This window comes from Procambarus clarkii, chromosome 8 (genome assembly GCF_040958095.1).
Source record: "Procambarus clarkii isolate CNS0578487 chromosome 8, FALCON_Pclarkii_2.0, whole genome shotgun sequence".
In the NCBI taxonomy this organism is placed as follows: domain Eukaryota; kingdom Metazoa; phylum Arthropoda; class Malacostraca; order Decapoda; family Cambaridae; genus Procambarus; species Procambarus clarkii.
Window position 1 is genome coordinate 3,121,810 of NC_091157.1, and position 144,179 is coordinate 3,265,988.

Sequence of the window (144,179 nt, forward strand, 5' to 3'; positions counted from 1 at the left end):
GCGGAAGCTGCCAAACTTAGTTCATTACCCGCTGTAACGAGAGAGTCATTAGATTCTTGGAAAGATCTAAGAAAGGATTTTATACTTACAGCAGGTTACAGTGGTGATGTCACTTGCACAGGTATTACCAGAGAAGAACTAATAACGGTGATTAAAGTTGGGAAATCTACCGCCCCTGGGGAGGATGGAGTAACTTATGAAATACTTAATGAACTTGCCATTACGACGAAAAACCCACTTTTAGACCTCTTTAATATTAGTTATAAAGAGGGCTGTATTCCCAGTAAATGGAAAAAAGCTATGATCATCCCTATCCCTAAAGCCAATGGAGAGTACAGACCTGTGTCTTTAACCTCGTGTTTTTGTAAAATGATGGAGAGGATCATTTTAAATAGACTTTTATATATAATAGGTGATCAGCTATCTAGTAATTTGTTTGGGTTCCTCAAAGGAAAATGTACCTCTGATTGTATTATTAAATGTCTGGCTAATGAAAATGATTATTATAGAATTTTTATTGATTTACAAGGAGCTTTTGATAAAGCCAACAAAGAGGTTATTTAATATGAATTAGCTGGTCTTGGTGTTAAAGGGAGATTATTGCGCTGGATAGGGGATTATCTTTACGAAAGGAAGGCTCAGGTGTGGTATCAAAGTTGTATGTCAGGTGTGAGATCTTTTGACCTCGGCACACCTCAGGGAGGAGTGTTGAGTCCCACCCTGTTTAATGTACTAATGAATAAGAGCATCTGAGAGATACTCAAATGGGGTAACTCCGATCATATATGCCGATGATATTTTGTTTCAGGGCAAAGATATTTCAAATGTTCAAGCAGTGTTGGTTGGACAATTTCGGAAACCTGTGTCACCATATAGGACTGGTGGTTAATGAAAACAAAACTAAGTTTGAATGTAGAAGTCGGAGGCCCATTATATTGAAAATAAACGGTAAAAATATAGAGTTAATATATATAAATATTCAGGCATATATGTTGGATATACCCATGAGAGTTTGGAAGCTGAGATGAACAGACTGTTGGGTCAATGTCGGAAGAGATTACAACCTCTGAAGGCCTTGGCATGCTGTGGAAAGGGAGTGGGAGTCCCTGTGGTACGAATGATATACTTGAATACTGTAAGATCTCTTATTGATTATGCTGCACCTGTCATTTCTTGTTTTGGTAAAGGTAGGATGGGCAAGTTGGAGAAGGTACAAAATGAAGCCATGATAATTATCTAAGGATGCCCAAGAGATGCTATGATTGAGATAATGAGGATGGAGTTAAATCTGCAGAGTATTGGGGATAGAATTGTAGAGATATAAATGTAGCCTCTGCCATTAGATTAATGAGAGGTGTGGGAGCTAATGAATTAATCCTCTCAGTTCAAAAGGTGGGAAGTAGTGAACAGTGTATAATGAAGAAGAGAGTATATATGAATAACTTATTTATTTATTTATTTATTATTTATTTTATTTATGCATATACAAGAATGTACATAAAAAATGTGAGGATACAAATATGGTAATTACAGTCTTGTAAAGCCACTAGCACGCGCAGCGTTTCGGGCAGGTCCTTAATCTAAGAAAATTTTAAGGAGGTAAATACTTGCAAAATTATAGACAAAAAATGATAACAGATTACATGAAATGAAAAAAAAGATGAGAGAAAATTGTAGGTACAGTATATTAAAGCACATAGGTAGCTAAGATTGATTGCAATGACAGCTTGAATGGTAGTTGACAAAAAAATTGGTAGGCATAATACAGCAGAAACAATATAAGATTGATTGCAATGACAGCTTGAATGGTAGTTGACAAAAATTGGTAGTCACAATACAGCATATGGCTAGCACATAAAAGAAGACAGCAATGAACACAATCATAAGGTTGTTTGAAATTACATAAAAATTAGGAGATTGGGTAACACTAGGTACAGAGCAAATTTAAAGCTCAGTGTAGGAAACTAAGAAGATGAAGTTAGGTACTTTTTGGTTTTGCTTTTAAATAAGGCAAAAGTTTTACAGTTTTTCAATTCACTAGGGAGTGAGTTCCATAAACTAGGTCCCTTAATTTGCATAGAGTGTTTACACAGATTAAGTTTGACCCTGGGGATATCAAAGAGATATTTATTTCTGGTGTGGTGATAATGGGTCCTATTACATCTGTCCAGGGAGAGTTTCAGAGCATGGTTTGCATTTAAGAACAGGGTTTTGTAAATGTAGTTGACACAAGAGAATGTGTGGAGGGAGTTAATATTTAGCAAGTTTAGGGATTTAAACAAGGGAGCTGAGTGTTGTCTGAAAGCTGAGTTAGTTATCATTCTGATAGCAGATTTTTGCTGTGTGATGATGGGCTTAAGGTGGTTTGCAGTGGTAGATCCCCATGCACAGATACCATAATTAAGATAGGGGTAAATTAGTGCATAATATAGTGAGAGGAGAGCAGAGTTAGGAACATAATATCTGATTTTGGAGAGTATACCAACTGTCTTAGAGACTTTCTTAGTTATGTGTTGAATGTGGGTGCTGAAGTTGAGTCTCTTGTCTAGGAATAGGCCAAGAAACTTGCCATCATCTTTATTACTGATGTTAATGTTGTCTATCTGTAGCTGAATTGCATTTGATGATTTGCTTCCAAATAAGATGTAGTAAGTCTTTTCGATGTTTAATGTTAGTTTGTTCGTTGACATCCATAAGTGGACTTTTTTTAATTCATTATTCACAACATTATTTAGTGTATGTGGGTTGAGGTTTGAATAGATAAGAGTAGTATCGTCAGCAAACAGTATAGGTTTGAGAATATTAGAGACATTAGGCAGATCGTTTATATATATAAGAAATAGAAGAGGTCCTAAGATGCTGCCCTGTGGCACTCCAACGGTAATTGGTAGAGTGGACGAAGTTGTATCATTGATGGTTACATATTGGTGTCTGTCACTAAGATAGGATCGGATGTAGTCAAGGGCAAGGCCTCGGATTCCATAATGCTGGAGTTTAAGTAAGAGGTAGTTGTGATTAACAGTATCAAAGGCTTTTCTTAGGTCAATGAAGAGTCCAATCGGAAACTCATTTTTGTCAAGGGCTGAGTAGATAACGTCAAGGAGACTAATGATTGCATCGTTGGTGCTCTTTTGGGACCGGAAGCCAAACTGGCAGGGGCTGAGTATGTCGAATTTTACGAGGTAGGAATAGAGCTGTTTGTAAATAATTTTTTCAAATATTTTTGATAGAATGGGTAGATTTGATATTGGTCTATAATTGTTTATGTCCGCCGGATTGCCTCCTTTATGGACTGGCGTTACTCTTGCTTTTTTGAGGATATCAGGGAAGGTGTGACACTCTATAGATTTGTTGAACAGTAGTGCTATGGGTGGGGCAAGGGCATGGGAGGCTCTCTTGTACACAATGGACGGAATTTCACTGGTGTTCCCTGCCTTGGTTTTTAGAGAGTGTATGATGGACACAACATCTGCCGGGCTGATTGGTGAAAGGAGAAGAGAGTTTGGATAGCTGCCTGAGAGATATGTGTTAATATGTGTCTGAGTCTGTGGGATTTTACTGGCAAGATTAGCACCAACCGATGAAAAGAAACTATTAAATTCATTTGCCATTTCTAAATCAGTTGACGGTATATCCCCATCCTTGTAGAGTTTTATTTGGTTATGTGAGTGTTGCTTAGTTCCTAGGATACTAGAGATAGTTTTCCAAGTGTTTTTCATGTTGCCTTTTGCTTCATTGAATCTATTCACATAATATGCAAGTTTTGCCTTTCTTATGATACTGGTAAGCATTGATGAGTACCTTTTAGCTACTTCCTTTGAAACTAGGCCAATCCTAACTTTCTTCTCATATTCATGTTTCTTGTTGATTGAGTTGAGAATGCCACTTGTGAGCCATGGATTGTTTAATCTTTTGTCAGTTACTTGCTTTGTAAGAAGGGGACAATGAAGGTTGTAGAGGCTTAGAGTTTTGGAGAGGAAGAGGTTAGCTAATGAATTTATATCATGGGTATTATTGAATTCAGAATCCCAGTTAATATTGTGAAGTGCCTCTGTAAGATTGTCTAAAGCTGATTCACTGTGTAGCCTAAATGAAAGTTTCTTGCTTTTTGGTGGTGTTATGTTCATGTTCGCTATGAGAAAGGTAGGATAGTGGTCAGTTGTTCTGTCGTAGATTATACCAGATACAAGGGGAGCTGTTATGTTTGTCCATATGTGGTCCAAGGTAGTGGCTGATGTTTGAGTGACTCGGGTAGGTTTGGTGATAGTGGGGATTAGCATACAGGAGTTCATGCTGTTAAGGAAATAGTCAACTTGAGAGCAATTTTGTTGACCCAGGTCAATATTAAAGTCTCCTCCCAGAATGATGTGGTTTTTGTTGAGATTGTTGTTTATAATAAGATTCCTTAGGTTGTCTGAGAAAGAAGCTATGTTAGTATTGGGAAATCTATAGATGGCTCCAATAGTCAAAGAGGATTTAAGGGATTTAATTGTAAACTGAGCAAAAGTATATTCACAGTAGTCATCTCTGTCACTAATAACACTGTTGCAGATAAATGTATCTCGGTAATATATAGCTGTGCCACCACCTTTTTTATTAGGCCTACAGTTATGAATGGCTTTATAATCAGCTAAGTTGTAGAGTTGGGTATAGTCTTTATTTAGCCAAGTTTCTGTTAAAATAATGAACGATAGGTTAGTACCTAGTGCTGTGAGTAGTGCATTTAAATCGTCAAAATGTTTACCAAGTGATCTAACATTTTGGTTATAAACTGATAGATAGGTGCTATTTTGGAGTTTGTTTTTAGCCTGGTGTGCTGTGAAATACTTGCAATAATGATGATCAATGTGCTGGTTGGTATAGATATGAGACAGAAGATTTTGATCAGGATCAATATCAGTGTGCATAGAGATGCAGAGGGATCACGATACAAGATACACGATAAAGCAAAACACAAGAATAAGAGCAGATACAATAAAATAGTAACAATTTAGAAGTAAAATACAGATCCAATAGATAGCCAGGGAGGACACAGAAGTTACATAAAATAAAAAACAAAAATATCAGTAGAGACTGACAATATAAATGTAAAATAAAAAATAATAAGAAAAATAATAATCATAAAAAAAATGATCTTGAAGATAATTAGCTTAGTAATGGTTAATTAACAGGGTAATAAAAAGCCCTAGGTTTAGTGACAAGGGGACTAACTAAGAACAAATAATTAAGAGTATAAAACAGGCAAAGATGACAAACAAAAAATAAAGTAAAAATAAAAATAAAAATAAACACCTTTGGAAAGGTCTTATGTTCTAATGTTATAAAGTATGATGTTATTACAGAGTGTATTGCTGTGCCCAAGAGAAAATTCACACCACCATGGGAGGATTGTTTTTATTTTATTTTATTTTATTTATGCATATACAAGAATGTACATAAGGAATGTGAGGATACAAATATGGTAATTACAGTCTTGTAAAGCCACTAGCACGCGCAGCGTTTCGGGCAGGTCCTTAATCTAAGAAAATTTTAAGGAGGTAAATACTTGCAAAATTATAGACAAAAAATGATAACAGATTACATGAAATGAAAAAAAAGATGAGAGAAAATTGTAGGTACAGTATATTAAAGCACATAGGTAGCTAAGATTGATTGCAATGACAGCTTGAATGGTAGTTGACAAAAAAATTGGTAGGCATAATACAGCAGAAACAATAAAAGATTGGTTGCAATGACAGCTTGAATGGTAGTTGACAAAAATTGGTAGTCACAATACAGCATATGGCTAGCACATAAAAGAAGACAGCAATGAACACAATGATAAGGTTGTTTGAAATTACATAAAAATTAGGAGATTGGGTAACACTAGGTACAGAGCAAATTTAAAGCTCAGTGTAATGTAGATGTAGTAATTACTCCCTTGCAAAAGAAAAAAAGTGTGTATGAAATAGGAGAGCTGAGGGCAACATATGATTGTATAATTAGAAAACTGCCTACAGAAAACACTCTACATGTATATTGTGATGGTTCAGTAGCTAGGGATGGGAATGCAGGATGTGGAGTCTTGATCAGGGAGTACACTGACATCGGCACTGTAGATACTGTTATTGGACGCCACTTAACTGACAATGTCTCTTCAACGCAGGCTGAACTCCAAGGTGTATTAGCAGGATTACAGGAAGTAGTCAAATGTGGTAAAAATGCTTGCTTCTTTATTGACAGCAGAGGAGCGTTAGAGTCTTTAAATAGCAAACGCCCAGTGTATCAGAATATTGTGATAGTGTAGAGAGAATGTTAAGAGACTAGAAAAAACTGGGTATAAAGTAAGATTCATATGAATCCCTTCACATGTGGGAATACTGTTGAATGAGGTAGTTGATGACATAGCGAAGAGAGCCACTGAAAAAACTATTGTTGATGTTGTATGTCAGTTACCCTTGAAACAAATAAAAACAAGAATTAAGATGATCCAAGAGGTTGAAGAAATGATAAAGAGAATGGCAATGGTGGACAGTAGTAACACACTTAAGAATTATTCAATAATAAATACAAATTCGTCCTTCACTTATGGTAAAGGTAAGTCTGCTTGGAAGGATTTAATTTACATGAGATTAAGATTAGGTTACAAATATATCTGGCAATACGGTGTTGATGTCAGTGAAAAAGATTAAATTATGTAGTATGCCGCACGCCACACCTTAGAACATTATGTATTAGATCGAGTGTCAACTTATTTATTTATTTATTTATTTATTTATTTATTTATGCATATACAAGAATGTACATAAGGAATGTGAGGATACAAACATGGTAATTACAGTCTTGTAAAGCCACTAGCACGCGCAGCGTTTCGGGCAGGTCCTTAATCTAAGAAAATTTTAAGGAGGTAAATACTTTAAATTGGTAGTCACAATACAGCATATGGCTAGCACATAAAAGAAGACAGCAATGAACACAATGATAAGGTTGTTTGACATTACATAAAAATTAGGAGATTGGGTAACACTAGGTACAGAGCAAATTTAAAGCTCAGTGTAGGAAACTAAGAAGATGAAGTTAGGTACTTTTTGGTTTTGCTTTTAAATAAGGCAAAAGTTTTACAGTTTTTCAATTCACTAGGGAGTGAGTTCCATAGACTAGGTCCCTTAATTTGTATAGCGTGTTTACACAGATTAAGTTTGACCCTGGGGATATCAAAGAGATATTTATTTCTGGTGTGGTGATAATGGGTCCTATTACATCTGTCCAGGTAGAGTTTCAGAGCATGGTTTGCATTTAAGAACAGGGTTTTGTAAATGTAGTTGACACAAGAGAATGTGTGGAGGGAGTTAATATTTAGCAAGTTTAGGGATTTAAACAAGGGAGCTGAGTGTTGTCTGAAAGCAGAGTTAGTTATAATTCTGATAGCAGATTTTTGCTGTGTGATGATGGGCTTAAGGTGGTTTGCAGTGGTAGACCCCCATGCACAGATACCATAATTAAGATAGGGGTAGATTAGTGCATAATATAGTGAGAGGAGAGCAGAGTTAGGAACATAATATCTGATTTTGGAGAGTATACCAACTGTCTTAGAGACTTTCTTAGTTATGTGTTGAATGTGGGTGCTGAAGTTGAGTCTCTTGTCTAGGAATAGGCCAAGAAACTTGCCATCATTTTTATTACTGATGTTAATGTTGTCTATCTGTAGCTGAATTGTATTTGACGATTTGCTTCCAAATAAGATGTAGTAAGTCTTTTCGATGTTTATTGTTAGTTTGTTCGTTGACATCCATAAGTGGACTTTTTTTTAATTCATTATTCACAACATTATTTAGTGTATGTGGGTTGAGGTTTGAGTAGATAAGGGTAGTATCGTCAGCAAACAATATAGGTTTGAGAATATTGAAAACTATAGAAATAAGGAAATAAATAGTGTACCACATCAAATTGTTTGGATGTGTGATAATGGTATAATAGACAGTATACTTAGGAGATACAAGAATTTTGCCCCGAGAGTGTAACAATTATATGCTGTACTTACTATATAAACCTGCAATGTTAAATGGGATTCTTGTAATGTTATTTGTCTATTTGTACTCACTGAATTTGTGCGCCCCTTGAGGGACTTGAAGTAGAGGGGGGTAGAAATAGCCTAAGCTACTCTATCCCTTTGAGATGTATTTATTGCTTATCTCAATAAACATACTTGAACTTGAACTTGAACTTGACCTGCCCGAAACAAAAGCTATGCGTGTCAATGGACACATTCATTGTACATTCTTGTAAATAATAGTAATTATAATAATAATAATAACTAATAATAATAATAATAATTATTATAATAATAATAATAATAATAATAATAATAATAATATTATAATAATTATTAATAATAAATAAATATCATCATCATCATCATCATCATCATCATCATCATCATCATCATCATCATCATCATCATCATCATCATCATCATCATCATTATTATTATTATTATTATTATTATTATTATTATTATTATTTCGCTACATTTAGACTGTCATGTCATGCGCTACTTTCAGCAATTCGTATCTGGCAACTCTGGTTGGAATAGTTTGACAACAAAGAGGCCGGTGTCCGTTGAGTTGGTTAATTCTCATAGATGTTTAGCCCAATTATCTTCAATATATGACGATTTATGTGGTTAAGATTGACACTTGAAGTAAGTATGATTGCCTGTGTAGTAATTTTTCATAAATAGAAGCTGTAATTGCGCCAGAAAACTGGAAAATGTGGCGGTGTCCATCAGGCGCGTCGACCCAGACTGTCGGTGGGCACTAGCCCTTACACTCCTTTATTGTTTACACATTGCTGTATAGTTCCAGTCCCACTATGATGGTGAGGGAGACATTTCTGAGGGGTATCAGCTCCACTGTTGGTGATGGAGATGCCTTCTTATGCAAACAAGTATAGACCCTGAACTAAACCTCTTATCCAGTATCTATGACAATCATCACTTTAATGACTAAAATTGCAGATATTTTACAGCACATGATGTAAACAATGTATTAACACATAATCAAAATATCTCTGTAATTAACTTGAATGTAAGATCTCTAAGCAAACACTTTGATGATGTTAGTGCCTTGATTCAAACTGTTGACAATAAATTATCTTTTATTATACTTACTGAAACGTGGTTAAAAGAGGATACTACTCAACTCTTTAACATGCCAAACTACTCAGCAATTCACAACTGTCGACCAATTCAGAGAGGTGGTGGTGGTACTGCTCTTTACTACCACCAAGAACTGACATGCTTAAAAGTAATTAGAACTAGAGACTACTGTGGGGAGTATATCTTTACATCATTATGGAGTCAGAGGTTACTCCCTGCAATACCTTCAGTCTTGCCTTACTGACAGGTATGTTTCTATGAATAATTCCATTTCTCCTACACTACCCATAAATATTGGTGTTCCACAGGGCAGCATACTTGGCCCCTCTCCTCTTTCTCATCTACATTAATGACCTTCCAAATGCCTCTCAACACTTCAAATCAATCTTATTTGCTGATGACACAACTTTCATTTTCTCCAGTCCTGACCCGCTTGCTCTAAATGTCACTGTGAATACTGAACTAAATATAGTCCATCTTTGGCTAACTGCTAACAAGCTCACCCTTAACATTGACCAAACTTCCTATATTTTGTTTGGTAATAAATCCTCAAATGAAATTAATCTAAGAATAACCAATATACAGTATACCTCGCCCTGCCCTGGTGATGCTCTATTACTCCCTCATCTATCCTTATCTCAACTATGGTATTTGTGCTTGGGGTTCTACTACCCAAAATCATTTATGTCCTCTAATTACCCAACACAAAGCTTCTAATAGAACAATATCTAACTCTGGCCCCAGACAGCACTCGGTACCCTTACTCAAATCTCTGAATATGTTAGATATAAAGTCACTGCACATCCTTTCATGTGTACTCTATATATTTAAAACTCTGAATTGTAATGTCAATGCTGAGCTTAAAAGATACTTAGAAGGTTGTAACAGAACCCATGGGCACCACACCGGAAACAAATTACCTATTTGATATTCCAAGAGTACGACTTAATCAAACTAGAAATGCTCTACAAATCAAGTGGCCCAGAATGTGGAATGACCTTCCCAATCATGTCAAAGGCTGTACCTCTCTCAACCAGTTTAAGATGAAAACTAAGTACTACCTAATTAACTCCCATGTAACATATCTTACCTCTAAAGGTCAACCCATGTCTTACTATTTTTTAAACTGCTGTTTGTTGACCAACTTGTATATTGGCTATTTTCTACCATGTTCCACCCATTTTTATCTTTTATTTTTTCTTTCAACACAATTTATACTTTAAGCTCAATTACTATTAAGTTTTAGTCTGTGTATGCTCAATTACTATTAAGTTTTAGTCTGTGTATTTTTCCCCACCTCACCTTACCCGAAATGCTATGCATACAAGTGGTTTTAAGTATTGTATGTACTAGCTCTATCTATAAATCAATCAGAATGTTTGTAACTCTGCATCTATGTATGTACTTTTCCTAAATAAAATATTATTATTATTTTATCATGGGGGAGACATTTCTGAGGGGGGTACTAGTCCCACTGTTGGTGGTGGGGGAGACATTTCTGAAGAGTACCAGTCCCACTGTTGGTGGTGGGGGAGAAATTTCTGAGGGGTTACAGTCCCACTGTTGTTGGGGGGGAGGACATTTCTGAGGGGTACCAAGTACCACTGTGGTGGTGGGGGAGACATTTATGAGGGGGTACAAGTCCAATTGTGGTGGTGGGGGAGACATTTATGAAGAGTACAAGTCCCACTGTGGTGGTGGGGGAGACATTTATGAGGGGTACAAGTCCCACTGTGGTGATTGGAAGGACATTGCTGTCGTTGGTAAGAAATAAACAAACGTGTAAACTGGAACAAATTGAAACTGCTGAATATATCTATTATTCTTGGATATACATATTTTAAAGTCAGGTTGTGTGTGTGGGATTATGCAGGTAAATTAATTATATCTTGTTTAACAGCAAATGGACTGAAATTAATAACTTTATAATTTCACACAATTTCACAGTGAAGGATTATTTTATTTATTAATTAATTAAATTAAGATGGTCCAGTACTTTAAAAAACTTAAATACTGTTTAATTTGTGTTAAGTTTAATTTTTTGAGTGTAGTTTCCAGGGTCAACTCTTTAGTTGATAATGCACTGTATGACAATATCAAAAATACATTAGACCACAACAAAACGAACAAAAGCGCACTGCTAAATAACTTATTTCAGAGCTTATTTCTAATTAATTTAATAATTTATAAAGATCACTGTACCATCAGGATCAAGATTAGTAAAAAAAAAAGTTACTCATATTGGACTAGGAGAATCTAAGCCAGAGCATGTATCGAGGGACATACGACTCCTTTGCATCCAGTTCATTACACCCGAGACGACATCTGCCAGGAAATTATTTGTTAGATTTGTAAAACTTATAAGTTTGATTATTATCAAATCACACATTGATGTAATTATAAATTGAAGTTAAAGAGCCTTAGTCCTTATGAAAGTTTTTTTATACTTTCCCACAGCTTAACTGCCCTCACAACCCAACCATCATTTAAACCCTTTTACTCAACTGAGATAAAACTAATAAATTGTAGGGCCACTTAGCAGAATTGTGAGACAGAAACCAGCTACAGCTGCCCAGAACTAAATTATCTAGTTTTAGGCAGTGTATGCAGGGAATTTTCTGCTTGGTGTCAATGAGTAGCGTGTTGTACACTAACATGAGGTGATTTGATATCTATAATGGCGTTGAGACTTCCTCCTGCTCCCTAACTCCTGAGGTGAAGAAAATTTGTAATAGCTATTTATAAATTAATGGCGCTATATTCTGATTATTTAGAAATTGAACTAATACTATTAATTTGACAGATTAATAGTGTTATTGAATTTCATAACACCATTTTAATAATGAGATCTAACAGGAAAACACTTCAGTTTTCCAAATTGTTAAACCTTTATTATTTGCTGATGATACTACCTTCATCTATTCAGACCCAATCAACTCACATTAAATAGTATTGTAAATAACAAATTTAAAAATGTTAACTCATGGATGTCAACCAACAAACTCACTAAACATAAAAAAGACCTGCTACATTTTATTTGGAAGTAAATCATAAAACGAAATTCAACTTCAGATAGACAATGTTAACATTAGTAATAAAAATGATGGAAAGTTTCTTGTCCTATACATAGACAAGAGATTAAACTTCAGCACCCACATAAAACACATAGCCAAAAAAGTCTCAAAAACTGTGGGTACAGGTATACTCTCTAAAATTAGATATAATGTTCCCCACTCTGTTCTGCTCTCTCATTATATTACTCTCTAATCTATTCTTATCTTACATACAGTATCTGTGAATGGGGTTCAACCACTGCAAATTATCTCAAGCCCATCATCACCCAGCAAAATCTACTGTCAGAACTATAACAAACTTTGTTTTCAGACATCACACAGCCCATCTCTTTAAATCCCTAAACATGCTTAACTTACACCCACTCCACACATTCTCTTGTGCAATTTACATGTACAAAACCATGTTCCTAAATGCTAATCCATATCTGAAACTCTTCCTTGGTAGATATAATAGAACCCTGTGAGAACCACATTAGAAACAAATATATCTTTGATATCCCCAGAGTAAAACTAAATTGGTGCAAATACTCCATGCAAATAAAAAGACCATGTCTATGGAACTCACTTCCTAATGAATTAAAAAATTGTCCAACCAATGCCTTATTCAAAAATAAAACCAAAGAGTACCTAATTTCATCCTCATAGTTTCCTGCCATGTGCAATTCGCACTGTATCTTGTGCTACCCACTTCCCCAATATTATTAGAACTTAAAACATGCATCTTCACCAGTGTAATCTCCATCAATTTATATTGTAGTTATTATGTTAAACTCAAATTTTGCTACAATGTACTTCTTCACCTTGCCTTATCTGTTAAATTAAAGTCCTGCCCAAAATGCCATGCATGTTAGTGGCTTTCCAAGAATTTATTCACCAATGTTCCTGTGGAAATGTTGGTAAGACACTCGCCCCACGTTTTGTAAGCGATTTGCAAAATGTGGGGCGAGGATTTGATTGATCCTCCCTGGTCAAGGAAGATCAACTAGCTGCCAGTCCATAACTGTATGCCTCTGTTCACCCATCAGTGAATGGGTACCTGGCTGTTAAACGATTTAGCGGGTTGTATTCCAGGGGAAATTAATATTAAGGACCTTGATGAAACAATATGCATACTAGTGGTTTTACTAAAATCAAACTAACCCTTAAACTTCGCAACACGTCATAAAAAGTGTTGAGTAACTAACCAGCGAGCATCAGAAATATTGCCGGAACAACCGTGAACACCTTCAAGAGGAAACTAGATTGTTTTCTTCTAGGAGTGCCGGACCAACTGGGCTGTGGTGGGTATGCGGGCCTGTGGGCCGCTCCAAGCAAGAGCCTGGTGGACCAAACTCTCACAAGTCAAGCCTGGCCTTGAGCCGGGCTTGGGGAGTAGAAGAACTCCCAGAACCCCATCAACCAGGTATCAACCAGGTAACCCTGTCAATTCCTCTGAGGATTTTGTAGGTAGTGATCATGTCTCTCCTTACTCTTGTCTTCTAGTGTCGTGAGGTGCATTTCTCGCAGCTTTTCTTCGTAATTCATGCCTATTAGTTCTGGGACTAGCCTAGTGGCATATCTCTGAGCTTTTTCAAGCTTTGCCTTGTGCTTGACAAGGTACTGGCTCCATGCTGGGGCCGCGTACTCCAGGATTGGTCTTACATATGTGGTATACAAGGTTCTGAATGATTCCTTACACAGGTTCCTTAAGGCAGTTCTTATGTTAGCCAGCCTCACATACGCTGCCGATGTTCTTCTTTTGATGTGGGCTTCAGGAGACAGGGTTGGTGTGATATCAACTCCTAGATCCTTCTCTCTGTCCGTTTCATGAAGGACTTCATCTCCCATTCTGTATCCTGTGTCTGGCCTCCAGTTTCCATGGCCTAGTTTCATTACCTTACACTTACTCGGGTTGAACTTTAGTAGCAATTTGTTGGACCATTCATGCAGTCTATGTAGGTCATCTTGTAGTCTCATACTGTCTTCCTCCATCTTAATCCTCCTCATAAGTTTTGCATCATCAGCAAACAATGAGATGAATAATTCTTTACCATCTGGGAGATCATTTACATATATAAGAAACAGTATAGGTCCAAGGACTGAACCCTGCGGGATCCCACTGGTGACATCTCACCAATCTGAGACCTTACCCCGCACAGTGACTCGCTGTCTTCTGTTACTTAGGTACTCCCTTATCCAATGGAGTACCTTCCCTTTCACTCCTGCCTGCATCTCCAGCTTTCTCACTAGTCTCTGGTGTGGCACTGTATCAAAGGCTTTCTGGCAATCCAAAAATATGCAGTCTGCCCATCCTTCTCTTTCTTGTCTGATTCTTGTTGCCTGATCATAGAATTCAATTAATCCTGTGAGGCATGACTTGCCATCCCTGAAACCATGTTGGTGTTGTGACACAAAGTTCTTCGCTCCAGATGTTCAACTAGCTTTTTTTTGCACAATTTTCTCCATTAGCTTGCATGGTATGCGAGTTAGGGACACTGGCCTGTAGTTCAGTGCCTCCTGTCTATCCCCCTTCTTGTACATCGGGACTACGTTTGCCGCCTTCCAAATTTCTGGCAGTTTTTCTGTTCATGTCATATAACGTGTTAGAGTACTACGCAAGATTTAAACGGCCCGCGGATACACAAGGTTCACCTCACCTTCATCAGAGCTCTTGTAAACAGATGCCATATAAAAAAAAATCATGGGCAACATTCCCGGGTGTTAGGGCCTCAGAACTGAGTGAGCCACCAAGGCTGGTGCACGCAGCATAAGCTTACAGCACTGCTTTTCAGCTTGTGACCACAGCATCGCCTAAAAAGTAAAAATATATATTTACATGCTATTATTTAGCGGCGATAGTATTACAGAAGACCCCTGACTGTGATAAAAGTGTCCAGAATTCTGATAATAGCAGGATTGTTGTGATAATTAGCACTGTAATGGGAGGAGTTGTCTTGATGGGGAGGGTGGTAGCGTTATCTGCTGGCTCTGTGTGACCACCTTTTACTGTCTGGACTTAGTACCAGCTTAGTGGTTTGCTATGGTAAACAAAACATGCAGATACTTATATATAATGTCTGTATATAGTGAATAAAAGCAAAAAACAATATGGTGGGAGGAGGAATTTGGTGAGGGAGGGTGTGGTGGCGAGTGGCTGGCTGGCAGATGTGGGCCACTCCTCGTTGCTTTTTGAGTCGCATTATCAATTTAGTGGTTTGTTAGTGGGAGGGAGGGAGGGAGTGGTAGCCAGTGGTGGGCTAGCTGGTGTGTGGTGGTCACTCCTTGCTACTGTTTGACTCAGCATACCAACTTAGTGGTTCCTTATGGTGAACACAAATGTAGATACTTATATATAATGTGTGCATATAGGGTAATCACACCACAAACAGTATACTTAAAGGAGGAATGTTAGTGCGTCTGGGCTTGAACCAGTGAGGGTGGGAGGGAGGGAGCACGAGTTGTGTGTGGCCACCTGTTACTGTCTGCCGTCACCATACAAGATTAGTGGTTCGCCATGATGAACACAAATGTAGATACTTATATATAATGTGTATATATAGTGTAATAACAGCAAAAGGAGTGTGGGGAGAAGCCATTTTGGTGAGGAAGGTGGTGTCATCTTCCTGACTTGTCATGCTGTGTATAGGTGGTCACTATGCTCTTTGTGCACTATACCAGCTTAAATGAACAGTTATGGTGAACACAACATGTAGATACGTCTGTATATAGCGAATAAAAGCAAAAACAATATGGTGGGAGGAGGAATTTGGCGAGGGAGGAAGCGATTGCGAGAGGCTGGCTGGCAGATCTGGCCACTCCTTGTTGCTTTTTGACTTGCATTATCAACTTAGTGGTTCGTTATGGTGAACAAAACTTGCAGGTACACTACACACTATTGAATAATATTACAGAAAAAATGAAGAAAAAATCAATCGAAGAATTAATTAGGTAATTATATCTTTGTTAACCCCCCCCCCCCCCCCCCCCGCCTGACAACTTCGGTGAAGCAGAACTTCCCCCGACGTTTGCTGCATCAGCGCCTATTTTTTGCCAGACTTCCCCACCCTATTGCGGCCAAAATATGGCACTTATGATTTGTTATTATTTTCCCGTGATCAGGGAACACAAATTAACAGGTTTATAAGAAAAATAAATTTGTTTAAATTTTTTTATGCGCCTGTTGGTGACAAAGGCTAAATAGTCCTTAGCAGCACAAGGATTAAAGAATCCATTTAACCTTAAATGTGGAAATTGTTTATCACATTGTATACTCAGATATCCCTACCCCTTCTCACAGCAGCTTGTGGACTAGTGGACTGAGGGTGGCTGTTGATCACAGCAACCTGTAGATCACGGTGGCCTGTAGATCAGGGTGGTTTGTAGACCACGGCGGCCTGCAGACAACGGTAGAACTTCAGCCACTGTTGGCGAGACAAGACATGTTGAGAGTTCAGAAGTGTTCAAGTCTGCTAATATCTGTCCTCGCCATAAACTTGCATACTAGTACTGATACAGGTAAGCAAGCCCTTAAATACATTTTCTGGGGGGGGGGGGGAGCCCCTTTGGCTCTCTGGAGCTATACAGGCTGATATGTATATTATTGGACTTTGGCATCAGTCAGTGTGAATGGAGTTCTAGGCCTACCAGGGACCACGAGCTAGAACCTGGTCCTCTCAGAGAGGCATGAGGAACAATGGCCTGTAGAAGTGTACATGTGATTTGGAGCATTCTGTGTCTGCCATCGACGGGGGCCAAGCACCCAGAAAGGTAAGCACCTCAAAACAAACCCCCCATTCTGGTTAAAACTACTACTGAAAACTAACAAGTGGACAGATCTCTGCAAATGAAAGTGAGTAAATGAGTATGATGTCACGCGTGCCACGCCGCTTGTCTGCACAGCTTCCCCCTCCTTGGAAGGGGGAAAAAGGGAGCTGTGCAGACCAGCTCAAACTCTAAAACCCCAGAAACCCCAGGAAAAATCCGCAGAAATCCTGCGGTGGCGCATGGGTTCCAATGGATGCGACCCTTGGGTCCCTTCTCACCTTGTGCAAGTTTGAGGGTTGCTTTGTCCCCTTGTCTCAGGGCGACGCTCATTGTTTCTGGGGGGAGCCCCGTCGGCTCCCCGGAGCTTTACCGGCTGATATGCTAATGTCAGACTTTGGCATCAGTCATGTGTATGGAGTTCTAGGGCCTACCGGGGACCACGAGCCAGAACCTGGCCCCCTCAGAGAGGCAAGGGGAGCAATGGCCTATTGAAACCCCCGTGTGGTTGGAAACATTCTATGTCTGCCATCGACCGGGTCAAGCATCCAGAAAGGTAAGCATTCCAAAACAAACCCCTATTCTGGTGAAAATTGCTACCTAAAGCCGAACTAGTGGATAGAACTCTTCAACAGAAAACAAGGAAACTAGTGTGACGTCATACGTCACCGCGCCGCTGTCTGCGCAGCTCCCCCCTCCCCGGGAGGGGGAAGGGGGAGCCCCAGACCTCCCACGCCGGCTATCCACCCATTAGTTCTTCGGCTGATGCTATAGGCAACGGTTATGTGCTCCGGCTCCAGTGGTTGTTTCAGGTCCGGTCGTGATGGTCAAGCGGATTAAGGCGTCCTGTATACCAGTTGCGTTGCTCCTGGCAGTATGGGTTCGAGTCACTTCTGGGGTGCGAGTTTTCAGTTGCATATAGTCCTTGGGACGGTGTTTTCGTCATGTTTCCCCGTTCAATGGGGTTCTGCGTGACTTCTGATCTCGGGTGCGCCTGCGCCTTCGTGTGCCTTCGGGACTAGTGTTGGCTTCTGAGTTCTCGAGGGTACGGGAAGGTTTTTCGCTACTTCCCGCATTATTGGAACGTCTGTCAGCTCCTCGTCCTTGTCGCCCTGTTGGGCTACTTGTCGCCTGTTGGGCTACTTGTCGCCCTGTTGGGCTGCTTGTCGCCCTGTTGGGCTGCTTGTCGCCCTGTTGGGCTGCTTGTCGCCCTGTTGGGCTGCTTGTCGCCCTGTTGGGCTGCTTGTCGCCCTGTTGGGCTGCTTGTCGCCCTGTTGGGCTGCTTGTCGCCCTGTTGGGCTGCTTGTCGCCCTGTTGGGCTGCTTGTCGCCCTGTTGGGCTGCTTGTCGCCCTGTTGGGCTGCTTGTCGCCCTGTTGGGCTGCTTGTCGCCCTGTTGGGCTGCTTGTCGCCCTGTTGGGCTGCTTGTCGCCCTGTTGGGCTGCTTGTCGCCCTGTTGGGCTGCTTGTCGCCCTGTTGGGCTGCTTGTCGCCCTGTTGGGCTGCTTGTCGCCCTGTTGGGCTGCTTGTCGCCCTGTTGGGCTGCTTGTCGCCCTGTTGGGCTGCTTGTCGCCCTGTTGGGCTGCTTGTCGCCCTGTTGGGCTGCTTGTCGCCCTGTTGGGCTACTTGTCGCCCGGTTGGGCTACTTGTCGCCCGGTTGGGCTACTTGTAGCCCGGTTGGGCTACTTGTCGCCCGGTTGGGCTACTTGTCGCCCGGTTGGGCTACTTGTCGCCCGGTTGGGCTACTTGTCGCCCGGTTGGGTTCTTTTTTGGGCTCTTTGCTTCTTTGGCCGGTTTTATTGTTCCTGCTTCCTCTTTTGGTTACTTTTCTCGTGCAGTAGTCCTGGCTGGCGCCTTCCCGCAGAGAGGGTGTGCGGTTCGGCCAGCGTGTTATGCGCAGTGGAGTTTGTTTTGGTCTAGGCGGTGTTTCAGTGCTGGTGTTTTGCGCCCTTTTTGCTACAGTGCTTTGCCTCTCGTTCTTCTCCCTGGCTGCGGTATGTGCCTCTTCGCGCCGGGGGTGTCCTGGTTCCCAGTTGTGGGGAGGACACCGCGGTTTTCCCTGTGTCATGGGTGTGGACCGCCTCCTTCGCCTCTCCCTGCTCTCCTGTGGGTCCGGCAGGGTCCGGCTCTGGCGTCTTCACCTGGCGGTGCTCCCAGGTTCTTCTGGGCACGGTTGAGTCGTGTCAAGTTCGTGCCACCGTTCGCCAGGCGAGTTTCTGCGGTCTGGCGTCTTTTGGCCGGGCGCTGGATGCGGTGTTGTTTATATACCTGTCTTTATTTAGGTATATTTTTGTAAGACTGAGACCGTTCGCACACCAGTGACTGTCCCTTATCAACCCTTCCTGTCCCATCATGTGCATGTCCAACCCATGCTGGAGTCATTCAGGGGACCCTCCTTTTTTAATGTTGTGAGGTGTGGGGGTTGTAGGGTTGGTTCTGTACTCACCTGGTAAGGCTCCTGGCTGTGCTTGCAGGATTTGAGCTCTGGCTCTTGGGTCCCGCCTATCTGGTAGAACTTGCGGGATAGTACCAGTGGAGTGCAGTGGTGCTATTGGCACATTTGGGGAACACTGTATTACCATCAGCGGTCTGTGCTTGTTACACAACCTACTTGCGAGCATAAGCCTTCTTGCTGGTTCGTCCGTGGACTTCCAGGGCGCACTAGCCTGTTTTCGTATGGCAGTTCCGGCCCGTCCTGGTTGTGGGGGTATGTGGGCCGGTGGACTGCTCCTAGCAGCTGCCTGGTGGGCCACCCTCTGGCCGGTCTAGCCTGGCCTTGGGCCGGGCTTCAGGTGTAAGTGCTCCCAGTACCTCATCCAGCAGGTATCGAGCGGGGTTTCTCCGCCGTCGGTCGCCTGGTGCAGGTTTCTGGGCCTGCAGGGTTTTGTCGTGTCTCCGTTGGCCCTGTCTGGGGTCTGCCTGCTCCGTTCTCTGCCTTTGCAGAAGGGAGTTGCTATTTACATGTTGCATGTTGCAGTGGTGCCTGTTGCTGCTGCTGCACATGTGCATTGGTACCGTGTTTCACGGTGGCGTGTCCTTGTTCCTGTGTCCGGTTGTGAAGTGGCACTTTGCTGCCGTTTTGTGCCTGGGGATTGCGTGGGGGTTTTTCTGTCCCTGCCTGATTGTCCACCCCTGGTTGTTCTCCTGGGGTTTTTGTGCTTCTGCTCTTTCTTCCTGCCTCCTCTGCTGCAGGGATGTTCTGCGTGTGTTCTTAGGCGTTGGTCAGCCTGTGTCCTGTGATGTGCTTCTTTGTCTCGGTCTATTGCAGTTGTTCGTACCCCTTGGTTCGGGTACTGTTCTGGCGGCGACCCTTCTGCCTTCTTTGGTTTCCTAGCTTGCCCTGCCGTTTTTTTTTTTTTTTTTTTTTTTTTTTTTTTTTTTTTTTTTTTGGGTCTTGCGATGTCTCGCGTCGAACCCGTCGTTTCTGAACTCCTGGCGGGCTTGCATGCTTTGGGGAGTTTTTCTGTTCGGTAGACGTTCCATCTCCTTGTGCCGCCTGGGTTTCGGTGGTCGCGCCCGAGATCTTCCCGTGGCTCCGCCTTTTTCCTGGGCTCGGAGGGGCCTTGTCGGGGCTGCTTATGTTCTGCCTCGCGGTCTCGCCTCCGGTTGGTGGTCGGGTGGCTTCGTGGTAGGTGTCCCACCTGCGTGCTTCTCTTGGCGGCAGTTTGGGGTATTTTGGCGGTCCTTCCTTTTCCTGTCCCTTCTTAGGTGGTTACTCTTGTTAGCTTGGTTTACTCTCGGCTTGGTATTCTGGTGGGGGTTGGGGGCCGTCGTCTTGCCACATACTGTCGCCTCTTTTCGTGCGGCGCGGGGGCGAAGCCGCTTCAGCTTGCATTCGGTCTTGGTGTTGCTTCTACACCGTTAGTCAGCTGTCTTGTGTGTCGTTTCACCTCCGGCCTGTTCGTGCGCCGCTTGCACCATCCTGGTCTCTGGTCTGCGTGCTCTGTCTTCTCCTCGGTTGGTAGTGCCCCTTCGGTTCCGGTGTGTTTTTTCGTCGGCTCTTTCCTTTGGGCCTTTGCCTCTGGGGGTCGAGTCGCTGAGTTTTCTTGCTCCTTCAGTTTTAGCATTTTGGTTGTTTGGTGGCAGCAGTCTCCATCTTTTCTGGCGCGGGGTGGGGCTGCTGCATTCTGGAGGGGTCCAGGGTTTGTTGGTGCTTCGTTGGTCGGGCCGGGGGTGTGTCGTTTTTGTGTTCAGTGGCGGCCCTCCGCTGTTGTTTGCGTGCCACGGTGTTTGGGTCCGGAGCGCGTTTTGCGTTGATCCGGTTCTGTTCATTCCCGGTTCGCGGGTGATAGTGTCCCGGGTGGTCAGCCGTGTTCTTGCGGCTAAGCTGCCTGTGTTCTTCCCTCATGCCTGTGGCGTTCGTGGCTTCGCTGCTCTCGCTGCCGTCTGGGCGATGTGGCCTTGCGGTCTTTCGGGCATGGATTTTTGGTGTTCGTGCAGGGGCCTTGCTGCTCGTGGTTCTCGTGTTGTTCTCGTGTTCGGATTTCCGGGGCTGTGGCGCCTTGGGTTGGCGTTTGCTGCCGGTTGTCTCGCCTCCTTGGGGGGGTGCGTGGTGTCCGCCTCTCGGTTCTGTCCCTTTGACCTTCCTCTGTGGGTATAGTTAGCTCCGGGGAGCCGACGGGGCTCCCCCCAGAAAACCAGCGTTGAATGTAATGAAACGCCATTTTCTGGGTGAGACCCGGAGGCTCCCCGGCAACCCTCCCTCCCTCCGGTCGGCGTTTTTCGTGTGTTTTGACATCCAGCCTCAGAACTGATGGGTGGATAGCCGGCGTGGGAGGTCTGGGGCTCCCCCTTCCCCCTCCCGGGGAGGGGGGGAGCTGCGCAGACAGTGGCGCGGTGACGTATGACGTCATACTAGTTTCCTTGTTTTCTGTTGAAGAGTTCTATCCACTAGTTCGGCTTTAGGTAGCAATTTTCACCAGAATAGGGGTTTGTTTTGGAATGCTTACCTTTCTGGATGCTTGACCCGGTCGATGGCAGACATAGAATGCTTCCAACCACACGGGGGTTTCTATAGGCCATTGCTCCCCTTGCCTCTCTGAGGAGGCCAGGTTCTGGCTCGTGGTCCCCGGTAGGCCCTAGAACTCCATACACATGACTGATGCCAAAGTCTGACATTAGCATATCAGCCGGTAAAGCTCCGGGGAGCCTCCGGGTCTCACCCAGAAAATGGCGTTTCATTACATTCAACGCTGGTTTTTTGCCTCCATCATGCTGCTTGTTGGGTCGGTGACACCTTTAACCCTGAGACCTGCGAGCTTTGTTGGTTGTTTGTGACTCAATTCACTCAATCAACTGATGACAATATCCGGGTGCAGGCGGCTCAAGCACTCCATGCTAGGTTGAATGCTACCCTGATGCTCCGAGGCTGCCCCACTTTGCTTATAGGGACCCGGATTAGGGGGTGTTAGTCAAGTCGGCCTTGGTTCAGTCTGCACCCTCTCATTCTTCCCCTGCTGTAGTTCATTCTGGTCCCCCCCCCCTCCTTGCTTCCGGCTCCGAGGTGTCTGAGGGTCTTGGGGTCGGGGCGGGGTTTAGAGGATCCTGAGCAGATGAGGAGTCACAGTAACCTGGCTGAAAAATGTTGACCAAGCCATTCACTAGAAAGTGAAGAGACGACGACGTTTCGGTCTGTCCTGAACCATTATCAAGTCAGTTGTGGTAATGGTCCAATCGACTTGATAATGGTCCAGGACAGACCGGAACGTAGTCGTCTCTTCACTTTCTAGTGTGTGGTTTGGTTAACAGGATTCTGAGACTTGGGCAGTTTCAGGGGTTGCCCCTTCTGGGGGGGGGGGTGGACGACAGAGGTATTCGAGTCGGTTCCTCCAGTGGTGGCATTGGGGTCTGACCATTGGGCCCCTTTCTTTCCTGCTTTTTTAGCTGCTCCGTTTTTTTGTGAGGCTGGGACTTTGGAGGACAACTCGTCCCCAGGGCCTGATGTGGAGATTCCCGGGGTTGGGGAGGCTGGCTTGGGGGGCCTTGGGCCCCTTTTGACCCTGCCTGGGTTTTTAAACCCTCTGAGCGGGGTTTGCTGTTACAAGGAGTAGGGTTTTCCTTTCCCCTCTCTGTGTACAAGTTGGATTTGGGTTCAGCCCCTCCCCAGGTCTGGTTCCGTATCCCTTCGGGTCCTTTGGTTCCGTCCTTCCGGAGGTTTTTCGGCTTCCCGCATCTCGCCTACTGAGGTGTGGGCGGCCAATGCGGCTTACCTCCTGTGCGACCCAGATTTTACCTCTATAATGGATCCGTTATCCTTCAGGTTTGGGTCTTTGTCTCCATTCTGGGTTCGCTATAAGGTTCTGGAGTCGTCCTGGCTTGTGGACTGCCCGGTGTTGTCATTGAATGCTTGGAGTACTTTCTGTCATACCTGCATGCTTGAGTGGCGCGAGGCCTTGACGGTGGTCCAGGTTTACCTGGGGGTGAATTCAAGCACCTTAATGCGTGTTTGTGTGCCCCTGCCCTTCAGTGGGATGTGGGCGTGATTCAGCTTCACGTGCAGGTTCCCTCCCTGTTGACTGCGCTGGTGACTGAGGATTTGCATGCTCATGGCTTGCTGGCTTCGGTTTTGCATTTCTTTTCCCTCCTGGAGCTCTCTTGTGACTGGCTTGTGGAGAATGCAGAGGCGCTTGAGGCTGCTCCTGGGTCTGGTGCCTTAATCTCTGCGGCTCGTGCGTCATCTGCACTGCTAATACTGTGTTGATCCTGCGGGATGCGGTATCGCTCTTCTCACTGTGCATCTCGCGTGTCAGCAGGTTGTGCTCGCTTCCTCGTTGGAATCTGCTTGGGTCCCTGGCTTTTAGAGTTTCTTCGCCTTTTTTGTCCTTTTTCTATTTGCAGTCTGCGATTGGGTAGTTTCTGCAGCTGGCCTCGGCTAGTTGTCATCAGATGCCAGACTTGTTGGTCCTTTGGGGGGTCCTAGGGGGTTCCTCCCAGAAGCGTCATACTAGGGCTCGGGATTCCGCTCGTCGTGGTAGGCCACTGATGCCAGTTTTGGAGCCAATGCCGCCTTCGGAACCGTCTGTGTCTGGTCAGCATAGTGTTCGCTCTGTGCGTGGGTCAGGTTCTCATAACGGGCATCGGCCCTTTCGCGGTTCGTCCCATTGACTGGGCGATAGAGGGGAAACTTGCTCTGTTCGCTCATGCCTGGTCTCACGATTTGTGGGCTTTTCGGGTCGTTTCCGACGGCCTGTGGTGGCTTTGGGTGGCCCTTCTCCTTCAGGGGGTTCGGGGCTAGCGGGGCAGTTCTCTTCTCCTGCGCTCTGTCAGGTCATCTCGGAGTGAGTGCGCTTGGGCATGGTCAAAACGACGACGTCTTTCGGGTGGGTTTCCTGCCTGTTCCCAATCCCAAACGGGACTATGTGGACCTGCGGTTTATTCTGGACTTGTCCCGTCTAACCCCCTAGGTTTCTTGCCCCTCTTTTCGCATTACTACTCTGTCCTAGGTTTGGCTTCTGTTGGAGTCGGCCGCTTGGATGGTGTCCCTAGACTTCAAGGACACATATTGGCACTTTCCGATTCATCCAGGGTTCAGGGACTGGCTCGGTTTTGTAGTGGAAAAACTCGGTTACCGTTTTCGTTGTCCCCGCTCGGGTTGAACTTGGCTCCTCGTGTGTTTACGCCTTACCCGGGTTGTGGTGGCCCGTCTGCATCTTTTAGGTATTCGGGTGTTGGCCTACCTTGATGACTTGCTGGTATGGGCTCCTAGTCGGTCCACGTGTCTGCTTGCCAGGGATTTGGTTCTTTCCCAGCTTGCCGGGTTCGGGTTCATGGTGAACTGGAGGAAGTCCCATCTGGTCCCCTCCCAGGTTAGGACCTGGCTGGGTCTTGTGTGGGACTCTCGGACTTCTTCCTTGTCTCCCTCCAAAGTATCTCCTTCGGCTGCAGTCCCACATGTGCTTGTTTCTGGGGGCTCCCAGGTCACCCGGCAGTTGCTCGAAGGTTTGTGCGGGAGCCTGAACTTTGCGATGATGGTCTACCCACTGGGTCAAGTTTGGCTTCGTCGGCTGTTCTGGTTCCTTCGGGGATGCTCTGAGTCAGCCAGAAAAATGTTAGGATGGATTACGAGAGCCTTCAAATCCAGAGATCCCATCGCAATGGTTATACTCTTCAAATCACTTGTGTTGTCCCGTCTTGAGTACTGCTCAGTACTCACTCTCCCCTTCAGAGCAGGAGAGATTGCTGAAATAGAGGGAATACAGAGAACATATATGGCACGCATGTACGAGATAAAGCACCTAAATTATTGGGATCGTCTCAAAGCCCTCCAAATGTACTCATTAGAAAGGAGACGAGAAAGATACCAGATAATATACACATGGAAAATACTGGAGAGCCAGGTCTCAAATCTACCAGTAAAATAACAATGTACTGGAGTGAATGATATGGAAGAAAAGGCAGAATAGAACCAGTGAAGTGCAGAGGTGCCATAGGCGCAATCAGAGAACACTGTATAAACATCAGAGGTCCCAGATTGTTCAACACCCTCCCTGCGAGAATATGAAATATTGCCAGAGCATCAGTGGACATCAAGAGGAAACTAGATTGTTTCCTCCAAGGAGTGCCGGACCAACTGGACTGTGGTGGGTATGTGGGCCTGCGGGCCGCTTCAAGCAACAGCCTAGTGGACCAAACTCTCACAAGTCAAGCCTGGCCTCGGGCCGGGCTTGGGGAGAAGAAGAACTTCCAGAACCCCATCAACCAGGTAACCAGGACGTCCCTTCCACCTCTCTCGCGATCGCTGGTTTTGGCCCCCAAGGGCCTTGCGTCGCCGGCTTCCTCTTCGGGTTTTTCGGGGTTCAGTGTCATGGAACCTACCCAAACCCTCGCTTAATATGTTCATGGATGCGTTGTCTCTTGGCTGGGGCTCTGACCAGTGCTCACCAGGCTGGCCAGGGGTGGTGCGATCAATCCTTCCGTCGGGTCCACAGCACGGTGCGGGAGTTTGCGGCGGTGTGGATGTCTCTTCACAGGGTTCAGGTCACCTGCAGATCAACGATCCGGCTCCATTTAGACTGCTCCCCGGTGGTTCATTGCCTGAACCGAGAGGGTGTGATGTGGTCCTTGGCTCTTTGGGGCTGGTCGTTTCGGGTGTCTCGTCTGCTGAGTTCTCAAGGTTTGACTCTCCTGGTCGTTCACGTACGGGAAGTGTCCAATGTCTTGGCGGACAGCATGTCCCAGTTCATTCCCTTGTCCACAGAATGGACGGTCGATACCGACTTGTTCAGTTGGCTATGAAAGACGTTTGGGTGCCCGGAGGGGGACCTCTTCAAGTCGGTGTGGTCGAAGCGTCTTCTGGTATATGTGGCACCCTTCTCCGACTGCAAGGCTGTCGGGGTCAATGCCTTCAGGCAGGACTGGTCGAGGTGGGGGGTTCCTATGCCTCTATTCCCCCAGTTCAGCTGTTTCTCCAGATCCTAGCTTGCTTGGAGACTTACCAGGGGACAGTAGTCCTCTTGGCCCCATGGTGGCTGGCGCAGCCTTGGTGTCAGGCGCTGCTTGCTTGGTGTCCGAACCCGGAGGTTTTCCTGTGGCTCCGCCTCTTTCAGCAGATCGGTCTGGTCTGGTATGTGATTGGTTCGTTCTTCTAGAGTCTTCGCGTTTGGTCTTTTTGATGGGAGACCAAATGCGAAGAAGATGGAAGGTGAGACCATCACCTTCCACCTTTTTGGAAGGTGATGGTGGGAGCACTTACAATCACCAAATGCTCCTGTTCACCTAGTAATAAGTATAGCTAGGGGGTGTACCTTAGCTATACATACCCTAAATATGAGAAAAGCTGAAATCTCGTATATTTATTAACTAAATCTCTCATATTTAGTAACTACTAAATATGAGAGAAGGTGATGGTGGGAGCATTTACTACAATGCACCACTTGGTTTCCAAACTTTAGTTATCCGAAACTTCCAGTTTCTCGATTGGGGTTAGGGAGTCATGCTATACGAACAAAGTTCGGGTAGGATCCGCCAGGATCAAAGCGGTCTGCCAAGCGTTGCGCCGGCCCAGCCTGTGGTGGTGGGTGGGAGATGGTCCAGTTTGCCCACTGACTGTTTAGAGTGCCTTTTACCCTACGACTTCAAAGATTCACGGCCTATTATTCCTATTATATTGAATTGTCACGAGCCTGGATTGTTCATTCTGTGATTTTGTTTTACATATCTGCACAATCAAGAAACATCTGTGCACCATGTCGGCTCCAAATGCACGCATTGTGTCAGTGATGGCTGACTGGTGGGTGGATGGAGGGGGGGAGCTTTGGTGGGAAGCAGTAAGAGAGAGGGAGAGAATTAGTGAGAGAGGGGGAGAATTGGTGAGAAAGGGAGGGAGAGATGCTAGGAGGTAGCAGGAAGGGAGGGAAGTAGTAAGGGAGGATGGGAGAATTAGGGAGGGAGGGATAGGCAGGCAGGCTGGCAGGCAGAGGCAGGCAGGCAAGCAGAGGCAGGCAGGCAAGCAAGCAGAGAGGCTGACTGGCTGACTGGCTGGCAGGCTAGCAGGCAGGCTAGCAGGCAGGCAGACTGGCAGGCAGGAAGGGACGGATGGGTGTTGAGGTGAACCACGTGACATTTAGTGTGTGTATGGGATGTAGGCAGGGTGGGGGAGGGGTGTTGGTGGTGGGAGAGGGACTGGCTCACTCTGATAAGCCTAACCACACTCAACCCGTTAGCCAGATTTGTTTCATAAATGTACATCATCAAATATATATTTGGTTACAGGTTTTGTTTAATAATATTATTAGGATAATTATTCTCTGGCTGGCAATCTACTAAGCTAGCTACTTCGGGGGGAGGGAGGGCAGCAGCAGTGAGGGTGTACTCACATAGTTGTACTCATCTAGTTGTCTTTGCAGAGTTGAGCTCTGGCTTTTTGGTCCCGCCTCTCCTGAGGGAGAAGTGGATCAGGACTTCTCTAATTGGTGAGTGCAAACAAAATAGTCATTTATGCAATGAACCTGTCAAATTTTTCCCTTAGATTTGTTTGTTTAATTTTTTTTATTTAATTTTTTTCTCTCCATTTTCCTCCATTTCTTGTTTACGAACTTACACAATAACCAACGAGTCTTGTCCCCAAGGGGTTTGGAAACCAAGTGGTGCTCTGTATCACCAAATGCCCCTATTCACCTAGTAATAAGTATAGTTAAGGGGTGTACCGTAGCTATACATACCCCTTTTTAATTTATTTTGTTTGGTTTTATTTTTAAATTAAATCTGGGTGAGACAAAAAAGAAAAATATGCTGCACAAATGATCTTAGGTAAGGATAAGGATAAAAACTTCAAAAACTTTTCTCATTGAATACTTAAACCTATAATTATGACTATTTATTTATTTATTTATTTATTTATACAAGAAGATACACTGGATTTGTGAGGATGCATAGCATGATATTTACATTCTTGAAAAGCCACTAGTACCTGCAGGATTTCGGGCAGGTCCTTAATCTAACAGATAATTTTAAGTTGATAAATTCTAGCAGAATTTATAAAATGATAATAGGTACATTGAAAGAAAAAAAATGAGATGAGAGAAATTGGTAGGTATATTAAAGTAGAAAAAGGGACTATTATGGCCTGTTAAAAAAAGAGAGGGGGGAAGTAGGGGTCCAAGACCTCTTTTGGCTGTGTAACAATAAGTAATTATCAAAAGAAGGGAAGGCTATGTAGCAGTAAGGCAGTGAGGTGAGGCAGCTACTTATTTGAGGAATGCTTATTTTATTTACCTTATAAGCTGCAGCAGCTTATTTTATTTGAGGAATGCTCAACTGATTCCTCTACATTTAGCATTAACAAATTTGTGTCCAAGACCTTTTCCTCCTGTTACACAATTATTGCTGTGTGTAACAATAATTATCAAAAGAAGGCACCAAGCCGGGAAGGCTATGTAACAGCATTGCAGGTAACAATAAACCCAATTTTTTAACAGATAAGCACCTGTTACTACAACAAATCCTGCCAGCTGTAAAAATATTGATCCAGTTATTTAAATATAAGAATATAATGAAACAAATATTTATGGGTTGTTTATCCTATTTTCTGAGGGGAACTCCCTTCGGCTCCCCAGAGCTTACTAGGCTGATATGCTAATGTCAGACTTTGGCATCAGTCATGTGTATGGAGTTCTATGGGCTTCCCGGGGACCACGAGCCAGAACCTGGCCACCTCAGAAGAGGCATGGGGAGCAATGGCCTATAGAAACCCCCGTGTGGTTAGAAGCATTCTATGTCTGCCATCAACCAGGTTAGGCACCCAGAAAGGTAAGCATCCCAAAACAAACCCCTATTCTGGTGAAAATTGCTACCACAAGCCGAACAGGTGGATAGAACTCTCCTAAAATAAATGAGCAAACAATCATGACGTCACACGTCGACGTGCCGCTGTCCGCGCAGCTCCCCCCCTCCTTGGGAGGGGGAACGGGGAGCCCCAGACCCATCGTGCTGGCTATCCACCCCCCCCCCCCCAGTTCTAAGGCTGATGCTAAAGGCTGAGGTCGTGTGCTCCGGCTCCGGTGGTTGTTTCAGCACTGTACCTAGAGTGTGGTGTCTGTCTTCTAGGTGGTGCATGAGTCGGGAGTGTTTCTTCAGTACTCGGGCTGCATGCGCCTAGGGTTCCTTCCCTAGGTGCCCTGTAAGTACTGCCCTTGGGGCTTGGGGTTCCCTTCCACAAGTTCCTTGGGTTCTGCCCCTGCTAGGCCATTTACTGCTTGGTTTTCGGCTGCCCCTTGTGTGCTCGGGTGTTCTGTCTCCCTTGTTCGCCTGGGGTAGGGTGCAGTTTGCACTGGTGGGGCGCAGGGTACTGCGCAGCTAGTTTTCACCTATCATGTTTGGTGTCTGGTGGCGGCCCTCCACCATTCATTGCATGCCACAGCTTCTGTGTCCTGGGTTGCACTTTGGGTTGATCCAGTTTCCCTCGTTCCCTGTTTGCGGGTCTCCCGGGTTGTCCGCAGGATTATTACGGCTAGCCGGCCTACGGTCTTTCCCCGTGTCCATGTTCGCAAGTTGCCCGAATGACTGTCCTGGGCAGTCATTCAGGCGCGGGGTTTTTGGCGGTCGAGCAGGGTCCTGGCTGCTCGTTATCTCGTGCGCGTTCCTGGGCCTAGTCGGGCCTGTGTCGCTTTGGATTGGCAGTTGCAGCCGGTTGTCTCGACTTAAAGTTGAGGAGTGAGCGGCGACCACCTCCCAGGTAGGTCACTCTACTTTCCTCTGTGGGGAGTTAGCTCCGGGGAGCCGAAGGGGCTCCCCCCAGAAAACCAGCGTTGAATTGTAATGAAACGCTATTTTCTGGGTGTGTCCCGGAGGTTCCCTGGCATCCCTCCCTCCCTCCGGTTGGCGTTTTTTTCACGTTTTTTTACATTCAGCCTCAGAACTGGGGGTGGATAGCCGGCGCGATGGGTCTGGGGCTCCCCCTTTTCCCTACCGGGGAGTGGGGAGCTGCGTGGACAGCGGCACGGCGACGTGTGATGTCATGACTGTTTGCTCGTTTATTTTAGGGGAGTTTTATCCACTTGTTTAGCTTGTGGTAACAATTTTCACCAGAATAGGGGTTTGTTTTGGGATGCTTACCTTTCTAGGTGCCTAACCCGGTCGATGGCAGACATAGAATGCTTCCAACCACATGGGGATTTCTATCGGCCATTGCTCCCCTTGCCTCTTCTGAGGGGGGCCAGGTTCTGGCTCGTGGTCCCCGGTAGGCCCATAAAACTCCATATACATGACTGATGCCAAAGTCTGACATTAGCATATCAGCCTAGTGAGTTCCGGAGAGCTTCCGGGACTCCCCCAGAAAATGGCGTTTCATTTCATTGAACGCTGGTTTTTTCTAATGTATATCCAAAAAGTGAAAAATTGAGACATACTGCACAATTTAATGATTCACAAGAAATATTAATAACATTGTTGTCTTCTTTTTATCTTCTAATGTGTGGTTTGGTAAACATTACTAACAGTACATATCAATATGCGATCTTAATGATCCATGGTTAACATTTATGATTTAATAAGGATAATACTGGAAATAATAATAATAATAATACAAGCTATAATTTAAAACCTTTATTACTGATTTCTTTTTATTAACAAGCTTAGGTATAAACAGCAATGTGCTGCTACCCTATACTATATGAAAGATTACAGTGTAGATCATAAACTAGCTACAAGCTCATCCAAAATCCCCACCTCACAGGATGGCCAATCATACATGGAATCAGGAGAGAATAAGAAATGTAAGGCTGATCTATTGGCCCCCACTAGGAAAATCTGGGTACAGCACAAGAATATCTTCAAATATTCCTGAGTGTATGAATTAATTACAGAGCTCAAAGTACCTCATACCATTTGGTCAGAAGTCACTGATAACAGGGCAATCACATATATAATGTTGGAGAGTATGTCCTCTCAAGTACGACTGAAAACAGAGTTTTTTTCACCCAGGGGGTTAAAACCCATGGAACTGCCTACCCTCTGAAGCCGTAAATGCCAAAATCCAGCTAGAAAATACCATTAAAACAATTGGCCTGACTTGACAAGCATTGACTTTTTGTCCTCGTCGAGGCCACTAGATAGTTAGTGGCCCTTGGGTAAATTTAGGTAAATATATTACAAAAAAATACCATTGCTTGTCAAATCTTGGGAGCGACAAGGAAAGCTATACAATATGTCTTAGAATTATGTAGGTAAAAAAAAAGTAACACATTTGTTTACTACAATGTCGGTGCTAACTGTATAAGTTGAAAAAACTAAGTTTTACTTCAAAATATACTAATTTTATAAGAAAATTCTACATAAATAATTGGCAAGTGCATCACAGATAAGCTTAGATATGGCAGCGTCGTGATTGGTTACAGCTGTAAGATGAAAAATGTTACCTTCTCTCTGGCCAAACTAAAAGCCCTAGTGGCATCTAGCAAGACCTAAGTGAACTACTGTACTGTACTTAAAAATCTTCGTACGTACACTTTTCTGAATGGCTCTTTGGCGTTTTCTTAGCCGGTACTGTACTTAGGAACCTTCGTAACACACATACTTACAAAGAAATACATGGAGCTTCGTGAATCTAGGTCCAGGTTCTGGCTCGTGGTCCCTGGTTGGTCTAGAACTCCTTTCACACTGACTGATGCCAAAAGTCTAATATTATGCATATCAGCCTGGATAGCTCCGGGGGAGCCTCCGGGTTTTTACCCAGAAAATTCAGTTTCATTACATTCAATGCAGTTTTTTTCATTGAAGTTTAAATTTTGAAATTTCTCACAAGACTTCGTTGCCATATGTTATTTCAATATACTCTACAGTGAGGAGAGACATTTTCTGGAAGATTTGATTTCCTTGTCCTAATGCAACCAAACATTGATGTCTCCCCAGCAGCAGAGTTTTTTTTTTTGCTTTACTGTATTAAGAGTATAGGTAATGCAAAGTTTATAGTTGAACAAACAATAATGTAAAATTTAATAGTATTTCACAAGGAAAGAACAAAATGTAAGCTCGATTATCCGGATTCTGATAAACTGGATATCGGAGTCACCCAGACAAAATTGCTTCTGGATAATTTTATGTCCATATCTGGATGAATGTCCATAGAATTCAAATGACTGGGGATTTGTCTGGGTACAAATAGACAGGCAGAGAGTTTACCGTATATGCCGGCGTATAAGTCAACATTTGAAACCTAAAAGACAACTCCAAAACCAGGGATCGACTTGCTGTCGAATATAAAATGTGAACATTTACCACTGAGACAAACAAGTGAAACACCCTGCCTAACACTCGTTGAACACCACTTTCCATAACTCTCGCAGCCCATCACAATTATTTAGGAAATTTCACTTGTGAAATTACTGTAGACACTAATCCGAAATCCGACCATCCGGAAAACGTCCTAATCTGGCCAAAATCGTGGCCGGATAAATTTCTCACCATCTGGCAAAAGTGTCCATGGGAGCCAGACCAGAGGGTGTTTGGCCGGATCAGTGGCCTAACACTCATTGTACACCACCACCAGGGAGGGAGGGAGTCACCCCTCACTGCTGCTCACTTCTTCTGTCCTGTCCACATTCACTCCCTCCCTCCCTCCCTCCCTTCCTCAAGAGATCCTTCTGTAGGTGGTAGTAGATTGCCAGCCTGGAGAATTTCCATCTAATACTGTACAATTAAGCATTCATGAAATAAGTATTTTTATAACTTTTTATTATCCTAATAATATTGCTAAACAAAATCTGTAACCAAAAATATATATGATAATATACTGTACATCCAGAATTTAAGAAAATTCTGGCTAACTGTGACGAGTGTAGGATTATCTGAGTGAGCCCGTCCCTCCCCCACCACCGACACACCTCCCCCACCCGCCCCACATCCCATACACACACTAACCCTTAAAGTGCGCTTCACATCATATGACGTGCTGGACGTTGTTCCAGTCAACTGCGCATCACGTCATACGATGTGTTGGAGTACTACGCAAGATTTAAACAGCCCGCGGATACACGGGGTTCACCACACCTTCATCAAGGCTCTTGTAAACAGACGCCATTTTTTAAAAAGATCGTGGGCCAAACTCCCGGGTGTTATTGGCCTCAGTATTGAGTGAGCAACCAAGCCTGACGCACGCAGCATGAGCTAACAGCACTGCTGTTCAGCTTGTGACCACAGCATCGCCTAAAAATGCCAAATTATACTTGTTCATGCTATTATGTAGCGATGATATTATTACAGAAGACCCCTGACTGTGGTAAAACTGACCAGGGTTCTGATAATAACAGGATTGTGGTGATATTTAGCGCTGTGCGCCATGGAAGGAGGAGTAATGCTGTGGGAGGGAGGGTGGTGGCGATGTCTTTTGACTGTGTGTGGCCACCTTTTATTGACTGCACTCAGCATACCAGCTTAGTGGTTTGCTATGGTGAACACAAATGTAGATACTTATATATAACGTGTGTATACAGGGTATAAACAGCAAGAGAAGGTTTGGAGCCGCCATTTTGGTGAGGGCGGTGGCGTCGTCTGCACGATGCCACCGTGCAGACGACGGTGTTGTTTACTGGTTACCACGATGGTCTTTGGGCACCATACCAGTTTATTTGTACAAGTATGGTGAATAAAACAGGTAGATATTTATATATAATGTGTGTATATAGCGTAATAACACCACACAGTATTGTTGGAGGAGAAATATTAGTGCGTCTGGCCTTGAGGGCGGCTGCCGATCAGCTGACTGTGTGAGTAGCCACATCTTTGTGCCTTTACTCACCATACAAGCTTATATGTACAGTTATGGTGAACAAAACATGTAGATACTTATATATAACGTCTGTATATAAGATATATAGCGTAATAACACCACACAGTATTGTTGGAGGAGAAATATTAGTGCGTCTGGCCTTGAGGGCGGCCGCCGATCAGCGGACTGTGTGAGTAGCCACATCTTTGTGCCTTTACTCACCATACAAGCTTAGATGTACAGTTATGGTGAACAAAACATGTAGATACTTATATATAACGTCTGTATATAGTGAATTATAGCAAAAACATTATTGTGGGAGGAGAATGTGGGGGAGTCAGATGACTGGAGGGAGGGCAGGAGTGGCTGGCTGGTACACGGCTGTCACTCCTCGTTACTTTTTGACTCATAATAGCTACTTAGTGGTTCGTTATAGTGAACAAAACATGCAGATACTTATATATAACCTGTGCTTATAATGTAATAACCGACAAAGTATTTGTTCACTGATTGATGAACATAATTAATCAACAATATGCACACCATATTTTTGAGTACAGCAATGATTCACTCATTTTATTATATAAATATATCAAACTACACACTATTGAATAATATTACAGCAAAAAAAGTATGAAAAATCAATCAGAGACATTGAAATAATTCGGTAATTATCTCTTTGTGGCAACTCCGGCCTGACAGCTTGCGAGCAACAGACCGCCTGGGACGCACGCTGAGTCAGCGCCTATAATTTGCCAGACTTCCCCGCCCTATAGCGGGCAATATATGCCACTTACGATTTTTTTATTATTTTTCCCGTGATCAGTGAACACAAATTAACAGGTTAGAAAGAAAAAATAATTTTTTTTTTTTTCAAAATGACATGCGCCTGTGGGGATGACAGGATATTAAACCCCGAGCATGTTAAGGGCTAACCCTTAAACCGCCCAATACATATATAGATGATTTCAGTAACGAAACCGAAACCGTGCAATACATTAACCCTTAAACTGCGCATGGCGTATATATACGCCCTGAGTAACATGTCCCATGGTGCGCATGGCGTATATATACGCCATAGGGTGCCAGGCCTGATTCAAATGGCCCGCGGCTACACGGGGTTCACAGTAGCTTCCTCAGGGCTCTTGTAAACAGATGCCATTTAAAAAAAAAATCGTGGGCAATATTCTCAAGTGTGAGAGGCACAGTACTGTTAGAGCAACCAAGGCCAGCGCACGCAGCATGAGCGAACAGCATAGATGTTCAGCTTGTGACCACAGCATCGCCGAAAAATGTCAAAATAAATATATACTTGTTATTATTTAGCGATGACAATATTACAGATGACCCATGACTGTGATATAAATAACCAGGGTTGTGATAATAGCAGGATTGTTGTAATAATTAGTGCTGTGGGAGGAGTGATGCTGAGAGACGGAGGGAGACAGCATCGTTTACTGACTGTGTGGCCACCTGTTATTGTTTGCATTCACCATACCAGGTCAGTGGTTCTCTATGGTGAACACAAATGTAGATACTTATATATAATGTGTGTATTAGTGTAATAACAGCAAAAGGATTATGCTGGGAGGAGCCATATGGGTGACGGAGGTGACGTCGTCTGCATGATTTGTCTAGCTGTTTAGAGGGTGGCCACTATGCTCTTTGGGCGCACTACAAGCTTAGGTGTACAGTTACGGTGCATAAACATGTAGATATTTATATATAATATGTGTATATAGGGTAATAACACTGCAAAAGGTATTGTTGGGGGAGAAAGTTTAGTGCGTGTGACCTTGAAAGAGTGAGGAAGCCGCCAGCCGCCATCTGTGTATAGCGACGACTCTTAGTGCCTGAACTAACTATATCAGCTTAGCTGTACAGTTGTGGTGAACAAAATATACACATACTTATATATAACGTCTGTATATAGTGTAATAACACCACAACTGGTATTGTTGGGGGAGAAAGTTTAGTGCGTGTGTTGAGGGAGTGGCAGTAAGTGGCTGGCTGGTGTGTGGCGGTAACTCCTCGTTGCTTTTCGACTCTCAATACCAACTTAGTGGTTCGTTATGGTGACCAAAACATGCCAATACTTATATATAACCTGTGTATAGAGTGTAATAGCAGCAAAACTATTTGTTTATAGTTTTATAAACATAATAATTGAATCACTAATATGCACATCATACTTTTGAGTATAGCGATTATTAACCACTTTTATTATATAAATATATTACAATACACACTATTGAATAATATTACTGCAAAAAAACTAAGAAAAAATCAATCGGAGACATTGAAACAATTAGGTAATATCTTTGTGGCAACTCCCATCTGTCAACGCGGGTGACGCTGACCGGGTCTGACGACCGCTCTGTCAACGCCCATTTTTTGCCAGACTTCCTCGGTCAATTGCGCCCAAAATATGTCACCTACGATTTTTTTTTTTCCGTGCTCAGGGGACACAAATTAACATGTTTAGAAGACGAAAAAAATTTTTTGAATTTTTTTTTTTCTTGCGCACAGGGGTGTAAATGTCCCAAGGACCCCTGAGCAGTGTAAGGGTTAATAGATGTTTTTGTGTCTAGTGCTATAATTTAAACGCCCTGAGTGGGATAGGGGTAGTCATCAGCGAGCCGCACCCGACCATAAACAAATGCCACCTGGGAAAAAAATCCTGCGTAGGTCGCCATTGTGTACGGGCCTCAGTTCTCTGGCGGACACCATGGCGAGCGCATAAAGTTCCAATGACCGACTTCGCTCAACGAGGCATTCCTTGTGACCTCTGACCGAGGACGAAATTAATAAAAATTTGTTCCCGGATGGTGATGAATCTGATATTGACGACTCCGATTTTGAGCATGATTATACACAGTCCTCAGAGGTGGATACGACTGACAATGAGTGTGAACATGCTAGCTCCACCAGGGCTAGGCCTAGCATCTCGCCCATTCCTCCTCGCCCTCACTCGACCCCACTTCGTGCCAGACCACACAGTTCATGTGCTACCTTGCAGGATATTGATGTTTTGGTCAACGAGTCTGAGGAAGGTGAATCATTTTCCAGTTTAGTGACTTAGAATCGGAAAATAGTTTCGGTACTAGTGCCAGTGGAGTATGTGGTGTTGCCAAGCAACATTTTGTCATGTCAGCAGCATCTGGCCCAGCCATACAGCACCGCATGGCACCACATGGGGACATTGATGAACAAAGACCCTTAACATCAAGTAATTTTCCGTCACCATCCCTGCCCGCCCCTACTGTTCCTATACCTGCTTCAGCTACTGGTCCACAGTTTCCTCGCCGTGGTGCCGCTATTGCCTCTCGAAAGACACCAGGTGTTTTTTGTGGAGTGATGGGACAGATTTTGTTCCACAAATATCTGTTTTTGATAATTCAGATGTTGGATTACAGACCTTTTCCCTGATAAAGGTACAGATATGTGTGAAATGGACTATTTTACTGCATATTTTGATGAGCCACTAATGGAATGTATTGTTCAGGAAACGAACAAATATATGGCTGATCTCATTACTGAGGAGGAGTTATTTGATTTTTCACGTTTACAGCGATGGAAAGATACGACTGTGGGTGAAATGTGTGTGTTTTTGGCACTGTGTATGTTGGTGAAACATTGTGTCAAACACGTAATTGACCATTATTGGAGCAAAGACCATACAGTTTCAACACCAATGTTCTGCAAATATATGTCTCGAGACCGATTTGAGATACTCCTCAGGTGTCTTCGTTTTGCAAATGATGAAGACCAGAATGATGATAGACTTTGAAAGGTAAGGCACGTCCTGAATGAACTTATTGGAAAGTACAGGGTACAGGGAAAGTACTATGTACCAGCTCAGAAGCTGGTGATTAACGAATCCCTTGTGCTTTTCAAAGGACGTCTTGTCTTCAAGCAGTATATTCCCTCCAAACGCCACCGATTTGGATTGAAATTCTTTGTACTGTGTGACTATGAAACAGAAATTGTGTTGCACATGATCATGTATACGGGTTCAAATGTAGACATTCCTGCTAATGACCAACATGGCTTCTCAGGTAGTGTTGTGAAGTTACTGCTTGCACCATATCTGAACAAGGGCCACATATTGTACACAGATAACTATTATACCAGTCCCTTGCTAACTAGGTTCTTGCTTGATAATAGAACTGGAGTGTGTGGCACAGTGAAGGCAAAACGAAGGGAAATGCCAGTGTTTCACACTGCTATGCAAGTTGGTGATTGCAAGCTAAGGAAAACAGGTGCAATGCTTTCAGTGCGGTGGAAAGACAGGCGTGAAGTGAACATGTTGACCACCATTCACAATGGTACAATGTTGGACAGTGACAAGGTGAACAGAACCACAAAAGAAATAATCTATAAGCCAGATTGTGTCTTGGACTATAACATCAACATGCATTTGGTGGATAAATGTGATATGATGGTGGGGGCAGTGGAGTGTGTACGGAAAACAGTGAAGTGGACCAAGAAAATGTTTTTCCACCTCATTGACGTAACAATGCTGAACAGTTACAATATGTATCTTGTCAAAACAGGTCGTAAACAAAATTTCCGTGCGTTCAGTTTTACTGTAGTGACACAATTACTAGAGAAGTTTGGCAAAGTAATTCATGGCATATAGAGGCCCATTCTGAACCCGGTATTGCACCATGATCCAACACCCAGGCTTGCTTTCAGGGATGCCTTTGTCACACACAATCTTAGGTATTTACCACCAACTGCAAAGTGTGCTGTTGGCCAGGGTGAGTGCATTGTATGCAAGACAACAAACAAGAGGCAACAGAAACGAGAAATGATGACTTGGTGCACAGCGTGTCAGGTCCCTCTGTGCTATGTCAAATGTTTTGACGTGTATCACAGTCTTTATGAGTTCTAATTGTTCAAGACTGGTGCAAAAACGTCTAAATACAGAATAAGTGGGAGTAAATATTGAAAATAAATCATAAGAAATAGTATATTTATTGAAAATAAGACATTTTTGTGCAAATACTTGTGACACTAATATGTGCATATAATATACATTGACAACAGTTCTATGATAACAAATCGTCAAGTGAGAACATATTAACCACACCAGTGAAAAAAATAGGTGTAAAATACCCCATAGATACTGTAAATAATACCGCGAAAATAAATTCGCGGCAACTCTGGTTCCTTCTCTGTCGTGCCTGACTCAGCCCGGGCGCACAGCTCTCCAGTGAAGATGAATCGTGACATCATCACTCAAGTTCTCGGCTCATTTACATCATTGGTAAGTACAATTGATTTTTTTTATTATTTTTTTCCATGCTCAGGTAACACAAATAAATGGATTAAAAAGAAAAATATTTTTTTTTGAATTTTTGTTGTTGTTCCGCTTGTGGGTGTTTGAAGCCATTTGGACCCCTAGCGGTTTGAGGTTTAACCCTTAAACTGCGCATGGCGTATATATATGCCATGAGTGACATGCCCCACAGTGCTTATGGCGTATATATACGCCATAGGGTGCCAGGCACGATTCAAATGGCCCCGCGGCTACACGGGGTTCACATTAGCTTCCTCAGGGCTCTTGTAAACAGACGCCATTTTTTTAAAATATCATGTGTGGGAGCCACAGTACTGTTGGAGCAACCAAGGCTGGCGCACGCAGCATGAGCGAACAGCATTGCTGTTCAGCTTGTGACCACAGCATCGCCGAAAAATGTCAAAATAATACATAACTGCTATTATTTAGCGATGACAATATTACAGAGGACCCCTGACTGTGATAAAAATGACCAGGATTGTGATAATTAGCGCTGTGGGAGGAGTGATGCTGAGGGACGGAGGGAGATAGCATCGTTTACTGACTGTGTGACCACCTGTTATTGTCTGCATTCACCATACCAGCTCAGTGGTTCTCTATGGTGAACACAAATATAGATACTTATATGTAATGTTTGTATTTGTGTAATAACAGCAAAAGGATTATGTTGGGAGGAGCCATTTGGGTGACGGAGGTGACATCGTCTGCATGATTTGTCTGGCTGTGTAGAGGGTGGCCACTATGCTCTTTGGGCACTCTTCAAAAGAAGATAGAGAGAAGCTGAAACTGAACCTCGCCGAGGCAAAACGTTTAAATGAGAGCAGGAATGAAGAAGAAATCAATTTTTTTTTCTACAAAGTGATAGGGGTAGGCAGACCAGTAAAGTGGTACATAAAGGCAAACCAACAAAATCATTAGAGAGAGGGGGAGTGAAAAATTAGAAGAGGGGGAACAAGTTCCTGAAGATTGCATACACCAACATAGATGGAGTAAGATCGAAGATACTGGAGTTAAGTGATGTAATACAGCTGCAGTCACCAGACATTGTTGCACTCATGGAGACAAAACTTGAAGATGTTATTTTAAATGAAGTCATATTCCCAAGGGGCTACTCAATTTGGAGACGGGACAGTAAAATTAGGAAAGGCGGTGGCGTTGCTGTGCTGGTGAAAGAACACCTAAAGGTGAACGAAATAATGACTGCCAATCCACAAGAAGTTGACATAATAGCACTAGAGATCTGTCATGAGGATGATAAACTAATGATCATAAATGCATACAGTCCACCGCTAAGCAGCACATGGTCAAAGGAGGAGCTAGATAGTAAAAGAGAAGGTCTTGTAACAATAATGAGAGAGATCATAGCGTGAAACAGGTGAAATTTGGGTGAAATTCCCAAGAAGAGAGAGTTCGCCTGACTCAGAGGTGGATTCTCCTTCCACACCATAACCCCTCTCCTCCTTCCCACCTCCCCATCGTCTCCCTCAAGCCAGCAACTACTCTTCATAAGGTAAAGTAAATATTAAAACACTACAACAAAACATTTATATTTACATGTGCAGTATTATATTTACATAAAAAAAAGTCATACAAGTATGGATGTTTTTGGGAGTGGAACGGATTAAATTTATTTCCTTTATTTTAAATGGGGAAATTTGTTTCTTAACTTAAGACGAGTTTTCCAGGTAACGAGCTCGGTGCCAGAACGGATTAAACTCGTTAATAGAGGTTCCACTGTATATCACACTACACACTATTGAATAATATTACTGCAAAAAAACTAAGAAAAAATCAATCGAAGACATTGAAATAATTAGGTGATAATATCTTTGTGGCAACTCTCACCTGTCAGCTCGGGTGACGCTGACCGGCTCTGACGACCGCTCTGTCACTGCCCACTTTTTTCCAGACTTCCTCGGTCTATTGTTCCCAAAATATGTCACCTACAATTTTTTTTCCCATGCTCAGGGAATAAATTAACATTTTTAGAAGATGAAATAATATTTTAGAATTTTTTTTTCTTGCGCACAGGGGTGTAAATCTCCTCAGGACTTCTTAGCAGCTTAAGGGTTAAAGGTCAGTAGTTCAACTGTCCATAATTCATAAGTAAAAATGTATTTATTTAATTAATAAACAGGAACCAATACAGAGCACCACTTGGTTCCCGAACTTTAGTTATCCGAAACTTCCAGTTTCCCGATTGGGGTTGGGGAGTCACGCTACACGAACCAAGTTTGGGTAGGAAGTAGTCCGCCAAGCTTCACGCCTGTTGGGGTTGGGGTTACCCTACACGAACCAAGTTCGGGTAAGGAAGCGGTCAGCCAAGCGTCACACTGGCCCGTGGTGGTGGGTGGGAGATGGTTTAGTTTGCTCACTGACCGTGTCGGGCGCAGCCTGCTACCCTGTGACATCACAGACTCATGGCCTATTGTTCCCATTGTTTGAATTTGTCACGAGACTGGAGTGTTCATTCCGTGACTTTGTTTTACATATCAGCACAATCAAGGAACATCCGTGCACCATGTTGACTCCAAATGCACGCATTGTGTCAGTGAAAGCATCTACAAGTGGGTTACATAAAAGAAAGAGGTCAGTGATGACATTTGAGAAGAAAGTTGAAATAATTAAGAAGGTGGAGAGCGGTGTTGTTACGAACCCGGATCCTGCGTCCGAGCATGGAGCAGTGACGACCGCGCCATCTGTGGGTCAGCTCCCGTAACCCCCTCCAAAAGGACGACGACACCTGGTGAGGACGACGTGTACTAGCTACGAGGGCCAGTTTCCAGTCCTGTTCAGCGCTCAACACAGCCGCTGCTGACCTCTGGTGAGGTGGTGCTCAGACACCAGCGCCATCTATGGAGTGGATAGGTGGGCGTTTGTGTCTGAGCCTGTAAGTGAGGTGCCTTAGTGTGTCCCAGTTATTGATGACGTGTCTGCTTACAGAGTCGACCTGGGACTGCTGTGATGGAAGTTGAGTCAGTCTACCCAAGGCAGCCGTCTCCATACCTTGTGCTTTGCTGCAGCAGCTGTGAAGTCGTCCCCCGGAAGAACACTGTGGTGTTACCCTGCCAGTGGAGTGGCAGTAGAAGGATTACCCGGGACCGACTGCTGGAGACGATTATCCACTGGGGTATTGAGGACAGGAGAGTGATTTGTGGTATCACACGAGGCTCCTGTCTAGGGCGTTACCCTTATATCGTCCGTGGAGTGGCCTGACCAGCCTTGCTGTTCTGGAACCTGCCAGCAGACCTGCTGGACGTGTGGTTGACGGCCTCCACGGCGGTGCCCCCAGTGGAACTGTGTTTTGGCTGACCTGTGGCCAGGGTAGGCTCAACTTCTCAGAGGATTCGTTGTGAGGCCACGAAAAAGCACCGAGGACTTAGCACCGAGAACGAGGATCCAGAGTCTTCAGCAGAAGACTACAGTGTATTTCCCCTGTAAATAAGTGTTAATACCCCTCCCCCTGTGTAACTTTTATATATTATTTATTGGTGTTGGAAATCATTATATTATATTAAGTTTTTGCCTTTATTTCCCTTCCCCTTTAAGTTACTTGCGTCACGGATCACATCCCTTGAAAGCCACTACTGGCTTGGGGTCGGATACAACTTCCTCTCACAACATCAGAGTAAGAACCCCGTTGCGTCCCGAGAGGGCCGTAACATAATTGGCATCCCCAGCGGGATCCGACCCCTTGTTAAGTATGTTTGACAGGGGTGGTGAAGTGGCGTAATCCCTGTATATAATTCCCCCTGTGTGACGATTGTGACATTATGCGCCCTGTGCGGTGCTCAAGAGTGACTTAAGTGCAATATTGACTAGTGCGGTGCTCAGTGATTCAGTGCAATATTGTAGAGCGAAGGGTTCGCTGTGATTAAGCGCGATATTGCGTAGTGCGGTGCCCAAAGTGATTACGTGCAATATTGGCAAGTGCAGTGTTTGGTGCGATAAAGTGCAATATTGGCGTAGAACAGTGCTCGGTGCGTTAAGTGCTAACGTGTAAGCAGTGTGTTAAGTGCTAGTTGAGTGTTCCATCTGTGACAATGGCAGAAAAAGCTACCATCGATGATCTGGACGATGTTCAGGCTTTTCTGAACAGAGTGGACTATCTTGCCAGATTAAAATATCTGAGCAAACCGGAACTTGTACTAGTGAGCGCCTACCTGGAGATCAAGATCCGTGCCAGTGATTCCCGTGTGGAGATCTTGTCCAAGGTTCACCGGCACTTGAAGGCAGAAGAGAAACAGGAAGGCGAGGCTCCTAGTACAAAGGAAAGTGAGGAAATAGCTTCCACGGAAAAGGAAGATAAGGGCAGCGACATTGACAGTGATGCAGGTGAGCTTAATATCAGCTTCCTAACAGTCAAAATGCGTGCCCTAGAGATAAATCGCGAAATAGAGTGGAAGAAGTTAGAATTAGAACGAGAATTAAAGGATAAAGAAATGGAGATGAAAGAAAAGGAAATGGCGATGAGGCGGTTAGAATTGGAAGAAAGGAAAGAAGAACGAGAAAGAGAAAGAGAAGAATGAGAAAGAGAAGAGAAACGAGAAAGAGAAAGAGAAGAGAAACGAGAGAGAGAAGAAAGAGAAAGAGAAGAACGAGAAAGAGAAGAGAAACGAGAAAGAGAAGAACGAGAAAGAGAAGAGAAACGAGAAAGAGAAAGAGAAGAACGAGAAAGAGAAAGAGAAGAGAAACGAGAGCGAGAAGAACGAGACAGGCAAGAACGACGAGACAGAGAGGAAAGAGAGAGACAACATGAACTAGAAGTATTGCGATTAGGCGGTGGTCGGAGGCCAACAACGGACACCAGCAGTTTCGATCCGGTAAGAAACATCAAAATGGTCCCCAAATTCAATGAGAGGGAAGTTTCGAAGTTCTTTGCAGCCTTCGAGAAAGTCGCTGCCTCTTTGGAGTGGCCAAGGGAGAATTGGGCCATCATGATACAGTCATTCCTGACTGGGAAGGCCCAAATCGCTTACTCCACGTTATCCCTTGACGACTCCGGCGATTATGACAAGGTGAAGAAGGTTGTGCTCATGGCATACCAATTGGTACCTGAGGCATACAGGCAGAAGTTCCGAAACCTGAAAAAGACCTCAGAGCACACGTTCACCGAATTCGCCACGATCAAGGAGCGACTTTTCCAGGAATGGTGTGCCTCTCGGAAGGTGGAGACCTAGGAAGACCTCGAGCAGCTGATTCTGCTCGAGGACTTCAAGGATTGTTTGTCTGGAGACCTGAAGACGTACCTAGAGGAACAGCAGGTAGAGACCTTGAGTGCGACAGCCACCATGGCTGAAGAGTATATCCTGACTCATAGGCCGTCTGCTAAGTACGTCCCGAGGAATTACCAGCGCCGGTTTGACAGACCTCATGACGAAGAGGAAAGACCCGTCCCACAAAGCGCTAAGAAGACGCCCCCAAGTAGCCCCCGAAGAACAAGTCCTAGCAGTCCGAAACACCGGAGCCCGAGGAGGAATATGGTGTGCTGGACTTGTGGGCAGAAAGGGCATGTAGCTGCTATGTGCCGAGGCAGAAGAGGTGGCGGCGCACGAAGGGAGGTGATGTTGATGAGCTGTGGAACATCACCAGCAGGAAACCAGTCTACGACTACGCAGGAAGAACCCAGATTGTTTTCCCCTCACACTTCAGGCGGGTATGTATCGAGTGATCATACTGGTAGATCAGTTGTAGTGCTCAGAGATAGTGGAGCAGCCCAGTCCCTGATCGTGAAGAGCTCGTTACCCGAGGGAGTAAGTGTAGACGGGAGACAACAGGTTGTCCTGGTTGAGTTTCCTAGGACGCAGTATATCGCCCCCTTAGTGCCAGTACATCTCGACTCGCCTTACTTCAGCGGCACATGTGCGTTGGCAGTAGTCGATACCCTCCCTGTGGCTGGGATTGACGTGGTACTAGCCAACGACTTGGTGACAGATTGGAGCATCAATCTTCCCAAGGTTGCAGATGAGTCTACCGGAACAGCACGGTCTGAGGCAACAGGCAATGGTAATATCCAGGTAAAGGCAGACCCGGATTCAAACAGGTTTAATTTGTCCTCTCACCCGCAGATCGACAGAGTTCTAGCAGAGTCTCCTGATTCTTCTTTCGACAAGGAACATGAGGTTACGATAGCAGAAGTACCTGAGCAAGAAGAGAGGCCTTGTGTGCAGGCACCCACGGATACCAACGAGTCTGGAGCGAAGGTGGATGTGTACTCGCGGTATGGGATTGTACAGCGTTCATTGAACCAGCCAGAGATTCCCCAGACGTCAGAGGTATGTGAGGTGTGTTCGAAAGTTCTAGTGCCCTCTTTGGTCCAAACCAGGCTAATGGATGTAGCCGGCTATGGACATAACAGGCTCAGGAAGCTTATCCCTCAGGTGACTAAATGTTTCCTAGCAGTATTTTGTGTTATTCTCGTGTGTGGTATCGGTAAGGATCAGTGGACGACCCGAAGGATGATGGCTCCCTTGAACATCGTGAAGAGATCCCAGGGATTAGAGACGTGTTCTGTGAGTGTTGCAGTCGAAGAAGGGACCTGGAAGGTGATAGTAGATACAGGAGGTACGCGATACGATAATATGAGTGACTGTTTCCGACAGGTTGACACCCCCCGCGTGACTGCTGAGCCTCAATGCAGCGTTATGCGGAACGTTGGTCGACCTGACGGTGGCAGAGCGAATGTCATCTGCGACGTACGAACAGCCCCGTTGGGACTAGGTGTGGACCTAGTAGAGTATGCTGTAAGTACTGTTTTACCCGCTGTCGCTGTCACTCTAAATTATCAGACCCCTGTATTCCAGGTGCCCGTCTCCCTGAAGGACCACCGGACTGGTACTAGAAATACCGTCTGGGACCAGCCATCATCGGTGCCACGACACAGGGAAGTGTCGAGTCGCCCCAGATCGTGTCTACACAGATCCTTACTCGAGAGGTGTGAGATTATGCTCCGGATTAACATCTCGGTGGAGACGTGGAAGATTACGTCAAGCAGGTCATCGCCTGCCATTTTCAAGGTCCCTTTGTGCCAGGGATTTTCCTTAGTACAGTTCTGTGGACGAGACAGCCTTGCCGTTCCAGTATATAAAGCATGTGAGTCCATTTGGAGTTGTGTCGCCGTACTAATTTGGTTTGTAATTCTCTTTCTAGAAACCCAAACCAAATTCTTTTTGGTGGGGAGGTGTTACGAACCCGGATCCTGCGTCCGAGCACGGAGCAGTGACGACCGCGCCATCTGTGGGTCAGCTCCCGTAACCCCCTCCAAAAGGACGACGACACCTGGTGAGGACGACGTGTACTAGCTACGAGGGCCAGTTTCCAGTCCTGTTCAGCGCTCAACACAGCCGCTGCTGACCTCTGGTGAGGTGGTGCTCAGACACCAGCGCCATCTATGGAGTGGATAGGTGGGCGTTTGTGTCTGAGCCTGTAAGTGAGGTGCCTTAGTGTGTCCCAGTTATTGATGACGTGTCTGCTTACAGAGTCGACCTGGGACTGCTGTGATGGAAGTTGAGTCAGTCTATCCAAGGCAGCCGTCTCCATACCTTGTGCTTTGCTGCAGCAGCTGTGAAGTCGTCCCCCGGAAGAACACTGTGGTGTTACCCTGCCAGTGGAGTGGCAGTAGAAGGATTACCCGGGACGGTCTGCTGGAGACGATTATCCACTGGGGTATTGAGGACAGGAGAGTGATTTGTGGTATCACACGAGGCTCCTGTCTAGGGCGTTACCCTTATATCGTCCGTGGAGTGGCCTGACCAGCCTTGCTGTTCCGGAACCTGCCAGCAGACCTGCTGGACGTGTGGTTGACGGCCTCCACGGCGGTGCCCCCAGTGGAACTGTGTTTTGGCTGACCTGTGGCCAGGGTAGGCTCAACTTCTCAGAGGATTCGTTGTGAGGCCACGAAAAAGCACCGAGGACTTAGCACCGAGAGCGAGGATCCAGAGTCTTCAGCAGAAGACTACAGTGTATTTCCCCTGTAAATAAGTGTTAATACCCCTCCCCCTGTGTAACTTTTATATATTATTTATTGGTGTTGGAAATCATTATATTATATTAAGTTTTTGGCTTTATTTCCCTTCCCCTTTAAGTTACTTGCGTCACGGATCACATCCCTTGAAAGCCACTACTGGCTTGGGGTCGGATACAACTTCCTCTAACAACATCAGAGTAAGAACCCCGTTGCGTCCCGAGAGGGCCGTAACAGGTGTCTCGAGAAGTGTCGTGTGCGCTGAATATGGCATTAGTAAAAGTACTGTTTTTGATCTTCTTAAGGCTAAACCTATCATTTTTTACTATTTCTCTAGCAGTGAAAGTGATAAAGCAATACGAAATAGAAAGGTAGTAAGAAAGCAAAGGTAGAGAGTGTTGATAACACAGTGTGGGAGTGGTACAAACAGAGACGTGAGGTGACGAAGAAGCCAGTGGCAGGCTGGCTGCTCGTGGAAAAGGCGCGTGAATTTCACCAAGCAATGAAAATTACTCAAAAGTGTGTGTACAGTGATGGATGGCTCAGAAGCTTAAAAACCCGTCATGGCATTAGGTTCATTAAAGTGCATGGTGAAAGACAATCTGCTGATATTATTGGTGCTGATGAGTATGTAAGTAAATTTGCGGAGATGGTACAGAGCACCACTTGGTTTCCGAACTTTAGTTATCCGAAATTTCCAGTTTCCCGATTGGGGTTGGGGAGTCATGCTACCTGAACAAAGTTCGGGTAGGATGGGGTCCGCCAAGCGTCACCTGTGGTGGTGGGTGGGAGATGGTTCAGTTTGCCCACTGTGACTTCACAGATTCACGACCTATTATTCCTATTATTTTGAATTGTCATAAGACTGGAATGTTCATTCTGTGCTTTTATTTTACATATCTGCACAATCAAGAAACATCTGTGCACCATGTTGGCTCCAAATGCACGCATTGCGTCAGTGATAACTGACTGGTGGGTGGATGGATGGGAGAGCTTAGGTGGGAGGCAGTATGAAGAGAGGGGGAGAATTAGTCAGAAAGGGAGGGAGAGATGCTAGGAGGGAGGGGGAGGTAGGGAGAGATGCTAGGAGGGAGGGGGAGGTAGGGAGAGATGCTAGGAGGGAGGGGGACGTAGGGAGATATGCTAGGAGGGAGGGGGAGGTAGGGAGAGATGCTAGGAGGGAGGGGGAGGTAGGGAGAGATGCTAGGAGGGAGGGGGAGGTAGGGAGAGATGCTAGGATTTAGGCAGGAAGGGAGGGAAGTAGTGAGAATTAGGGAGGGAGGGAAAGGCAGGCAGGCAGGCAGGCAGGCATGGCATGGCTGGCTGGCTGGCTGGCTGGCTGGCTGGCTGGCTGGACTGGCTGGCTGACTGGCTGACTGGCTGACTGGCTGGCAGGCAGGCAGGCAGGCAGGCTGGCTGGATGGCAGGCAGAGAGGGAGGCAGGCAGAGAGGGAGGCAGGCTGGATGTCAGGCAGGCTGGATGCAGGCAGGCTGGATGGCAGGCAGGCTGGATGTCAGGCAGGCTGGATGGCAGGCAGGCTGGATGGCAGGCAGAGAGGGAGGCAGGCTGAATGGCAGGCAGATAGGGAGGCAGGGATAGTCATGTGGTTTAACAGCGTGACCTTGAAGAGAGAGTATGGGATGTAGGGGGGGGGTTGTTGGTGGTGGGGGAGAGACTAGCTCACTCCCGAATTTTAAGCCTAACACACTCGACCCGTTAGCAGGATGGCAGGAAGGAGGCAGGCAGAGAGTGAGGCTGGCTGGCATGCAGGCTGGCAGGAAACATTCAGAGGATGTTTGCCAGACGTCTTAATAATCAGCTAGGAACAATTAAGGACTTTTATAAAGTGGATCAGGACTTCACTTATTGTTGAGTACAAACAAAATACGGTCGCATTTACACTATGAACCTGTCGATTTTTCCCCTAGAGTTTTTTCATAAATTTTTCATAATTTTTTTTTTTTTTACATTTCTAGTTTATTTTTTCCCTTTATTTCTCGTTTACGAACTTACATGTTAACCGACGGGTCTCGTCCCCAAGGGGTTCGGAAACCAAGTGGTGCTCTGTACAGGAACAAAATTTATCTCCAGAGCAAATTTATAATGCTGATGAGACAGTTTTGTACTGGTGTATGCTACCCACAGACACGATGGCTCATAGTGGTGAGGACAATCCTTCGGGTGCTTATAAACAGAACAAACAGAGAATTTCTTTGTTGTGCTGTGCAAATGCAGTTGGTACGCACAAATTAAAATTACTTGTGATTGGAATTAGTAAAAAAAACCAGGGCTTTAAAGTCAGCCAGGTGCCTCCCTGTGATTTATAAGGACCAGCCAAGTGCGTGGATGTCTCGAGTAATATTTGTCGAGTGGTTTAATAAGAACTTTGTACCCGAGGTGAAGGAGCATCTGAAAAGTGTTGGTCTCCCGCAAAACAGCAAAGTTGTGCTGCTGCTAGATAACAGTTCACCGCATCCACGAGGTGATGAGCTTGTAAATGGCAATATTATTGGAACGTTCTTGCCACCCAATTCAACTTCAGTGAGCCAACCCATGGATCAAGGAATAATTAAGAACCTTAAACACCACTACAAGAGGATGTTTGCCAGACATCTTAATAATCAGCTTGGAACACTTAAGGACTTTTATAAAGTCTTCACAATAAAGTCAACTATCTGGACTATTGCTAGTGCATGGGATGAGGTAAAGCAGGCAACACTAAGAAATGGTTGGAAAAAACTTTGGCCCACATCAAGTCTGTTTCCTGAGGAAGATGACGAGGCAGATTTTGAAGGATTTGCGGTGAAGAAAGTTAGCGAGAGGAAAAAATTAAGAGAGGAACTTCTAGCCTATGTCAAGGGGGATTAAGTCCCCTGAGCTGAGAGCAGAACTGGTAACTGAAACAATAGAAGATGACATTGATAGATGGATAGATTTTGATGAAGAAGCCCCAAACAATCGAAACATGACTGATGATGAAATTATAGAATTAGTAAGTACAGCAAAAAAGCCAGAAGAGTGCAATGAAGAAGATGGAGAGGAAGAGGAAGAGGATGAAGAAATGTTAAAGAAAAAATGTAATATGGAAAAAATTCAGAAAATTTTTGAAGACATTCTGGCATTTATGGACACAAGTAACAGCGAGTTTGAAATTAAGGACATGATGACTCGGTACAATTTGTATATGAAGTTATTAAAAACGAGAGCCAAGGGAATGAAACAAATGTCAATTACAGAGTCTTTTGCAATGGCTTCCAAGAAAGCTCGCATTGCATCACCTGCACCTGACTCATCGCATGTTGACCCAGTGAACCCAACAACTTCAGTCAACCCAACAACTTCAGTCTACCCAACAACTTCAGTCTACCCAACACTATCGACATCCACCACCACCTCTTCCATGTAAATAACTATGCTTCATCAACAGTGATCATCAACATAAGTGGATCAAGACTTCAATATTGGCGAGTACAAACAAAATACAGTCGCATTTACTTTACGAACCTGTAAATTTTTCCCCTAGAGTTTTTCATGTATTTTTTTTTTTCCTCCATTTCTCGTATACGAACTTACATGTTAACCCTCAAACCGCTCGGGGTCCAAATGGAATTAACACCCAAACGCGCAACAACAACAAAAAATCCAAAAAATTTCTTTTTCTTTTTAATCTCTCTATTTGTGTTCCCTGAGCACGGGAAAAATAATAACAAAATTAATTACACTTACCGTGGACATAAATGACCCGAGAAGATCATCAATGACGTCACGTCTGATCTTTGCTGGACCGCTGTGCGCCCGGGGTGAGTCAGGCGCGACGGAGGAGAAGCACGAGTTGCCGCGAATTTATTTTCACATTGTTATTTACAGTATCTATGGCATATTTTACACCCATTTTTTTCACTGGTGTGGTTCAATATGTTCTCACAAGATGATTTATAAACATAAAACTGTTGTCAATGTATATTGTATCCACATATTAGTGTCACAAGTATTTGCACAAAAATGTCTTATTTCACAATAAAATATACTATTTCTTATGATTTATTTCCACTATATACACTCACTTATTCTGTATTTACATGTTTTGGCACCAGTCTTGGACATTTAGAAGTCATCAAGACTGTGATACTCGTTGAAACATCGGACATGGCACAGAGGGACCTGACACGCTGTGCACCAAGTCATCATCATTTTTCTTTTCTATTCCCTCTTGGTTGTTGACCAGCATACTACACACGCACGCTGGCCTACTGCACGCTTTCCAGTTGGTGGTAAAAACCTGAGATTGTGTGTCAAAAAGGCATCCCTGAAAGCGAGCCTGGGTGTTGGAGCATGGTGCAATACCGGGTTCAGAATGGACCTCTGTACACCAGGAATTACTTTGCCAAACTTCTGTAGTAATTGTGTTACTACAGTAAAATTGAATGCACGGAAATTACGTTTACCACCTGTTTTGACAAGATACATATTGTAACTGTTCAGCATTGTTACATCAACAAGGTGGAAAAACATTTTCTTGGTCCACTTCACTGTTTTCCGTACACACTCCACTGCCCCCACCATCATATCACATTTATCCACCAAACGCATGTTGATGTTATAGTCCAAGACACAATCTGGCTTATAGATTATTTCTCTGGTGGTTCTGTTCACCTTGCCACTGTCCAGCATTGTTCCAGCATGAATGGTAGTCAACATGTTCACTTCACGCCTGTCTTTCCACCGCACTGAAAGTATTCCACCTGTTTTTCTGAGCTCGCAATCACCAACCTGCATAGCACCTGGAAACACTGGCATTTCCCTTCGTTTTGCCTTCACTGTGCCACACACACCAGTTCTATTATCAAGCAAGAACCTAGTTAGCAAGGGACTGGTATAATAGTTATGTGTATAAAATGTGGCCCTTGTTCAGATATGGTGCAAGCAGTGACTTCACAACACTACCTGAGAAGCCATGTTGGTCATTAGCAGGAATGTCTACATTTGTACCCGTATACATTATCATATGTAACACAATTCCTGTTTCACAGTCACAGAGTACAAAGAATTTCAATCCAAATCGGTGGCGTTTGGAGGGAATATACTGCTTGAAGGCAAGACGTTCTTTGAAAAGCACAAGGGATTCGTCAATCACAAGCTTCTGAGCTGGTACGTAGAAATCCCTGTACTTTCTGATAAGTTCATTCAGTACGTGCCTTACCTTCCAAAGCCTATCTTCATCATTCCTGTCTTCATCATTTGCAAAGTGAAGACACCTGAGGATTATCGCAAATCGGTCTTGAGACATATATTTGCCAAACATTGGTGTTGGAACAGTATGGTCTTTGCTCCAATAATGATCGATTACGTGTTTGACACAATGCTTCATCAACATACACAGTGCCAAAAACACATACATTTCACCTACAGTTGTATCTTTCCATCACTGCAAACGTGAAAAATCGGATAACTCCTCCTCATCAATGAGATCACTCGCATATTTGTTTGTCTCATGAACAACATGTTCCATTAGCTGCTCATCAAAATATGCAGTAAAATAGTCCATTTCACACATATCTGCACCTTTATCAGGGAAAATGTCTGTAATTCCAACATCCGAATTATCAAAAACAGGAATTTGTGGAACAAAATCTGTCCCATCACTCCACACAAAAACACCGGGTGTCTTTCTAGAGCCAATAGCGGCACCACGGCGAGGAAACCGTGTACCAGGAGCTGAAGCAGGTCTAGGAACAGTAGGGGCGGGCAGGGATGGTGATGGAAAGTTCCTCGATGTTGAGGGTCTTTGTTCATGGGGTGCCATGCGGTGCCGCATGGCTTGGCCAGATGCTGCTGACAGGACAAATTGTCGCTTGGCAACACCACACACTCCTCTACTGGCACTAGCAAAACTATTTTCCGATTCTAAGTCACTAAAACCGGAAAATGATTCACCTTCTTCAGAATCATCGAGCAAAACATCAATATCTTGCAAGGGAGCACATGAACTGTGTGGTCTTGCAGAAATTGGGGTGGAGTGAGAGCGAGGAGGCATGGGCGAGATGTTAGGCCTAGCCCTGGTGGAGCCAGCATGTTCACACTCGTCGTCGGTCGTATCCACCTCTGAGGGCTGTGTATAGTCATGATCAAAGTCTGAGTCGTCTATATCAGACTCATCACCATCTGGGAACAAATTACGAGTAATTTCGTCCTCGGTCAGAGGTCGCGAGGAACGTCTCGCTGAGCGGGGTCGGTCGTCGGAACGTGATGCGCTCGCTATGGTGTCCGCCGGGTAACTGAGCTCTGTACACAAAGGGGACCCACGCTGGATTTTTTCCCAGGCGTGGTTTGTTTATGTTCGGTCGAGGCTCGCCGATGACTACCCCTATCCCAGGCGGGGCATTTAAATTATAGCGCTAGACACGAAATCATATATAAATGATGTGCGCGGTTTCGGTTTTGTCACTGATATCATATATATATGTTATGCGCGGTTTGAGGGTTAACCGGCGGGTCTCGTCCCCAAGGGGTTCGGAAACCAGGTGGTGCTCTGTAATACATGTTAATGATTATTAATGTATCGTAATACTGTACACTTAGCACGAAAATCAACATATAATGGCATAAAGCTAAGATGTGAATTTTAATATGGGCGGGAGGCTTTGGTCAGTGTTTTGTCAACGAATTAACATGCTGACTTCATAACACATTCCTCACTACCACTCGTTCACTGACTGGATTGACTTGACTTGACTTGACTTAAATGCCTGCCTTCCTTTCTCTCCCTCCCTCTTTCTCTGCCTGCCTTCGGATAACTTAAGTTGGCAAACCAAGTGGCTGTCTGTACAAACATTTTTGGAAATGTGCTAATGTGAACCTTTAATATGTACGTGTGTTAGTGCTGGGCCTAACACTCGTTGTACACCACCACCAGGAAGGAAGGGAGGGAGAAGTGTTGAGTGTGTGGGGTACCAGATGTGACTCACTTAAGCTTATTGAAGGAAGGTGGCATTGGAGGTGTTGCAAGAATTATACTGTTTTCTTATTGCTGTGGAGAGCTAGTTACAAATATTAAATAACACACTATAATATTTGAACAGTACAGTACAGTATTTGGTTATCTATTTATTAATTTAAACATTTATAAGAAAATAAAATGGGATTTAACAGAACTTAAGGCGCATATGTTAGGCATCGTACAGTGTGTCAACCTCCACATGTTGACACACGTGAAGGGGAGTTGAGGAGGCTAGCATGAGGTGGGGGGGGAGGGGGTGACCAGGAAGGAGATCACAGACGACGTAGGATGTTTCTTTCCAGTCTTGATCACCCACCCACCTGCCTGCACGCCGACCTACCCACCTGCCTGCATAGCCAACCCACCCACCTGCCTGCATAGCTCACCCACCCACCTGTTCACCCACCTTTTCAAGTGTAGATATGATAGAGCCCAATAGGCTCAGGAATCTGTACACCTGCAAGAATCGGACTCGAGAAATGTCACAAGTGGAGTACCACAGGGTTCAGTTCTTGCACCAGTGATGTTTATTGTCTACATAAATGATCTACCAGTTGGTATACAGAATTATATGAACATGTTTGCTGATGATGCTAAGATAATAGGAAGGATAAGAAACTTAGATGATTGTCATGCCCTTCAAGATGACCTGGACAAAATAAGTATATGGAGCACCACTTGGCAAATGGAATTTAATGTTAATAAATGCCATGTTATGGAATGTGGAATAGGAGAACATAGACCCCACAAAACCTATATATTATGTGAGAAATCTTTAAAGAATTCTGATAAAGAAAGAGATCTAGGGGTGGTTCTAGATAGAAAACTATCACCTGACGACCACATAAAGAATATTGTGCGAGGAGCTTATGCCACGCTTTCCAACTTCAGAATTGCTTTTAAATACATGGATGGCGATATACTAAAGAAATTGTTCACGACTTTTGTTAGGCCAAAGCTAGAATATGCAGCGGTTGTGTGGTGCCCATATCTTAAGAAGCACATCAACAAACTGGAAAAGGTGCAAAGACATGATACTAAGTGGCTCCCAGAACTGAAGGGCAAGAGCTACAAGGAGAGGTTAGAGGCATTAAATATGCCAAAACTGGAAGACAGAAGAAATAGAGGTGATATGATCTTTACATACAAAATACAGTAGTAACAGGAATTGATAAAATTGATAGGGAAGATTTCCTGAGACCTGGAACTTTAAGAACAAGAGGTCATAGATATAAACTAGCTAAACACAGATGCCGAAGAAATATAAGAAAATTCACTTTCGCAAACAGATTGGTAGACGGTTGGAACAAGTTAGGTGAAAAGGTGGTGGAGGCCAAGACCGTCAGTAGTTTTAAAGCGTTATATGACAAAGAGTGCTGGGAAGACGGGACACCACGAGCGTAGCTCTCATTCTGTAACTACACTTAGGTAATTACCTGTTGATTGACGGTTGAGAGGCGGGACCAAAGAGCCAGAGCTCAACACCCGCAAACACAACTAGGTGAGTACAACTAGGTGAGTACCTATCTGATCGCCCACCATCTGCCTGATAGCCCACCCACCCACCTGATCACCCACCTGCCTGCTTGCCCACCCACCTACCTGATAGCCCACCCACCCACCTGCCTGCTCACCCACCTACCCACTTGCCTGCTCGAACCTGTTCACCCACCAAGCCCCTCTGCCTGTCATCCACCCATCCAAAACCTACCTGCCTGAACCCACCTATCCCTGCCTGCCCACCCACCCACCTGCCTGCCCACCTACCAGCTAGGCAGCTAACCACCCACCCAGCCCCACACACTAATTAGTGTGTCAATTCAAATCATGATTGTGGTATAAAATTTGTTGTAAATGGTCCCGTTTGGCCTCAGAGGTGAAAAAGTATGTTAATCCGGAAAACGTGATAATCCGGCTGGGGGTCTTTCCCATATTGTCCGGATTAGCGAGTGGAGACAGTACAGTGTATTGAAATTTCTCGGCAAACTGGCGAGGGAGGGCGACAGGCAAGAAGAGCAGCAGGCAAGGAGGGAGGGAGGCAGGCAGAGAGGGAAGGAGGGACCCTTCAGGCAAGCAGGGAGGCTGAAGTGGATGTGTGGGGGTGGGGAGTGTCAGGAGTGGGTGTGGTGAATCTTTGAATGTTGCGTGGGTATCAGGATGTGGGTGTCTACATATATCAGTGTATATATATGTGTCTACATATATCAGTGTATATATGTAGAGTGTGCATCCGCTGGGAGAGCTCCGCATGCCACACCTTGAGTACCAGAGGGATGGACACAACTCTCACTTTAACCCTTGTGTTGCTAAGGGCTAATTAAGCCTTTGTCACCCACAGGCGCATAACAAAAAAAAATTCTTCCTAATCTGTTAATTTGTGTTCCCTGATCACGTGAAAAATAAAAACAAAATTTAATTGCACTTAACAATGATGTAAATGAGCTAAGCTGACAATATGAGCGATGACATCACAACCTGCATGCTCAGATCCACATACTCAGATCACAAGCTCATTGAAGTGCAAACGACCATCAATACTCAGAATATACCTAAAACGTTGATAAAGCGAGAGGGGCTATTCAGTAAATTCAATTTTAATAATAATAAAATAGACTGGGAGAAAATAAACAGGGAACTTACAAACATTCCATGGGAAACTGTTCTTAGTAATACAAGTCCTACAGAAGGAATAGAAAAACTGACTTTGGAAGCGTATCAAGTCTGTCTGAAACACGTTCCTTTGAGGAAAGCCAGAAAGAGATCCAACATAGAAAGAGAACACAGACGACACTATAAAAGAAGGAAAAAAATAACGGAAATGCTTATGCAGACACGAATTTCCCGTCAAAGAAGGAATAATTTAAATAGGGAGATTGAAGAAATCGAGCAGAAATTGAAACACTCATATGAAACTGAAGAAAGGCGGTTAGAACAGAAAACAATTGAGGAAATAAAGAAAAATCCAAAATACTTAACCTATGCAAAATCAAAAGCAAAAACCACTGCCAGTATTAGACCTATTCGCACAAGTGAAGGTTCATACACTGAGGATGACAAAGAAATTAGTGAAATCCTATAAAAGCAGCATGAGGACATGTTTAGCACTCCAATAAATAACTTGAAAGTGGAAGATCCAGACAATTTCTTTATGCAGGATTTCCAAACCCCTGTAAATATAACGAATATCAACACGAGCGTACTAGACTTTGAAAGAGAAATTGAAAACATGCTTATGCACTCGGCCCAGGGTTCAGATTCATGGAATTCAATATTTATAAAGAAATGCAAAGTGCCGGTAGCACAGGCACTCAGTATAGTGTGGAGGAAGAGCTTGGACATGGAAGAGATAACAGATGCACTTAACCCTTAAATGGCGCATGGCTATATACCATTTGACACCCACAGGTGCATACAAAAAAAAAAAAACTTTTTTCTTCCTAACCTGTTAATTTGTGTTCACTGATCATGGGAAAATAATAAAAAAATCATAATTGGCATATATTGCCCGCTATAGGGCGGGGAAGTCTGGCAAAAAATAGGCGCTGACTCAGCGTGCATCCCAGACGGTCTGTTGCTTGCCAGCTGTCAGGCCGGAGTTGCCACAAAGAGATAATTACCTAATTATTTCAATGTCTCTGATTGATTTTTCATATTTTTTTTTGCTGTAATATTATTCAGTAGTGTGTAGTGTGATATATTTATATAATAAAATGAGTGAATCTTCGCTGTACTCAAAAATATAGTGTGCATATTGTTGATTCAATTATGTTCATCAAACAGTGAACAAATACTTTGTCGGCTTTTACAATATATACACAGGTTATATATAAGTATCTGCATGTTTTGTTCACCATAACGAACCACTAAGTTGCTATTATGAGTCAAAAAGTAACGAGGAGTGACCGCTGTGTACCAGCCAGCCACTCACTCCCTCCCTCAACACCTCAATCGCCCACATTCTCCTCCCACAATACTGTTTTTGCTTTTATTCACTATGTACAGACGCTATACAGTATCCACTCAATTTAACAGCCTATATGGGGCTGAGCCCTAGTCGTTATTTACGGAGCTCCGTTATTTCCGAAGTTAAATCGGGTTGGGTAATTTTTCAAGTAACATTCAGGTAGGATATATTTTATACTGTATAACTAAAATTAAATAAAGTTCATTGTGTAATTGCATTCCAATTTAGTGCACGGCCGACGATTAAGCCAGTTGCTGGCTGCTGCATGGATGATGTGTGAACACGCTCTGATCAAGTCCAGATGGGTGGGAAAAAGTTGATTCATTCCTTTGTATTGAAAAATATTTCATGTATCAATCAGTGAGTTAATATTGTCTTAATAAAATTTAGAGATGTGTTTTGATTTACCCTGAACAGTGCAGGTAATGTATTTTTAATGTTACGACACAGGCTGTGGCGGCCATGCCATAACAATGGCGATCGAGCCTTGTCACTGAGAGCTAGCCAAGACGAAATATTTTGAGCTCACCTTTTCTCTGCTGACGATAGAATATACATTTGCAGAGACTAATATGTAGCTTTTGTTGAAAAAAAACAATTAATATCTTGTAATACTATAATAAAATTGGTAAATTGACTTACTTTTAATGTTACAACACAGGCTGTGGCGGCCATGCCATAACAATGGCGATCGAGCCTTGTCACTGAGAGCTAGCCAAGACGAAATATTTTGAGCTCACCTTTTCTCTGCTGACGATAGAATATACATTTGCAGAGACTAATATGTAGCTTTTGTTGAAAAAAAACAATTAATATCTTGTAATACTATAATAAAATTGGTAAATTGACTTACTTTTAATGAAGCTGAAGATTACGAAGCTGTGATGATTACGTCATCCTCTGCAGCGCTTGTTTTATATTGTTTATATTGTATACAGGGTACATACTGTATGTACAGTACACTTATTTTCAGGCACTCACTTCACACAACAGCTAGCCTTACTACTAATTCCCCCTCCCCGCTCAGCTCGTTGTCGCCGTGTGGGGGCTTCATGGGCGGCTGCCGGGGTGTGATGCTCCTTAGGACAGTCCTCTGTCCTTTTCTAGCCTTGTGCTCCTGCTGCCGTCCTCTCCAATTCTGCTGGGCACCTTTTCCTTTTCCTTCTGTTTCGTTTTTCTCCCCCCTCTTCTCCTATCTGCTTGCCGTTTCCTGCCGACCTTTTGCTCGTTCTGGTTCTTCCATGGCCTTCTTCTATTTTGACGCCCGGGTGCTTGAGGAGGCATACTCATGCACCAGTAGAACTGCAGTACCCGACGTCGAGAGCGAGGGGAACCTTTTATTGTCAATCCCCACTTCGTCACTGAACCCGATCTCAACGGACTGTCGGTTTCTTAAGGTGGCGTTTGTGGGGCGTATACTCACGACGCACCCCTAGGAGGCCCCGACAAGATCGGCGATAGCTTCTTGTTGGGTGTCCTGCCTCTAATTGTGGCTCCATGGTGGGTGTGGGGGCACATTCGTGAGTGAATTCTTCTTTTCGTCAAGATGTTAACCCCTGTTTCGGCTGCTTCTGGCTTACCTTCTCAGGCTCGTGGGGTGGGCGACCAAGCCCCCGAGTCGGTCCGTATTGGAAGACCGGGCTCTGTAGCCTCCGCTGCATTGGGCCCCGACCTTGCTCCTCCTTTGGCCTCTCTGACTCCTTCCCCTGGCTCCCCTCCCTCCTCTGTGGTTGGGTCGAGCCCCAAGCCCCCAGTGGTGACTACCTCGTCCCCTGGCGCGGCTCCTTCTCTAGTTGTAACTACTGCGCCTTTTAACCCCTCTCTCTCTGGGGGTTCTCACCGCCGTCCTCGTCACGGCCGCCCTCGCTCGATTCCTTCCAGTTCTGCTACCTATCAAGCCTTGTTTGGTCCCGCTTCGTGGGCCAAATATTTTGATCTCCTCCCTCTTGATTCTGCGCCTCCTGACGATTTCTCCCTTCATCGACATCTCATTGATTCCGTGGATGCCTCCATTACTTTCAACCCCACTCGTCTCGGTACACGTGTCGTTGCTGCTCCTTCTCAGGATGCTGCTTCCCGCTTGGCTGCCTTATCCTGCCTTGGCGAGACCCCCGTTCGGGTCTCGAAGAACGCTCAGTTGAATGCCAGTGTTGGCACTATTTTGCTCCCGCCCCATGTTGCAACCGGTGTTCGGGACCTGCGCGACTGCCACGACGATATTCGACATATCCTCGCTGCCCAGGGCCATTCTATTCTCCAGGTGGACACGTTTACTCGTCCCCCTCGTGGTAGTCGCCGTCAACCCCTCCGGGTTGTGAAGATTACCTTTGATGGTAGGACCCTTCCACCCTCTGTCATTCTTGCTGGTGCCAGGTGCTCTGTCCAGGAGTACATTCCTTCTCCTCGGCTCTGCAACAAGTGCTGGAGGTTTGGGCATGGTGCCCTCCGCTGCTCCGGGACTGTCTCTCTCTGTCCTTTGTGTGGTGGCGAAGGTCACTCTAAGTCGGAGTGCACTTCTCCCCAGGCTCGTTGCCTCAACTGCGGTGAGGCCCATCCTACCTTCTCCCGTGCGTGTGTCCATTACAAGCTTGAGGCAGCTGTCCTCAACCTGAAGCACCGGGAGCGTTTATCTTTTCCTGAGGCGAGGCGCCAGGTTCGCCGGCTCCCGCCTTATGCTAATATCTCTTATGCTCGCGTGTTGCGCTCTTCCTCTCCTCGTCCTTCCCGCCTTTATCAGACTCACAACCGTTTCCGGGCCTTGGACCCTGATGCGCCCACTGCCCCCTCCTCTGTTCCTTTGGGTTCTCTCCCGAAGGATCCACCTCCTGGTCCTCTGTCTGGGGTTCCCCTTCCTTCTACCCGGTCTGTCGTGTCTTCTGTGTCTTCTTCCTCGTCCCCCCCCCCGATCCTCCTTCCCATCCTCTTCCTCCATCTATCGGCTCTCCCCACCGCCTGTCGGTGCGGGCGGATGTCCATCGCTCTCCTAACGGCTGTCGTGTGTGCTCTCGTTCGGCTTCTCCTGTTGAGACACTGGAATCCGTTGCCCGGTACGTAGTTGCTGGGACACCGGTCTCTTTAAGTCAGAAGCGTAAGCCTGGCTCCTCTCCTTCCTCTTCCCCGGCGGGTAAGAAGGCTTCGCTTTCTTCCTCAGCTCCTCCTTCTGGCTCTGTTTCTCCTTCCCCTCCCGTTTCAGTGCTTGCACCCCCTGTTCCTGCTATGGAGGTTTCTTTGGCCCCTGCTTCCCTTTCGGTTGCTGCTCTTGCTGGGGTGCGCTCCCCTCTTTCTACTCCCCCTCCTCCTGCTGCTGTCCTTGACGGCTCCTCTCCGTTGTCTCCTCCTCTTCCTCCTCCTCCTCCGGACCCTGCCCGCCCACCTCTGATCTGTTCTCCCGTTTCCTTCCCTCCGTCTTTGCTCAGTTTACCCATGCCCCCTAACCCTGACTTTGCTGACCCTGATCCCGACCCTGATATTCTTTAACGTGCTCTGTTGCTCTTTCGCCTTTGTTTCTTCCTTGTTCTCTGTTTTTGTCCTTTCTCTTCTCGTCGTTGTCCATTCTTCAATGGAACGTTCGAGGTTATTACGCTAATTTCCTCGAACTCCAACTTCTGATTTCGCAGTTTTCGCCCCTTTGTGTCTGTCTCCAGGAACCAATGCTTGGTGTTCGTCCTGGTCGTTTTCGTGGCTATTCCTTTCTCTCCCCCCCCCCCAGCCATTGCTGGGGCTTCTAATTCTTCTGCTCTCTTGATTCGGGCTGATGTTCCCTTTGTTCCTTTACTTTTTCCTTCGCCTCTCCATTGTTCTGCTGCTCGTATCTTTGTGGGGAAATGGTACACAGTTTGTTCCATTTATCTCCCCCCGAGTGTCCCGCTCTCTCTTCCTGATTTGAAACACCTCCTGGACTCCTTGCCGGAGCCTGTGCTCCTGCTGGGTGACTTCAATTGTCGTCATTCTCTTTGGGGTGACGTTCTGACGAATACCCGGGGTCGCCTCCTTGAGCCGTTTCTCCTCTCTTCTTCCCTGTCTCTTCTAAATTCTGGTGAGCCCACTCATTTGGACTCTCGGACTCGCACCCTTTCTTGTCTTGATCTTTCTCTCTGCTCTTCTTCTCTTTACTTAGATTTCACGTGGCAGGTTCTTGATGACCTCCATGGAAGTGATCATTTCCCCATCCTTGTTTCCTTTTTCTCTTTTCGCCCTTCCCTCTCTTTCCCTTGGTGGCAGTTTCCTAAGGCAGACTGGACCCTATTTACCCTCAGTGCTGCTCTCCCTGACCTCTCCCTTCTGCCTCTCTCTCGCGCTCTCCTCCTTTTTCATGACACTGTCTTCAACGCTGCCCTCCGCTCTATTCCTCGCTCTTCCTCTCGGGGTCCACGGAAGTGCGTTCCCTGGTGGAATGCGGACTGTGCTCGGGCTGTCCGCTGTAAGCGTGCAGCCTGGAAGAGGCACCGCCGTAGGCAGACGACTGATTCTTTTATTTTCTTTCGGAAAGCGAGTGCGGTGGCCCGTAGGGCCATCCGTACGGCTAAACGTGAATGTTGGGCATCTTATGTCTCAACAATTACGTCCGAGACCCCTCTGGCCCAGATCTGGAAGCGTATCCGCAAGATAGCGGGTAAGTTCGTTCCCGATGTTTCACCGGTCCTTCACCTCCATGATACTCTTGTGGCGGACCCGTTGCAGGTCGCTTCCGAACTGGGTTCCCACTTTTCTTCTGTTAGCTCTGGTCTTCATCTTCCCCAATCTTTCCTTCTTCGTAAACCTGTCCTTGAGTCTCGTCCTTTAGATTTCTGCACTCATCTTCAGCTTCCCTATAATGATCCCTTCTCTCTCTCTGAACTTCGTTCTGCCCTGGCCCTCTGCGGTTCTACGGCGGCGGGCTCCGATGGTATTCATTATGAGATGCTTCGCCATCTCCCTCCGAGCACGTCTCAGTATTTACTGAGTCTGTATAATCGGATCTGGGAGTCGTCGTCAGTCCCTGAGGACTGGCTCGATGCCGTTGTCCTCCCTGTTCGCAAACCGGGGTCTCTGGGTACTTCCCCTAAGGACTTTCGCCCTATTGCTCTCACAAGTTGTGTCTGCAAACTCTTTGAACGTATGGTTAACGTTCGTCTGATGTGGTTCCTGGAACACCATCACCTCCTCTCCCCTTCTCAATTTGGTTTCCGCAACAGCACGACAGATGTCCTGGTGAACTTGGAGGTCTATATTCGTACTGCTTTTGCTGCGAAGACCTCCGTTGTTGCCGTCCTTTTTGACCTAGAAAAGGCTTACGACACCACTTGGCGTTATCATATCCTATCTCAACTTCATTCTTTTGGCCTTCGTGGTCATCTCCCTCTTTCTCCGCAGCTTCCTCTCTCGTCGTTCCTTTTCGGGTGCGCCTTGGTACCGCTCTCTCTCCCTCTTTTCAGCAATACGAAGGTGTGCCCCAGGGTAGTGTTCTGAGCACTACTCTTTTTCTTGTTGCCCTCAATGGTCTTCTTTCCTCTCTTCCTTCTGGTGTCTTCTCCGCTCTCTATGTCGATGATCTTACCCTTTGTTGTCAGGGTGATGATTCGCCTCTCCTTCAACGCCGGCTTCAACTTGCAATTGATGCCAGTGTCGTCTTGGGCCACAGGTCATGGCTTCAAGTTCTCTACTTCTAAGACTTGTGCCATGACTTTTACGCGGAAACGGGTTGTTCTTCGTCCCTCTTTGTCACTTTATGGTCATCCCCTTGAATACAAAGATTCCGCGAAGCTTTTGGGGTTATTCCTTGACACTCGTTTGTCTTGGTCTCCCCATATCTCTTACCTCCGTGTTGAGTGCTCTAAGGCCCTTACCCTCCTTCGGGTCTTGTCCCATACTTCTTGGGGGGCAGATAGGCGCACTCTCCTTGCTTTACATTCCTCTCTCGTCCTGTCTAAGCTCGATTATGGTTGCCCTGCTTACTCGTCTGCTTCTCCTTCTACTCTTCGCCGTCTTGATGCTTTGCACCATACTGTGTTGCGCCTCAGTTCTGGTGCCTTTCGTTCGACTCCCATCCTTAGCTTGTATGTTGACACTGGCTTCCTGTCTCTCCAGGACCGCCGTGATCGCTACTGTCTTCGCTATCTTGCGCGGTCCTTGCAACATCCTTCCTCTCGCCTCTGTCGTGCTTTAACTTTTACCCCTCCTGCGGTTCCTGTTCCTCTTCACCACCTCCCTCTTTCTGTCCGGTTATCTCGCCTACAGGATTCTCTCTCCGTTCGTATTTCTGAGGTTTCTCCTTGTGTTGTTCCTTCTTTGCCCCCGTGGAGGGTCCCTCTTCCGCGGTTTTGTACTTCCTTGACCCGTATCACTAAAGCTTTTACCCTCCTACGGTTCTAAAACGCCTTTTCCTCGAGCACTTTTCTTCTCACTCCCGTTCCGTTTCTGTCTTCACCGATGGGTCTAAGTCAGCGGACGGTGTTGGCTACTCTGTTGTTTTTCCTGATCGCACTTATATGTGTCACTTGCCTCCGGAGACTAGCATCTTTACAGCGGAACTTTATGCTATTCTCTATGCTCTTCGTCTCCTGCTTTCTCGTTGTCAGTCTTCCTTTGTGGTTGTTGTTGACTCTCGTAGTGCCCTCATGGCTCTCGGGTCCTTTAATCCGGTTCATCCAGTAGTTGTCGAGATCCAGCATTGGCTGTTTCTCGTTCACAGTAAATTTAAGTCGGTTGAGTTTTGTTGGGTTCCCAGCCATATCGGTGTGTCTTTAAATGAGCGTGCGGATGCTGCCGCTAAGGAAGCTGTCCGCTCTTGTCCCATCTCTCGTAAAGGCATTCCGTATTCCGACTTTTACCCGGTTATCCATTCCTCAGTCCTTACCCGTTGGCAGGCTTCTTGGTTGTCTGTTACTGGTAACAAGCTGCGTACTCTTAAATGTTGTGTTTCCTCGTGGCCGTCCTCCTTCCACCGTAACCGGCGGTGGGAAACAGCTCTGGCGAGGTTGCGTATTGGCCATACTCGCTTAACCCATGGTCACTTGATGGAGCGCCGCCCTGCTCCTTATTGTCCTAGTTGCATTGTCCCTCTTACGGTCGTGCATGTCCTTCTTGAATGTCCTGACTTCCAGGACGAGCGTGTGTCTTGCTTTCCGACCGCCCCTCGCGGTCACCTGTCCCTCGATAGAATTCTTGGTGACTCGGATACTTTTGATATCGTTCGCCTTATGCGTTTTTGTTCTCGTATTGGCATCCTTGGTGATATTTAGCGCCCTCTGATTATTTTGCGTATTTGATGGTGCTACATAGCCTTCCCGGTTTGGTGCCTTCTTTTGATAATTACTTACTTACTACTAATTCACATGAGTTCTAATTCTACTTCACTATTGACAATTATGTTGAATGTTAAACTCTGCTGCTGCTCGTGCATGAGAATATCCTTTATCAAGTTTCTTAATTAACTCCAGCTTCTGTGCAACCGTCAGGCGCTTCCTTTGGGTAACTTTTGGCATTTTGTAAATTAAAAAGATCACAATTACAGTACAGTAATATCCTTCACAATTGAAGCTAGCCGCGCGAGTTCACGGTAAACAATGGGAACACATGGCCCGGCGGAGTACATACTAGGTCCGTGGGAAAAAAAATACCTAGTGCCTATACATACTATAAAAGGTATTTAATAAGAAAACAAAGACTTTTGCTTAATAAAAACTGTTTCAAAATATTTTATTAATAATAATTTACAATTTTCTTCATTAAAGTGAATCATTTTAAAAGAAAATTAAGATGTAATATATGACTCTGGACGATCCAGGTCGGTGGCGGCCTGGTCGCCATGTGAGGGGACGCTGATGCCACAACAAACCCAATACAGACCGTCAGTAATATCGACCGCAGACCGGTATAGCAGGCTCCAGATACTGGGCTCCCAAACCGGTCGTTAATACCGGCAGATCGGTATAAAAGAGGCCGTTAAATTGAGTGGATACTGTATATAAGTATCTACATTCGTGTTCACCATAATGAACCACTAGGTAGGTATGCTGAGTGGCAGTGGCAGCCCGCCACTGGCTGCCACTCCCTTCCTACCTCACCTCACCTGGCTCGCCACCATTCTGCACCCACCATACTGTTTTTGCTTTTATATACAGACGTTATATATAAGTATTTACATGTTTTGTTCACCATAACTGTACATCTAAGCTTGTATGGTGAGTAATGGCACAAAGACATAGCTACTCACACACAGTCAGCTGGCTGCCGCCCTCAAGGCCAGACACACTAATATTTCTCCTCCAACAATACTGTTTCTGGTGTTATTACACTATATACACACATTATATCTAAATATCTACCTGTTTTATTCACCATACTTGTACAAGTAAACTGGTATGGTGCCCAAAGACCATCGTGGTAACCAGTAAACAACATGATAAATCGTGCAGACGACGCCACCACCCTCACCAAAATGGCGGCTCCCAACCTACTCCTCTTGCTGTTTATACCCTCTATACACACATTATATATAAGTATCTACATTTGTGTTCACCATAGCAAACCACTAAGCTGATATGGTGAGTGCAGTCAATAAAAGGTGGCCACACACAGTCAGAAGGCAACGCCACCACCCTCCCTCCCATAGCATTACTCCTCCCTCCATGGAGCACAGCGCTAAATATCACCACAATCCTGCTATTATCAGAACCCTGGTCAGTTTTATCACAGTCAGGGGTCTTCTGTAATAATATCATCGCTACATGAACATGAACAAGTATATTATGGCATTTTTAGGCGATGCTGTGGTCACAAGCTGAACAGCAGTGCTGTGAGCTCATGCTGCGTGCGTCAGGCTTGGTGTTTCACTCAATACTGAGGCCCCTAACACCTGGGAATTTGGGCCACGATTTTTTTTAAAAATGGTGTCTGTTTACAAGAGCCCTGATGGTGTGGTGAACCCCGTGTATCCGCGGGCCGTTTAAATCTTGTGTAGTATTCCAAAGCATCATATGATGCGATGCGCAATTTACTGCAAGTCGGTCAAAGCATCATATGATGTGAAGCGCAATTTAAGGGTTAAAGTAGCAGACATAACCCCCTCTACACAAGGGAGGGAACCAAAGCATTGGCAAAGAATTATAGACCAGTTGCACTAACGTCGCACATAATAAAAGTATTTGAGAGAGTGGTTAGGAGTCAGGTCACCAATTTCATGGAGACCAATGACCTTCACAACCCAGGCCAACATGGATTTTGAGTGGGAAGATCGTGCCTCTCACAGCTACTTGATCACTATGACAAAGTCACTGAGGCATTAGAAGAAAAACAGAATGCTGATGTGATATACACGGACTTCGCAAAGGCTTTCGATAAATGTGACCATGGCGTGATAGCACACAAAATGAAGTCAATGGGAATAACCGGTAAAGTAGGACGCTGGATACTCAGTTTTCTGTCCAACAGGACTCGGCGAGTAACAGTCAACCATATAAAATCTAGTCCAAGTGCAGTTAAAAGCTCTGTACCTCAGGGTACAGTCCTTGCACCGCTGCTTTTCCTTATTCTTGTAGCGAGTTAATCTTATACTCGCTCCATTATCTCATTATCTTAATGGCATAACTAATTACACAAGCTATAATCCTATCCCTATTTTTAGGTAACGGTTTTTTCACCTTCCGATCTTACTGTGAGGTGTAGTCACCGTATTTAAGCAAGCGATTCGAGAATAGCAAAACAGTACAATCTCCAGTCAAGAATGTAGTACTCGGTGTAGGCAGTTCTAATCGACCCACGACGCTACGCTACGACACAGAGCAGGCAGCAGACTTCGACCTCATCCAGCTAAAATGCTCTCCCACGTAGAGCTCCGCAACTCTGGCCACACTCAGCTCTCTGCTCTGCTCCAGGCTTTGTCTCAACGTCTACGACACTGCTGTATCCAGGACTACTAAATAAATATGAAATTCACTAAACACTGTGTATCTAATCAACCCAACAACGTAACATAATCGTACGTTACATTGGTGACCCCAGAGAGTTTCGACGATACCCAGCCACGACGACTACAACATGGACTCTCACTGGACCTCTACTGCTGCTGCTACTTGCTGTGGACCGCAGCCACCTGTCATGGAACATTGCCAACACCCTCGCCACAGCTATGATTTTCATTGCGATCATCTCTGCATTTTCATCTACTACGGCTTGCTGCTCCACGATCGCTACTCACTCATCTGGCAGCTTCATCAGTAACTACATAATGTGGGATCTACAGCCTGTCCTGCCGACTCTCCGTCGCTACCAGGGCACTGCTTGTTCTACAGGGACTCCCACGAAAGCTGCTCTTTCGTCAGCTTCATCTACACGTTCACTGCATTCTGATACTCTGCCGACTCAAGCACCTTGCGCAGTACAGGACTTACAGCTTGCGTTTCCGACTCTTCGTCGCCTCCAGGACAATTCAGCTCTAGCAGTGATTCCCTCGTTGTCCTAACTACGTGCCTACATTACCTCCTATTGTCCTGGTGCCCGAGCCCATCCACCCCGGATCTAAATGCTCTACCAACGACCCAAGGACGCAACAATCGTGCACACTCTTCTCTCCTGCTACACCGAGCTTGTCCACACACTGCCTGCATCTTTTGGTACCAGACTACATGTTCCACAGCGACCCAGGGGAACAGTAGCCTCGTTTTTTTTTATGTATTGCTTTTCTTCCATTCCCTGGCAGGGGAAGTCCTGTAGCAAGTTAATCTTATACTCGCTCCATTATCTCATTATCTTAATGGCATAACTAATTACACAAGCTATAATCCTATCCCTATTTTCAGGTAACGGTTTTTCCACCTTCCTATCTTACTGTGAGGTGTAGTCACCGTATTTAAGCAAGCGATTCGAGAATAGCAAAACAGTACAATCTCCAGTCAAGAATGTAGTACTCGGTGTAGGCAGTTCTAATCTACCCAAGACGCTACGCTACGACACAGAGCAGGCAGCAGACTTCGACCTCATCCAGCTAAAACGCTCTCCCACATAGAGCTCAGCGACTCCGGCCACACTCAGCTCACTGCTCTGCTCCAGGCTTTGTCTCAACGTCTACGACACTGCTGTATCCAGGACTACTAAATAAATAAGAAACTCACTAAACACTGTATCTAATCAACCCAACAACGTAACATAATCGTACGTTACATTCTCATTTTGGATATAGACAAAAATACAAGTCACAGCTTTGTATCATCCTTTGAAGATGACACTAAAAATCAATATGAAAATTAACTCGGCTGAAGACATTGAAAAACTTCAAGCTGATATTAACACTTTCGCGCTCTCGGCGAAGGTCACTCAGCCAACCGTATGTGCGCGCGGCGTTTTTATCGCTTAAGCGTAAAAACAAAAATGTGTATACTCTTTTTACTTTTCTGATCTTAGTTTTCATGCTACGTATTTCATTTTGGTACCAACGTGTTCGCAATAAAATTCTCTAAAAGAACATCAGTAAAAAAAGTCACGAAAGCTATAGAGATACCAGCATGAAATAAATAACTACGAAGATGAGTCGCCGTGAGCGCTCGACAGCAACAAAATGTTTTTACTCTTGGGATTATTATCACCTCTACAATTGTCCTACAGCCTTAATTTTGGTATCAATGGACTCCCAATAAAATTCCCAACACGGTGATATGAATATAATCGTAGAATAATGGTCCCGGCCCACCCGCAAGAGTGTGGGAAGTGGGCGCACTGTTACCCGGTAACGGTGACCACTGTTACCCGGTAACGGTGACCGGACGACACACGCGCGAAACGTTGCTTTGAAAGTTTATACTTATTTCACTGTTCTGATATTATTATTGTATGTATGTCATTCATTTTTGTGGCAATGTTTTCGCAATAGAATGTTCTATGAGCTAAATTATACTACACAAACCTGGACCAAATAGGTGTACTTACCAAGGGAAGGCTGGTTGTGGAACAGTAAGTTGAGCATTTGTTCTTCACTCCACCTTCTTCAGGTTCTTCATTCCTGAAGTTGCTCAACAGATGGTTTGTAGGTGGAGTGAAGCTGTTGCGGGTGGTTACTTCTTCACCACCCAATACACCTGTTTCCGGTGGTAATTGGTGTAGCAGGGAACAACACAGAGTGCAACACCACAGGTCTTGCATCCATAGTTCGTGTCCTTCCTTTTACCGGACCGTGCGCATGCATGACACTTGAGACGTTTGGACAGTCTGCAAATTTCATGTTTCAGTTTGTAGTTCATGCGATTTTCTGAATCAACAATAGGGTGGCCAGGTCCTCTCGCTGGAGGTGTAACAGGAGTTGCAGGAGAGTCAGATTCACCTGACAAAACAGTTTCATCAACTGGCAGTGTGGCAGACATGTCGGGTTCAGATTCGTTGTCTGCTTCATCTTGAGGTGGTGTAGTGAACAAAGGCCGCCTCACACCAGATGGTCCGGGAGTTGGCATGGCGTCAGCATTGGCAGGAGCTGTGTCATCATTTATGTCTGGAGCGTGCCGCAAGTGTTGAGATGATGATGATGTTTTAGGCCACTCCTCTGTGTCCCAGTGCAATAGGGCCCAGATTGCCACTTCGTGGAACTGTAGCAATGTTAGCTTTTTTCGATCAGTTGTGTTGTATTTGTACAAAACATAGGCATTATGCAATGCCATTTGCAGGAAATAAAAGGTAATCTTTTTGGTCCACTTGTGAGTTTTCCTGGTAAAATGGTAATATTTAACCATTTGATCGAAGTGGTCCACACCTTTCATGAACTTATTGTACTCGCAAATTGCAGTCGGTTTGTTCACTGTTACCTGTTGTATTCCACTTGTTCCGTCTCGGTTGCGAATTCGCTTCCTTCGCTGAACTCGCTGAGTGTCTTCATTGTGGATGTTGGTAATGATTGAAACCACTCGCTTGTCTTTCCACAGGAGAATGAAGGTATTATCTTTGCGGCGGTATATTGTGGTATCCAGTGGAAGTTTACCCTTGGCTAGAGCTTGCAATACCTTTGGGGCGCCACGTAGCATTCTAATTGTGCCACATGTGTACACCCCAAGTTCTCTCAATGTTTCTGTCAGGGTAACCGAGTTGTAGTAATTATCCATGTACAAATGGTAACCCTGGTTCACTAAAGGCTGCATCAACCCCGTTACTGTATCCACTATCGTCTTACCAATACCTGAGTATACGTCAAAGTCATATATGTACCCAGAGACAGATTCAGCAAGCATATAAAGTTTCACACCATACTTGTCTGGTTTGTTTGGATTGTACACTTTGAAGGATAGTCGGCCTCGCCATGCCATTGTACCCTCATCCAAACACAACTCTTTCTTGGGGATGTAAACTTGAGCAAACCTCTCTTTCAAGTAATCCATCACTGGTCTCACTTTTATCAACTTATCACGATTGTTCACGGGCACTGCATTGGTATTGAATGTGTGGAAAAACTGGTTTATATGCTGGAATCGTCTGGACGGCATGAACAAGCTGAAGAAACGAGCATGCCATGGCTTTGCTGTTTGCCAATACATCCTCATAGTTGGGAGCCTAATTATGCCCATCAATATGAACAGTCCTAGGAATCGCGCCATTTCACTCACCTTCACTGGGGTCCAAATATCTGATACATTTTCATTGGCCATCCGGAATAACTTCAAATTTGTTTCAACGGTAAAGAACTCAAGGAGGGCACGCGTGATGAACATTTGAATATAAGCCAGTGCACTAGTAGGCTTGGGAATTTTCAGTCCAGGATTTCCAGTAAAATCATCAACAACTGGAGAAGTATTGCTACGACTCCAGCCCTCACCAGCCCCAGCCTGCCGAGTACGTACTGTACGTGTACGCCTTTCAGCAGGCTCGAATGAATCCTCATCACTTCATCACTTATACTTTCAGAATCACTTGGCGCAATTTGTCGTGTGTTCCTACGACGAGTAACATGTCTGGTAGCTACTTTTCTAGGTAGCCTAGATGCACCACGTGTGCGCCGAGATGGAGGAGGAGGAGGGGGTCGCGGTGCCTCCTCTTCCTCGGTGAGGGCCTCAGTCTCCTCATCACTCGTTGCCGTATCATTCCCTCTAGCTCTAGGTACACTATAATCGTTGTGGGTTCCAAAATCTTCCTCCAATACCTCTACATCACCTTCAGCTTCTGATAAATCCTCCACAAGGCCTGGAATTTTCATTGGTGTGAGCTTCACTCCGCTCCACTTCTTAAAAATTTGGGTTATTTTGTCCACTCTCGATGACCTGGAGGCTTCCTTGGGCGTAGAAGTGCTTGGGCCTTGACCTTGATCCATTTTTGATGAAGTAATTGGGTATAATCCACACGGAAACGGGTAAAAATGCTCGAGTTTGGCGCGCGAGGGGAGTGTGATCGACTCACGACACGTGACACGAAAACAATGGGCCCGTCACGTGACCGGGTAGGCCGACGCGCCAGGCGGCCTAGTGGTGAGAAAGAGAACTTCATGGCGCGTCGTTTGAAACAAACCCCAATGAAATCGGATTAAAATTGAATTTTATACAAATATTTTAAAAGAAGACATAACTTTATGTCCACTATGCGTTTACGTTAGACGAAACCGGACGCGCCGGCGCGTCCAGATAGCGCGAAAGTGTTTAATTAATAAAGTTTTCAACTGGGCATCAGAAAATAACATGATGTTTAACAGTGATAAATTCCAGGTACTCAGGTACGGTAAAAATGAGGACCTTGAACATAATACTGTACAGGGTACAAAACGCAATCAAATGTGCCCATAGTAGGAAAACAGCATGTAAAGGATTTGGGAATAATGATGTCTGATGACCTAACGTTTAGGGAGCATAACCAAGCAAATATTGCGTCAGCCAGAAAAATGATCGGATGGATTACGAGAATTTTCAAATCCAGGGATCCCATCACAATGGTTGTCACTTCAAGTCACTTGGGTTGTCCCGCTTTGAGTACTGCTCAGTACTCACTTCCCCCTTCAGAGCAGGAGAGATTGCTGAAATAGAGGGAATACAGAGAACATATACGGCATGCATAGACGCGATAAAGCACCTAAATTATTGGGATCGTCTCAAAGCCCTCCAAATGTACTCACTAGAAAGAAGACGAGAGAGATATCAAATAATATACACGTGGAAGATACTGGAGGGCCAAGTACCAAATCTACACAGTAAAATAACAGTGTACTGGAGTGAACGTTATGGAAGAAAATACAGAATAGAACCAGTGAAGAGCAGGGGTGCCATAGGCACAATCAGAGAACACTGTACTGTATAAACATCAGAGGTCCGCAGTTGTTCAACACCCTCCCAGCGAGCATAAGAAATATTGCCAGAACAACCAGTGTACATCTTCAAGAGGAAACTAGATTGTTTCCTCCAAGGAGTGCCGGACCAACCTTGCTGTGGTTGGTATGTGGGCCTGTGGGCTGCTCCAAGCAACAGCCTAGTGGACCAAACTCTCACAAGTCAAGTCTGGCCTCGGGCCGGGCTTGGGGAGTAGAAGAACTCCCAGAACCCCATCAACCAGGTATATTTGGCCATTTGAGCATAAAAGTTATTATATATCTTGCCATGGGTCCCAAGAAAGCCAGTGGTAAGGTTCAAGTCAAGAAATCGCATGTGAGGATGACAATAGAGGAAAGACAAGAAATCATTCGGAAGCATGAAAATGGTACTCGTGTTGTTGAACTAGCTAGGCAATACAGTACAACAAATCTTCAGGGGAGGAAGAGGAGGCAGTAGAGAATGACCCTTCCTCATTAATTCAACAAATGTGTGCAGTATGGGAAGGACTGCAAAGTTTACTGAAAAGAATCACCCAGATAAAGCTGTAGTAGGCTGTTGCATTGATCTTTTTAACCACCGTGCTGCGCCGAGTTTATTGTGAAATTCCCCGTGACTTCGCTCTCGTTGCACCAGGTACAGATAGATTTTCGCTTCATGTTTCTTCATTCTGTGTGCTTGCAAATAACGCACTCATGTACACCCTTGGCATTAGTACCTGTAGGTGGCATGTAGCCAAGCTTGTAAAGAATAAGGTAATCTTGAAAAGATTATAGGAAAAGATCAATTTGTAAGGTAGTCGTGAAAAGATCGCTTTGTAAGGTCCCACACAGGAAGAGATTCAGCTAGCCTCAAAGAGTGTCCATCAGTCAGGAAGAGATTCTGGCATTCTGGAGGAGATTCAGCCACCCTCAAAGAGTGTCCGTCATTCAAGAAGAGATTCAGCTAATGTTGAAAATATCTATGGAAAACACCACTATGGAAGCTGCTAAAACTGTTCATCTGTGCTACTTGTATCAGATGCATCATCACTGAACGCAGAAAACGATTCATCTATGTATCATTTATATAAATTGGAGATAGCATAGATGGTCAAGGGTGGCGCTCAAAGCTACAACTGGATATGCACACTGTATCGTCTTCATAGATGCTGTATCACTTGCATCCGACCATTGTGTTAGGTCCTTATTGCGCCTAGCTTCACCAATATCATGACCCTTATGTTCTTCAAACAATAAGGTCTGAATTTCACTGACAGAGCGCAATCTTTTAAATAATAATAATAATAATAATAATATTTTATTTAGGTAAGGTACATACATACAATAAATTTTTACAAAGATTGGTTGACTTATAGGTAGAGCTAGTACATACAATGCCTAAAGCCACTATTACGCAAAGCGTTTCGGGCATGATAAACTTAAATGACAAGCTTAATACTAATTGAGCATAATGAGTAGATGAAAACAAGAAATGAAAACATAGATGAAAAAGCAGCACAAATACAAATATGTCGACAAACAGTGCTCTCTAAAGAAAAACAGACATTGGTTGACAATAGAAGGGTAAGGTAGGTTACAGGGAATTTATTAGGTATAGCTTCGTTTTTAACTTAAACTGGTTGAGAGAGGTACAGTCTTTAACATGGTCGGGAATGTCATTCCACATTCTGGGCCCCTGGGCCCCACATTAACACCATGTCAGACAGGTGTTTGGGAGCCAGAGGCACATGTGCCACAAATGGTTGCTCAATCAGTTCTAACCCAGCCAGCAGCCCTAGTCTTTCATATTTGTTATCGCAAAAGGTTTGTTCGGTGTTCAGCAGGTAGGCTGCTCCATGTTTCCTAAAAAAAAAAAAAAAATAAAACAATTTGAAAAATGGACAAATGCCATTAACCCTTAAACTGCGCAACGCGCCTGCAGGCTCACGTCTGGTTTGCGCAATGCGCCTCCGGGTATTTGTATTTTTCACGTTCCTTTCAAGACTCTTGCGGCTACATGGGGTTCACATCAGCTTCCTCAGGGCTCTTGTAAACAGACGCCATCTTTAAAAAAAATCGTGGTCCACATTCCCGGGTGTGGGAGCCTCAGTAGTGTGTGAGCAACCAAGGCTGGCGCTCGCAGCATGAGCGCACAGCACTGCTGTTCAGCATGTGACCACAGCATCGCCTAATAATGTCAAAATATATATATAACTTGTATTATTTAGCTATGATAGTGTTATATTAGAGCCTGAGTGTGATAATGACTGGGTACAATGTTCAAATATCAGTGATTCAATGCTGTTCACGATGTTCACAGCGCTAGCCACAGCACCACAGCATTATTTCGTTCATCTAGGAATCTTCAAATGATTTCTTAGGTTCCTTTTCAAAATAAACGTTTGGTCAATTATTCATTTACAGGAATTAGTGACCAGGATTGTGATAATAGCAGGATTGTGGTTATAATTAGTGTTGTGCGTAGTATTGTGGAAGGAGGCATTTTGATGAGGGAGGGAGGGCGAGAATTGAGGTAGCCTCATTGTGTGTGTGGCTGCCACTCTTGTTTTGCTCACCATACTAGCTTAGTGGTTCGCTATGGGCAACACATATGTACATGGGTATATATAGTGTGTGTATATAGTGTAAGAACAGCAACAGGAGAATGTTGAGAGGAGCTATTTAGGTGAGGGAGGTGACGTAATCGTAGCATCGTCTGCTGTGTGATTTTTCATGCAGTGTATGGTGGCCACTGTACTGTTTGGACATAATACCGGCCTACTTGCATAGTTCTGGTAAATAAAACATGTAGATAGGTATATAGAACATGTGTAATAAGAACTATAGCAATATAGTGGGAGGAGCAATGTTGGCGAGTAAGATGTTGGAGTGAGGGAGACTGGCTGGGTGTGGCTGCTTTCACTCGAGGTGTCTGAATGTGTTCATGGCCAAATGCTCCTATTGGCCCATACGAGGCAGCTGCTATTGGCCCATACGAGGCAGCTGCTATTGGCCCATACGAGGCCGCTGCTATTGGTCCATACGAGGCAGCTGCTATTGGCCCATACGAGGCAGCTGCTATTGGCCCATACGAGGCAGCTGCTATTGGCCCATACGAGGCAGCTGCTATTGGCCCATACGAGGCAGGTGCTATTGGCCCATACGAGGCAGCTGCTATTGGCCCATATGAGGCAGCTGCTATTGGCCCATACGCGGCAGCTGCTATTGGCCCATACGCGGCAGCTGCTATTGGCCCATACGGGGCAGCTGCTATCGGCCCATACGGGGCAGCTGCTATCGGCCCATACGGGGCAGCTGTTATCGGCCCATACGAGGCAGCTGCTATCGGCCCATACGAGGCAGCTGCTATTGGCCCATACGAAGCAGCTGCTATTGGCCCAGACGAAGCAGCTGCTACGCGATGTTCTGAATGTGTTGATGGTAAATGTATATAGTGTGTGACAGTGTATAGTGAGTACATATGTTGTAAATATACATAAATGAACATGAAACATTGGTGTGAATAACTGTATGATGGGAGGGGCAAAGTTGGCGAATACAATGTTGGAGAAGTGAGGGAGGGCTGGCTGGGTATGGCAGCTCTCACTCGCTGTGTTCTGAACGTTTTGATGGTGAATGTATATAGTGTGTGACAGTGTATAGTGTGTAAATAGATTGTATATACAGTATACACAAATTAGCATGATACATAGTAAATATGTGCTGCATATGTGTACACAAGTTTCATGCACGTAACACAGTGTCTACGGACAGTACGGATGTTGTACTGCGATATTATAGTGTACGTGTTCATTATACATTGGATTGGCACATAAAAATAATGAAAATGTATTTGGAAAGGTGCGCAAAAAATGAACGAAAATATATTTGCGGCAATTTGCGCACCCCGCCCCACCGCCCCCGAGAGCTTATGGCACGGGCGCACAGGGAATGATGACGTCACGCCCCAACTTCCGGACCCCATAGCAGCCAAAGTACAATTTCGACTTACCCATACTGAGGGAAGGGTTTTTGACACTTTAAAAAGAAATAAGAATTTTTTCCAGAGAATTTATTTCCTGCGCACTGCGGGGGTGTCACATTTGGAGGCAACGCAGTCAAGGGGTTAAGGTTCGTACTGTGTTTGGCGGGTACGAGGCTCCACTACGACAATCTTTCTTTGTTTCAAATGTGTTCAATTTGTTTTGTATTTTTCATTTATTTATCAATAATGGAGCAGCCTACCTGTCAAACACTGAATGAACCTTTATGGCATTTATCTGTTTTTCAAATTGTTTACCCTACTTTTTTTTTTTTTTTTTTTTTTTTTTTTTTTTTTTTTTTTTTTTTTTTTAGGAAACATGGAGCAGCCTACCTGCCGAAAACCAAACAAATCTTTTTGACATTTTTTTTTTTTTTTTTTTTTTTTTTTTAATTTCACTTCTTTTTTCTACAAAAAAGTCAATGCTTTGCAACATCACAGCAGTTACCCCCTTTACATCCCAACATCATTAGCATCTTTAAACAAAAAAAATATACAGTACTTCATTTGCATCGTCGGAGGCATCCAAGAATGTGTGAGAAGCAGCGCAACCCCACCATGTGGTGTTGTCATTATCCAAACGAGTGCACACCAAACAAGACGAATTGTCGGCAATCGGGGCGCTCGTTACCCAAAATGCTTGCCATTTGAGGCGTTCGTCACTCGAGGTTCTACTGTATATATTTAATTTGCACTCTATAAGGTTTAAATAAAAACCTGATAATCACTCAATCTTTTCTTTTGCAGGTCCTTAGGTCAGAAGAAAAATTACACTTGCTGTGCCAAGACCATTAGAGCTCATGTGTCAGAAATACTGTGTACATGGTGTCATCAGCAGTATCATGAAACTCGTTACAGTGTCAGAAGTACCACATGCACAAGGGTAAGACTTTGATTGAGCCCATTTCAACATCCTGATTATTACATTAATTTTCTCAACATCCTGTGAATGAATGTTTATTTGGCTCCTTCAAATAATGTGTGCTGCCTTATCACTCTGCAGCAAGCACACTTAAATCTGATGGGAAATATAATATTACATATCACTTTCATCTGAATCACCGTACATGCAATGTATGATATATAATGTACACTGTACATCCAACATTTCATGCATTATGGTGACAATGTAAATATGTTTTTAAATACAAATGTATTTGTAAAGGTAAATGTGGTCTATGGTATAATTGATTTTATAATCTCATTATATATTGTGTTTTAGTGTAATAGATGTTTTTAATATTTAATAGTTTTATTTTCTGAGAAACTATTAAGGTTATGTAAATTAAATATTTTAACAAGATAAATTTTTCTGTTTTTGTTACTGTACTAAAATTTAATATAAATATTTTTCATTTTAAAACTAAACACACTTTTCTACTGTATGTGCTATTTTAATTGTTGGCAGGGAATTCTTAAACAAAAAAATCTATTCACAGTACCCAGTACTGTATAGTAAATATTGATTCTTATCTTGGACACGTAATTTACTCTTGAAGCTCTTAGGGCTGCTTACCTGTTGAGTACCTGATTAAGATAAGTGGATCACTGTTCCCTGGTATGATCAACCGGTAGTCTTTAGTAATGTCTTTTCTTTCAATAGTCTGGTTTGGCTGTGTTTTGTATGTGGCCTCTTTGATGTTTTAAATTTTTTCCATAGTACGCTAATTGGAACTTATCCTCATTAAACATCATGTTATTTTCTGTGACCCATTGAAAGATTTTATTAACATTGGATTGGAGGTTTGCTGTATATCTATATTGTCAACTCGAATAAAAATTCTAGTGTCATCTGCAAAGGATGATAAAGTACCATAGATTGTATCCTTGTCTATGATATAAGGATAAGGAAAAGTATCGGAGCAGTCACAGTATATCAAGGAACTGAGTTTTTCATGGTGGATGATTCAAATTTTCCTTTGTTGACTATTATACTGTGTTCTGGTTGTTAGGAAGTTAAAGATTCATCTCTTACTTTCCCTGTAATTCCTTTGGTGCACATTTTGTGTGTATTAACACAATGGTCTCATTTCCGAAAGCTTTGTTGAAATCTGTGTACATTACATAAGCTTTTTGTTTCTTAAATGGCATCTAATGCCATGTTAAAGTGGTCTAGTAATTGTGAGAGGTAGGAACACCCTGTTCTGAACTCATGTGGCCTAGGGTTATGCAGATGCTGTGATTTCATGTATTTTGTGATCTTCTTAGCACTCTTTCAAGGATTTCTATGATGTGCATGTTAGAGCTATTAGTCTATTAAGTTTTGCATCAACTTTACTTACTCATTTGTGAGGGCTATCCAAATAAGATATCAGTGTTCCTAATGATCAGAATGTGTTTTCTTACTTCAAGGAATAGCGGATTAATAAATAACAGAACGTAAATTGTACTTTCAATACATATATTCTTGTAAAAATCACATACACATTTACACTTAAGGGTTCATTGAATTTAACCCATGTGCTGTGGCTGTATTTATAATAAGACATTCTTCATTGCAATAAAGTATGTGTGTTTCTTCAGAAGCGATGCAAAAGACATGTAAGTAAGATCATCAGGTAAGATCATGAAAAGTTAACAAAAAATTAACTTGCCACAGGATTTGTTTGGAATGTTTACAGAGCTATGTATACACTAATTTTATGCTGTTAGCTTCATGTGGAAGAGTGCATTTTTATGTAAGCTTTTTCACTCGCGAATTCTCGGGAAATGTTGTACAGAATGTTTTTAGGCTAGAATATTTTATTATATAATAAGCACAATATTTTCTCAGTATTTATGCATCAGTAACACCAGTGGCTTTTGTATTGTCCAATTTTCCATTCTCTTTTATGTTTTGACAAACAATTTGTTTGCTTTAAATTCCTGCCAAAGAGAATGGGATATTTCCAGAAGCTTATTTAATCTTCATTACCATCTATTGACAGCATAGATGACACTTTATAATTTGTTTGCTCTGTGCTGCCTGTCAGGGTTGTAGCACATAAGTTTTGTGTCCCACTATCCAAATGTTTAGCATCCTTAACAACATTTGATTTATGAATATATGAAATTCATGCAGATAAAAAACCACATCATCAATACTGTACACATCACAAACATGTTATTTAAACTTTTCAGTAATATTTATAAAGCAAACAAGTGTTTATTCAGGAGATAAATAATAATAAGTTTTTGCATCAAAGAACTTTTCAGATCTTAGCATTCAAGTAAACTGTACAAAAGTGTCTTCATATGAAAAACATCAGTATTGAATGTTCAGAAATACTATAAAAATACGTCATATAACAGCATACAGTACAAGTATTTATAAATAACAAAATCAGTATTGAAGATTCATTGTCTAAAACTACTTTCAGAAATATCAAACGTTAAATATGAGCACTTATTCCGAAGAGAAGCCATATCACTGCTCGGTGTGTCTAAAACACTTATCAAGCAAATCATATCTAACAGTTCACATGAGGATTCATACAGGTGAGAAACCATATCATTGTTCAGAGTGTCTAAAAGACTTTAAACATGAAATCTCAACTAACAGTTCACATGAGGATTCATACAGGTGAGAAACCATATCATTGTTCAGTGTGTCTAAAAGATTTTTCACATAGATCTACACTAACAGTTCACATGAGGAGTCATACAGGAGAGAAACCGTATCATTGTTCAGTGTGTCTAACAGATTTTTCACATAGATCTCAACTAACAGTTCACATGAGAAGTCATACAGGGGAGAAACCATATAATTGTTCAGTTTGTGTAAAAGACTTTCAAAATAAGTCATCTCTAATAGTTCACATGAGAAGTCATACAGGAGAGAAACCATTTAAGTGTTCAGTTTGTCTAAAAGACTTTTCACAGAAATCAGATCTAATAGTTCACTCGAGGATTCATACAGGTGAGAAACCATATCATTGTTCAGTGTGTCTAAAAGACTTTTCAAGGAAATCACTTCTAATAGATCACATAAGGATTCATACAGGAGAGAAACCATATCATTGTTCAGAGTGTTTAAAAGATTTTTCATGGAAGTCACATCTAATCAATCACATGAGGATTCATACAGGAGAGAAACTATATCATTGTTCAGAGTGTCTAAAAGCCTTTTCACAGAAATCAGATCTAAGAGTTCACATGAGGATTCATACAGGTGAGAAACCATATCATTGTTCAGAGTGTCTAAAAGGCTTTAAACAAAAATCTCAACTAACAGTTCACATGAGGATTCATACAGGTGAGAAACCATATCATTGTTCAGAGTGTCTAAAAGACTTTAAACAAAAATCTCAACTAACAGTTCACATGAGGAGTCACACAGGAGAAAAACCGTATCGTTGTTCAGTGTGTCTAAAAGATTTTTCACATAGATCTCAACTAACAGTTCACATGAGGAGTCATACAGGAGAGAAACTATATCAATGTTCAGAGTGTCTAAAAGACTTTAAACAGAAATATCAACTAACAGTTCACATGAGGAGTCACACAGGAGAAAAACCGTATCGTTGTTCAGTGTGTCTAAAAGATTTTTCACATAGATCTCAACTAACAGTTCACATGAGGAGTCATACAGGAGAGAAACTATATCAATGTTCAGAGTGTCTAAAAGACTTTTCACAGAAATCAATTCTAATCAATCACATGAGAAGTCATACAGGGGAGAAACCATTTAAGTGTGCAGTTTGTCTAAAAGACTTTAAACAGAAGTCAAAGCTAATCTATCACTTGACGAGTCATACAATGGAGAAACCATTTAAGTGTTCAGTTTGTCTAAAAGACTTTTCACAGAAATCAGATCTAATAGTTCACTCGAGGATTCATACAGGTGAGAAACCATATCATTGTTCAGTGTGTCTAAAAGACTTTTCACACAAATCGGCTTTAATAGTTCACTTGAGGATTCATACAGGTGAGAAACCATATCATTGTTCAGTGTGTCTAAAAGACTTTTCATATAAATCACAGCTAATGTATCACATGAGTAGTCATACAGGGGAGAAACCATATAATTGTTCAGTTTGTGTAAAAGACTTTCAAAATAAGTCATCTCTAATAGTTCACATGAGAAGTCATACAGGAGAGAAACCATTTAAGTGTTCAGTTTGTCTAAAAGACTTTAAACAGAAATCAGATCTAATAGTTCACTTGAGGATTCATACAGGGAAGAACCCAAATCATTGTTCAGTGTGTCTAAAAGGATTTTCACGGAAATCATGCATAAAAAAACACATGAAGATTCATACAAGAGAGAGAATTCATACATCATAGAAACAGAAATATCATCTTTCATGGACTGAGGAGCAGCAGATACGAAAATCTTTTCTGTGAAAAGCTCCTTTGGCTTCCCGGAGCTATACCAGGCTGATGTGCATATATTAGATTGTGACAACAGTCAATCGATGGAGTTCTAGGCCTGCTGGGTACCAGAGCCAAAACCTGGCCCCCCCTCCCTTCCTCAAGAAGAGGCACAAGGAACAATGGCCTATAGACACCCCCGTGTAATTGGAAGCAATCCATGTCTGCCATCTACCAGGACTTTTTTGTAGAAAACCATCTACAAAAATTACAAACCGAAAGCTGATCTAACAAGCAAAACTCCCTAATCAAAAACAAACAAACAAGCATGATGTCACCACAACCGCCGCGCATCTGTCTGCACAACCCTCCTGTGGGGAATTCCTAACAAGTATTTCTTAGTATTAATAGATGATAAATGGACTGTATGAGTGGACTATTAATTTTGGTTATTTGTCAGGTATTTCCACTTCTCCAAAAAAAAAATTTGAGGAAGACTTAATAATGGTAAATCAACCATATGTTCAATTACAGTGAAATCTTCAACATAAACATTTATGAATAAATAATTTGTTATAGGGTTAGTAACTAACTACAAATATAACAAATGTGATAGCAATGGCTAGGCTGTCAAGCCAATCATTAGAGGTGTGTCTGACAGTCTCCCAATATCAGTCTATTCCTAGTCTCAACACGATGGTGTCATAGACACGTGAAGAACAAGTTCAGATGACAAGCTCCTGTTGGTATCCCTCCATGCTGTGGAGAATATACAATATAACTTCTATAGAGTTAGAATAATTTAAGCTATTCTCCATGAAAGGGATCAACTGGTCTATGAATTAAACTTAGTCATGTTATTTGGTGGTCATACATCCTAACGGCCGGACAATCTAAAAGTTATTTTGGCCATAAAAAAAACCTGTAGATAGTAGTTTACCGACTGGACATAACGTCCCCTGTATTGGATGAAGCTAGCATCAACGTCTGAGAGTCGTAATTGCACGGAAGTTCCCAAATTAACATGATGCTAATTCGTTGGCTTCACGGGGATATTGCCGTTATGGTTCTTGGAGAGCCAATTTTTGGCGCGCCCACTACCTCCTCTTTCGGCACAAGGCTCCAGAATATAAGTCACGGGATTCTACTTCATCCTATTATCTAACAACACATTACCGACGTCGCTTTACGTCTTGATGATTCACTTCAAATATCAGTATACAATTTTCCACTGTTATTATTATTGGACCAAAGTGTCAATAGTTAAAAAACGCATATGTATACGTAAATTGGAATACGTGTCGTGACTTTTATACCAACCGGGAATCAGCTGATCGCGGCTGTGGAAATTTCCTCTTTGAGATGAAGGTATACTTTGTTTTAAATTATTTAAATCAATTTCCAATCTGAATTACCTCACAAATTAAGCAGAGGTTAGATTGGGTTTAATTAGACTTAGATAAAAAATTCTCCACCTTGTAAGGTGGAGTGGCTGACATAACAGCAGCCATGGATAGTAGAAAGGTTTTGGCTTACCTACGCTATGAATTAGTAATATTAGTAGATTTAATTTCCTAACACAATATTTCTATCTAATCGTTAGTATTTGAGGTGTCGGAAATATTCGACACCCCCCTCTTCCCCTGGAGGGGGACGGGGGGGTCCCCAGACCTCCACGCTGGCTACTCTCCTCAGTTCAGAAGGCTGCTGAGTTGGTGGCATTCGATCGACTCTGGCTCCATCTCCTGAGCAGTGCTGCATAGCGGCGGTGGTGTTCTGTGTTGGTGGTGTGCAAGCCAGGAGTAACACAAGAGTACTGGGACTGCATGCACCTAGGGGCTACCTTTCCTTTGTGGCTTTGGGTTCTCTTCCATGAGCCATTCAGGAGACTACCTCCATGAGGTTCGGTTGCTGCTCGATGACCCGCCCTTAGGGGGGCCTGCTAGGGTGGTTCTTACTCCTGTTTGCCCTTGGGTAGGAGGTAGTTTCGATGCTGGCTGGGGCGCGGGGTACTGTGCAGCTGTCTGATATACGCATAGCGTCTGGTTCTGTTCCCCTGGAGAGTTTGTGCTTTTGCGGGGGGGGTTTTCTTGTTTTTGTTTTGTTTTGCCTGGTGGGGGTCTGCCTGGTGTGGCCTGTTGGCTTTGGCCCTGCATTTCTTTCTTAACTGGAGCTGTCTTTGGATTGGCATACGGAGGATGTTGAGACGCTTGGGGCTGTTCCCAGGTCTGGTGCCTTGGTCTTGACTGCTCATGCGTCATCTGTGCTTCTGAAGCTGTTTGTGCCGATCCTGTGGGATGTGGTGTCGCTATATTTTGCTGTGTGTCTCGCATGTCAGCAGGTTGTGCTCGCTTCCTCTTTGGAATCTGCTTGGGCCCTGGCTCTTAGATTGTCTTTCACCTTTTGTCCCCTTGCTGTTTGGGGACTCTGGGGTGGAGCAGTTTCTGCAGGTGGCTTCTTCCCGCTATCGTCCGATGTCCAACTTGTTGGTTCTCAGGGGGTCCCAGGGGAGGGGGGGTTCCTTACAGCAAGGTCGTGCCAGGGTTCAAGGTTCTGCTCATCAAGGTGGGCCCCAGCTGCCAGGTTCGAGGCCGGAACTGCTTTCAGTGCTGTCTGCGTCTGGTCGGCACCGAGATCGTTCTGTGCGCAGGTCAGGTTCTCATAAGGGGTGTCGGCCTTTTTGCAGTTTGCCCCATTGACTGGGTGATGTGGGCGTGGCTTGCTCTGTTTGCTCATGCCTAGTCTCACAATTTGTGGGCGTTTTGGGTCATTTCCTGCTGCCTGCAGTGGTGTTGAGTGGCCCCTCCTTTTTCGGGGGGTTTGGGGCTGAAGGGAGCAGGCCTCTTCTCCTGCACTCTGTCGGGTCGTCTCAGAATGGGTGCGCTTGAGCATGGTTAAAGTGACAACGTCCCTCAGATGGGTTTCCTGCCAGTTTCCAGGCAGGAACCCCATCCCAAACCATCAGGTCCCAAACAGGACTATGTGGACCTGCTGTTCATTCTGGACTTGACTCATCTGAACCCTTGGGTTTCTTGCCCCTCCTTTCAGATGACCACGCTGTCCCAGGTCCGGCTTCTGTTGGAGCGGGACGCTTGGATGGTGTCCCTGGACTTCAAGGACGTGTATTGGCATGTCCCTATTCATCCGGGGTTCAGGGACTGGCTCAGTTTTGTTTTGGGGCTTCACAGTTACCGCTTTCATTGTCTCCCATTCGGGTTGAACCTGGCTCCTCGCGACTTGGGTCGTTGTAGTCCGTCTGGTTCTCTTAGGTGTTCGGATGGTGGCCTACCTCGATGTCTGGCTGGTCTGGGCTCCCAGTCGGTCCGTATGTCTGCTCGCCAGGGATCTGGTTCTTTCGCAGCTAGATGAGTTCAGGTTGCTGGTTAACTGGCGGAAGTCCCATCTGGTTCCCTCCCAGGTTCAGACCTGGCTGGGTCTTGTGTGGGACTCTCAGTCTGCTTCCTGGTCTCTTCCTCCGGAGTCATTCCTTTGACTGCGGTCCTGCAAGTGCCGGTTTCAGGGGGGTTCCTGGGTCACCCTGCAGTTGCTCGAGGGTTTGTGCGGGAGCCTGAACTTTCCGATACTGCTCTACCCGCCAGGTCGGGTTCGGCTTCGTCGACTGTTCTGGTTTCTTCGGGGACGTCCCTTCCGCCTCTCTCACAATCGCTGGGTTCGACCTCTGGGGGCCTTGCGTCGGTGTAGTCTGCACTTTGGAGGGTTTGGGTCGCCCGCGCATCAACGATCAGGCTCCATTTGGACTGCTCCCTGGTGGTTCATTGTCTAAACCGAAGGGGTTTCAATGCGGTCCTTGGCTCTTTGGGGTTGGTCGCTTCGGGTGACTTGTCTGCTGAGTTCTCAGGGTTTGGCTCTCCTGGCGGTTCACGTCTGGGGGTGTCAAACATCCTGGCGGATGGCCTGTCCCGGTTCATTTACCTGTCCATGGAATGGACGATTGACGCCGACTTGTTCAGTTGGCTCTGCCAGACGTTCGGGCGCCCGGAGGTGGACCTCTTCACGTCGGCATGGTCGAGGTGTCTTCCAGAATATTTGGCGCCCTTCCCCGACTGTGGCCTTAGGCCGTCAGGGTCGATGCCTTTCAGCATGACTGGTCGAGGTGGGGGTTCCTGTACCTCTCTTCCCCAATTCAGCTGTTGCTCCAGGTCCTGGCTTACTTGGAGATTTACCAGGAGGAGAGTAGTCCTTCTGGCGCCATGGTGACCAGCCCAGTCTTGGTTTCAGGCGCTGCTTGCACAGGGTCCGAACCCGGAGGTTTTCCTGCGACTCCGCCTCTTTTAGCAGATCGGTCCTGTCCCTTGTGAGACTGGTTCGATTTTCTCCTCGAGTCTTTGCATTTTCATTTGGGGAGTTGTGTCCACTCATTTGTCTATTTTCGTCGTTTTAACCAGAATAGGGGGGGGGGGTTGTTTTGAGGCGCTTACCTTTCTGGGTGCCTGTTCCAATTGATGGGAGATATAGAATGCTCCAAATCACATGTGCATTTCTATAGACCATTGCTCCTCGTACCTCTCTGAGGGGGGGGGGGCAAGACTCTGGCTCGTGATCCCCCAGTAGGCTTAGAACTCTGTACTCACTAACACTAATACTAACACACTAAAGGGCTGGGTGGCCGAGTGGACAGCGCTCTAGACTAGTGGACCTAGGGACCGGGGTTTGATCCCCGCACCCGGCGGAGACAGATGGGTAGAGTTTCCTTTACCCTGATGTTCCTGTTCATCTAGCAGTAAATAGGTACCTGGGAGTTAGACAGCTGCTTCAAGCTGCTTCCTGGAGGGGGGGGGTGGAGGGAAAAAAATAGTAGTGTGGGGACTGCCTTGTGAGATTTATATATATTTAATTTATATGAATTTATATGGAATTTATATTTACGTTAATTTATATATTTCGATAGCAATTTGTATGATGTTAAGTCGACTGTATTTCTGCAATAATCTCACAAATCAATCCCTACACATTAGGGGGGTTTATATTAAATTTATATATATGCAGTCACTCAAACTACAGTATTAAACTACATATATTAGTATACATTGAGGAGGTTCCTTATCTTATTGTACAGCAGGCTTAGACCACCAGGTATAACTAGGATGTAGACACCAAATTATCCTTGTGTGAGGCTAGCTTCCATCACCCTAGTAACCGATATACCAAGTCATGCTTCCTCTTCTTGTTCCTGTCAAAAGGCACTAGCTGTAAAGCCGGAATCCTAATATATGACAGCTATATCAGAGAAAACACTGTATATTAGATAATATGGACCAAGGCTTAATTACCTGGGTTGAGTCGATTGTTTGTATTCTAACCGGTTCGCCCAATATCTACCTAACATTAACTGGCCAGAAATGATTAGATAAACAGGTTTTGCAAAGACACTTCCCTTGTGGTTGTTGACAGCGTGTTGATGATGGTAGAACACTTTGATCTCCATAACACTTCGTCCAAGAAAAATTATAGGAGCTGAATTTGCTCCAGCGACTCTGGTCTTAACAAACAATGGCTGACCTCTCCCTACACTGACTGCTGCTGGCTCACTTTGTCCAGATATCAGTAACTGATAGAAGGGTCACATTTACTATTTTGATTCTGATAATTAAGTTAATTCAAATGAGATGTTTTTATGATATTAAAAGTCCAAAAACTAATGTATTTAAGAATAATTCCCAACAGAATAGCTGGTGAATTTATAGTACTATGTGGCAATGATATCCCGTTTTCTATTGACGGAAAATTCCACTACAAGCTACATTTTCTAAGGGTAACTTGTGTATACAACGGCAGCAATATTATCTGCATATTGCATGTAATATTAAATGGTGTCGGAATTTATTGCTGCATATATTCCATGATGTCTTCAGTATTATTAAGTTCTTGTGTGTGTAGTTCAATCTTGAATATAAATCGGTGTATATTCCTGTAAATGTATGATTATATATAGTGACGGGTGAGTGTGTTCATATGTCCATGTATGAAAGTGTGAGCATGCTGGTCACCTACTGCTGGTGGCCTAAACTGCTGAGTTCACACGTGGTGTACCAACCCTGGATTGAAGTTGTGTTAACTTGATATATATTATATTCCAACCCATTATCCGAATAGACGGTACGTTTTAATACTAAATGTAATAAGTGCATTTTCCGACATACATAATTAGTACATAATTGCTGTTACATTTACCGGCTGACCTCCCCATATATTCTCCCGAAACAATGAATTCGTTTTCTCTAATATAACGGGTGTGCTGTTTTCTTAACTTAAATTTTGCATATACTCAAGTCAATTTTGCATATACTTGTATACTCAGCACAAATTTGGCCTTTATAATTTAAGGTACAGGCATACCTCAGAATAAGAGTTTAATCCGTTCCTGGAGACGCCTCGCCTTCCGAAAACTCGCATTCCGAAGTTAATTTCCCCATAAGAAATAAAGGGAAATGAATTAATCCGTTCCTGACTACCCCAAAAACCCCACATCAAACTAAATTTTTATACCTAATTTACCTAATTCATCTAAATAAACCTACAAAACTGTGTTCCAGTTATTACTTACCTTGCTGTCGAGTGCTGTAGGCGTATGGAAGATGGTGAGGAGGGGGGAGGAGGAGAGGAGTTACTGTTTGGAAGGGGAGTCCCCTTCCATAATCACATCACATAACCCCATGCCTTGTAACACTATGGATACCACTTCTCTTTCTAAATTTTTCAAACCAGCCCCTGCTTGCCTTAAACTCTTTCTTATCTGCATCACTCGTTGCAGGGGTATTCTTTAGAAGGTCTTCGTGCAACACCCTGGCTTTCTCACAAATAATGGCCTCCGAAACACTATCACCCCTCAACTCCTTGTCGTGTATCCAAATTAATAACAACTTTTCCACTTCTTCAAGTATTTGTGGTCTTTGTGCCGTTAATGTTCTTACTCCTTTTGCCACTTTAGCACCCATAATCTTATTTTTCTTCTTAAGTATAGTGCATATTGTTGATGTGGCTTTGTTGTACTGCCTACAAAGTTCAACAACACGTGTACCGTTCTCATGCTTCCGAATGATCTCTTGTTTCTCCTCTATTGTCATCCTCACATGAGCTTTCTGGCCTTTATCCTTACCACTGGCTTTCTTGGGACCCATGGTGAGATATATAATAACAAATTGTATAGACAAATCACCAAAAATCCAACAAAACACTGAAAATCCGCGAGAAGAATTGATGTGGGGGTAGTCACTGAGCGCGAGACAATAATAAACTGAGGGGCGGCGGGGCGGAGGGGCGACGATCGCCGAACCACCACGCGCTAGGTCGGCTGTACGCGTATCAACAAACTCGCGTCCAAACTCGCCTCCCGAAGTAACCATCGCCTTCTGAGACAAATTTTTGGAGTAAATACACCTCGCCTTCCGAAAACCTCGCATACAGGGACAATCGCATTCCGAGGTACCACTGTATCATGAAAATTGCCCGCTTTTGAGGGAATTAAGTATGGCAGAAGCACAGTCACTGACATTCAAAGGACAGAAGGTATAAGATAACAATTTAATGGATGATTTAAATCCTCCTAGTTTTTGCTCGTTCCTCAATGAGAACTGATGCCAACGCACTGGCCAATAAACTGAATAATACTGGCCACTAAACAATAAACTGAACCTATCATAAAGAAGAACGACCGCCATTGACTGTCTAGTGCTCTCATAGTCTAACTTTTCTAAAGTATGTTTCTGTGAATAATTCAATTTCTCCCACCCTACCCATCAACATCGGTGTTCCTCAAGGCAGCATACTTGGCCCTCTCCTCTTTCTCATCTACATTAATGACCTTCCAAATGCCTCCCAACACCTCAAACCAACTCTATTTGCTGATGACACAACCTTCATTTACTCCAGTCCTGACCCCCTTGCTCTAAATGTCACAGTGAATACTGAGCTAAATAAAGTCCATCTTTGACTGCCAACAAACTCACCCTCAACATTGACAAAACTTTCTATATTTTGTTTGGCAATAAATCCTCTAATCAAATAAATCTCAGGATAAACAATACCCAAATTTGTAACAAAATAGATGGCAAATTCCCTAGCGTTCTCATTGACCACAAGCTGAATTTCCAGGGACACATTTTAAATATATAAAAAAAAGTTCAAAAACTGTTGGCATTCTTTCTAAGATCAGATATTATGTACCCCGCCCTGCCCTGGTGACTCTATTACTCCCTCAACTATGGTATTTGTGCTTGGGGTTCTACTACCCAAAATCATTTACGTCCTCTAATTACTCAACACAAAGCTGCTATTAGGACAATATCCAACTCTGGCCCCAGATATCACTCGGTACCCCTACTCAAATCTCTGAATATGTTAGAGATTAAGTCACTGCACATTCTCTCATGTGTATTATACATATATAAAATGCTGAACTGTAATGCCAATCCTGACCTCAAAAGCTTCATTGAAGGGTGTAACAGAACCCATAAGCACCACACCAGAAATAAATACAGTTTTGATATTCCAAGAGTACGACTTAATCAAACTAGAAATGCTCTACAAATCAAGAGACCCAGAATGTGGAATGACCTTCCCAACCATGTTAAAGACTACCTCTCTCAACCAGTTTAAGATAAAAACGAAGCACTACCTAATAAATTCCCTGTAACCTACCTTACTCCTCTATTGTCAACCATGTCTGTATTTTTAAACAACGCTGTTTGTCGACCTAATTGTATTTGTGCTGCTTTTTCAGCCATGTTCCCCCCTTTTTTATCTTTATTTTTATTTGTTCTCAACACATTTTATTCTTTATACTCAATTAGTATTAAGTTTTAGTTATTAATGTTTTTTCCTACCCGAAACGCTTTGCGTAATAGTGGCTTTAGGCATTGTATGTACTAGCTCTATCTATAAACTGATCAATTTTTTTAAAATCTCTTGTATGTATGTACCTTACCTGAATAAACATTTATTATTATTTATTTTATTTATAACTGTAAGAAACAATGCTCAAGTCCTGACTAACAGTCAAATATTTATCGATCAACAACGAAGTGAAGCCAAGTGGCCCCCAACATCACTTGTCGTGCTGTCGTCCAATTGAAAAGACTTTTCTGATTTTACATAGATTTACCGTGAGAGACACTAACAATAGTAGCCTTGAAGTGGAAAGGAAATTGGCAGGTTGTTGAAGGTTTGCCTTGATGATATTTTCCAGCCATACTTTAAAAGAAAAGTTAACAGATGTTTGTTTTTTACGTTTCGGCGGGTAGGCTGTTGCACGGATATTTATCAACCCTCTGGATGAATACTTATATCACACAAGCCCTCTGATTATCCCGCACATTTGATGGTGCTACATAGCCTTCCCGGTTTGGTGCCTTCTATTGATAATTACTTACTTCTCGGTTTGGTGCCATCTTTTGATAATTAATTATATGACACAAACTGCACCTATCAGTAGGAAAAAAACTAACCAGTCTCCAAATAGCAGGACGTGATTCGGTTTTTATGGATATTCATTTTCGGGTGTTTGACAAAATTCAATTCTCCAACTTTGTGTTGGAAATATGAAAAGTCCCAGCGTGGTGCATTCAGATAATAAAACAAAATGACCTTTAGGTAGTCAGTCCAGAATGTGTGAATTTTTATACGTAGACATCTTATATATATGAATATTCTCGTGTATATATTTATATATTTATTTATATAAAAGAAGGTACATTGGGTTGATAAAGTAAAAATATTAATATAATAATATAAACATCTTGTTACAATGTACTGTTTCATCTTACATGATATATAAGTGTCATTAGTCTTGTAAATAATGTTCTTATTTTGCTGGAGATACTCTTATTATTTAGTTAAGAATGACATTTACTGTACTGTAATTACCTACTGTGTATTTAGTGTGGTACTTACCAGTTGAAGATTCTAGGAGTCGATGCAAGAGTGTGCAGAGTGAGTTAGCAATTTAGCCTAGCAGCAATTCATACCTGTGATATTGTACAGAATTATATTACTGTACCCGAGTTTACTTGAAAGCCACAAATACTAGTGGCCTTGAAAAAGACGGGAAGCCGGCTGCTTGTTGAAGGTCCCTTCATTTGCCTTGATGATCTGTACTTTAAAAGTTAGCAGAGTTTTGCCATTTACGTGTTTGCCGGGTAGGTAGTTCCATATGTTAATAATCATGTGGGTGAAAAAGCATCTCCTGTTCTCAGGAGATTTCTCCTATATTGTGGCTTTTTATGCTTGAAACTGTTTAATTATATTAAACTGTTTAATAAACCTGTGTATATTAAAATGGTATATATATATGTTTTTTTTTCAATCTTTCTCAAAGAATAAATTTTGAATTTGTATTTCAACCTCCTTAAATACAACTAGGTGAGTACATTCTCTTGTACATGTATTAGCATGACTCTGGCCGTTTATTAACCTGACTGGCCATTTATTAACCTGACTGGCAGTTATATTAATCTGACTCTGGCAATGATATTACCCTGAATCAACATTGGCAAATATATTAGTCAGACTCTGGGTATTAATTACTGTATATCTGTTTATTATTTAGTTATGACCTGGTGCTACCTCACTCAGCTAATTTAGAACTTAAGACATGACATTAAACTTCAACAATATATTTACCTGAGTTTACCTGGTAAATATATTGTTTATAGTCTATTATATCAATATTATATAACTCCCACTAATACCTCTGATGTTAATGATATTCTCCTTTCTCTTAAAGTCAGGTGCCCTGGCTGAGATACAAACTGTAACTTACAAAAAAGCCTCCTGATTTCATGCTACAGCCATTGCATTGCTCTACAACAAATCACTTGAACTCCACACCTTTCCTGATATTAACAAAAAAAAAAGTTAGCCCAATCCCTAAAAGTTGTGATCTTGCTGATGTCAACAATTACAGACCAATATCAATTCAGCCAACCAAAGTTAGTATACAAGCAACTTTACTCGTATGTATGTAAACATAATATGCTCTTTCCAATATGGCTTCAGACCAAAAAAAATTGCCACGAATTAATATGAACTTGATACATGCTGCTCTTGATAAAATTGAGTACCTTGTTGGGTTATTTCCTGACCTATGTAAGGTTTTGACACTGTTAACCACAATAACCACATTCTTAAACTACAATATTATAGTCAGATGTCCTTCCAGCAATACCTTCAATATTACCTTAGTGACAGGCTCCAGTATGTTTATGTGAATGAATTGAATTCTCCCACACTACCCATTAATATTTGTGATCCACATGTCAGTATGTACTTGACCCTCTCCTCTTTCTCATGTCCATTAATGACCTTCCAAATGCCTCTCAACACCTCTAGCCAATTTTATTTGCCAATGACAAAACCTTCATTTTCTCCAGTCCTCATCCTCTTATTCTGAATGACAGTTAATACTGAACTCTATAAAGCCCATCTTTGGTGTTAAGGATTATGTGTCTGCTATGTGGGGTCTAGTATCATGGAGAAGGGTCTGCAATTAGAATTAAGATGTATCTCAAGTATTGGAGATCATAAAGGCCCGGCCCCTAATAAGATATAAACAGTGTTAACTAATTGGCTACAAGACAATGTCAGCCTAGAGGTAGATCACTGATCTCCTACACAGGAAGAATGGATACTCCTTTAAAACTTAACTTATTTATTAAACCCTCTTAACAACCCCCCATATACATTCACACCAATAACAATAATTACTTTACCACACTATCTTACGTTAAAAGCCTTGGTCCACATAAGCAGGATACAAGGTTTTACAATGAGCACAAGCTAGGGTAAAGTCTACTAGGCAAGGGACACTAGCAAGGACTCTAGGTAGCTTACTGGTACTACTGGAGCCCACGTGGTTACACTGGGACCCCCTTAGAGTAACTTAGCAATATAAACACTAGTGATACCTTACCTTGAGGTTACCTTGAGGTGCTTCCGGGGCTTAGTGTCCCCGCGGCCCAGTCGTCGACAGGCCTCCTGGTTGTCGGACTGATCAACCAGGCTGCTCACAGCCTGACGTCCAACCTAATAGTGATCACCTAATTAATTAATACACATTAGAACACACTTATGCCAGAAAACGTGAATACAGCACGGAACTTATCTTGGTAAACTAGACACAGAAATAGGTAAGGGAGAGAAGCAGGAGGAAGGGGAGAGGGTTGTTTACGCCACGACGCCAGCCAGAGAAGGAAGAGCCTCTCCAGTTTCAGCTTCTTCCAGCTGACTCGCTGCCGGCCGACTACTCGGTTAATCATACAGCAGCCCTATATCCAAGTTTACTCAGATCTACTTTACTAATACTTTCTAATCATTTGTAAACATAGTTGATGCCTATTTTATTAATTAATAATCAACCCCAAGCTCAGTCTTTAAATGCTCTGTGAGAAACAAGATTAGTCTTACGTCTGGCAAGGAAGATACGAACAGAGACGCATCGGCAAGCGTCCCAAATAATATAAAGTAGTTTATTTAGCTCAATTTGACCTCTGGTTTCCATTGATGAACCCAGGGTTGTAACATTTGGCTAACTGAATTGTGATGCTATTGTGATTTCTGTGTGTATTGAAGTAAGGGCGAAGTGATAGAATAGCTTGTTAACAGAGCCAGAGTGCATGGGGGAATTGTGTAAAACCCTGGTTTGTGTCTCGGAGAGGCTGCAGGATCTGAACTACAGTACACTGTATAATAAACATTGTTGTCAGACAACACACAGCCCTGCTATTTAAGTCTCTTAACATGCTAAACATACACTCACTCCACACATTCTCCTGTGCAATCTACATGTACAAAATCTTGTTCCTAAATCCTAATGTTGATCTGAAACTTTTTCACTATTTAATTGAACCAATGAGCACCATACCGGAAATAAATATCGCTTATATATCCCCAGAGTAAGACTAAATCTGTGCAAACACTCCATGCAAATAAAAGGGCCCAGTCATTGGAATTTTCTTACTGATAAATTTAACAAGTTTCCAAACCATGCCTAGTTCAAGTAAAATAAAAAAAGTACCTTATTTCATTCTCATAGTTTCCTACCTTGTGCTTCAAACTCACACTGTATCTTTTACAACCCCTAATTGCCTACTTTTTGCCTAATTCTTTATGTAAAAGGAATATTAATCAAAACAGAGCATTATCATTAGTGGTTTTACTGTATTACTTTTACATGGTACAAGCAAACACTCGCTAAGAGAGGTTTATACAGAAATTTAATGAAAGGATATCCTGACTTCATTAGTTATATTACCCTGACTGACATTTATAATTATCAGTCAGAAATCTCAATCTTGACTAAAGGAGGTAGGTTATATTAGCTTGACTTGGGCAATTATTTTAGCCTGACTGGCAATGTTTTTTTTTTTTTTTAAATCCTGGAAAATCACAAATTTTCCTAAATTTTGGGGGTTTCTCCTCCCCCAATTTTGGGGTTGATGAATCATCATATCTAGCTGCTGCATTCCATTTGATGATATTTCAAAGTCTGTTGTTTTGCTATTATCCATTAAATCCACGTCATCAAGATCCTGATTCATGGTCTGTTTAGTACTCGCAGATCCAATGCCATTAGAACCTAGAAAAAAGATAGAATTTATAATACTGTAATAATAATAATAATACTGGAAAAAATATATAATAAATTTATAATTAAAAATTAAAAAATTCCATGTTATAATTCGCTCACATCTATAACAAAAAAATTTACCGCTAGTATCAAGAAGAATGGCTCCATTGTTGAAGCCGGTTGATCAATTATGAGCCAGTACTTTTTGCTCTATAAACAATGGCCAATAATAAGGCCAGTGTTTTCTGCTATGCAAAGTATCTAGTATGGCAAAAACACACTTTCCCAAGGTAGGACTGTATTAAATGTTTGATATGCAGTACCTAGAGTCATGACATAATATTGGACACAGTATTGTTTTCTAACAGGAAGATGAAGTGTAACCTTCAAAAATACCATCACCCAAGATTTTGCTACGAAATGGAAAACGTCATGCTCACCTTTGTACTACGGGTCCATTAAAAAGAAATGGGAAATTTGGAAACATGTCAGATATAAAAGCAGAGAAATTGATATAGCGATGACCAGATTAAGGCTGGGACACACCAAACTAGCAGCACACAGCTCTAAGTACAGAACAGACATCAACGAACTCTGCATCCACTAAATTGTCCTGGTTTCTAGGAACTGTGAGCATGGGTCTGAGGAAAAACTGTCCTTACTCTGAATACCGCAACGTCTGTGCTTATATGAATATATGTCACATACACATATTTTATAGCACACATTTAATTTGTATCTAGTTCTTTATTGTTAACTTACATAATCAAAGAACCTTGTGTGGGAAAAACCTGCTGGGATTGATATAAGAGGAGACTACCAGGGACTTGTACTGAACTAAATTAAAAATTTACTGTCTGCAAATTAATTCAACTAAAATCTCTAGCTAGGGTTGTAAATCCTAGATCCTCTTTTCCTAATGACAAACTGTGGGCTGTAAGGGACAGGTGGGGTGAATGACTATGTTGATAGAAGTTCCAATCCACCTGTAGACAGGGATCTCACATCAGCTTGTATTTTATACAAGGATAAGATTTGATAAATTCAGTTATCTGACTGAACACTGGCTCTGTTTAAATCAGAGATTTAAACATACATAGTCTAACCTAGTACCATAACTTAACAGCCAATATGTACTTATACTATAAACAACAAATTAAATTGTAAAAGTATAATAAATGACCTTAAATGTAGTCTAAATACTGTCAAGTACTAGAAATTATATTCAATTAAATGAACTTATATGATAACTTAAAAATTAACTAAGCAAACAATTGATAACTTAATTTATATATTCAAATATATATGCAGACATATTCAATTTATATGATACAGTTAGCTTGAGTGAATCTCTTCCCACGCTATGGACACTTGTGAGGTTTTTACTTATTGAGGCTGAATTCTTTTCTGACAGAATGGACACTCATGAGGTTCAGTGCTTGGATAAGATTCACAGCTACACTACAATTTTAATAAACTTACTGAAATGTGAGGCTTAGCCTCGCTTTTTAACCAACAGACAGATTTATAGGATATTAAAGTTACACAAGCATACAATTGGCCAATCATACACTAAATAACCTTCAATATACTTCTCTGCCAGTCGGGGTGCCTGTCTGACAAGTTTGCCAGACTGATTAACTCTCTTGTCGAGTTTAGGCACGATATTTTGCTACAGCGTTGCTGTATGATGATCTGGTAGCGTTGCTACGTGATTATCCTGCAGTTGCAGAAGAATGATTCGAGATAAAAGTTTATGAATGAAGGTGGAGGAAACCGTGTCACTGATCTCCACTATACACTCTATTTTATGTGAATGTTCACGGATTTTCCTTGTAGATATTGTCCAGGTACTCCCCCAGTTCTAGAGAGTATTCACTGGCGATAAAAATGTTAGATAAGGTGTCCTTGAGCTGGTAATGTTCGCTAAGGATCAGTCACTTGTTCACTCATTTGTAAACAAACGCGGAGTGCCGCGAGGCATCGTCGTGGGCGCTTCTCGCCCCCCATCGCCCTGCCATGCTCTCTGAGCACGGTAGCCTTCAATGAATATTGATTGATTATTTTTACAGTCTAGACTTATTATTGAAATAAGATGTGATTATAATATAATTAGATATAAGATTTAAAGATTATAAGTAGTATTTGAAAGTACCACTGAATCTTATTAAGGATTCGATTTTTAATCCTACCGGATGTTGAATCAATGTTCCAATAGTTTTTTAATTAAGAAGTCCTTCTAGAAGCTTCTGGATCCTTGAAAGATCATGTACAAAGTCACGTAGGCATCAAAAGGGCCCCTGTTGCGTACGTGTTCATGGTGCCATTGTCATCCAGGACCAAGCTATAATGAATTTTTCATGATTCTAATATGATTTTTGATACGATTTAGATATGATTTTGATATGATTTAGATATGATATAGAAATTATACATTTCTTAGATGATTATTAGATATGGTGGGTAAAAATTTCCCACATCTTCCAGAGGGAGAGAACTGGCACAGAGTCCAATACTTAGGACAATAGTAACCATATGTATTTATTTACTCTCCATTGGATTGATAATACAAGTGCAAATTTTGCTTGCACTTTTGTGCTGCTGTCCGTTGTGGACGATTGTGTCTGTTAGGAGTCTGTGGGTCTTGTGGAGTTAGAGTGTCTTGAGGTCTCTCAGGATCTAACTGCAGCTGGCTCACTGATTCCATGTGGATGAGTTTGTCCAATGTCTTCAGGGAAGTTGTTCCTTTAGACAGGATTTTGACTATTCTCAAAATCCCCTGACTATCTGGATGGACTGAGACAACTTTACCTAATGGCCAGTCAGCCCTAGGGCCATCACTGTCTACCAAGACAATATCGCCAGATTGGAGATTAGATATATTATGTGGGACATTGGCCCCATAGTGATGTTCTCGTAGAGATGTAAGATATTCTTTTGTCCAAACATCATTCCATTTTTGGATTATGCTAGACAGATGTTTATACCCCTGAACCAACTCGCTCTGACCCACATATGAGGGATCTCTGATCTCATCATCCACTAGAGATGGTACTGGAGTCAGAAGTCTTCCATACATTAGGTGGGCAGGACTTAATGGCTCATGTTGAGTAGGATCCTCAGACAAGTAAGTCAACGGCCGGTTATTCACCCTTGATTCTTTTCCGTGATTACTGTCTGGAGTTCTTGAAGATTGATTTTCTGACGGTGTAGAGATTTTCTCAAGGATCTTTTTACAGTTCCTATTAACCGTTCATAAAATCCTCCGTGCCATGGGGCTCTCGGAGGGATAAATTTCCATCTGCAATGACGCTGTTCCAGTGTGGAAGTAACTGCAGGATGGGAACAGATTTCCCGTAGACATGCTTCTCCAGCTACCAAGTTTGCTCCGTTATCTGAAATCATCAGCTTAGGGCATGATCGGCGTGCTGCGAATCTGCGGAAAGCTTGAATAAATGATTGAGCAGTCATATCGGGTGTTACCTCTAGATGTACTGCCCTGGTGGTAGCACAGGTGAACAGACAGATGTATGCCTTGATAGGTTGCTTATCTGCAGTCCCTGTTAGATATATTGCTCCTGTATAATCTACTCCTGACGTTTCGAAAGGTTGTAGATGGACCACTCGTTCCTTTGGCAGGGGTGGTGGCTCTGGATAAGAGCAAGTTCTTGCATCGTACCTTCGGCATATCATGCAATTCTTCAAGATTGATTTGACTGACTGTCTTCCCTGAGGAATCCAGTACTGCTGTCTGATTTGTGTGAGTGTGTCTAACACTCCTCCATGTTTGATGATTTGTTGATGTGTATGCAACACAATCAACCTTGTGATCCAATGATTTTTTGGTAAAAGCCATGGATGCACGGTATCTAGATTGATATCTGCGTGTTTAAGTCTCCCTCCACAACGCAGAATGTTGTGATTTTCTTGGTCTATCCACAGACCGAGATTGTGTTTTAACTTATGCGGAAGATTTTCATAGTTATTCCCATAAGTTTCTCTCTGGGCTTGTCTTACCCAATAGATAAGTGCATCAGGAAAAGTGTATTTTATACCTTTTTTCCTGAGATAATGAAACACGTTCTGTGTTACATTGATTAATTTGATGAGCGAGGAGTAACGAGTACAATCCAAGACTAATATTTGAGCTTGCTGCCTGGTGGTAGTTATGGTTTGTGTCGTAATGACGTGTGGCTTTTGTTCAGGCCAACTACCATTCACTAACCATCGAGGCCCATGAAACCAAATATCTGCCTTTGCAAACTGTTTAAATGTCATACCTCTTGATAAGAGATCAGCTGGATTATCCTTTGTTGGTACATGCAACAATTGAAAGCCTGCGGAAATTTCTTTAATTTCCGAGACGCGATTTTTTACATATGGAGTTGGACAGTTGTCGTTTCGTACCCATTGTAAGACAGCTTCATTGTCAGACCATATAATGACATCTTTGATGTTCATGGTAGACAAGACTTGTTTGATATGTACTGCTAAGCGTGTGCCAGTTAACAGTGCTGTTAGTTCCATCTGAGGCAAAGTTCTCTTTTTTAATGGAGCGACTCTGGCCTTAGAGGTGATAAGATATGATTGATTAGAAGTCACTAAGTAAGCACAAGCTCCAAAAGCTTTGGCTGACGAGTCTGCGAATACATGTAGTGATACTTCTTCATTTTCCTCGACTATGTGTCTCGGAAAGATTATCTTTTCAACTAAAGTTTGTTCTTGAGCCACTTCCATCCAAGCTTTTTGTAACTGGATTGGTAGTGGATCATCCCAACCAACCTTAGCCTTCCATGCTTCTTGCACCAATAAACGCCACTTGATAGTCAAAGGATTTAGTAGACCCAGTGGGTCGAATACTTTGCTAACTTGTGAAAGCAAATCCCTTTTTGTAGTGATGTTGTAATTTACTGGCACAGATTTGATCGATATTGTGTCCGAGATTAAATCCCAATCCATACCTAACACCTTTTGTGATTCTGGTACGTGATATTCAGGGTAATCTCTTGCTATTTGATTATTCAATGTTGCATTATTAGAGGCCCAAGATTGTAGTGGCATGTTGGCACCTTGTAGCTCCTTGTTGGCCTCTTGATATAATTGTAACAGTTCAGTAGTACTGTTAACTGTCCCTTGAAAATTATCTACATATAGATTTTGACTGATTTCAGTCTTACAGGGACTTGATGATTTCTTCAGATGAGTATCTAGAGTTGCTTGCAACAGAAATGGACTGCTTGTCGCGCCGAAAAGAACTGAAGAGAATCTGAAAGTCACTACAGGACTATTGACATCTTCTGGGTTCTCTACCCATAGAAACTTAGTGAAGTCTCTATCTTCTTCCTGCAAGCCAACTCTTAGAAAGGCCTTACTTATATCTGCTGAATACGCATATTTGTTAAGTCTAAACTTCAACAGTATGTCATACAATTTCTGAGTTAGACTTGGACCTGTTTGCAAACAATCATTTAGACTGGTTCCTTGGGGTCCAGATTTAGAGCTACAATTAAAAACTATCCGTAAAGGAGTCGTTTTTGATTCTCTCATTACAGCCATGTGTGGTAAAAAATGGCCTGTTTGCGTATTGTCATGTTTCACGACTTCGATGAATTTATTCTTTAATTGTTGAGCAATAATCTCATGATAGAGTTTTAAATGCTCAGGCCTTTTTCTTAGCTTTGCTAATTGAGATTTAAATTGACTATAAGCCATGTGATAATTGGTAGGTAAGGTTTTATGGTTGATTTTCCATGGTAGCCTTACCCAGTACTGTCCATCATAGTACTGTACAGTTTCTAAGTATTGATTATATGCACAGACATCATCAGGACTTGGTTGTTCAGGAATTATTCCTATGGCATCAAGTTCCCACAATTGAGGTACAGATTCTAATCCATCATCAATCATGTGGGGGATTTTAAGTGGTGACTGTTCTTTGCCTAGTCATGCCACTATTACAGTTTCTGTATGATGTGATTTTTCAGGAGTTGAAGGTTCAAGATCTAGTATAGGTCCTGTCATCAATATGCCTCCTGCTGATTTGAGTATATTCATACCCATAGATTCTTCTGATCCCAGAATGAATCGATGATAGTAGTCAGCTCCAATCAGGATTCCGATATCCCCTATGTAGTCAGAATCAAGTAGAGGATCTGCTAATTGGATTCCTTTTTCTTTTAGGAATTTAATTGTGGCTGTCAGACCAGTCACTTCCATTTCAGTAGGAATTTTATCAACTACTATGGCTTCTACTGTCCTTTGGGATGTACCTAGACAGACATTGAGTTTTACTACTGGAAAGGTTCTACGACCAGAATTAGTAAAAAACCCTGATATGGAGGTAGATACTTGCTTTGAAGATTTAAGTTGTAAATCTTCTGCCATCTTTTTACTGATAAAGGTTTTCTGTGACCCTTGATCAAAAAAGCCTCTAGTTGGAATACAAATTCCTTGATTGCATAGTTCTAGCTGTGCAGTAGGCAATATGGCTGCTGTAACAATTTCTGTATCCAAGTCGTTGACATTGCTCATTACTGTACAGAATTGTACGGCTGTTGTGGTATTATCATCTTTGGGCTTTGCCTGAGATGCAGGTTGATTATTGGAAGTCTGGGATCTGGATTGAGTGTTAATATCACTACAGAGTGCTGTGTGATGTACACTTTTATGACAATATTGGCAGTTTTGCAATGGAGTGTTACACTCACTTGTATCGTGCTTCCGTAGACAACGGATGCACCTGCTTGGAGATTTCAGTCGATCGATTCGACTGGCACGGCCTTCATAAACTGTGCATTGATAAATGGTATGTGCTTCTTGACAGAATAAACATTTTGGGGCACTTGTAGCTCCTTTTGTCTTATCTGTCTTAGGAGCTTGGTTTCCTACAGTTCTGTTAACTGTGGGGGATATAGCATAAGAGCCAACATTATTCTGTTTCCACTTTGCAGAAGAGGAGTTTTGTTGCCTTGATTTTTGACTGCCATTTTGGACATTTTTGTTTTTGTCCGTAGATTCACCTTTGGGGATTTTTTCTTGAGATCTAAGTTTTCCTCGGCTTCGTAATCTTTGTACGTAAGCTCGAAGTCCATCAAAGATTTGGCTTTGTGATAAGATGTTGTTACAAGTATGTAAAACTTGTAGGTAAGTAATTACATGCAAGTAGGTGATACAAGCATGTAACACTTGTACTCCTCCAAGGATTTCCTTAAAGGATGAATTGTATCTGTAATAATGTGTATCTACATTATTCATGATGTGATGAAGCATTTTGCTTTTTCTTTTTTTTTCTCGGCTTTGCCTTTTCTATTAAGTAAGTCTCTTTGAGATGCTTGATTAATTTCAGATTTTCTGAGGCTGCTTTCACTCCAGTGAAAGCATGAGATTAGGTGATCAAGACTATATTCTTGGATTAAGATAGTTATCTTAGATGGATGATAATATTTGTATTGACATTGTCAATGTGTTGTTAGCCTTTCAGATTGTGATGTGAGATTAAGATTGGTCTTAATCCCCAATTGTAGACTATTGTAGCCAAGTGATGATGACATTTGTCTATCACCTGATTTAAATGGTCTTTAGGCTGTAGATTCAAGTGAGTTTTTAGACACTTTGTGTCCTTTTCTTTTCTGTTTCAGCTGCTGGTGGAATACTGTTAGCCATTTTGACCTTTTCCGAGTTTCGGAGATTCCGAGATTTTTCTCTTTTTTCTGATAAATATGTTTGATGTTAATGTATTTTGATAAATGAGCTTTCCTGTCTACTTAGGTAATGATTCCAAAGATCGTCCTTCATTTCCTCCCTGGAATCTGGTTGTAGCAGGTGTTCAATTATCAAAAGTACTGTAATAATTTGATTTGTGACCCGAATGCACGAATGCACCAAGTTGGTAAATCCTGTAATAATTTTTTAAAAATAGTAAATGGCACTATTTTTGCAAAGTTATTACAAAATCTGTTACCATAATAATTGTTAGATAAAATACAGTAGAATGTCTACTGGTTTTACCTGGAATAGGGTTTGATACAGTTGATTATAGTTAGATTGTAATGATATGCTCTTACAGTGATGATAACACTTTTTTAAAGAATATTATGTAATGAGCAGCTCTGAAAATCAGTAGATTAGAGATAATGCTAGATAATACACTTAAATATATATGTAATGTTACCACAATGAGGTAGATAATGGTATTTTATGATTAAGATGCAGTTGTGTCTGTGACACTGATATAATTAAGTACTGTGGTTTCTTAACACAAAACAGTATCAGTTTGTTATGAATGCTTACTAGTTAATGGATATGGTGGCTTAAGCCACTGCAAACTATTTGTTTACTTAGATATATAGCTATGATAAATATTGGCTGATAGCTAGGTTAGGCTAGAATATGTAAGAATTATTCCAATGCAAAATCAAGAAGTTTCTTATGTATTTGGCACTGAAATATTCGATAAACGAATGATCATAAATATCTAGGTATAAAGGACCATTATTATCTAGGTTCGAAGGACCATTAATGTGGGAAAAACCTGCTGGGATTGATATAAGAGGAGACTACCAGGGACTTGTACTGAACTAAATTAAAAATTTACTGTCTGCAAATTAATTCAACTAAAATCTCTAGCTAGGGTTGTAAATCCTAGATCCTCTTTTCCTAATGACAAACTGTGGGCTGTAAGGGACAGGTGGGGTGAATGACTATGTTGATAGAAGTTCCAATCCACCTGTAGACAGGGATCTCACATCAGCTTGTATTTTATACAAGGATAAGATTTGATAAATTCAGTTATCTGACTGAACACTGGCTCTGTTTAAATCAGAGATTTAAACATACATAGTCTAACCTAGTACCATAACTTAACAGCCAATATGTACTTATACTATAAACAACAAATTAAATTGTAAAAGTATAATAAATGACCTTAAATGTAGTCTAAATACTGTCAAGTACTAGAAATTATATTCAATTAAATGAACTTATATGATAACTTAAAAATTAACTAAGCAAACAATTGATAACTTAATTTATATATTCAAATATATATGCAGACATATTCAATTTATATGATACAGTTAGCTTGAGTGAATCTCTTCCCACGCTATGGACACTTGTGAGGTTTTTACTTATTGAGGCTGAATTCTTTTCTGACAGAATGGACACTCATGAGGTTCAGTGCTTGGATAAGATTCACAGCTACACTACAATTTTAATAAACTTACTGAAATGTGAGGCTTAGCCTCGCTTTTTAACCAACAGACAGATTTATAGGATATTAAAGTTACACAAGCATACAATTGGCCAATCATACACTAAATAACCTTCAATATACTTCTCTGCCAGTCGGGGTGCCTGTCTGACAAGTTTGCCAGACTGATTAACTCTCTTGTCGAGTTTAGGCACGATATTTTGCTACAGCGTTGCTGTATGATGATCTGGTAGCGTTGCTACGTGATTATCCTGCAGTTGCAGAAGAATGATTCGAGATAAAAGTTTATGAATGAAGGTGGAGGAAACCGTGTCACTGATCTCCACTATACACTCTATTTTATGTGAATGTTCACGGATTTTCCTTGTAGATATTGTCCAGGTACTCCCCCAGTTCTAGAGAGTATTCACTGGCGATAAAAATGTTAGATAAGGTGTCCTTGAGCTGGTAATGTTCGCTAAGGATCAGTCACTTGTTCACTCATTTGTAAACAAACGCGGAGTGCCGCGAGGCATCGTCGTGGGCGCTTCTCGCCCCCCATCGCCCTGCCATGCTCTCTGAGCACGGTAGCCTTCAATGAATATTGATTGATTATTTTTACAGTCTAGACTTATTATTGAAATAAGATGTGATTATAATATAATTAGATATAAGATTTAAAGATTATAAGTAGTATTTGAAAGTACCACTGAATCTTATTAAGGATTCGATTTTTAATCCTACCGGATGTTGAATCAATGTTCCAATAGTTTTTTAATTAAGAAGTCCTTCTAGAAGCTTCTGGATCCTTGAAAGATCATGTACAAAGTCACGTAGGCATCAAAAGGGCCCCTGTTGCGTACGTGTTCATGGTGCCATTGTCATCCAGGACCAAGCTATAATGAATTTTTCATGATTCTAATATGATTTTTGATACGATTTAGATATGATTTTGATATGATTTAGATATGATATAGAAATTATACATTTCTTAGATGATTATTAGATATGGTGGGTAAAAATTTCCCACACCTTGCAACATCTACATTCGAGGAAGGATTCCAGAAGCAGTTAACAAATGGCCCACTGCCTTTTGACGAAAGGCGGTGGAGTTTCTGACGGGGGAAGGAAGAGACAATTGCGCATCGCGTCCCGCAGGCGTGGTGCGGCCAGCCTGGGTGGCATAAAAGGCGCGGGAAGTCAGGTCCCGCTCTCACTCCCTCTCCCGACCAGGTCCAAGATTCACGAAGCGGCTCCACGCTCAGCACCACGCCTCATCGACACGTGGGCCAGTACCCTTACCACTTCTACGTTTTGTTTACTGTGTACACGGGATTTCTCAAGCAATCGGACTCCCTCTCCGCTACTATGGTCCCACAACTGATATTCTCCGATCCTTTGGGGCCTTCCACATCCCAGGCCGGTACCGCAGGGGCCCCCTGCCCTACCCAGCAAACCCTAAGGTAAGAGAGTTTCCTGTACAAGTTAGTCAGGACTACCCCCAGTGCTGGCGTGTGTTTGCGCCGTCCCTCGCGGCCCGTTCGTTCCGCTTAGCTAGTTCCCTAGGGCCTTCCGCCTGCTTGCCTCCCTGGGGTTGCTGGCGTTCCTCCAGGTCGGGACTGGTGCGCTGGTTATCTGCGGCGACTTCATGTGGCCTGGTTTCGGTGGTCCTGTGCCCTGGGGCCCGGCCCTATTGCGTGCTCGGTGGACCATTCGTCCCAGGTGTGCCCTCCCCGGTTTGCTGTGCCCCTAGGCTTGCCCTAGGGGCCATGTTTCGCCCGCGCCTGGCCGTGCGTGCGCGGCCAGGCTCCTTCTGTGGTCTGGCATCGCCCTCTGTGGCGACGCCACGCGGCGGTTTCCGGGGTTCTGAGCCCTGGGGCCCACGCCCGGTAGGCGGCGCCCACGTGGCTTTGAGCTCGGTGAAGCACTCGCCCCAAGGATGCCCTTCGTTTCCTTCCCCGTCCCAGGCGTTTTCCCCGGAACCTGGTTTGTTGCGCCCTCTTGGCTTGGCCCTAGGGGCCAGGGTTCGTGATGCACTTGGACGTGCGTGACCGGCCAGGTTCCCTGCGAGCGTCCTGGCGTCACCCTGGTGGCGACGCCTCCTGGCCGGGTTTTTAGTTGTCTTTGTCCCTAGGGCCCGACCCTAGGGGCCCATGCCAAGGACGGCATCACCCACGTGGCATGGAGCTCCAGGAGCGCTTGCCTTGGGCTGTGTTCGCTTCCTTCCTGTCCTTCTCCCTTTTCGCCCTCGGGCAGGAGACGCCCTTGTGGCGGCGGTGCCCCGGTGGGTAGGCCCAACACTTTCTTGTTATTGGCTGACTTGCGTCAGCCGGTGTCGTCCGGCATGTTCTTCTGATGTTTGTCTGGACGGTGATGCCCTGCTTGTTCGTCCCAGTTGTTTGTCCGTCCGGTGTTGCTCGTTTTGTCCGTATCTAGGCGTTTTGCCTGGCTGGGGTAGATCAGCCTGTTCGTTCCTAGACGTTAGTCTGGCTGGTGTAGCACAGCCTGTTTGTCCCTGTAGTTTGTCTGGCTGGTGTAACCCAGCCTGTTCGTCCTAGACGTTTGTCTGGCTGGTGTAGCCCAGCCTGTTCGTCCTAGACGTTTGTCTGGCTGGTGTAGCCCAGCCTGTTCGACCTAGACGTTCGTCTGGCTGGTGTAGCCCAGCCTGTTCGTCCTAGACGTTCGTCTGGCTGGTGTAGCCCAGCCTGTTCGTCCTAGACGTTTGTCTGGCTGGTGTAGCCCAGCCTGTTTGTCCTAGAAGTTTGTCTGGCTGGTGTAGCCCAGCCTGTTTGTCCTAGAAGTTTGTCTGGCTGGTGTTGCCCAGCGTATTCGTCCCTAGACGTCTGTCTGGCTGGTGTAGCCCAGCTTGTTCGTCTAGACGTCTGTCTGGCTGGTGTAGCCCAGCCTGTTCGTCCCTAGACGTTTGGCCGCTTGGTGTAGCCCAGCTTGTTCGTCCCAGTTGTTGTCTGGCCGGAGTAGGCCAGCTTGTTCGCCCCAGACGTTTGTCTGGCTGGTGTAGCCCAGCTCGTTTGCCCAGACGTTTGTCTGGCTGGTGTAGCCCAGCTCGTTTCGCCCCAGACGTTTGTCTGGCTGGTGTAGCCCAGCTCGATTCGCCCCAGACGTTTGTCTGGCTGGTGTAGCCCAGCTCGTTCGTCCCAGACGTTTGTCTGGCTGGTGTAGCCCAGCTCGTTCGCCCCAGACGTTTGTCTGGCTGGTGTAGCCCAGCTCGTTCGCCCAGACGTTTGTCTGGCTGGTGTAGCCCAGCTCGTTCGCCCAGACGTTTGTCTGGCTCGTGTAGCCCAGCTCGTTCGTCCCAGACGTTTGTCTGGCTGGTGTAGCCCAGCTCGTTCGCCCCAGACGTTTGTCTGGCGGGTGTAGCCCAGTTCGTTCGTCCCAGACGTTTGTCTGGCTGGTTTAGCCTGCTTGTTCGTCCCAGTCGTTCGTCTGGCTGTTGAAGCCAGTCTGTTCGTCCCAGTTGTTTGCCTGGCTGGTGTAACCCAGCCTGTTCTTCCCAGTCGTTTGTCTGGCTGTTGAAGCCCAGCGTGTTCGTCCCAGTTGTTTGTCCGGTCGGTGTAGCTCAGCTTGTTTGTCCCAGTCGTTTGCCTGGCTGGTGTAGCCCAGCTTGTTCGTCTCAGCTGTTTGTCTGGCTGGCGCAGCCCTGCTTGCTCGTCACAGACGTTTTGTCTGGCCGGTGGAGCCCGGCTTGTTCGTACACGGATGTTCAGTCTCATCCGGTGTTGGTGTAGCCCGGTGTAGCCCGATCTGTTCGTACCCAGTCGTCTGGGACGGCCGGTGTATCCCGGCTTGCTCGTACCCAGTCGTTTGGGCTGGCCGGTGTATCCCGGTTTGTTCGTCCCCAGGTGTTTGCTGGCCCCGGTGTCCCACGTTATGTTCGCCCCAGCCGTTTGGCCTGGTCGGGGTAGACCGGCCCGTTTGTACCTTGACGTCTCGTCCACTCGGTAGCCGCCTGTTGTTCCTGCACGTACACGTTCCCTCCTGTTTCCCTGTCCTGTCCTCCAGCGCAGGCGCATGCCGTCGGGCGGTCTGTCCGCTTGGGTGGGCTATGTTATGTTATTATCTTTTATTTAAGTTTCTAAATTAATTATTGCATTGTTCAGCTTAGTTATGCCTTGTATTTACTTACTATTCCTCTAGCAGCGTTAATGCAGTGTCCATTGCTGTGGGATACTCAACTAATTTTGTTTCACTTTTGAGAATATTATTGCTAGGCTAGCCATTCTCCCTTGATTAATACTGTTTTAATAACCATTCCATCCCTTGAACATTACAGTTTTACGCTATCCAAACCATACCATGCACATTACTGCTTAACCTACCATCCTATCCCTTGATTAATCCCGCTTTAAGCTACCAAATCTTCCCATGATTACCACTGTTTCTTTTATTTGTTCAGCTTATATGCAAGTACATTATATTACGGTCTTATTCTATTATTAGAATATATTATTCCCCTCCCGTTCTCACTGTTCTGTTCTACTCCTCCAGGGTAGGCGCATGCCGTAGAGCGGTCTGTCGGTTTGGGTGAGCTACGCCATGTTATCATTTATTTAAGTTCCCTAAATTATTTTATTACTTTGTTCAGCTTTCAGTTATGCCTTGTTTTACTTACTATTCCTGTTGCAGCGTTAAGGCAGTGTCCATTACCGTGGGATATGCAAATAATTTTGTTTTCACTTTTGAGACTATTATTGGTTTACTCTAGACCATCTATTCCATGAATAAGTACTGTTTAATTAACCAATCTATCCCATGAACTTTACAATTTTAATCTATCCAAACTATACCATGCATATATTACTGTTCAACCTAACCATCCTATACCTTGTATAGTCCTGCTTTAATCTACCCAATTTATCCATGATTATCACTGTTTACTCTTTTATTTGTTCAGCTTAAATACAAGTATATTATATCTTTTATTTGTTCAGCGTAAATACAAGTATATTATAATACGGTCTTAAGCTATTTACTTGTTCAGTTTCAGTTTGTCTTGTATTTACTCCGCTATTTATTCTCTGTTTCTAGCACTGCTTACGCCTCATGCCTTTCTTACTGTTTTGGCCTCGCTATATGTTATTTATATTATTTAAGTTTCTAAGATTAATTTGTTACATAGTCCAGCTCCAGTTATGCCCGGTATTTACTTAATAACACTGTTGCAGTGTTAAAGCAGTGTACATTTCTAGTGGGATACTCAAATAATTTTGTTTTTACTTTTGAGATTATTATTGTTTGAATTCTTCTATACTATACCACGATTAATACTGTCTTAATATAAACAAACTATACAATGAGTAATACGGTCTTATTATAACCAAACTATACCATGAATATTACTGTTCAATCTATACATGAATATTACTCTCTTAATCTATTTTAACTGCTCAGAGTTTATTACATTGGTTTTATTACGATAGCATTGGCTATGTCCGGTATTCTCAATCACTATGGACACTTAACTTTACCTTGCTTTTGTCTACTTGTGTATGTGACGGTTGCCGGTGCGGCAGCTGGGCCTCCCTGCCTGTTTTCCCCCGTTAGACCTGTCGATGCTTACTTTTTCATTTTCCGCAGTGGCGAGAAGCCGGATCACGCAGCAACTGCAACACGGAAGAGGGCTCGGGCGACGTCGCGTGAGGACAACAGCGCAGTGGGGTGAGGACGCAGCCGGCCTTCGCTTCGCCTCCCCCCCTCGGGGGCCTCCTCGGGCGGCTCTGATGTGCACGGCGACCACACTTCCCAGAAGCCACTGCCGGCAAAGCGGCGGGTGGCACAGCGTCGCAGCCTCCACCTTTTTCGGCCGACGATTGGACGACGCTGCAGGCGCCCATCGCGCAGGCTCGGGGGCCCTCTCATGTCACAAGCCTTCAGGGCATGGGAACCACCGAGGCAGACCCTGCCGCGGCTGCTACAGCCGCCCCTGCCCCCCACCTTCACCGACCGTCGCCCACGGGCCAAGGCCAGGGGGCATAAGTCGAGGCGATGTGCGAGCTCCTCCAGTTTGTCCTCCTTCCTTCCTAGTTTTGTAGCGTAGTTGCTCTGCCTCCCTGAGGTTTCCCTCGCGGCCAGCGGGCACTCGCCCTTCGGGGGGGGGTCCGGCCTGCTGGCCTGCTGGGTGGGGGTGCAGCGCCCGTCCCCAAGTGTTCCGCTGTCCGCAGCTACTACTTTGACTTTACAGACATTCTACTAGTAAGCCCTACCTTGTCAGGTAATTCCTTCCTTGGCGGCTCGGCCTCTGGCCTGGGGTTATTTTCTTCTCCAAATACTTATCAGGCTTCCCCAGTCACTATGTTTTCTGCCGCCTGATTATTCTCCAGCTAGGGTTTCCCTTATGTTATGTTGTTCACTTTGGTGTCCCGTTATACTTAGTATTAGATTTGTTACATTCGCCTCACTGCTAATTCTAGACATTAGGACATTAGGTTTCTGCAGAGTTTGTTACTAGGCTATAAGATTACGTTTTACTACGGGTGTACAATTTAAGATGTTTCGTGTACTTTGCGTTAGCCACGGCTATGTTATACATTTGTTAAGTCCTATTTAAAAGCCTGTTTTACTTCTGCAGAATTATTTATCATGTCAATAAAATTACGCCCCCAAGGCTTGGTGTCTTCCTTCCCCTGATCAGAAAATGGCCCACTGCCTTTTGACGAAAGGCGGTGGAGTTTCTGACGGGGGAAGGAAGAGACAATTGCGCATCGCGTCCCGCAGGCGTGGTGCGGCCAGCCTGGGTGGCATAAAAGGCGCGGGAAGTCAGGTCCCGCTCTCACTCCCTCTCCCGACCAGGTCCAAGATTCACGAAGCGCCCACCCTCCTCCCCCTTTCTGCTGGCTGCCAGTTCTCACGGTTCTGACTACGTCAGTCGTTGTTCCTCACGTTTTCCTCCCGTTTCACTGGGGATGGGTGGGGGGGTGCAGCGCCCGTCCCCAAGTGTTCCGCTGTCCGCAGCTACTACTTTGACTTTACAGACATTCTACTAGTAAGCCCTACCTTGTCAGGTAATTCCTTCCTTGGCGGCTCGGCCTCTGGCCTGGGGTTATTTTCTTCTCCAAATACTTATCAGGCTTCCCCAGTCACTATGTTTTCTGCCGCCTGATTATTCTCCAGCTAGGGTTTCCCTTATGTTATGTTGTTCACTTTGGTGTCCCGTTATACTTAGTATTAGATTTGTTACATTCGCCTCACTGCTAATTCTAGACATTAGGACATTAGGTTTCTGCAGAGTTTGTTACTAGGCTATAAGATTACGTTTTACTACGGGTGTACAATTTAAGATGTTTCGTGTACTTTGCGTTAGCCACGGCTATGTTATACATTTGTTAAGTCCTATTTAAAAGCCTGTTTTACTTCTGCAGAATTATTTATCATGTCAATAAAATTACGCCCCCAAGGCTTGGTGTCTTCCTTCCCCTGATCAGAAACTGCCATTTCTTGTTTCTGGAATTCTTCTTTATGCTGTAGGTAAAGTAGTTAATAGAACTACTGTCTCCTGCTCCTGGGGTTAGTGGTTCGAGACTACTTGTGAAAAGGGTGAATGTGGAGGTCAGTAGTTCGACCTTGGAGGTGGACCTCGATATACACCTAACGAATAGACATGCACAAGCTTCCTGTCCTCAGTGTATATTTTACACACACACACACACACACACACACACACACACACACACACACACACACACACACACACACACACACACACACACACACACACACACGTGAGTGTGTGATTATGCGAGACTGGCTAACATCAGAACAGCCTTCAGGAACCTGTGTAAGGAATCATTCAGAACCTTCTATACCACATATGTAAGACCAATCCTGGAGTATGTGGCCCCAGCATGGAGTCCGTACCTTGTCAAGCACAAGGCGATGCTTGAAAAAGTTCAGAGATATGGCACTAGGCTAGTCCCAGAACTAAGAGGCATGAGCTACGGAGAAAGGCTGCGAGAAAAGCACCTCACGACACTAGAAGGCAGAAGAGTATGGGAGACATGATCACTACCTACAAAATTCTCAGAGGAATTGACAAGGTAGATAAAGATAAACTGTTTAACACGGGTGGTACGCAAACAAGGGGACACAGGTGGAAACTGAGTACCCAAATGAGCCAGAGGGACGTTAGAAAGAACTTTTTCAGTGTCAAAATAGTTAACAGATGTAATGCATTAGGCAGTAATGTGGTGGAGGCTGACTCCATACACAGTTTCAAATGTAGATATGATAGAGTCCAATAGGCTCAGGAATCTGTACATCAGTTGATTGACAGTTGAGAGGCGGGACCAAAGAGCCAGAGCTCAACCCCCCAAGCACAATTAGGTGAGTACACACACACACTCACTCTCTCCCTCTCATAAGGGAGGTGGTGGCCGAGTGGACATGCGCTCTAGACTCGTGGACCTAGGGAGTAAATGTTACTCCTACTGCTATGTAACAAGATTTTGTTGGTACATTTTCATGTAAATTCACAACTCTTCGCGCCGGAAACAAGTCATGAGAGAGCCACACAATAATTTTCGGATCTAACCTTCATTCTTTCTCAATGTGTTATATACAATGAAATGATTATACATTGCTCTGTTGTGAACATTGTATACAGTACCTCAAGATATACATCCCACAACAGTTAACTAGCTCCCAGATACCTAATTAATTCCCTACTCTCTGTAAATGTTAATGTGATGTCACCGAGCAGTAAATAGGTACCTGGAAATTAGACAGTTGCTACGGGTTGCTTCCTGGTGTGTGTGTACTCACCTATTTGTACTCACCTATTTGTGCTTGCGGGGGTTGAGCTTTGGCTCTTTGGTCCCTCCTCTCAACTGTCAATCAACTGGTGTACAGATTCCTGAGCCTACTGGGCTCTATCACATCTACATTTAAAACTGTGTATGGAGTTAGCCTCCACCACATCACTGCCTAATGCATTCCATCCGTTAACTACTCTGACACTGAAAAAGTTCCTTTTAACGTCTCTGTGGCTCATGTGGGTACTCAGTTTCCACCTGTGTCCCCTTGTTCGCGTCCCACCAGTGTTGAATAGTTTATCCTTATTTACCCGGTCGATTGTTTGTGTGTGTGTGTGTGTGTGTGTGTGTGTGTGTGTGTGTGTGTGTGTGTGTGTGTGTGTGTGTGTGTGTGTGTGTGTGTGTGTGTGTGTGTGTGTGTGTGTGTGTGTGTGTGTGTGTGTGTGTGTGAGAGAAAAAAAATTAGTTAGTCAGAAATAGTTGATTGACAGTTGAGAGGCGGGCCGAATGATCAGAGCTCAACCCGCGCCTGCACAACTAGGTGAATACTCTCTCACTCTCTCTCTCTGTCTCTCTCTCTCTCTCTCTCTCTGTCTCTCTCTCTGTCTGTCTGTCTCTCTCTCTCTTTCTCTCTCTCTCTCTCTCTCTCTCTCTCTCTCTCTCTCTCTCTCTCTCTCTCTCTCTCTCTCTCTCTCTCTCTCTCTCTCTCTCTCTCTCTCTCTCTCTCTCTCTCTCTCTCTCTCTCTCTCTCTTTCTCTCTCTCTCACCACTCACATATGTGTTGTATGTGGATGCTGAAGTTCAGTCTCTTGTCTATGTATAGGTCAAGGAACTTTCCATAATCATTATTGCTAATGTTAACATTGTGTATCTGAAGTTGAATTTGGTTTCAGGATTTACTTTCGAACAAAAATAGTAGTCGGTCTTTTTTATGTTTGATGTGAGTTTGTTAGTTTACATCCATGAGTGGACTTTTTAAATCTATTATTTTCATTATTATATAGTGCGTTTGGGTTGGGGTCTGAATAGAGGAAGGTAGCATCGTCAGCACTTATGTTTACACTTATTGGAAGTATCTAAGTATCAACTAAAGTATCTTCACACTTGACTTAAACTTTAGTAGCTATTTTCTGGACCATTCCTCAAGTTTCGGAGGTCAACGAAGATGGAATTCACATGAAATGGCTTATGTTACCATCACTAATAATGTTGTGTTTTCTGTCTAGCTTCAGACACGGTCATGTTACAATTGTGTCTTAGAGAGTTGCGCGCAATTAAGCATGATAGAAATCACTTACAATTAATGCAGGATGGTAGAAAATCACTTACAATTAATGCATCAAGTTTGGAGACTTGAATTGAAATTGAAATTGAAATAAGTTTATTGAGGTAAAATACACACAAATGGATGAGGTAGCTCAAGCTATTCTCACCCCGTTCAGTACATCGTGTTAATACATACATAGACACACACACTTGTACACATTTTAGTGTAACAAGCAAGGCAAATAGTTCTGTCTGATGGGTAGAGGCAACTGCACTTGCAGCTGCACCCGTGTGGCGGTGTAGGAAACCATCAATGTATATGATTTGAGAGAGAGAGAGAATGATCTGTGGACAGAGCATCAATATGGCGTAAGGTATTGGGCTTTGCCTCAAGATGAAGCATAATAAAGAACCCGAATATCAGGAGAAAAAATTACATTAAAAACTGTCCACATGATACATATATATAATCACGTTTTAAACATTTTAATTGTATTATTTGCATATATATATATAATTAGGAAGTAATGTTTATCTGGGAAAGTTGTCAGCTTTTATGAACTAATAGCTAGTGCGGCTTGTATACTGGGTACATCCGGTCTCTTACCCTCGACTGCGGCGGTAACTTTATGGTCAGGAAGCCACAAATATTTACAGTTCAAGTTCAAGTATGTTTATTGAGACAAGAAAAAAATACATCTCAAAGGGATAGAGTAACTTAGGCTATTTCTACCCCCTCTACTTCAAGTCCCTCAAGGGGCGCACAAATTCAGTAAGTACAAATAGACAATTAACATTACAAGAATCCCATTTAACATTGCAGGTTAATATAGTAAGTACAGCATACAATTGTTACACTCTTGGGGCAAAATTTTTGTAGCTCCTAAGTATACTGTCTATCATACCATTATCACACATACAAACAATTTGATGTGGTACATTACTTATTTCCTTATTTCTATAGTTATCAATAAGTTGACACTCTAATACATAATGTTCTAAGGTGTGGGCGTGCGGCATACTACATAATTTACACTCCTTATCTTTTTCACTGACATCAACTCCGTATTGCCAGATATATTTGTATCCTAATCTTAATCTCATGTAAATTGAATCCTTCCAAGTTGACTTTCCTTTATCATATATAAATAAAATAAAATAAATTCTTGTATATGCATAAATAAATAAATAAATAACCATGTAATCTATGTTCTGCTCCACTACTCACTGGTTGAGTATGGGGTGCATAATAAATTAGCCTCCTTCGGCGGTGCCTTGTTTCTAAATTTATTTATTTATTTATTTATTTATTTATTTATTTATTTATTTATTTATTTATTTATTTATTTATTTATTTATTTATTTATGCATATACAAGAAGGTACATTGGGAATGTGAGGATACATAATATGGTAATTACAATCTTGTAAAGCCACTAGTACGCGCAACGTTTCGGGCAGGTAAATGTGTTTTCTGACCAGGGGGAGAAAGATACTGGCAGTATGGGGCGTTAAAGTTTATTGAAGATTAAATTCTGCAGAACATGTAAATATATAAAGTTCAAATATAAAGTAAGTAATTATATAAAGTTTATATTAAACACGGTTTATATTATAGACTTATAACAAAGTTGATATTATTAAACTTAATATTGAACATGTAAATATATAAAGTTTAATATATAATTTAAGGAATATATAACGTTTATATTAAAATATATAAAGTAAATATATAAAGTAAGAATTAACAGTAACAATTCCAAGTCCGAGGACTAGATTTAACTTAAAAGGTACACCCGTAGTAAGTATGAGACCTTAGCCTATAGTGACATGGAAACTAATTCTGCAGAAACCTAAAGGTTAACTGGTACTAGAATTAAGGCCGAGTGCGAATGTGTAGTAATTATATAACACTAGGATATAACAGGCAGGACACAAAGAATAACTAATAAGTGAGAGACCACATAACACGTAATGTACCCGGCCAAGAGGCCGTAAAAGACCTAATGGATAAGGAGAAGGGGGTGTGACTACAAGTAGGGCTTACTAGCACCTAGACTGGGCAAAGTATTAGCTGCGGACAGCGGGACACTTGGGGACCGGCGCTGCACCCCCACCGCAGGCCAGCGGCACGGACCCCCCCCCCCCCCGAAGGGCGAGTGCCAGCTGGCCGCGTGAGGCACTCAAAGTAGCAGGGGCCGGATTCAGGAAGGTACTTACGAAGGTTTTTCCTCTTAGCTAAGAGCGAATTCCTTCTTAGCGCCTTCGTGGCGGCTAGGTCCGTATTCAAGTAGGTACCCTAAGTGGAAAAACCTTCGTAAGTTCATTCCGGGATTTAAGTGTGGTTTCGACCACTCGTAGCTTTACGTAAACTGGATATAAGTCATTTTTTCTCTACTACTTAACACTGGGATCGATTTATGATATTGGAACATGACCAAAACATTATAGCTGGTGAATCTAGTGAAGAGGAATCCTTCGTGTTAGTTATATATGCATTCTCTGCTTGAAACTTGAAGTAAATATGTGTTTGATGATAGTAGAATTAGTTTTATAATAGCAAGATATTATACCAGTAGTTATTAAGTAAATAAACACTGGTGAACATGAAATATGAGAGAAGGTGATGAGCCCTGCCTGATGGGATCATTTACTATCACCAAATGCCCCTGTTCACCTAGTAGTAAGGGTGTACCTTAGCTATACATACCCATTTCTAATTTATTTAGTTTGGTTTTATTTTGAAATTAAATCTGGGTGAGACATAAAATAAAAATATGCTGCACAAATGATGTTAGGTAAGGAGAAGGGTAAAAATGTCACAAACTTTATTCATTGAATATTTAAAGCTATAATTATGACTATATACTGTAGATTATTAAAAAAGAGAGAGGGAAGTAGGGGTCCAAAACCTCTTCCTGTTATACAATTTGGGTGTGGAACAAGTAATTATCAAAAGAAGGCACCATGCCGGGAAGGCTATGTAGCAGTAAGGCAGTGAGGTGAGGCAGCTACTTATTTGAGAAATGCTTATTTTATTTACCTTATAAGCTGAGGCAACTTATTTTATTTGAGGAATACTCAGCTGATTCCTCTACATTTAGCATGGAACAAATTTGTGTCCAAGACCTCTTCCTGTTACTCAATTTGGCTGTGTGTAACCAAACTAGAAGTGCTCTACAAATCAAGGGACCCAGAATGTGGAATGACCTCACGAATCATGTCAAAGGCTGTACCTCTCTCAACCAGTTTAAGAGTTAAACCAAGTACTGCCTAATTAACTCCATGTAACCTAACTTACCTCCTAAATGTCAACCCATGTCTTGCTATTTTTTAAACAACGCTGTTCACCAACATGTGCAATTGCTGAGTTATGCTATGCTAACCCCCCTTTTTGTATTTTTTATTCCTTCTTTCAACACAATTTATACCTAATCCCGATTACTAAGTTTTAGTCTGTGTTTTTTCCCCCACACCTTGCCCGAAATGCTATGAGTATTAGTGGCTTTAGGTATTGTATGTACTAGCTCTGTCTATAAATCCAACATTATGTTTGTAAATCAACTGTATGTACTTTTCCTGAATAAAATGTATTTATTATTTATTTTTTAATCAGTAAGTATTAAAAGAAGGCACCAAGCTGGGAAGGCTATGTAGCACCATTGTGTGTAACAATAAACCAAATTTTTTTTAACAAATAATGCACCTGTATGGTAAAACAAATCCTGTCAGCTGTAAAAATATTGATGCAGTTATTTAAATGAAAAATATAATGAAAGAAATATTACTGGTTTATTTTTATCCTATCTTTTTGTACTGTACAGTATATCCAAGGAAGTGAAAAATTGAGACATAATACACAATTTAATGAATGATTAGCATGGATTAGCAGTTCAAAAGAAATATGACTTGTATTACATATCAACATGAGATCTTAATGATCCATGGTCAACATGATTTAATAAGGATAATACAGTACTGTATTTGTAATAATACAAACTATAATTTAAAATTTTTATTACTGATTTTTTTTATTAAGAAGATTAGGTATACACAGCAATGTGCTGCTACCCTATTCTATATGGAATATTACACAGTGTAGATAAAAAACTAGCTATAAGTTTATCTAATACTCCCATCTCACAGGATGGTTAGACATACTGTACATGGAATCAATTTAGAAAATACCAGCCTCAATACAAAAAACAAATCAACTCTGACTAAACAACTCTAAGCAATTTTCACAAGAGGTAAGCACTGAATCATGGAAACATTATATTATAATTACTCTTACCAGTTTCTACAAAACTCCTCTCAAACAATGTATTTTTAAACATGTTTAGGTATACACAGCAATGTGCTGCTTCCCTATTCTGTCTAAAGGACCACACAGTGTAGATCAAAAACCAGCTACAAGCTCACCTCACAGGATGGCCAGTCATACATGGAATTAGGAGAGAACAAAATACTTAATGCTGATCTATTAGCCTCCACTGGCAAAATCTGGGTGCAGCACAAGAATATCTTCCAATATTCCTGAGTGTATGAAGTAATTACAGAGCTCAAAATACCTCATACCATTTGGTATGAAGTCACTGATAACAGGACAATCACAGATATAGTGTTGGAGAGTATGTTCTCTCAAGTAGGACTGAAAACAGATGTTTTTTCCACCAAGAGGGCTATAAACCCATGGAACCGCCTACCCGCTGAAGCCGTAAATGCCAAATTCCAGCTAAAAAATATAATTAAGACAATTGGCGGGCCCTTCAACAAGCCGCCGGCTTTCTGTCCTCTTCGAGGTCACTAGATAGTTAGTGGCCCTTGGGTAAATTCAGTAAATATATACAATAATTGTCAGCGCATCTTCCGAGCAACAAGGACAGCTACACAGTATCTCTTAGAATTACGTAGGTAAACAACAAATGTAACATATTTGTTTACTACAATGTCGGTGCTGGCTGTAGAAGTTGAAAAAACATTGTTTTACTTCGAAATATACTAATTTTATAAGAAAATTCGACGTAAATAGGAGGCAGTAGAGCTGCGATAAGCCAGCGCTAAATCTTCAATATGAAGAATGTTGCTGCTCTCTGATTGGCCAAACGAAACACAGTAGTGACCTCTATCGGCACGCAGGTGAACCAACAATTTTTCTTCCTAAGTATACCTTATTGAATAGCACCTAAGCATCTTCTTAGGGCGCACTTAGGAACCTTCGTAGCAAACCCACTTACGAAGAAATACACAGAGCTTCCTGAATCTAGGTCCAGAGCAACAACGTCCCGTCTGACGTAGGATGTGAGCATTACTCTTCCGCCTGCCGTCTGCCATTATTTCTGATGTGGCGAGCCCGTCCCGAGACAGCTGGGTGCGGAGCGTAGTCATCTGAAGTCAAGCCTAGCGCCGAGAGGGCAGCGTGTAGGATCCTGGAGAAATCTCGCCTGGTGACAGGAGCGCTTGTAGGATCCGAAGAGTGTTGATTCCTGACCATGTAAGCGATACCTGGTCCAGTTGGAGCGTGCGTCGATTTTTTGTCGCGTAGCTCACCTCCCCCGGGCTGAAAGATATAAGGCAGTAAGGGTGGGCAGAAGCGGCGTGCAGTGTTATCGTGACAGGCAAGAGCACAGACGAGAGGGAAACCCTAGCTGAATCAATACGGAGACGAAAAACGGGGGAGGGAGCCCGGCAGCAGGAATTAAGAGAATCCTTAATTAACAATCCTGGATGAATAAAGAGCTTTCCGGATAATTATACTGTAGCAATGAAGGGGGCTAACAATTCTAATTCTTCCAGCAAACGGAAGGGGGAAGTACCTTTGCTAAGAGCAAAGGTGGGAGAAAACCAGTAGGAGAACAGCAAGGAAGCACAAAGCAACTATAACAGGGTAATACGAAACACTATAAATCTTGAATATAAACAATACATATACCAAGAACGGGTATAACAACTAAGCAACATATACATAAACAATAAAATGGAATAAGAACCAATTCTTAAAGCCAAATCTATAACATGCTTGTGTCCTAAGCGGATGTAGAATGTGAGTGGGGAACATTACCCTTGGTCTCTATCCCATCTCTGCCTCCAGACGGGTGATTGGGCTGGATAGAAGCCAAGGAGTCTGCCTTAAGTGGCCGCTGAGTGTAGTCTTGTGTTGTCCATGAGCGTCTGCGAGCCGCAGCTAGTACGCCGTGAACTTCGGCAACATCTTTAGAACAGGAGCAAAGTGAAATCGACGGCAGGGAGCTGCCATTCAGTAACTGTAATAAGGATAATAATAAGAATACAATGTCGTAAATAATCGTACAATGAAGAATACAATGTAATATCGTAAATAACCGATGACGGCAAGTGCCGCAGAATGGAAGAAATTAAGAAAGCAACGCCAAACCATAATAACAATTTATATTTTAATAAAATAATACTGGAATGACAGTAACGATACGGAATAATATTAATACTACCATATAGCCCAGCAAATAAAGGGAAGATATAGTATTAACGTAGGCCCTGGGCGGCTGCATATCCCGGCACCGCTGCGTGCGTTGAATGGTGATCAGAGGAATATCCGGCTCGGATATATAAGGCTGCGAAAAAAGGGGGACAGAAGAAGCCGGCGTTGTGCGCCAAGCGGGCAGAGCGCAGGGGAAGGAATAGCGGTTGGAGGTAAGGCCCCTAACCTAAAGATGAGGTAAAATTAAATAGAATACTATTACGTAGTAGGAAACAACCATGGCGAAGGAACAAGAAGAGTAAAATAGCCCAGAAGGCCGGATGGCCAAAGAACGTTAGCGACCGTATGGCCAACAGCATGCTGGCTGCTGCTGGCCAACAACATGCTGTCTGCTGCTGGCCAACAACATGCTGTCTGCTGCTGGCCAACAACATGCTGGCCGTCATCATGCTAACTGACTGGCTTGAGCTTGCCGAAGGAAGGCCGAATGGCCAGTTTTTGCATGACACCGTGCGCGGCCATGCTAAACTCGGTAGCATTCCAACAGTATCTTAATGTACTGTCGATACGAAGAAGAGGGTGGTCAAATATAATGCGCGATATTTAGAATATACAAAGAAAAAAATCCCCGCTTGCGATCAAGCAGTGACCATTTCAAACTCTAACTGTATCTTGTGCTACCCACTCCGTCAACTCAAATTTTGCTATAATGCATGTACATTGTTATGTACTCTCGCAACCCAATGTACCTTCTTGTATATAAATAAATAGGTGAAGGACGAGTTTGTATTTATTACTGAATAATTCTTAAGTGTGTTACTACTATCCACTATTGCCATTCTTTTTATCATTTCTTCATCTTCATTTCCTCTTATTAATGTTATATATACATGTACACATAATCATACATACATGTACATATATATACATATGCGGTAAATCCAGAGAAATGAAATATGGAATTTTCCGCATACAAATGATTATTGTTTCGTGATGGTCAATTGCATATATACATATACATACATATACATTCACATACATATTCAATCACCCACACAAATACACACATCAATAATCTTTGTATCACAAGTGATTCAACAAGAGGCTCACAAGTCACTATACTAGGCACTTTACATCTATGGTGAGTCGTCCAATTACTAGTCTTGCTCTACACCCACCCAACTGGGCGGCAGCTTTACAGTCATGTGCTCCACACCCACCCAACTGGGCGGCAGCTTAACAGTCATGTGCTCCACACCCACCCAACTGGGCGGCAGCTTAACAGTCATGTGCTCCACACCCATCCAACTGGGCGGCAGCTTAACAGTCATGTGCTCCACACCCATCCAACTGGGCGGCAGCTTTACAGTCATGTGCTCCACACCCACCCAACTGGGCGGCAGCTTAACAGTCATGTGCTCCACACCCACCCAACTGGGCGGCAGCTTAACAGTCATGTGCTCCACACCCACCCAACTGGGCGGCAGCTTTACAGTCATGTGCTCCACACCCACCCAACTGGGCGGCAGCTTAACAGTCATGTGCTCCACACCCACCCAACTGGGCGGCAGCTTTACAGTCATGTGCTCCACACCCATCCAACTGGGCGGCAGCTTAACAGTCATGTGCTCCACACCCATCCAACTGGGCGGCAGCTTTACAGTCATGTGCTCCACACCCACCCAACTGGGCGGCAGCTTAACAGTCATGTGCTCCACACCCACCCAACTGGGCGGCAGCTTAACAGTCATGTGCTCCACACCCACCCAACTGGGCGGCAGCTTTACAGTCATGTGCTCCACACCCACCCAACTGGGCGGCAGCTTAACAGTCATGTGCTCCACACCCACCCAACTGGGCGGCAGCTTTACAGTCATGTGCTCCACACCCATCCAACTGGGCGGCAGCTTAACAGTCATGTGCTCCACACCCATCCAACTGGGCGGCAGCTTTACAGTCATGTGCTCCACACCCACCCAACTGGGCGGCAGCTTAACAGTCATGTGCTCCACACCCACCCAACTGGGCGGCAGCTTAACAGTCATGTGCTCCACACCCACCCAACTGGGCGGCAGCTTTACAGTCATGTGCTCCACACCCACCCAACTGGGCGGCAGCTTAACAGTCATGTGCTCCACACCCACCCAACTGGGCGGCAGCTTTACAGTCATGTGCTCCACACCCACCCAACTGGGCGGCAGCTTAACAGTCATGTGCTCCACACCCACCCAACTGGGCGGCAGCTTTACAGTCATGTGGTCCACACCCACCCAACTGGGCGGCAGCTTAACAGTCATGTGCTCCAAACCCACCCAACTGGGCGGCAGCTTAACAGTCATGTGCTCCACACCCACCCAACTGGGCGGCAGCTTTACAGTCATGTGCTCCACACCCACCCAACTGGGCGGCAGCTTAACAGTCATGTGCTCCACACCCACCCAACTGGGCGGTAGCTTAACAGTCATGTGCTCCACACCCACCCAACTGGGCGGCAGCTTAACAGTCATGTGCTCCACACCCACCCAACTGGGCGGCAGCTTTATAGTCATGTACTCCACACCCACCCAACTGGGCGGCAGCTTAACAGTCATGTGCTCCACACCCACCCAACTGGGCGGCAGCTTAACAGTCATGTGCTCCACACCCACCCAAATGGGCGGCAGCTTTACAGTCATGTGCTCCACACCCACCCAACTGGGCGGCAGCTTAAGTCATGTGCTCCACACCCACCCAACTGGGCGGCAGCTTTACAGTCATGTGCTCCACACCCAACCAACTGGGAGGCAGCTTAACAGTCATGTGCTCCACACCCACCCAACTGGGCGACGGCTTTACAATCATTTGCATGAATTACTTACAGTAAGCAAATTTTAGATACTTCACTAAGATTTCGGGCAGCACATCATTATAAATGAAGTACTTACACTTTTCTTGGACACCAATGATGGTGTTATCTCTGAATTCCGAGATTTTTTTTAAATTCCAGTACTGTATATAATGACGCAAAGTGTGCGAATAGTTCTGCAATAGTGATCCTATCCTACGTCATAATTTACATACATACTCCCTTATCTATCCATATCTCAACTATGGTATTTGTGCTTGGGGCTCTACTACCCAAAATCACTTACGTCCTCTAATTACTCAACACAAAGCTGCTATTAGGACAATATCCAATTCTGGCCCCAGACATCACTCGGTACCCCTACTTAAATCTCTGAATATGTTAGACATTAAGTCACTGCACATTCTCTCATGTGTATTATACATATATAAAACGCTAAACTATAATGCCAATCCTGATCTCAAAAGCTTCATAGAAGGTTGTATCAGAACCCATGAGCATCACACCAGAAATAAATACAGTTTTGATATTCCTAGAGTACGACTTAATCAAACTAGAAATGCTCTGCAAATCAAGGGGCCCAGAATGTGGAATGACCTTCCCAACCATGTTAAAGACTGTACCTCTCTCAACCAGTTTAAGTTAAAAGCGAAGCTATACCTAATAAATTCCCTGTAACCTACCTTACCCTTCTATTGTCAACCAATGTCTGTTTTTTTCTTTAAAGAGTGCTGTTTGTCGACATAATTGTATTTGTGCTGCTTTTTCATCTATGTTTTCATTTCTTGTTTTCATTCTACTCATTATGCTCAATTAGTATTAAGCTTGTCATTTAAGTTTATCATGCCCGAAACGCTTTGCGTAATAGTGGCTTTAGGCATTGTATGTACTAGCTATACCTATAAGTCAAACAATCCTTGTAAATATTTATTGTATGTATGTACCTTACCTAAATAAAATTGTATTGTATTGTATTGTATTGTACATATCTACTTCTGTTTTGTGTATTAAAATTACTACATTTTTATGTTAATTTATTTCTGTAAATGATGATGATGATAAATTTCAATAAATGTAAGTAAGAACATAAGAACGGAAACTGGTCGCGTATATGGAAATGGTTGGGTACATTTCCTTTCACCTACCTAATGCGAATATTCATGTGTCCAGACACTGGCGATGGTGTGGTATTGCCTATTTATTTGACCATATCTTTGCTTTCATTTAAGATATGTTTTCCTTGAAATGTATTTACATTATCGTCTACATCTGTCTTTATTCTGAAATAAAAACCTTTGACGTTACTTTGCATATATGTACATTAATTATAAAATTGATTGGCTTGTGTGCAGGCCTTCACACTCCCTGAGCGAGCCATCAAGTAACTATAAAAAGGCATATATCTTCACTTTCACTTCAGTTATATTTATACCAAAGTATTAACATGCAGCTTATATGTCTTTCTGATGACATAAAAAACTTCGTTTTTTACAATATATAGATTCAATTAACATTGATTTTCAAAAGGTCATAGTTCCCATCGAAAGGGAGAGCGTCGGCCAAGAAGCCTTGTTTAAAATATGAATATTTTTCCTCTCTAATAATGTATAATCTCTGTGATGCATTAACACAAACTATTTTATATCTGCCTTTCTGATAACATATATAAATATAATCTTTATTTGTGAATATTTGTTAATTAAGCAATATATCAGAGAGCGTGTAGGGTTCGGTGTTCTATGAACGAAAAGGACTGGAGTAGTTTAAATAGCGAACGCATACCAACGAATAACGCTAGTATCTATATAACAAATTTATTGTCATGTGGAATTGATTTAACTTCCAGACACTTTTTTTAATAAATATTAAATATTTTGTGGCTGTTTATGAAAAATATTATTATAAATACACATTCTACTTGTTAATATTACCAATTAAATTTGCGACAATTTGAGCCATGAAATACGACGACTGGATCACTGTGTACAGGAGGCTGATATGGCAGCAAACACTCTCCAGGCGACCATATATCTTGGATAAGTCGCTCCACACAATTGTCGCTTGGACCGTCGACTTCCTATGGCGTCACCTCTCACATATTTACGTCTCATTTCGTTATGAAATTAGATTATTTCAGAGTAAAAATAGGTTTGATCATGTTCTACGTGTAGCACCAACATTATAGTAAGTAAATATACCATATTTCTTCATTACTTACGTAATGCTAGGACGATTTGGGTAGTTTTGGGCCGATTTGGGTCGATTTGGGTCGAACACTATCTCCTTCAATGCTTCCGACATTATAAGTGCCAGAGTAAATCTCAAACAGGTACTTATTTCACTTAAAATACCCTTTACCATCGAGCATATATTAGGAGGCGGTGACTGTTATAAATAATAGTGTGTGGGGCTTCTATGGGGTACTGGTACTATTAAGGGGTAAGGGTAGTTAGAAGACAGAGTATCAAATATGGGAGAACTAAAAGGCCCGGGGCCGGATTCAGGAAGGTACTTACGAAGGTTTTTCCTCTTAGCTAAGAACGAATTCCTTCTTAGCGCCTTCGTGGCGGCTAGGTCCGTATTCAAAGAGCTACCCTAAGTGGAAAAACCTTCGTAAGTTCATTCCGGGATTTAAGTGTGGTTTCGACCACTCGTAGCTTTACGTAAACTGGATATAAGTCATTTTTTCTCTACTACATAACACTGGGATCGATTTATGATATTGGAACATGACCAAAATATTATAGCTGGTGAATCTAGTGAAGAGAAGTCCTTCGTGTTAGTTATATATGCATTCTCTGCTTGAAACTTGAAGTAAATATGTGTTTGATGATAGTAGAATTAGTTTTATAATAGCAAGATATTATACCAGTAGTTATTAAGTAAATAAACACTGGTGAACATGAAATATGAGAGAAGGTGATGAGCCCTGCCTGATGGGATCATTTACTATCACCAAATGCCCCTGTTCACCTAGTAGTAAGGGTGTACCTTAGCTATACATACCCATTTCTAATTTATTTAGTTTGGTTTTATTTTGAAATTAAATCTGGGTGAGACATAAAATAAAAATATGCTGCACAAATGATGTTAGGTAAGGAAAAGGGTAAAAATGTCAAAAACTTTATTCATTGAATACTTAAAGCTATAATTATGACTATATAGATTATTAAAAAAGAGAGAGGGAAGTAGGGGTCCAAGACCTCTTCCTGTTATACAATTTGGGTGTGGAACAAGTAATTATCAAAAGAAGGCACCATGCCGGGAAGGCTATGTAGCAGTAAGGCAGTGAGGTGAGGCAGCTACTTATTTGAGAAATGCTTATTTTATTTACCTTACAAGCTGAGGCAACTTATTTTATTTGAGGAATACTCAGCTGATTCCTCTACATTTAGCATGGAACAAATTTGTGTCCAAGACCTCTTCCTGTTACTCAGTTTGGCTGTGTGTAACCAAACTAGAAGTGCTCTACAAATCAAGGGACCCAGAATGTGGAATGACCTCCCGAATCATGTCAAAGGCTGTACCTCTCTCAACCAGTTTAAGAGTTAAACCAAGTACTGCCTAATTAACTCCATGTAACCTAACTTACCTCCTGAATGTCAACCCATGTCTTGCTATTTTTTAAATAACGCTGTTCACCAACATGTGCAATTGCTGATTTATGCTATGTTAACCCCCTTTTTGTATTTTTTATTCCTTCTTTCAACACAATTTATACCTAATCCCGATTACTATTAAGTTTTAGTCTGTGTTTTTTTCCCCCCACACCTTGCCCGAAATGCTATGAGTATTAGTGGCTTTAGGTATTGTATGTACTAGCTCTGCCTATAAATCCAACATTATGTTTGTAAATCAACTGTATGTACTTTTCCTGAATAAAATGTATTTATTATTTATTTTTTAATCAGTAAGTATTAAAAGAAGGCACCAAGCTGGGAAGGCTATGTAGCACCATTGTGTGTAACAATAAACCAAATTTTTTTTAACAAATAATGCACCTGTATGGGAAAACAAATCCTGTCAGCTGTAAAAATATTGATGCAGTTATTTAAATGAAAAATATAATGCAAGAAATATTACTGGTTTATTTTTATCCTATCTTTTTGTACTGTACAGTATATCCAAGGAAGTGAAAAATTGAGACATAATGCACAATTTAATGAATGATTAGCATGGATTAGCAGTTCAAAAGAAATATGACTTGTATTACATATCAACATGAGATCTTAATGATCCATGGTCAACATGATTTAATAAGGATAATACAGTACTGTATTTGTAATAATACAAACTATAATTTAAAATCTTTATTACTGATTTTTTTATTAAGAAGATTAGGTATACACAGCAATGTGCTGCTACCCTATTCTATATGGAGTATTACACAGTGTAGATAAAAAACTAGCTATAAGTTTATCTAATACTCCCATCTCACAGGATGGTTAGACATACTGTACATGGAATCAATTTAGAAAATACCAGCCTCAATACAAAAAACAAATCAACTCTGACTAAACAACTCTAAGCAATTTTCACAAGAGGTAAGCACTGAATCATGGAAACATTATATAATTACTCTTACCAGTTTCTACAAAACTCCTCTCAAACAATGTATTTTTAAACATGTTTAGGTATACACAGCAATGTGCTGCTTCCCTATTCTGTATAAAGGACCACACAGTGTAGATCAAAAACCAGCTACAAGCTCACCCAACATCCTCACCTCACAGGATGGCCAGTCATACATGGAATTAGGAGAGAACAAAATACTTAATGCTGATCTATTAGCCTCCACTGGCAAAATCTGGGTGCAGCACAAGAATATCTTCCAATATTCCTGAGTGTATGAAGTAATTACAGAGCTCAAAATACCTTATACCATTTGGTATGAAGTCATTGATAACAGGACAATCACAGATATAGTGTTGGAGAGTATGTTCTCTCAAGTAGGAGTGAAAACAGATGTTTTTTTTCCACCAAGAGGGCTATAAACCCATGGAACCGCCTACCCGCTGAAGCCGTAAATGCCAAATTCCAGCTAAAAAATATCATTAAGACAATTGGCGGGCCCTTTAACAAGCCGCCGGCTTTCTGTCCTCTTCGAGGTCACTAGATAGTTAGTGGCCCTTGGGTAAATTCAGTAAATATATACAATAATTGTCAGCGCATCTTCCGAGCAACAAGGACAGCTACACAGTATCTCTTAGAATTACGTAGGTAAACAACAAATGTAACATATTTGTTTACTACAATGTCGGTGCTGGCTGTAGAAGTTGAAAAAACATTGTTTTACTTCGAAATATACTAATTTTATAAGAAAATTCGACGTAAATAGGAGGCAGTAGAGCTGCGATAAGCCAGCGCTAAATCTTCAATATGAAGAATGTTGCTGCTCTCTGATTGGCCAAACGAAACACAGTAGTGACCTCTATCGGCACGCAGGTGAACCAACAATTTTCTTCCTAAGTATACCTTATTGAATCGCACCTAAGCATCTTCTTAGGGCGCACTTAGGAACCTTCGTAGCAAACCCACTTACGAAGAAATACACAGAGCTTCCTGAATCTAGGTCCTGGCCCCCAAAATTAACTATCCACAGTAGTAATAACTTGCTACTAGACCATATATGTTAGTCTAAGGGTTGATCAATGCGCTCCCACACAGGAAGAAGGGATACTCTGTAATTCATGTACTTATTTATTAACCCCTTAACAACCCCCCATATACACTCACACCAATAACAATAATAATAATAACTTTACCACACTATCTTACGTTAAAAGCCTTGGTCCACTTAGACAGGATACAAGGTTTACACTAATAACAAGCTAGGGTAAAGTACTACTGGATAAGCACTGAAGCTGGATGCAGCTTAGGGTAGTGAGACCATGTGGTACCCTAATACAAAACACAACACTTAGGGTTACCCAAAACACTGGCAACTACTACCCCCAGGTCTCACCAATCGTTACTACCAGAGTAGGTACACTTAGAAATCATACAATACTTAACTTAAGGGTACAGGAACTTAAGGTAAGGGAAATAAGTAAGAGGAGAAGGGAGGAGATTGGGGGTGCAGCCACAGAGTAGGTCTCGTCCGCACGAACGCCAGCCAGAGAAGGAACCTCCTATATAGCGACCAGCTAGGCCTCCCATGTCGTGGTGCCAGAAGGAGCCTAATTGATCGTGCAGCTAAGCACATTAAAGATCTTCCCCTATGCAACGTATTGTTACTTTACAAATGTTTAGAAAGTATTAGTAAGCAAAGTTGGTGCCTATGTTTATTATTTAATAATCAACCCCCAGCTCAGTCTTTAAATGCTCTTTGAGAAACAATAATAGTCTTACGTCTGGCAGGGAAGATACAAACAATTGCCGCTCGAGATGCACTCAACTGTACTACCAGAAAGTTTAATAGCTCAATTTTGACCTCTGGTTTCCACTGGAGAACCCAGGGTCGTAACACTCCTCCCCCCTTCAGAGAAAAAAAAATGTGACTACTAGAATAGTAGTCATATTTTTTTGTAAGAGTATACAGAGAATAAAAAGAAAAAACATATGACAAAAACAAAAAATCAATCAAAAACAACAATTTCTCTGCAAGAAAAATACAAAGGAGTTCTCTGAAAGAAAAAAAAAAAAAAAACATACACAAAAAAATAAAAGAACAGGGAAGTAAATAAATTGGACACGGAATATTTAATGTCACAGGAGAACCTAAAAAAAAAAAAATTAACTAAAGCATGACAGTTGGTACATGGCTTTCTGTGGCTCAGATGAATGTTATTCAGGCAACCGGGACAGAGCGTCGGCTATCACGTTGAGTCTGCCCGGTATATAGGTGGGTAATGGAAAGATTGAAGTCCTGTAGGTACAACGCCCACCTGAGGTTGCATTTATTCTTACCCTTCATCTGAGTCAGGAAGACTAGTGGGTTATGGTCCGTGTACACTTCCACTATATTACCTGTGAGGTAAACTTCGAACTTTTTACATGTTAACACTAGCGCCAACGCCTCTTTTTCTACCACTGAATAATTGCGTTGCGCCTTGTCGAATTTCACAGAGTAATAATATACTGGGTGTTCCACCTGATCATCCCCAGTTTGCAACAACACTGCACCAGCACCCGAGTCAGACGCGTCAACATGAATTTTAAACGGTCGGTCGAACCTTGGACTAGCAAGCACTGGGGCGGAAGCTGGGATCAATTTCAAATTTTTAAATGCCTCTGCACAGTCTGATGACCACTTAAATTTAACGGCTTTCCGCAACAAGTCTGCGAGAGGTCCCGGGTTCATCCCGGACAGGCCGCCACTTGTTATAAATAATAGAGTGTGGGGCTTCTATGGGGTACTGATACTATTAAGGGGTAAGGGTAGTTAGAAGACAGAGTATCAAATATGGGAGAGCTAAAAGGCCCGGCCCCCAAAATAAACTATCCACAGTAGTAATAACTTGCTACTAGACCATATATGTTAGTCTAAGGGTTGATCAATGCGCTCCCACACAGGAAGAAGGGATACTCGTAATTCATGTACTTATTTATTAACCCCTTAACAACCCCCCATATACACTCACACCAATAACAACAATAATAATAATAACTTTACCACACTATCTTACGTTAAAAGCCTTGGTCCACTTAGGCAGGATACAAGGTTTACACTAATAACAAGCTAGGGTAAAGTACTACTGGATAAGCACTGAAGCTGGATGCAGCTTAGGGTAGTGAGACCATGTGGTACCCTAATACAAAACACAACACTTAGGGTTACCCAAAACACTGGCAACTACTACCCCCAGGTCTCACCAATCGTTACTACCAGAGTAGGTACACTTAGAAATCATACAATACTTAACTTAAGGGTACAGGAACTTAAGGTAAGGGAAATAAGTAAGAGGAGAAGGGAGGAGATTGGGGGTGCAGCCACAGAGTAGGTCTCGTCCGCACGAACGCCAGCCAGAGAAGGAACCTCGTATAGCGACCAGCTAGGCCTCCCATGTCGTGGTGCCGGAAGGAGCCTAATTGATCGTGCAGCTAAGCACATTAAAGATCTTCCCCTATGCAACGTATTGTTACTTTACAAATGATTAGAAAGTATTAGTAAGCAAAGTTGGTGCCTATGTTATTATTTAATAATCAACCCCCAGCTCAGTCTTTAAATGCTCTTTGAGAAACAATAATAGTCTTACGTCTGGCGGGGAAGATACAAACAATTGCCGCTCGAGATGCACTCAACTGTACTACCAGAAAGTTTAATAGCTCAATTTTGACCTCTGGTTTCCACTGGAGAACCCAGGGTCGTAACAGTAACCACTCGTTACAAGAAAAATACCAAATAGTCAAAGCACTGGGTAAATATCTACAGTCGACCAACAAATTGGGTCACATCTGACCCGCGCCACATTTATACCTGGCGCCACCAACAGCTAAACACAGAAAACAACTGCCTTGTCGCAGTACCAAGGATCAGCTGACGCCATAAACACAACACACCGCCCTACGGTGCGGCAAGTCTCCCTACAACACACACCTCTGTTTTAGTCGCCGCTCCTCTGTCTACAGCACAACGCAACAAGCACTTTTGAAACTCTTATCATCCTCAACATAAACGCCTATCAGTTGCCCTCAAGCTAGAGGAGGAGCAGGCAGGATGTATCCATCCTCCTGTTTGACATAGGCCTAGGCCTAAGGTCTAGTCACTAGTCTAGTCTAGTCTAGTCCCCTTGTCACTAAACCTAGGGCTTTTTATTACCCTGTTAATTAACCATTACTAAGCTAATTATCTTCAAGATCATTTTTTTTATGATTATCATTTTTCTTATTATTTTTTATTTTACATTTATATTGTCAGTCTCTACTGATTTTTTTTTTATTTTATGTAACTTCTGTGTCTTCCCTGGCTAACTATTGGATCTTTATTTTACTTCTAAATTGTTACTATTTTATTGTATTTGCTTTTATTCTTGTGTTTTGCTTTATCGTGTATCTTGTATCGTGATCCCTCTGCATCCTATGCACACTGATATTGATCCTGATCAAAATCTTCTGTCTCATATCTACACCAACCAGCACATTGATCATCATTATTGCAAGTATTTCACAGCACACCAGGCTAAAAACAAACTTCAAAATAGCACCTGTCTATCAGTTTATAACCAAAATGTTAGATCACTTGGTAAACATTTTGACGATTTAAATGCATTACTCACAGCAATAGGTACTAACCTATCGTTCATTATTTTAACAGAAACTTGGCTAAATAAAGACTATACCCAACTCTACAACTTAGCTGGTTATAAAGCCATTCATAACTGTAGGCCTAATAAAAAAGGTGGTGGCACAGCTATATATTACCGAGATACATTTATCTGCAACAGTGTTATTAGTGACAGAGATGACTACTGTGAATATACTTTTGCTCAGTTTTCAATTAAATCCCTTAAATCTTCTTTGACTATTGGAGCCATCTATAGATTTCCCAATACTAACATAGCTTCTTTCTCAGACAACCTAAGGAATCTTATTATAAACAACAATCTCAACAAAAACCACTTCATTCTGGGAGGAGATTTTAATATTGACCTGGGTCAACAAAATTGCTCTCAAGTTGACTATTTCCTTAACAGCATGAACTCCTGTATGCTAATCCCCACAATCACCAAACCTACCCGAGTCACTCAAACATCAGCCACTACCTTGGACCACATATGGACAAACATAACAGCTCCCCTTGTATCTGGTATAATCTACGACAGAACAACTGACCACTATCCTACCTTTCTCATAGCGAACATGGACATAACACCACCAAAAAGCAAGAAACTTTCATTTAGGCTACACAGTGAATCAGCTTTAGACAATCTTACAGAGGCACTTTACAATATTAACTGGGATTCTGAATTCAATAATACCCATGATATAAATTCATTAGCTAACCTCTTCATCTCCAAAACTCTAAGCCTCTACAACATTCATTGTCCCCTTCTTACCAAGCAAGTAACTGACAAAAGATTAAACAATCCATGGCTCACAAGTGGCATTCTCAACTCAATCAACAAGAAACATGAATATGAAAAGAAAGTTAGGATTGGCCTAGTTTCAAAGGAAGTAGCTAAAAGGTACTCATCAATGCTTACCAGTATCATAAGAAAGGCAAAACTTGCATATTATGTGAATAGATTCAATGAAGCAAAAGGCAACATGAAAAGCACTTGGAAAACTATCTCTAGTATCCTAGGAACTAAACAACACTCACATAACCAAATAAAACTCTACAAGGATGGGGGTATACCGTCAACTGACTTAGAAATGGCAAATGAATTTAATAGTTTCTTTTCATCGGTTGGTGCTAATCTTGCCAGTAAAATCCCACAGACTCAGACACATATTAACACATATCTCTCAGGCAGCTATCCAAACTCTCTTCTCCTTTCACCAATCAGCCCGGCAGATGTTGTGTCCATCATACATTCTCTAAAAACCAAGGCAGGGAACACCAGTGAAATTCCGTCCATTGTGTACAAGAGAGCCTCCCATGCCCTTGCCCCACCCATAGCACTACTGTTCAACAAATCTATAGAGTATCACACCTTCCCTGATATCCTCAAAAAAGCAAGGGTAACGCCAGTCCATAAAGGAGGCAATCCGGCGGACATAAACAATTATAGACCAATATCAAATCTACCCATTCTATCAAAAATATTTGAAAAAATTATTTACAAACAGCTCTATTCCTACCTCGTAAAATTCGACATACTCAGCCCCTGCCAGTTTGGCTTCCGGTCCCAAAAGAGCACCAATGATGCAATCATTAGTCTCCTTGACATTATCTACTCAGCCCTTGACAAAAATGAGTTTCCGATTGGACTCTTCATTGACCTAAGAAAAGCCTTTGATACTGTTAATCACAACTACCTCTTACTTAAACTCCAGCATTATGGAATCCGAGGCCTTGCCCTTGACTACATCCGATCCTATCTTAGTGACAGACACCAATATGTAACCATCAATGATACAACTTCTTCCACTCTACCAATTACCGTTGGAGTGCCACAGGGCAGCATCTTAGGACCTCTTCTATTTCTTATATATATAAACGATCTGCCTAATGTCTCTAATATTCTCAAACCTATATTGTTTGCTGACGATACTACCCTTATCTACTCAAACCTCAACCCACATACACTAAATAATGTTGTGAATAATGAATTAAAAAAAGTCCACTTATGGATGTCAACGAACAAACTAACATTAAACATCGAAAAGACTTACTACATCTTATTTGGAAGCAAATCATCAAATGCAATTCAGCTACAGATAGACAACATTAACATCAGTAATAAAAATGATGGCAAGTTTCTTGGCCTATTCCTAGACAAGAGACTCAACTTCAGCACCCACATTCAACACATAACTAAGAAAGTCTCTAAGACAGTTGGTATACTCTCCAAAATCAGATATTATGTTCCTAACTCTGCTCTCCTCTCACTATATTATGCACTAATCTACCCCTATCTTAATTATGGTATCTGTGCATGGGGGTCTACCACTGCAAACCACCTTAAGCCCATCATCACACAGCAAAAATCTGCTATCAGAATAATAACTAACTCTGCTTTCAGACAACACTCAGCTCCCTTGTTTAAATCCCTAAACTTGCTAAATATTAACTCCCTCCACACATTCTCTTGTGTCAACTACATTTACAAAACCCTGTTCTTAAATGCAAACCATGCTCTGAAACTCTCCCTGGACAGATGTAATAGGACCCATTTCTGATCAGGGGAAGGAAGACACCAAGCCTTGGGGGCGTAATTTTATTGACATGATAAATAATTCTGCAGAAGTAAAACAGGCTTTTAAATAGGACTTAACAAATGTATAACATAGCCGTGGCTAACGCAAAGTACACGAAACATCTTAAATTGTACACCCGTAGTAAAAACGTAATCTTATAGCCTAGTAATTAACCTTAAGTTAGTTAACCAACTCTGCAGAAACCTAATGTCCTAATGTCTAGAATTAGCAGTGAGGCGAATGTAACAAATCTAATTCTAAGTATAACAGGACACCAAAGTGAACAACATAACATAAGGGAAACCCTAGCTGGAGAATAATCAGGCGGCAGAAAAACATAGTGACTGGGGAAGCCTGAATATGTATTTGGAGAAGAAAATAACCCCAGGCCAGAGGACGAGCCGCCAAGGAAGGAATTACCTGACAAGGTAGGGCTTACTAGTAGAATGGCAGTAAAGTCAAAGTAGTAGCTGCGGACAGCGGAACACTTGGGGACGGGCGCTGCACCCCCACCCCGCAGGCCAGCAGGCCGGACCCCCCCCCCCCCCGAAGGGCGAGTGCCCGCTGGCCGCGAGGGAAACCTCAGGGTGGCAGAGCAACTACGCTACCAAACTAGGAAGGAAGGAGGACAGACTGGAGGACTCGCACATCGCCTCGACTTATGCCCCCTGGCCTTGGCCCGTGGGCGACGGTCGGTGAAGGTGGGGGGCAGGGCGGCTGTAGCAGCCGCGGCAGGGTCTGCCTCGGTGGTTCCCATGCCCTGAAGGCTTGTGACATGAGAGGGCCCCCGAGCCTGCGCGATGGGCGCCTGCATTGTCGTCCAATCGTCGGCCGAAAAAGGTGGAGGCTGCGACGCTGTGCCACCCGCCGCTTTGCCGGCAGTGGCCTCTGGGAAGTGTGGTCGCCGTCCACATCAGAGCCGCCCGAGGAGGCCCCCGAGGAGGGGGAGGCGAAGCGAAGGCCGGCTGCGTCCTCACCCCACTGCGCTGTTGTCCTCACGCGACGTCGCCCGAGCCCTCTTCCGTGTTGCAGTTGCTGCGTGATCCGGCTTCTCGCCACTGCGGAAAATGAAAAAGTAAGCATCGACAGGTCTAACGGGGGAAAAAAACAGGCAGGGAGGCCCAGCTGCCGCACCGGCAACCGTCACATACACAAGTAGACAAAAGCAAGGTAAAGTTAAGTGTCCATAGTGATTGAGAATACCGGACATAGCCAATGCTATCGTAATAAAAACCAATGTAATAAACTCTGAGCAGTTAAAATAGATTAAGAGAGTAATATTCATGTATAGATTGAACAGTATTATTCATGGTATAGTTTGGTTATAATAAGACCGTATTACTCATTGTATAGTTTGTTTATATTAAGACAGTATTATTCGTGGAATAGTTTAGAAGAATTCAAACAATAATAATCTCAAAAGTGAAAAGCAAAATTATTTGAGTATCCCACTAGAAATGTACACTGCTTTAACACTGCAACAGTGTTATTAAGTAAATACCGGGCATAACTGAAGCTGGACTATGTAACAAATTAATCTTAGAAACTTAAATAATATAAATAACATAGCGAGGCCAAAACAGTAAGAAAGGCATGAGGCGTAAGCAGTGCTAGAAACAGAGAATAAATAGCGGAGTAAATACAAGACAAACTGAAACTGAACAAGTAAATAGCTTAAGACCGTATTAATATACTTGTATTTAAGCTGAACAAATAAAAGATATAATATACTTGTATTTAAGCTGAACAAATAAAAGAGTAAACAGTGATAATCATGGATAATTTGGGTAGATTAAAGCAGGACTATACAAGGTATAGGATGGTTAGTTTGAACAGTAATATATGCATGGTATAGTTTGGATAGATTAAAATTGTAAAGTTCATGGGATAGATTGGTTAATTAAACAGTACTTATTCATGGAATAGATGGTCTAGAGTAAAACAATAATAGTCTCAAAAGTGAAAACAAAATTATTTGCATATCCCACGGTAATGGACACTGCCTTAACGCTGCAACAGGAATAGTAAGTAAATACAAGGCATAACTGAAAGCTGAACAAAGTAATAAATTAATTTAGGGAACTTAAATAAATGATAACATGGCGTAGCTCACCCAAACCGACAGACCGCTCTACGGCATGCGCCTACCCTGGAGGAGTAGAACAGAACAGTGAGAACGGGAGGGGAATAATATATTCTAATAATAGAATAAGACCGTAATATAATGTACTTGCATATAAGCTGAACAAATAAAAGAAACAGTGGTAATCATGGGTAGATTTGGTAGCTTAAAGCGGGATTAATCAAGGGATAGGATGGTAGGTTAAACAGTAATGTGCATGGTATGGTTTGGATAGCGTAAAACTGTAATGTTCAAGGGATGGAATGGTTATAAAACAGTATTAATCAAGGGAGAATGGCTAGCCTAGCAATAATATTCTCAAAAGTGAAAGAAAATTAGTTGAGTATCCCACAGCAATGGACACTGCATTAACGCTGCTAGAGGAATAGTAAGTAAATACAAGGCATAACTAAGCTGAACAATGCAATAATTAATTTAGAAACTTAAATAAAAGATAATAACATAACATAGCCCACCCAAGCGGACAGACCGCCCGACGGCATGCGCCTGCGCTGGAGGACAGGACAGGGAAACAGGAGGGAACGTGTACGTGCAGGAACAACAGGCGGCTACACCGAGTGGACGAGACGTCAAGGTACAAACGGGCCGGTCTACCCCGACCAGGCCAAACGGCTGGGGCGAACATAACGTGGGACACCGGGGTCAGCAAACACCTGGGGACGAACAAACCGGAATACACCGGCCAGCCCAAACGACTGGGTACGAACAAGCCGGGATACACCGGCCATCCCAGACGACTGGGTACGAACAGATCGGGCTACACCGGCCAGACTGAACATCTGTGTACGAACAAGCCGGGCTCCACCGGCCAGACAAAACGTCTGTGACGAGCAAGCAGGGCTGCGCCAGCCAGACAAACAGCTGAGAAGAACAAGCAGGGCATCACCGTCCAGACAAACATCTGAAGAACATGCCGGACGACACCGGCTGACGCAAGTCAGCCAATAACAAGAAAGTGTTGGGCCTACCCACCGGGGCACCGCCGCCACAAGGGCGTCTCCTGCCCGAGGGCGAGAAGGGAGAAGGACAGGAAGGAAGCGAACACAGCCCAAGGCAAGCGCTCCTGGAGCTCCATGCCACGTGGGTGATGCCGTCCTTGGCATGGGCCCCTAGGGTCGGGCCCTAGGGGCAAAGACAACTAAAAACCCGACCAGGAGGCGTCGCCACCAGGGTGACGCCAGGACGCTCGCAGGGAGCCTGGCCGGTCACGCACGTCCAAGCGCATCACGAACCCTGGCCCCTAGGGCCAAGCCTAGAGGGCGCAACAAACCAGGTTCCGGGGAAAACGCCTGGGACGGGGAAGGAAACGAAGGGCATCCTTGGGGCGAGTGCTTCACCGAGCTCCAAGCCACGTGGGCGCCGCCTACCGGGCTTGGGCCCCAGGGCTCAGAACCCCGGGAACCGCCGCGTGGCGTCGTCACAGAGGGCGATGCCAGACCACAGAAGGAGCCTGGCCGCGCACGCACAGCCAGGCGCGGGCGAAACATGGCCCCTAGGGCAAGCCTAGGGGCACAGCAAACCGGGGAGGGCACACCTGGGACGAATGGTCCACCGAGCACGCAATAGGGCCGGGCCCCAGGGCACAGGACCACCGAAACCAGGCCACATGAAGTCGCCGCAGATAACCAGCGCACCAGTCCCGACCTGGAGGAACGCCAGCAACCCCAGGGAAGCAAGCAGGCGGAAGGCCCTAGGGAACTAGCTAAGCGGCACGAACGGGCCGCGAGGGACGGCGCAAACACACGCCAGCACTGGGGGTAGTCCTGACTAACTTGTACAGGAAACTCTCTTACCTTAGGGTTTGCTGGGTAGGGCAGGGGGCCCCTGCGGTACCGGCCTGGGGTGTGGAAGGCCCCAAAGGATCGGAGAACATCAGTTGTGGGACCATAGTAGCGGGGAGGGAGTCCAATTGCTTGAGAAATCTCGTGTACACAGTAAACAGAACGTAGAAGTGGTAAGGGTACTGGCCCACGTGTCGACGAGGCGTGGTGCTGAGCGTGGAGCCGCTTCGTGAATCGTGGTCCGGGACGTACGGGAGTGGGAGTGAGAGCGAGACTTGACTTCGTGCGCCTTTTATGCCACCCAGGCTGGCCGCACCGCGCCTGCGGGACGCGATGCGCAATTGTCTCTTCCTTCCCCATCAGAAACTCCACCGCCTTTCGTCAAAAGGCAGTGGGCCATTTATCACCACACCAGAAATAAATATCTCTTTGATATCCCCAGGGTCAAACTTAATCTGTGTAAACACTCTATGCAAATTAAGGGACCTAGTCTATGGAACTCACTCCCTAGTGAATTGAAAAACTGTAAAACTTTTGCCTTATTTAAAAGCAAAACCAAAAAGTACCTAACTTCATCTATTTAGTTTCCTACACTGAGCTTTAAATTTGCTCTGTACCTAGTGTTACCCAATCTCCTAATTTTTATGTAATATCAAACAACCTTATCATTGTGTTCATTGCTGTCTTCTTTTATGTGCTAGCCATATGCCGTATTGTGACTACCAATTTTTGTCAACTACCATCCAAGCTGTCATTGCAATCAATCTTATATTGTTTCTGCTGTATTGTGCCTACCAATTTGTTGTCAACTACCATTTTAAGCTGTCATTGCAATCAATCATAGCTACCTATGTGCTTTAATATACTGTACCTATAATTTTCTCTCATCTTCTTTTTTTTCATTCCATGTAATCTGTTATCATTTTTTTGTCTATAAATTTTGCAAGTATTTACCTCCTTAAAATTTTCTTAGATTAAGGACCTGCCCGAAACGCTGCGCGTGCTAGTGGCTTTACAAGACTGTAATTACCATATTTGTATCCTCACATTCCTTATGTACATTCTTGTATATGCATAAATAAATAAATAAATAAATAGTCTTCAGTGCGCCAAGTAGGTCAGCTACAGCGGCACTAAGTGTGCACCGCCCCTCCTGCCAACTGTGGTAGGCCCTAGACGTGTGGATTGGCCAGAAATTAAGGCAGCAATTGTTAATGTGGCAATATCGAGGCCTGCTGAGGGGAGAGTCGTGAGGTAGGTGGGCCGCCTCGCGGTACCTGAAGCCTGGGGCTTCACGCGCGTGAAAAATAGCCTTTGTGCCCACCCTATCCAAGGTCGTGGTCTGTGTGCACGACTAGCGTGTTTACACAAGAGACTGCCAGGACACCCCATATAGTGCCCCTACGCTACGTGTGAGTGTAAACCTTGTACCTTGTAGGTGTCTATATGTACATGTGTGTGTACGTAGGGCAGAGTGCAGTGTTGAAGACATACCACCCAATAACACATGAAGTGAGCCGCAGCAAATAGATGGTTGTTGACACGAGAAGTAAGACTTTGAGACAACAACAAGTGACCATGGCTGGTGTACCCGGGAACCATAACGGCCCCCCCCCGGCGTAAGCCCCCATCCCCGCCAGGGGCCCCTGGGTGATGGTCCACACCCGGGGCCCTCTGGTGGGGATCCCAACCCGGGGCCCTCCACCAGTACTGATACAGGTGACTCTACAACAGACGATGAAGGTTACTGCCTAGTCCAAGGTAGAAACAGCAGGAACCGGGACAGGTTACAGCGACAGGATGAGCAGCAACAGCAACCTCAACAAGAACAACAACGACGACAAGACGAAGACAGTGAGTGGCACACCCTAATCTTTCCTGCAATGGGAATGACAGCAGCAGAGAAGTACAGATGGATTATTGAGGCCGCCCCCCCCCACAGAGGAAAGTATCGTATAGAGACCAGGTGTGTTGGTGGCAATGTTAGTGCACGGGTGCAGGGGGCACAGAGCCCTGAAGTACTTCACAGAGACCAGTCTCGAGTATCAAGGTAAGGATGTTAAATTGTTGGAAGCAAACCCATAGACAAGACAAACTAAAATTATAATTAGGAACTATAGTATTCATGTTGACGTGGAATATCTCAAGGACTATGAAGAGATTGTTTGGGTCGAGCACAACACTGTGGACCAGGGGGTCTGGCCAAAAATCAAGCAATTGCTATGTGGAAGGGAGACCTGCCCCAAGTCATTCAAATACCAGGCATGAGGGAGTGCAAAGTGGAGAGGTATATTGGCAGATAACAAAAACTGGAACTCAACTCAGAATGTATCAGGTTCATGATTTGTACCAAGAGAAACAACAACGGCTCTTTCCTGCACCGTGGGAGGTTACACCCTTTCCAGTTTTAATTCCTCCCTTTCCACCCAAGAAGCAAATTAGAGATCAGCCCAAGCTTCGTCTTGAGGCAAAGCTCAACGCCTTAAGCCATATTGATGCTCTGTCCACAGAGCATTCTCTCTCTCAAATTATATACACTGATGGTTCCCTACACCGCACCACGGGTGCAGCTGGAAGTGCAGTTGTCCTGACATTGGGCGATGGCCTATACTTTGAGTGGGGAGTCCGTATAAACAACTGGGCCTCTACCCTTCAGACTGAACTATTTGCCTTGATCCTTGCACTGAAATGTGTACAAGTCTCAAAACTTGATACATTAATTGTAAGTGACTCCTTATCATCCTTAAATGCTCTCAACTCTTTAAGACATAACTGTAACATGCTCGTGTCCGAAGCTAGACACAAATACAACAAAATTATTAAGGATGGTAACAGAGTCCATTTCATGTGGTCTCCATCTCATGTTGGCCTCCGAATGCATGATAGAGCTGATAAGTTAGCCAAAGAATCTGCCTTTAAAGGAGCCGTTGAGTGTAACCTTGGATTGTCAATGAGCAATCTGAGAGCAGCTGTACACCGAGAACTTCAACAAGATCTTGTAGATCTGAGGCAAAGTGAAATTGACACCAGCCCGTCCTTGTGTGGCAACTGTCAACGGTGGGATCACAGAACGTGGCAATGTGATCGCCCAATTAGGTGTGGGTGTTGCAGTGGCTCTCACGACACCAAGAAGTGTCTGGCCAAGCTTAAACCGGGTGGGAGTGGCGGGGTAACACCTAAATGTGCCAACTGCAAGCGACCCCACCATGCTTGGAACAGGTATTGCAGGGCGTGGCCTGCATGGCGGGGCTCGAAACCACCAAATCAAACCGCAGGTGGACCAGTGAACAGGGGCGGGAATGGCACCGTTAACAGTGCCACAGCAGGCCAGGGTTCAGTTCAGGGACTAGCCCAGGGTCCAGCTCACAGTAGACCGACAACAGTCTGGGGTAGTGATCACTCAGTGAACAGGGGA

At 43.3% G+C, this 144,179-nt stretch overlaps 1 protein-coding gene, 2 long non-coding RNA genes and 1 pseudogene across 4 annotated transcripts; 2 read left to right on the plus strand and 2 right to left on the minus strand.

Annotated features, from left to right (window-relative positions):
• Window positions 1–8,558: 8,558 nt before the first annotated feature.
• Window positions 8,559–89,924, plus strand: LOC138358439 (zinc finger protein 268-like; annotated as a pseudogene).
• Window positions 89,925–96,087: 6,163 nt separating this feature from the next.
• On the minus strand, window positions 96,088–102,596 carry LOC138358444 (uncharacterized). Of its 2 annotated transcripts, none has more exons than XM_069316369.1 (2): window positions 97,999–102,596; window positions 96,088–96,525 (listed from the first exon to the last, which is right to left on the minus strand). In XM_069316369.1, exon 1 carries the CDS (start codon window positions 102,421–102,423, stop codon window positions 99,664–99,666), a length of 2,760 nt encoding a protein of 919 aa, XP_069172470.1. In that variant the 5' UTR covers window positions 102,424–102,596; the 3' UTR covers window positions 96,088–96,525; window positions 97,999–99,663. The 2 variants fall into 2 exon arrangements, with proteins under 2 accessions (XP_069172470.1, XP_069172468.1); XM_069316367.1 differs by lacking the exon at window positions 96,088–96,525 and adding an exon at window positions 96,533–97,502.
• A 4,189-nt stretch (window positions 102,597–106,785) lies between these two features.
• LOC123749797 (uncharacterized) lies at window positions 106,786–111,708 on the plus strand. The gene is made up of 2 exons (XR_011225387.1): window positions 106,786–107,166; window positions 111,299–111,708. It is a non-coding gene; the product is annotated as an uncharacterized lncRNA (long non-coding RNA).
• Window positions 111,709–136,854: 25,146 nt separating this feature from the next.
• On the minus strand, window positions 136,855–140,819 carry LOC123759745 (uncharacterized). The gene is made up of 3 exons (XR_011225389.1): window positions 140,777–140,819; window positions 138,954–138,989; window positions 136,855–137,898 (listed from the first exon to the last, which is right to left on the minus strand). It is a non-coding gene; the product is annotated as an uncharacterized lncRNA (long non-coding RNA).
• Window positions 140,820–144,179: the final 3,360 nt, after the last annotated feature.

What these genes read in the sequence shown, in the direction of transcription:
- LOC138358444 (XM_069316369.1), bottom strand. Translation starts at nt 102,423, where the DNA reads ATGATTGATGATGGATTAGAATCTGTACCTCAATTGTGGGAACTTGAT.